Genomic DNA, 144,179 nt, shown 5'->3' on the forward strand with positions numbered 1-144,179 from the left:
CCCATAAGACACCCCAACTAATAATTCAAAGTTGAATTCTTTAACCAGGTGCTAGATTGTGCAATACAGTCAGCTGAAGAACGTTTCATGCAGCTCAAGGAACACAGCAGTATATTTAGGATGTTGTACGATATTCCAAAACTCCTCACTATAAGAAGAAGACCTACAGCAGCAATGCAGGGCACTAGAGACAGTGTTGACACGTGATGACAGGCACGATATTGATGCGAGTGATTTAGGTGATGAACTGAAAGCCCTTTCAGGATACATTTAAAGGCTGTTCTGGAATATATGTGTACAAATAAGATGACCACCCTCTTTCTGAATGCTTTTGTTGCTCTGCGTGTACTTCTAACACTTCCTGTAACAGTTGCCAGTGGAGAACGCAGCTTCTCCAAGCTGAAGTTAAGAAAAACACATCTACGCTCCACAATGACACAGGAGAGGCTGGTCGGCTTTGCAACCATCTCAACAGAGCATGAGCTGGCTCAGACTGTGGACCTTCAGCAGGAAGCAGTTCAAATCTTTGCAACCAAGAAGGCACAGAAAGCTCCACTTTGATTATTCAAATAGATAAACATGCCAGACAAGAAAAGTTACATTTGCTGTTCAGGCATTTGAAAGTGAAGTGTTACTTAAAATTTTTGAACAAGGCATTTTAAGTTGTTAGTTCTCCTTTATCGGGGTAGGTGGCAGAGCAGCACCATGAGAGGAGTAGAACAGGAAGAAGGCAGAATTGAGACCTTTCAAAGTTTTGACTGAAGCGAGAGGGTATGGGGGGCGTCATTTGAGCTCCCTGCCTCAGGTGCCAAAATGTTGTGGGCCAGCCCTGAGTGTGGCCGGAAGCAGCTTGTCCCTTTCTGCCTGCACAGTGTCGAAAGGCAGCTAACAGAGAGGGGATAGCTCAGTGGTTTGAGCATTGGCCTGCTAAACCCACGGTTGTGAGTTCAATCCTTGAGGGGGCCATTTAGGGATCTGGGGCAAAAAAAAAATAAAAAAATTGGGGATTGTGCCTGCTTTGAGCAGGGGGTTGGACTAGATGATCTCCTGAGGTCCCTTCCAACTCTGATATTCTATGATTCCCTACCTCCAGGCTGCTGCTGGCCACGGACATAAACCAGTTTCATCTGGCTACAGCGCAGGCAGGAAGGAGTTAAGCCCTAAGGCACATTGTGCACCAGGGCCCAGGGAACCTGACTGCAGGGGCTTCACTGAACCTGGCCAGAGAGGTGGCTCAGCAGGAGAGGATACCTAGGGGACAGAGCAGCCCTGTGCTCCTTGTGGGGGCAGGACCCAGGGCAGGAGTGGAAGGGTGGGTGAAGAGGGTGCTAAGCTGCTACCTGGAGGGCTGCCTTGGAGCCTGCAGGTTCAGGGCATGAACAGGCAGAAACTGCTCCCCCCACTCCCAACTCCAGAGCTTAGCTGAGGGGTGGAGAGGCTTCCCAATGTCAGCGCTGTGTGGGGCTTTGGTGCATGCAGGGCTCGGCTCCTCCTGGCCAGCACCCTGCCCCGGAGGGACTTGAGCTTTCCCGGGGCGCGAGCTCAGCCAGAGGCAGTGGGGGAGGGAAGGAGCCTGCCGGCCAGACTGTTGGTAAGCTGAGCACTCCGCCCAGGGGCTGGTTCTCCGCACAGCGCTGGGACTGGGACTTGCCCCACCGGGGGGCATCTGGAGGAGCAGCAGGCTCGGGGGAAGGGGGCAAAAAGGTAGAGCAGGGAGGGGACAGCAAGAGGGAGAGAACGCAAAGGGCCAATGAGTGGGCAGCAGAGATGCCATGTGCGCACCCCCTGCCTGGCACTTGCCTGCACTCCCAAGCCACCGCAGCTCACCGTGTGCAGCCAGTGCTGGCCGGAAATGGACGGGGGCGAGGCCCTGCTGACCAGGAGCCGGCATGCACATGGGGTGCACTGATGGACCAGCACAGGGAGTGGCCGGCCCCATGTGCTGCATCTTTGCCCCGCCACCAGCCTTGCACACCCACCCCAACTGTCAGCCACTGGACCCCCCACCCGCCAGTGGTTGGCGGGCAGCTGGTGAGCGGGGATCCAGCCAGCAGTAGAACCCGCCAGTACTGGGGAGGGGGAAACAAAACAAACCGAACAATTTTCCCATTAAGAAAAAGTTGGAGGGATTAAATACAGGACTGTCCCTTTAAAAACAGGATGTCTGGTCACCCTAGCTTTGAACAACAAAATGAGACTAGCCAGTCTGGTTTTGTTTACAGCGAGCTTCTCATGACTTTCATTGCCTGCTTCTCCTGTGCTAGCATGTGGGTTGTAAAACTCTGCAGGGTGATGTTTAAATCCAAACGTACTTCTCTTGGATTGTTGTCCCGTTATGTACTGGAATGTGATGTCTGTTGTCTTCAGGGGAATTAGAGGCCAATCAGCTTAATTTCAATACCAGGAAAGATACTGGAACAAATTATTAAACAATCAATTTGTAAGCACCTAGAGGATAATAGAACTATAAGGAATAGCCAGCATGGATTAATCAAGAACAAATTATGCCAAACCGACCTAATTTCTTTCATTGACAGGAACTAGTGGATAGGGGAGAAGCAGTAGATGTAATATATCTTGATTTTAATGAGATTTTGACACAGTCCCAGATGACATTCTGAGTGTGGTCTAAATTAAATTACTATGAGGTGTGTGCACAACTTGTTGAAGGACCATACTCAAAGAGCAGTTAGGCGGGTGTATCTCGGGAGCTCCTGCAGGGGTCAGTCCTGGGTCCGATACCAATCAATTTTTTCATTAATGACATGGATATTGGAGTGGAGGGTGTACTTACAAAATTTGTGAATGATGGCAAGATGGGAGGGGTTGCAAGCACTTTGGAGTAAAGGATTAGAATTCAAAATGACCTTGACAAATTAGAGCATTGGTCTGCAATCAACAAGATGAAATTTACTAAAGACAAGTGATAAAAGTACTACACTAAGGACGGAAAGTCGAACGCACAACTAAAAAATGGGGAATAACTAGCCAGGCAGTACTACTGCTGAGAAAGATCTGGGGGTTATAGTGGAACACAAATGGAGTATGACAACCATGTACTGCAGCTGCGAAAAAGGCTTAATATCGTTCTGGGGTGTATAAATGGGACTGTTGTACCTAAGACGTGGGAAGTAATTGTCCCAGTCTTCTCAGCACTGATGTGGCCATAGGTGGAGTACTGTGTCCAGCTGTAGTGGGGCGGATACCTGCTAGGGCCCAGAGCGGTTTAAGATAGCCCTGGGAGAGGGCTGGGGCAGGGGAAGAGCTGGGCTGATTAGCAGAGCAGCCGCAGCTGGGGGCCACTCCCCAAACAGACCCAGCAGGCCTTATAACAGCCAGGAGCAGAAGAACAGTCTCTCTCTAGCTCTGGGAGGGAGGGACCTGGCTGTAGAGACCTGAATAGAGGACCTAGTTTGGAGCAGGGCTAGGGAAAGGCCAAAGGAGCTGGGGAGCTCTAGCCTAGCAAAGCCCCAGGCTGCAGGCCTGGGGAGGCCTATTAGGTACAGGGGTTGCAGGGGCAGCCATGGGTAGGCAGAGGCAGCAGGTCCAAACCCCCTCGCCTGTGATGAGTGGCTCATACTGCAGTCTGCCCCAGGGTGCGGGGGCTAGCTGGTGACTGGCAGGAGCCTATGACTGAGGTGAGGTAGGGATAGTGGGTGGGGGGGTTCCCTGGAAGGGGGAGACCTAGAACTGAGGGGTACTGCCGGGGGAAGCACCCAGTGAAAGGGGCACCGGGGTCCTGGGAGGGTCACGGGAGCAAGCAGCAAGGTGAGACACCGGCCTGAAGAAGGTGCTCCAGAGGCTGGAAAGCTAATTCCCAAAGACGACCAGCAGGAGGTGCTGCCGGTGAGCCTGCACATGGTTACACCAGTTCTGGGTACCACACTTTAGGAAAGATGTGGACAAATTGGATGAAGTCCAGAGGAGAGCAACAAAAATGATTAAAAGTTTGGAAAACCTGACTTATGTGGAAGGGTTAAAAAAACTGGAGTGTTTAGCCTTGAGAAAGGAAGGCAGGGGCAGGGGCAGGGACCTGATAACAGCCTTCAAATATGGTAAGGCTTGTTATGAAGAGGCTGCTGATCAATGGTTCTCCGTGTCCACTGAAGGTAGGAAAAGAAGTGATTGGCTTAACCTACAGCAAGGGAGATTTAGTTAGATATTTGGAAAAAATTTCTAACTCTAAGGGTAAAGTTCTGCAATAGGTTTCCAAAGGAGATTGTGGAACCCCATCATTAGAGGTTTTTAAGAACAGGTTGGACAAACATCTTCTCAGGGATGGTCTAGGTTTACTTGGTCCTGCCTCAGTTCACAAGGCTGGACTGGTTGGCTTCTTGAGGTCCCTTCCAGCCCTGCATTTCTAGGAAACTATGATTGTAACCTGCATTGTGGAGTAGAACACTTGGTTCTAATGTGGTCATATTTTGTGTCCTGTGTTGGGAGCCTGTTTGACCTGGTCTGCACCTGGGCAGGTTGTGATACATTACAAGGCCAGAGAAGGAGGGGCTTCCCCTTATGGAGAAATCACGCAGGAAGAGTGACCCAGGTGTCAGTCAAGGACTACTGGCTCACTAATGACTCTGATCTGCTATTTCATCCCCCCTGAAACACTAAGAGTTGTGCACATGGATCCGGCCCAAGGACTCCCAGGAGTGGTGAGGAGGGGATTGCATTCAGTTGTTTTGCCTAGATTTGTATCTCTCGGCCTATGAGTAAGCTGTATGCATGTTTTAGAAGTTCCTCTGCAAAGCCCATGTTCCTTACTGAACTGTCCCAGGTCCCAGAAGAGTTGAGCTATAAACCAGAGTGCCCCCAGTGGTGGACGTCAGGGGTAGGGAGGTTCAGCACAGGTTTCAGGCCCTAGAGCAGCTGGATTTTGGCACCCCCCCCCCCCCCCCAAGGAGGGCAACCAGCCAGTCTGTATCTCTGGAGTCAGCCTGAGAAGCCAGAACAAGAGAAAAGGTCTAGATACTGCCATCGACTTCAGTGCCCTGCCTACCGCTGATATTCGTAGTTTCTGTAATAAATTAAATGAAACAAAATATAAACAGTGACTCCCTGGGAAGGCCTGAGGCCTTCCACCATGCGTGGCGCTCCCAGCCCGAGCCACCCAGGCGAGGCGCAAGGAGTGGACTGTACTTCTCCCCATGGCAAGTGGTCCCCAGGTGTCTTCTGTCCCTCCCGCAGCTCGGTGTGGCAGCTGCGCTCTGGCTGTGCCCATGCAAGTGAACGGGGCGCTGGCCACACCCCCTCCTTCCCCCCCCCCCCCCCCGGCATGGGGTGGAGGCAGCAGGGTGGCTGACACTGGAAAGGGGCTGGGATGCTCCCAGTACCTTCAGCAGCCGCCCTGCCCAGCCCCACGTGGTGGGTGGCCACCAATCCGTGCCCGGAGCCCAGTCGCCTGCAGAGGAGCTGTACTTATTCACTTTTTAAACCACTTTCAACTTTTAGGGGTCCCTAGAATGCTGGCGCTCCTAGGCACGTGCCTACTGTGCCTAATTGGAAATCTGGCCCTGGATGCTGTTTGGCCCTAGTTGGCTTGGAAGTAGATGGGATTCAGTGGTTGGTCCAATATAGCAGACTGAAAACCATCCACAGGGTGGATCCAGCCTGTGTTCTACCTGTTCTGGGCTTAACTGAAGAGCTTCACTCTGCGAGGCTGCCCGATCAGCACTACATTCGCTTTCCTGAGTTCAGGGACTGTTCCCTGCTAGCATCCCCAGGGTTGCAAGCCACTGTACATAGTGCAGGAGGGAACAGGCTTCTACACCCTCTTGCACACGGACTGGTCATGGGGAGGAGTGTATGCTGCATCCTCCTAAGGGGTGGTAGCAGTGGAATGTTACCCCTGTGTGCCCTGGAGGCATTGTGCAATACACTGCCCTTACCTGCGGGGTTCCCGTGGGACAGCATTTCCACACCAAACCTAACACAGCTTGGGCCTTCATGGCACCATCTGACCGTTAGCACAGGAGGTTTAGAGCAAGGTTCTGTTATTATTACAGCTCTGCCATTCTTGCTTTACCTGCCAAGCAGAGTGATCTGGTGCAGCCAACACTGGAGTCAAGGCTCTTGGGTTCTAAGCCCAAATGTGCGGTGTGGCTTGGGCAGATTACTAGAAGCCTCTCTGACCCCATTTGTAAAATAGAGATCATCAGACCCACCTTCGTAAAATGCTTTGAGGCCTTGTGATGGGATCCCCGGGATACAAGCTGGAACTGTGGGACTGCTGTGCTCCCTTAATTCTCCTCCCTGTGCTGCGCTAGTGACAAACAGCAAAACCCCTCCAGATGCTGTGATCACTTAACCAGCAATAAGCAGGGACACACCCAGCAAAGTTGCATGAATGCTCTATAAGCCATTCATGAATTATACAGAGAGACACCAGCAAATCCCCCCAGGCCTCAGCCTTGCACCCCAGAAATGTACCATCTTACACTGCTCTAGACTTTCTCTTTAACAGTGCAAGCTCATTAATTAGTTCACCACTTCTGCAAAGGAAAGCAGACATGCACCATCCCTTGTAACCGGAGCAGATTCCCTCTGCACTTCTGGTAACGAAAAACGTTAAAATAAGTTTATTAATGAAAGAGATTTTAAATGTTTAGAAGTGTTGGGCACAGAGGTCAAAGCTGGTTACATAAGAAATAAAAATAGAATCAGTCTAAATTCTAATTTTAACACACTAAGCAAGATTTGAATCAAACAGCTTTTCTCACCCCACTGGATGTTCCAGGCAGTTTACAGCTCTTAATACAGTCTGAATTCACTTCTCAGCCTGGGACCAATCTCCCCAGTTCAAAGTCTTTGTCCTTCAAATGATCTTTCAGGTGCTGAGATGCGGGAGGAGAGAGGACAGGTGGTGAGGTCATTGACCCTCATTTATATTTTTTCTCCAGGTGTTAGAAAGATCCTTGCTGTGACGTGGGGGTTAGGTAGTCTCATTGTGTACGTGCCCACTCTGAGGACTCTCTGGGAGAGTGGATCTTCTCGATGGGCCATCAACACATGTCTGACTGTAAATCTGTTTTGTCAATGTTAGTTGCTCCTTTCTTGCCAGCGAAGGGCTAGTTGTGGGTATTTCCCACTTAACGCATATTTCAGTAACAAACCTACAGAAATATTTCATAACTTCACATACACTAATAGTACCCACAGTTCAACAGGATAGTAATGTTCCACAGATCAAGACTTTTTAAATGATACCTCACAAGGCATACTTTACACAAAACATACCATAATCATATGTAAGAGTGTGTGGCCATTCCTCTTTGTCGATTTCTGAGGGAGGCCACGCCTCCTCACTGGCATGCACCTGCAAGGGTGATCTAAAAATGGGAATTAGCTGCTCCTAGTGTTCAGGCCCTCAGGTTGGGCACAGCAGTAGAGAAGTCAGGGTTGCGTAGGGGTAGCAAATAATCTAGCCCTTGGTTGGCTGGGGTGCTCTTCAGGCTCCAGCAGCAAATGGGATGCATCTGTCTCCCTTGATGACTCCAGCCCAACTGAGCTGCAGGGCTGGGCTTTTATACTTCCTCTTCCTGTCTGACCCCTCTGCTTCCAGAGGGCAGGGCATGGCCTTCCTGGCTCCGCGCATCAGGTCAATCTCGGAGGGAGGCCATAGCTCCTTGCTACATCCTATCATAGTAGTGAATATGGGGGTACCAGGGTGCTACTTTGAGGTACAGCATGTAACAGACCATCACATGAAAGAAGTTATGGAATTGATTTATGAGGATGATGGAATCAGAAGTTTCCATGCAGCAGACCTGCTAGATTCTGGTGTTTTACTCTTGAGCCACTAGGTGGGGCTACATTTCTACCAGTATTTCAACCGCGGCAACCAGAACTCACAGGTGGGGAAATAGAAATAATCATTCTGGAGAGTCAGAGCAGGTCTAGGGTGTCCGTGAAATCATGAACAGCAAAGAAGTCCCTGTGAGTGGAAAATGTGAGAAGCTTCCCCTGCATCATTCACTATCCAGATTCATGAGGGGTGATGAGGAAAGCAGCATTGAGAGGTTATGAGTAAGGCTATGATTTCATCAGGGAGGTCGTGGAAGTCACGGAATCTGTGACTTCCAGCCACTTCCATGACTTCAGGCTGCAGTGATCAGGAGCTGCAGGGTCACCGGGGACGGTAGGGACCCCGGAGCTGCTGGTGGTTAGGGAACCCCCAAGCGCCTGGCTGCCCCAGGAGGCAGGGCAACCCTGCATATCCGGGCTGCTGTGGGTGGTGGTGGGGAACCCCCGAGCTCCCGGAGATACAGGGCAGCAGGGAGCCCCGCAGCCCCCAGCAGCTGCAGGTGGCTCCTAGCCGCTGCACAGCTGCCGGCTTCGGGTGGTGTGGGAACCCACAGATGCCCATTTTATCAGGGGTGCTTTTTTAGTAAAAGTCACGGACAGGTCATGGCTTCTGTGAATTTTTCTTTTTTGCCCATGACCTGACAAAAATATCCCTGACAAAAAATATCCCTGACAAAATTTTATCCTAAGTTATGAGACAACCTCTTTGCTCCTGCCTGTCTTACCTGAGACATCAAGCAAAACAGTATGACAATGGCACATTCACACCATCCCATATATATGGTACATCGCCTCTGAGCATGCTATATCCCAATGGACTATGGATTCCTAGGGTCCATCTCCACTCCAATACAACCATCAACCAGTACACCTATCATTTTGGAACACAATGATCCATGTTTGAAACATTGTTTAGGAAACTGGTCCTGTCAACAACTGTAGCATGGTTTGACCATAGGGTATGTTCTGTTGACTCCACAAGATAAAACTATTTAAGCTGTTGCACTGTGGTCCCAACAGGACTAGTTTCCAATGTAGATAGGGAAGGGAGGTTGGATTATCAGCAGATTGAAAACCTATAAACTTCTAGCCTCTGTCCACACGGCAAGTCTACCCACACGTCTATGACACTACATGACCTGGTTATAACAATCATGGGGGAATTGTATCTACTCGGCAGCTTGTCTGCCTCACATCCATGACTGAGCTGTGCTTTTGCATCTGCAAATAACTGTTTGTGTCAATGCATCCTGGGAGAATCGAGACAATTCTCTTATAGCGCCTCCGTATGCGCCACAGCGTTCAGTAACCGTGCACAGGAAACAGCCCCAGCAGAACGAGGCAACGCACTTGGGAAGGACGCCCTACTGCACTGAAAGCTGGGAGGACAGAAGCATGGCTGTGGGGTTGCATTTGAACCACTGAACCAGGTACAGAGACACAGCTCTGGTTTGCCAGGCAAGTCAGATGCCTCCTGCAATGTAATGGATTACAAATATGGATAAATACACAGATTTTAAAGAGAAACCCCAGGAATTTGGTGGACACTTGAGAAAGTCGTCATGGACTCCTTTGGGGCTGGCAACCCCAGTTTAAGAATCTCTCCCATCCTGTGCAGACACATAGCAGGACATAAGTTGTGGCTCTTACAATGGAACAAGTAGCTTGCTTCAGCTGTTTGGAACTGTTACCCTCAAAGCCCAACTCAGTGTTGGCTCTAGGTGTTTCTAATTGAATTAGACGAGGATAAGTGAGGGGTGCAGTTTTTCCTTTGAACTGGATAAAAGTGACCATGAATATGGTGGTGCCACACCATGGCCATAGCTATACAGTGTGGCAGACCAGTGTTCCTGCCTCTTCTCAAGAAGACATGAGTACTGAGTCATCCTGAAGATCAGAAACGGCCTCGTCCTGGATTGGGCCTGAGCTCTGGAGGAGCTCTCAGCTTTGCAGCCTTTCTTACCTGCAGTGGCTCTAGAGAGCAGAGAGGGTAGTCACTGGGGGGGGGGAGGGGGGGCTGTACTGAGAATGCTCATCCAGGGCAAGCTGCAAAGAATAGGGCAGACAATCCCCAAAACTGGTAGTTAATTCTAATAATTAGATTCAACACACCAACAACCAAACAGCTCCTATAATATCTTACTGGTAGCAAGAAGCCAAAACACTGTCCCTTTCAGCAATCCACCATTTGGCTCCCACCTCGACAGCCAAGTCTGATACACTGAAGGTTACTGAAAACCTTATTCACTATACATAAAGTTCTACCAATCTCAAGAGATCAGACACATTGCCCACCAGGTCAACGAATATTTCAGATCTTACCCAAATACATGTTTACAGCCAATCCTTATTAACTACATCTAAGATTTATTAATAAAGAAAAGAACGAGAATAGCTAAGGTCAAAAATCATTATACGTACAGATATGAATAGACTACTTAGGTCAATTTCCTAGAGGAAATGGTGAAGTTGCTGATTTGTGAAAATCCTTCTAGAATTAATTTAAAGGGTTATAATCCAACAGGCAATCCAAGTGAAGAGTTTGTTCAAATTTGCCCTGAAAATTTCAGGGATAATCTAGAGTAGATCTGGAGACCTCAGTTTTATGGATTTAGACTTTTCCTGACAAAGTTTAAGCAGATCTGGAATAGCAAGAATCAGGCCCTCAACTTTCTTTATAGCTGAAAGCTGTCTGTCTCTTGTCAGCGAATGATCACAGCAGGCTCTCTTTGGCTGAAGAATAGGCAAAGTACACTGTTGCTTTGACATAATCTCTTTCCTAGGCATACACAGGTAACTATTACATTTGTTAGCATAAGGCAATTAACTATTCAAATGGTTCACAGATTGTCTATTAAAAATTTCAAAGAGAAATTAAGTCAATAATATTAGACCACAAGTTCCATCTAAATGTTAATATCCCCTTTTGATCTCCGAATCAATAGTATATAGTAGTGAAACATTGTAGACAGGAACAGAAGTTTAGCATCTACAAGCTAGTTAGATCACATTGTTAAACCTCTAACAAGATACAAGTAAACACAGATAAATACAATTAGTATCAACTCCTTGATTGTCTAACAATATAGGCCTGCATTTCAAGGACTCTGGTCTATTTAACATGGCTTTGCTAATTATCTATAAGCTATGGCTGTGTTTACCATTTCAAAACTCTGCTAATATATCCTTAATGGTTGTTTTCAGGTCACGCAGCCTGCTGGCTCAGTCTCACAAGAGTGTTCTCTAAGTTTACATGTTAAGAACACTTCTTACCTGTGGAATTTATCTGGTAACCCAGAGGTAAGTGCTAAAGGTTAAAGGCCACCATAGATGATCAGCATCAGGAGAAGATTGCGTCAGAGTCTCTTTACTGGCAAAATATTCTGAAAAGGCTCATTGCCATTATGACAATGCTTGCGACCCAAACCCTAGCACTGCATGGCACTGCAGATCAGCTGTATGTACCAAACAATGGAAACTTCCTTAAAATTGTGGCGCTGTTGGCTGAGTTTGATGCTGTACTCCAGGAGCATCTAAGAAGAGTCACCACCCAAGTCGTGGCACACACACCACTACCTTGGAAAAACCATTCAAAATGAGACCATACAGTTACTGGCAACAAAAAAGTCAAACAGAAGATTGTGGCAGATATGAAGTCAGCATGATATTACTCTGTTATTCTGGACGGCACACCTGACATCAGCCATATGGAACAAATTACTTTAATGGTGCGTTTTGTAACAGCAACAGAACCTAGTGAAAATGTCCCTACAATGGTGACTGTCAGAGCATTTTCTAGAATTTATTGGCATTGATGATACTACAGGAGCGGGTATGACAAATGTGCTTCTTAAAAAGCTGGAAGATACGGGAATTACGATAGCTGACATGAGAGGTCAGGGCTACAATAATGGTGCCAACGTGAGAGGAAAGAACAGGAGTGCAGACATGGATCCGAGAGTTAAACCCTTGAGCTTTTTTTGTCCCATGCAGTTCTCATTCATTGAACTTGGTGGTCAGTGATGCAGCATCAGCTTCTAGTGAGGTTGCTAAATTGTTTAATGTATTCAAAGCATCTATGTATTTTTCTCTGCATCAACTCATAGATGGCAAATTTTGAAGCAACATCTGGGAACGTCCTCTCTGACACAGAAACCACTGAGTGCCATATGATGGGAAAGTCGAGTGGAGGCGATAAAGCCTATCAAACACCAAATTGGGAAGCTAGATGATGCCATAGTTGTTTTGGAAGTAAAAAAGGGAATAAAGGGGATTTGGATGCAGACATCTTAGTGTTCTTAGGAACAGAGCAAGAGTCAGGCCAACTCTAACTCTAATAACACGAGACTTTAAGGCAGGGCCTGGGCGAGTGGGAAGCGAGTGGAAAAGCTGTAAGAGATGCTGTTTCAACCTTGTGTTGAATAAAAATGGAACATAAACTGTAGCAGAAGCTGCTGAGAAAAGTAAGAGACCAGAAAGGAATACATATAAACAAGATGCGGCTGTTTAATCTTTATTGTATGCAACCAAAGCAAAGACTGCAATTTCTTCCACAATTTGGTGCCATGACTCGTATGGCAACGCCCAGCTGAGTCAGCGACAACTACTGTGGACCGTTCCCCTTTGAACCCCATGGGGCCACCACAATAGAGGTAAGAGACATTTGAAATCTCTATTGGGGTATCAGAGGAGGACTGCCCGGGGGGCCGCCTGTCACTTTTGGGCTTCTGCCATGCGAACTTATTGATTAAGCAAGAAGATCAGATGCAAAGCGGTACTGAGGAACTGTTGCCGCCCTCAGCAAGGGTAGTTTGAAGTGGTACTGAGGGTTTAGTTTTGCCACCCTCAATCAGGTTAGTTATATGCGGTACTGAGGAGTGGTCTTGATGCACTCAAGAAGGTTAATGCATCGGCGCTAAGGGGTTTTGACCACCTCAAGTCAGGGAGATGTTGTATAAAGACTTAAGGTTATTTTTAAATAAGATGTATCAGGATATGGGGAATGTGTGTGTGTGTGTGTCTGTGTGTATATAAATGAATGAAAGGCGGTATAAGCTGCTGACCAGGCCTAAGACTTAAGCTGTCTCCAGCCACCCCAGGGCTACCCCATGTACCCCATTCTAAAAGGAAGGGGGGGTCAGCCAAACCTTGTGACGCAGCAGAGAATTTTTCTGTACTTATGAGCCGCTGACCAGGTACGGACTTAAGCCGCTAGTCAGTGAAACCTGTAACCCAGTAGACCCTTTCCTGGGGTGTGAATGAGTGAAAATCTTCCCTAATTTATGAGCTGCCAAAGGGACAGGGGTCCCATATGAGCTGCTGAGCGGACAGGATACTCCCCTGTGTGATTGCAAAAACAGTCTAAGAATTCCCCCGGACCACCGAAGGATACCTCTGCATTCTACGTGTACTTGCATTATGGTCCTAGGACCTGAAGGTATTTAGAAAATTGGAGTTTTTACATGTGTGATAATCAGTGTTTTCCCCAGGAATTGAAATGGGGGAGGAGGGGGTGTTCAAATTTACGGGGCAGTGGTCAGAACCAATGAGGGGGTGAGACCGTGAGGGTGAAGGTGGGCTGTGTGACACCATAGTAAAAACTGAAAAATGTTTCATGAACATTTTATTAGATTTTAAAATCATCACACAAATTAAAGTTGGCTACTCAAGCCTTTATGTTGTATAAAGAATTAAGGTTATTTTTAAATAAGATGTATCAGGATATGGGGAGTTTGTGTGTGTATATGTATATGTATATGAAAGGAAGGTGGTATAAGCTGCTGACCAGGCCTAAGACTTAAGCTGTCTCCAGCCGCCCCAGGGCTACCCCATGTGGACATCCTAAAAGGAAGGAGGGGCAGCCGAACCTTGTGACCCAGCGGAGAATTTTTCTGTACTTAGGAGACGGTGGCCTGCAGGCGCTGGGAGAAGATGACGTCGCTTCCCGCGCCGCCTGCGAGCCCCAGCCCCACCTGAGCTTGGGGCAGCAAATTTTTTGTTTGGGGCACAAAAAAGCCTAGAGCCGGCCCTGCCAGGTAAGGCCCTGTCCCATTTTAGATTGGCCCTGCCAGGACCAGGAGTAATCTGCATAGTTGCCATGAATTTATGGACGATGTTCCTGACCCACAGGCTTTACCACAGAGCCCCCCTGCATAGTTTCAGCAGGAGTGAGGAATGGCCCCATTGTGAATCTGGGCATGGCCGGAGTCAGGGTAAAAATGTTCTGCTCCCACTCAGCCTGCAGCATTTCAAGAGTGCAAGTGTGTGCAGGGTCCCGGCTGAGCAGAGCCTGTGGATTCGAGTCCTTTTCAAATGCCAGAGTCTTTCTGAGCATGTGGGAACCACAGTCCCCAGTTAAAGGAAGCAATAAATTGTGGTTCTGGTGTCAGACTGGTGGAATTGATGTGGATTTTCTAGTTTCCATTCACGGTTGTATTTTTTTTTTTTTTTAAAGCATATCTAATGATTCATGCTGTCCACATGAATCCTACGGCGAACACAGAATAGGTAGCTACAGACTCTGCCGTTAACACAACTCCACCCAAGGGTTTTCAGACTTTCCTTCCTCTCCCTTCCCCATCCCCATTGCATGCCCCCAGTACGATAGAGTTTTCATTTGTCCCCAGTGGAGATCAGTCTCAGAGAAGGTACTTACCAGACGGAGGTACACACAGGAGAGGCCTGCTTCGGCAGCCAGCAGGCAATGCAAAAAATCTCTTCTTGGTCTCACCAGAGCTCCTCTAAGGCTGTTCCTTCTGGGTGCGGTCACCTGTGCACCGCCTCATGGCAGCAGCTGGTGCTGCAGCTGCTCACTCCTTTTCCTCCAAAGGGGCTTCAGCCCATCCTAGTTGCTTCTGGTTCAGCCCTCTGGTTAGGCCACCAGAAACCTTCAACCCCTCCCAGGGTAACAGAATCCAAAGTAACAGTTTCACATCAAAACAAAACCAAGGCGTTCTCAGCTCCTGAGGTTATTCAGACACCCGTCCTCTGGGCTCAGGCCCAGGTCCTCAAAGGTATTTAGGCTCCTAACTTCCATTTCCTTCAGTGGAAATTAGGAATCTAAATCATCTTGATGATCTAGGCCTCAGATCCTACCCTTCCCCTCAAGTGAGGTGCCCTCTGCCATTGCCCAGCATAACAACCATCAGCAAGTCCCTGGTAAACCCAGACAGGCCAGTTTCAGGCCTGCCTTCCCTGCAGGGGCACTCTCTGACCAGGCAAAGTCCTACCCACACAGACTTCTCTCCCCATGTGGGAAGCACACCACAACTGAGCAATCTCTCCCCTTTTTAGGCCCTTTCTGAAGGTCAGGCACCAATAATGTCTATTGGGCAGGCAGGCTTGATTGTGCTTTCTGCTATGCATTAACCCTTTTCTGCCCATGTGCAGTCTGTATGCTCCATCATAATACAGTATCTCCTCCATGAATTCAGAGATCTAATTCAATGGTTTAAACTCACTGTACTTTGCTCCTTAGGAAGTGTTCCAGAAACGCAGAAAGTAAAATGTACCAGGAACTGTGAACAGTTTGAGAAACTCTTTACAGCTTTCCCTGCTGCTGCAGACATTCCATGTCTTTCGGACAACACAATCGTCATCTGCACTGCAATCAGTCGGAACTTACAGAATCTCAGTGGATATCCAACAACGTCTGACTTTGAAGATTTGTTTGACAATCTCTCAAAAGAGTCTCAGACTGGGAATGAGAAAGCAAATGACTTGCCCTAGGGGCTGCAGTTTTTTGGAAGAATCCTTTCAGAAACCATTCTATTTCAAAACGCTAGTGATTGATCAGTCTATTCCACTCCTGCCCTTGTGGCTGATCCTGCTATGAACAGAAAGTTCCCAGCTATAGTCATAGTTCCAACCTTCAGTGGCTCAATCACAGAGACATTTGGGACAAAATTCTACTCTCGTATAACTCTACTAAAGCCAAAAGAGTTACATCCGGGATGAATCTGCCCCATACTCTACTTTTGGGGCTTTTGACACGTTGGTGCATTTGTTGCCACAGTTACTAATAATTCAATTAGTCTCCACATAGATTGCTAACATCCTACCAGTAAGAGAAACTCACCAGATATTCGCTGTCAGATTCAGTCCTAATCACTTGTTTCATATCTGACATCAGAGAACTCCTATGAGCAAAAGAATTTGCAACAGCAGCCATACCGTCAGCTATCTGGGGAGCTTATATTAACCTATTCTGTGACCTGTATTCAAAAGGCCTTGGTGAGATGAAAAAGATAGCTGCTCTAAAAAAAATAATTAGATGTTATTACTTATAATTAGGAAGGAAAATAGGAAACTCTTTCCCTTAAAGCAATGTCATACATATTTCTCCAGTGCTTTAAAGGGTCAGTATCCATGAATGTTAGACCCAGAATGCAGGGTTGGGGGGCGTTATAAAAAAAGGATTGTAGAAAAGCTATTAAGAGAAATACTTTCATGGCCAGATTTCAATGCAAACTGTTTTGTGGGGCTCTAAGCTTTCCACATGCAAAGAAAAACCACATCATTTCATTCAGAATGGCTTTTATTTTAAATTAAGGGAGACTAGAATGAACACAAGTAAAATGTCCTTGACAGAGCCCAGTATGTGTCTCCTCTGTGACAAGCTGCATCAACTATGCCTCAGAATAGCAGCTGCCTCTGCAGAGAGTGGACTCAGAGAAATAGAAAGGTGCAATATAACAGAAAGACATCTTCAACATGATGATGGGATGGATTGCACTCCCAGCAAGTTTGCAGATGACACTAAACTGGGAGGAGTGGTAGGGTAGGGATAGGATCCAGAGTGACCTAGACAAATTGGAGGATTGGGCCAAAAGAAATCTGATGAGGTTCAACAAGGGCAAGTGTAGAGTCCTGCACTTAGGACGGAAGAATCCCATGCACCGCTACGACCAGGGACCGAATGGCTCGGCAGCAGTTCTGCAGAGGACCTAGGGGTTACAGTGGACGAGAAGCTGGATATGAGTCAACAGTGTGCCCTTGTTGCCAAGAAGGCCAATGGCATTTTGGGATGTATAGGTAGGGGCATTGCCAGCAGATCGAGGGACGTGATCGTTGCCCTCTATTCGACATTGGTGAGGCCTCATCTGGAGTACTGTGTCCAGTTTTGGGCCCCACACTGCTGGATGCTTTCCAATTTTTCCACATCCTTCTTGTAGAGGGTAACAAAAATGATTAGGGGGCTGGAGCACATGACTTATGAAGAGAGGCTGAGGGAAATGGTATTATTTAGTCTGCGGAAGAGAGGAATAAGGGGGGATTTGATAGCTGCTTTCAACTGGTTCCAAAGAGGATGGATCTAGACTGTTCTCAGTGGTACCAGATGACAGGTGGTGTCGGAGAGAAGGCTTTGGATTCTTTGACCATGGGATGGTGTTCCATAAAGGAGGAGTGCTGGGCAGAGACGGGCTCCACCTAACGAAGAGAGGGAAGAGCATCTTTGCGAGCAGGCTGGCTAACCTAGTGAGGAGGGCTTTAAACTAGGTTCTCTGGGGGAAGGAGACCAAAGCCCTGAGGTAAGTGGGAAAGCGGGATACCAGGAGGAAGCACAGGCAGGAACGTCTGTGAGGGGAGGGCTCCTACCTCATACTGAGAATGGGGGGCAATCAGCAGGTTATCTCAAGTGCCTACATACAAATGCACAAAGCCTTGGAAACAAGCAGGGAGAACTGGAGGTCCTGGTGATGTCAAGGAATTATGACGTGATTGGAATAACAGAGACTTGGTGGGATAACTCACATGACTGGAGTACTGTCATGGATGGATATAAGCTGTTCAGGAAGGACAGGCAGGGCAGAAAAGGTGGGGGAGTAGCACTGTATGTAAGGGAGCAGTATGACTGCTCAGAGCTCCAGTATGAAACTGCAGAAAAACCTGAGAGTCTCTGGATTAAGTTTAGAAGTGTGAGCAACAAGGGTGATGTAGTGGTGGGAGTCTGCTATAGACCACTGGACCAGGGGGATGAGGTGGATGAGGCTTTCTTCCGGCAACTCGCAGAAGCTACTAGATCACATGCCCTGGTTCTCATGGGTGACTTTAATCTTCCTGATATCTGCTGGGAGAGCAATACAGCGGTGCACAGACAATCCAGGAAGTTTTTGGAAAATGTAGGGGACAGTTTCCTGGTGCAAGTGCTAGAGGAGCCAACTGGGGGGGAGTTTTTTTTGACCTGCTGCTCACAAACCGGGAAGAATTAGTGGGGGAAGCAAAAGTGGATGGGAATCTGGGAGGCAGTGACCATGAGTTGGTTGAGTTCAGGATCCTGACACAGGGAAGAAAGGTAAGCAGCAGAATACGGACCCTGGACTTCAGGAAAGCAGACTTCGACTCCTTCAGGGAACTGATGGGTAGGATCCCCCGGGGGAATAACATGAAGGGGAAAGGAGTCCAGGAGAGCTGGCTGTATTTCAAGGAATCGCTATTGAGGTTACAGGGACAAACCATCCCGATGTGTAGAAAGAATAGTAAATATGGCAGGCAACAGCTTGGCTTAACGGTGAAATCCTTGCAGATCTTAAACATAAAAAAGAAGCTTACAAGAAGTGGAAGATTGGACAAATGACCAGGGAAGAGTATAAAAATATTGCTCGGGCATATAGGAATGAAATCAGGAAGGCCAAATCACACCTGGAGCTGTAGCTAGCAAGAGATGTCAAGAGTAACAAGAAGGGTTTCTTCAGGTATGTTGGCAACAAGAAGAAAGCCAAGGAAAGTGTGGGCCCCTTACTGAATGAGGGAGGCAACCTAGTGACAGAGGATGTGGAAAAAGCTAATGTACTCAATGCTTTTTTTGCCTCTGTCTTCATGAACAAGGTCAGCTCCCAGACTGCTGCGCTGGGCATCACAGCATGGGGAGTAGGTGGCCAGCCCTCTGTGGAGAACGAAGTGGTTAGGGACTATTTAGAAAAGCTGGACGTGCACAAGTCCATGGGGCCGGACGAGTTGCATCCGAGAGTGCTAAAGGAATTGGCGGCTGTGATTGCAGAGCCATTGGCCATTATCTTTGAAAACTCATGGCGAACGTGGGAAGTCCCGGATGACTGGAAAAAGGCTAATGTAGTGCCAGTCTTTAAAAAAGGGAAGAAGGAGAATCCTGGGAACTACAGGCCAGTCAGTCTCACCTCAGTCCCCAGAAAAATCATGGAGCAGGTCCTCAAGGAATCAATCCTGAAGCACTTACACGAGAGGAAAGTGATCAGGAACAGTCAGCATGGATTCACCAAGGGAAGGTCATGCCTGACTAATCTAATCACCTTCTATGATGAGATTACTGGTTCTGTGGATGAAGGGAAAGCAGTGGATGTATTGTTTCTTGACTTTAGCAAAGCTTTCGACACGGTCTCCCACAGTATTCTTGTCAGCAAGTTAAAGAAGTATGGGCTGGATGAATGCACTATAAGGTGGGTAGAAAGTTGGCTAGATTGTCAGGCTCAACGGGTAGTGATCAATGGCTCCATGTCTAGTTGGCAGCCGGTATCAAGTGGAGTGCCCCAAGGGTCAGTCCTGGGGCCGGTTTTGTTCAATATCTTCATCAATGATCTGGAGGATGGTGTGGATTGCACTCTCAGCAAATTTGCGGATGATACTAAACTAAGAGGAGTGGTAGATACGCTGGAGGGCAGGGATAGGATACAGAGGGACCTAGACAAATTGGAGGATTGGGCCAAAAGAAATCTGATGAGGTTCAATAAGGATAAGTGCAGGGTCCTGCACTTAGGACGGAAGAACCCAGTGCACAGCTACAGACTAGGGACCGAATGGCTAGGCAGCAGTTCTGCAGAAAAGGACCTAGGGGTGACAGTGGACGAGAAGCTGGATATGAGTCAGCAGTGTGCCCTTGTTGCCAAGAAGGCCAATGGCATTTTGGGATGTATAAGTAGGGGCATAGCCAGCAGATCAAGGGACGTGATCGTTCCCCTCTATTCGACATTGGTGAGGCCTCATCTGGAGTACTGTGTCCAGTTTTGGGCCCCGCACTACAAGAAGGATGTGGATAAATTGGAGAGAGTCCAGCGAAGGGCAACAAAAATGATTAGGGGTCTGGAACACATGACTTATGAGGAGAGGCTGAGGGAACTGGGATTGTTTAGTCTTCAGAAAAGAAGAATGAGGGGGGATTTGATAGCTCTTTTCAACTACCTGAGAGGTGGTTCCAAAGAGGATGGTTCTATATTATTCTCAGTGGTAGAAGAGGACAGGACAAGGAGTAATGGACTCAAGTTGCAGTGGGGGAGGTTTAGGTTGGATATTAGGAAAAACTTTCAGTAGGAGGGTGGTGAAACACTGGAATGCGTTACCTAGGGAGGTGGTAGAATCTCCTTCCTTAGAGGTTTTCAAGGTCAGGCTTGACAGAGCCATGGCTGGGATGATTTAATTGGGGATTGGTCCTGCTTTGAGCAGGGGGTTGGACTAGATGACCTCCTGAGATCCCTTCCAACCCTGATATTCTATGATACTTGGGCTGGGCGGATCACCCTTTCCCACTCCAGTGTGGTCAGAGGCCAGGAACACCTTGACTGGCCTCCCAGTGGGGCTTATGAAGATGGGGCCCATTGACATTCTTTGACACTCGAGTGGGTCACCCATGGTGATTGTCAGAGCACTGGGCTACCCTTCTGATGGAGCTGGTCCAGTCTGCTTACTGGAATCTAGACCCCCTAGGAGGCCTTGGAATATGGGAAAGTGAAGACAGCTATCTTAGACCAGACTGGCATCAGTCCAGAGACATACTGCTGACGCCTCTACTGGGAATGATCCCCACCCCGGTCCAGACCGAGGGCTGTAGCCCAAAGTCTGGGGCTACTGTTGGCGATGGCTGGAACCAGAGAACCAGACCAGAGTCCAAGTGGCTGAGATGGTGGCTCAAGAACAGTTTATCCAGATCTGTCCTGGTGGAAGGAAGAATGGATGCAGCGACACCAGCCAGTGACTCTTGCCAAGGCCATCATGCTGACAGAGGATTAGTTGGCCGACAAAGGGTCGGAGCTGCGACCCTATAAGCCAGAAGGCCCAGACAGCTAAGACAGACAGACTAAATGGGACGCCCACCAAGCTTGGAGATCTGGAATGGGCACGTCTACCTAGGAAGACTTCAGGTAATTACTAGTCCCATGGAGGTTGTTGCAGGAACTCTTGCATCTAGCCCCCTTGTTGCCCTGAGCAGGGCACCTGGGAAGGGAGAAGACCCTTCAGCGGCTGGCGTGAAGGTTCTTTTGGCTGGGTATACACCACAAAGTTAAGGACTACTGGGCCTCCAGCCCTGAGTGCCAATGAGCCAGGCCAAATGGAATACCAAAGACACTCCTAATCCTGCTCCCCATGGTCAGGGCGCCCTTTTGAATGCAGTGGCATGGACCTTATGAGACCATTGGAGGAAAAAAGTAGGTCAGGATATCATTACATCCTCATGGTTATCAACTCTGACTCAGTATCCTAAGACAGTTTCCTTATGCCCAGACACATCGCCATAGAGGTCATGAAGATCTTTGCCAGAGTCGGCATACCATGGGAAATACTGACAGACTAGTGCACCAATGTGTCATTGCGGCTAATGGCCGAATTATGTTGCTTATTGAATATTCGTGCCCTCAGAACCTCGAAGTACCATGCCCAGATGGATGGGCTGGTTGAAAGTTCAACGGGACCTTGAAGGCAATGCTACACAAATTCATGGCACTAGGGCACACTGTTACCAGTCCTGTTAGCAGTGTGGGAAGTCCACGGGCTTCTCCCACTTCAAGTTCCCCAATGGGAGGCAGCCAAGGGGCATCCTTGACCTTCTAAGGGAGAACTGGGAGGAACAAGAAACCCAGGTCATGGGGTCAGCCCATTTACATGTTACAACTGTGCAAACAGCTCTGAACGCCTGGGACCTTCACCCAGGAGAACCTACTTCAGGCGCAATATATGCAAGAGCAGCAGTACAACAGAGGGGCCAAGGTTTGTAACTTTGAGCATGGAGACCAGGTTTTACTCTTGTTACCCTCCATGGAGTCCAAACTACTAGCTAAGTGGTAGGGTCCCTTTGATGTGGCATGGCAGGCAGGGCCCAGGGATTATGAAATCTGTTTGCCCAGGCAGCGAAAGGCGATACGAATGTACCTTGTGAACCTCCTGAAAGCCTGGAAGGCCAATGAAGGCCTCCTGATTGCCCTTTGCCCTCTGAAACCAGAACTGGGGCCTCTAGTCAAGGGACCTGTGGATACGAGTGTGACACTGCACCCCATAATCTTCACAGTGATATTATTATGATAGGTTAATGGCATAATTATGTTGCATTTTGCACTAGGTAAGTCATGTTAGGTGTCATAGGAAAAGTTATGATTTACTTAATATGATTGTCCTATGTGTATGCCTGTATAACTTTTGTATCTGAAGTTATGAATATTGATTATGTATCTGTACTTCAAATGTAGTTACATCTGGGTAACGCCCACTTGACAAGATGCTGTCAGCCTCGATAGTGGGTGGGGAAGGGCCTATTCAGGGCAATGGGCCATAAGGAAAAAACAGGTCTTGGGAGAAGCTTATCTCCCACCTGGTGAGCCTTCCTGTGAATACTACAGACAGCCTGTGAGTGATGGCTGCTATGACTCTACAAGGACTTCTGACCAGGCTACATGATGCTGGACTTCGTCTTGGGATGTCAGTATTTTTCCACAGATTGGTCTGGGAACCAAGCTTTGGAACAGGGTTCCCACCACATGTAAAAGCTTTATAAGGCAGGGAGTGACATCATTTGTGGTTCTTCACTCCCCACACAAGAGGTCTCCTGAAAACACCTGAGGAATAAAGACTGAAGGGAAGTGATGGACCAGGCTAAAGGGATTTCTAGCCAGTGTATGAAACACCTGGGGATTCCAAGCTGCAAAGCAAGTGTGACTTGCCCCTTAAGGATCTGTGCAGCCTGTTTGTATCATTTCTCAGAGTGAGAATCTGCTATTCATATCCAATCTAGCTAGTATATTAAGCTTAGTTGGCATTTTTTGTTTATTTGCTAGGTAATCTGCTTTGATCGGTTTGCTATCACTTAAATTTATCTTTTGGAGTTAATAAACTGGTTTTATTTTAATCTAAACCAATGAGCTTTGACTGGAGTGCTTGGGGAAAAGCTCTGTTTGGTTACCACAAGTGTACATTGTCCTCTTCACGTTGAGGGAGAGGTGGACCAGGTGTTAAACCCACATACTGGCCACATTTGACCAGGCCAGGCCAGTCCTGCTCTGGGGTCTGAGGCTGGTGGTTAGAAAGCCTGCATGTGACTACAGCTGGGTGTGTCCCTACCTGTGTGGATGCTGGGGAAAGTGCAGGCTGGAGAGCTTTGCAGCTTGTCACAGCAGCACAGTGTGAGAAGGAGCCCAGGCTGGTGGGTCAGAGGGCTCCGTGGTACCCCAGTTCCAGGTGGCACCCCGGAGGAACTGGTCATAACGAAGCCCATGACAATTGGCCAAGAGCTCAACTCCGAGCAGCAGGAACAGCTACAGTGGTTAGTGCAGGCCTTCTGAAATGTCCTGTTGGCCCTGGACAAATGTAATGAGCCACCACATCACCAGGTCAGAAGGTATTCAACAACCACTGGCCCCTCCCTAAGATGTGGGAAGCCATCCAGAAAGAGCTAGAGGTGATCCTGGGGGTTGTGGAGGAATCAGGGAGTGAGTGCAGCACTCAATAGTCTGTTCCTAAATCCAATGGGGTCATCCAATTTGGATTGATTTCTGGAAAGTCAACGCTATTTCCTGATTCAACACCTGCCCCATGTCCCAGGTAGAAGAGCTCCTGGAATGGTTCGGCGGGGCCAAGTTCCTTTCCACCTTAGATTTGACCAAAGGGTATCTGCAAATATCCCTGAGGCCAAACTCGCAGGCAAAGACAGCCTTCCCTACGCCGTTTCGCCTGTTCCAATTCGTAACTATGCCATTCAGGCTTCATGGAGCAGCTGCCAGGTTCCAGTGGCTGATGAACCAGATACTGCAGTCACATGATCAGTATGCTGCAGCCTATATCAACAATACTGTGATCTACAGTGCCAGCTGGGAAGACCACCTCACCAACATACTGCAAGCCCTCAAGAAAGCAGGTCTCACTGTGAATCCAGCCAACTGTCACTTTTGGGCAAAGGGAGGTGATCTACTTGGGGAACACAGTGGAGGAGGAAAGTTACAGCCCTTGGTAGATAAAGTACATGGTGGTGTGGACCCTGTTTAAGGGCCCTAGACACCATTTGACCCTTTCTCTCTCTATGGCATAATAAAAGAAAGCTCATTTAGATTTAATGGAGAGTCTTGTTACCTGCTGCAGAGCTGAAATCACTGGTACCTAGGTCTAAGTATTAGACCTACTTTAGGATAGCACCTCTATTGCAATAGACTGCCCAGAGTGCAGGAGCCTCACTGCTGATGCACAAACAGCTGAAATCACTGAGAGCTGTGTTAAGGGGGGGGCCCTGAAGACATCTTGGCAAGTGGCCAGTAGGGAGGCTGGTGGAGAGGGCCAGAGCAGAGCCCACAGAGAGGTGCGGCAATCGGCCGTTGGGGCGATGAGCGAGTGACCAAGCAGTAGAAAGTGTAAGGTGCCTCCTAAACCCCTTCCACCTAGGGTTGGAGGTGAACTCTCTGGATGAACCTCTGAACTCTGGGGCTTCACTGGCCAAGGACAGCAACTGTGAGTGGGGTACAGAGAAAGAATGGGCACATTAAAGGGACTTTTGGGTGACTGGACTTAAGAACTTGAGGGGAAAAGGACACTGCCCAACTTACTTGCTTACTTACTTGGGTCTTTTGCTCATGGTTTATGTTTATGAACCCTAATTGTGGTGTTTTCCCAAGTTAATGCTGAGTTACTTCCCTCCTCTTATTAAAAGTTTTTGCTACACTCAGACTCTGTTCTTACAAGAGGGGAAGTATTGGCTCTTAGAGGCACCCAGGGGGTGGTGTGTAATTGTCCCAGGTCACTGGGTGGGGGCTCGACCCGGTTTTGTGTTGTATTGTTGAAAAGGAACCTCTAGATACTGAACCTGGCCCTTGTTGCTGCTGGCTCCACCTGCCAGAAGGGTTACAGATCAATGGTTTGGGGATCTGTCTGAATTAGCAACAATTATCCATGTAGAGGGAAATTATATGAATTCAAAGAAATTTGGACCCAGTTTCTTGATAGATTTGGATAAAATATGTGGAGACAGCGCAAATAATGCCAGACTTCCATTCCACATGACCCCTTCTATCCCCCAGTCACCTCTTCCCTTTTTGCCTACTTGATTTTGTCTTTTTCTTTCATTGTCCCCCTCCCTAACAGGTTGTGTCTGAACTCTGGTCTGATTTTTGTATTGTCTGGTCTTGCAGCTTTGACAAGTTTGTAAAGTTGCGTAATTACAGAATTTCATTGGCTAGGCTGTGAAATGAGCAGCATTTGGTGACATGTACAAGCAGTAAGGCTTTCCTATTGTTTGGCATTTCTGTTTGTTTGTTTGTTTATGAAAATTAATTTTAAAAAATCACAAAAAAGAAAACCTGCCTTATTGTGATAGACTGAAGAGCTCTATCTATTTAGTTTCACAAAGAGAAGCTTGAGGGTGACTTGATCACAGATCATGAGTATCTACACAGGGAACGAATATTTGATACTGGGCTCTGCAGACAAAAGGTCTAACATGATCCAGTGGCTGAAAGTTGAAGCAATACAAATTCAGATTGGGAATAAGGTGTAAATTTCTAACTGAGGGTAATTAACCATTGGAACAATTTACCTGGGGTTGTGGTGGATTGTCTATCACTGGAAATTTTTACATCAATATTGGCTGTTTTTCTAAAAGCTCTGCTCTAATAATGATTTGGGGTAAGTCATGTGGCCTGTGTTATACATGATGTCAGACTAGATGATTGCAAGGCCAGAAGAGTCCATGGTAATCTATGACTCAAAAAAGGTGTGGTGTTTGTTTTTGTTTTTTTTTTATCCCCCCTCCCCCCCTTTAGAGACTCTCTACAGCTAAAAGGAAAGGGAACAGGGGATATTGTTAAGGCTTTTATTTGACTTAATACTTGCCACTGCAAATGCTTTAACTGTTTTCCCTTCTTTTCTGTAGTATTAAGAAAAGGTTAAACCTTTTAATGATCTTTGCCATGGTAACTAAGCAAGGTAAGTCTCTGTAAACCAAAGCCCAAACCTTCTTTAAAAGTGTTTAATGCTGGACAGTTACAGGATCAGGTTAGCACCTTTGACCCTGTTGTGTGATGGGGATTAATCCCCTATACTGGCAGAGAAAGTGTTACCTGAAACCAGAGAGCAATTAGCACTCCTGGTTGCACCCCCAGGATGGGTCAGACCCAATTCTGGATTAGGCCCAGCTGGGCAGGAGTTGGGTGTCTAAATGAAGGATGAGTCCCAGCTGAGGATAGGGTTGCCAGGTGTCTGTTTTTTTAACCAGAACGTCTGCACCCCCAGATGGAGCCCTCACCCCCTCCTGCATCCCAACTCATTGCCTCAGCCTGGTAAAAATAAGCGAGTGAGAGAGGGTGGGGAGAGCAAGCGACAGAGGGAGTGAGCTGGGGGACAGAGCCTCAGAAAAGGGGCAGGGCGGAGATTCGGGAGGGTGGGGCAAGGGTGTTCAGTTTTGTGTGAGTAGAAAGTTGGCAGCCCTAGGTGAGGAGTTGGGTGACTAATAAAGGAAGCCCCTCAGGGCCACAGAGGAGAGGCTTGGGGGAGCATAGCCTTTGGGAGCTGCTCCTGAGACAGGCATTCTGGCAAAGGACAGGAGAGACACGGGGAAGCTACAGGGATGAGGGAGCCTTGACAGAAAGGCAGGGAGGTAGCCTGGAGGTTGGGTTTCCAGAGGAAAGCGACATGGACACACAGACTTGGGAGAGCCAGACAGGAGCTGTCCTCCATTGCTCAGAATGAGAGCTGGAAAGAAGTCCTAGGAAGGGGAGAAAAGCCAGTGCAGGAGTGAGCCAGGGAGGGCCTGGGGAAAAGGACCTAGAGACAGGCTGAGGGAGGAGGTGGGCCAGAGAGGCAGTGGGGAGTCTGAGGAAGCAGAGATTAGCTGCTTATATAGGGTCCCTGGCCTGCAACCCAGAACAGAGGGAGGGCCTAGGTTTCCTTCCCAGCCACCGGGCAGCTGGTATGACGGAGTCCCCTGAGACAAGGAGTATAAGGACTACTGGGCCCTGTGCTGGGCTGAAGCCCTGGGATAAAGTCATTGGATTAGTGTATGTGTGTGTGTGGGGGATCTGTCTGCTACCCCAAAGGGACAGGGCTGAATGTGATCTGGGTGGAGGACCAAGCCATGAAAAGAAGCAGACCACTGCAAGGCTGGAGAGAGGCTGGTGCCAGAGGAGAAGCTTGCTATGCCATACATGGCCATGAGTGGGCAGCTGGCTGGCTGGTGAGTCACGCTCTTCTACACACTGTTTACATCAGTGGAATTCAGGAAGCATCGGTAGTTTCCACCACTGCAGGTGGCCATGTATACACAACAGGGACCACATTGCTGCCAGTCCTTGGCATGGAATGGGCATGTTTTGCCATTAGGTTTGTCAAGACCCCAGACATAGGGAAACATGCCAGCCTCTCACAGTGCCAGACAGCTGCTCTCTCTGCTCCCATTGCAGCTGTTTTCACCTGCTGCTGCTCCTCTTTACATCTCAGGCCATTCAGAGATTCCAAGTCGAGAAGGGACCACTGTGGCCTCCTGTATTACACAAGCTAGAGACCTTCCCTGTATTGATTCTGGTTTGAATTAGAGCAGATCTTTCAGAAAACACCCAATCTTGATTTAAACATTGCCTGTGATGGAGAATCCACCCCTGGTAAATCGTTCCAGTGCTTAAGTACCCTCACTGTTAACATTTACACCGTTATTTTCTGTCTGAATTTGTCTAGTGTCGACTTCCAGCTGTTGGAGCTTGCACCCTCCCCAGGGTGAGGAGGGTGACAGACGTTCTCTCTCAGCCTACTGCAGGTAACTTTTTCTGATGACTAAATCTACATGGAAGAAATCCCAGTTGCCAGTCCTCAGGTTCAAAGGACTCACCTAGCCAGGGGCATGCACAAAGGGGGGCACAGGGTGGGGGGGCACAGCAGGTGCCCCTCCAAACACAGTAACATTTAAATTCCTGCACATGCCCCTGCACCTATCTGCCTGCAAAGGGTGGGCCTAAATTGCCCCTTCTCTCTTTGTGATGGTCCACATTTCCAGATTGTGGGCAAGTGCTCTTAGGGGATGCCATGTCTCTCGTTACTGAAGAGTCAGTTAAATCAGCCAGTGAAACCCACGATTCTGAGCTTTATTGATCACTTTGGCGCTGCAGGGGAAGCCACGTGGTGATTACTAAGGCCCGGGTCCTGCAAACACTGAAGCATGAGCCTAAGCATCTGTAGCACTGGGGCCGCACACAATTCATTCGGTGTGAAAGCTGGACTCAGTCCTTCGGGGAAGAGCTCTCCTTTCATCATCCCAAAATCCTGGACAAAAGTCTAAGGAGTTATCCCCAGGATGTTACTGGGGACTAGTACAGAAACAGTGCCAGTGTACTTTGGATGTAGTCACTCTGGGCTCATCTACAGAGCGAGTCTAAACTTGGGTCTACCGACTTGGGCTTGCTTTACGGCCCTAAAAATAGCCATGTTGTGGTTCCTGCTCAGGCTGGAGCTCAGGCTTTGAAGCCGGGGAGGGGGTCGTTTTCAGAGTCTGGACTCCAGCACTGTAGCATGAGCCCTGCAAACCTGACTCGGTAGCCTGGGCCCTGGGACTTGCTGCTGCCGGTGGTTATTTTGCAGTGTAGACATACCCAATATGGGGAGAGATGGAACAGTAAAGATAGCTGCTGCCTCTGCAGTCCCAGCTGTGCAGTGTCTAATGCAGGACAATTTCCATGTACGTCTAGCCCCTAGACTGTAAGTTCTCTGTAGCCAGGGCTACCCTCCCCTTTGCCTTCTGAAGTGCCAAGCACACTGTGGGTACTTAACAAGTAATGTTGATCCACTCCAGTGAGTCACTCCAGTTGCCACCATTATGCAGGACACAGGGCAATTCTGTCAGCATTGGGTGTTAAGAGATGGATACTATGATCCATCCTAGACACTCATGGGGGTGTAGGAAGAGCCGATGGGAGCGGGAGGAGAGTTCTCAAGCAGGATATTTTACAAAGTCCCTGGCCGGTTTGTTGCCTGTACAATGCCCAGTCATGTCGGCAGGTGGGATTCCAATCTAATGATGATCTCATTTCAATAGCATCTTTGATCCAGGAGGGTCCCAATGTATTTGTGGCCACATTCTCTCCTGGTGTAAATGGGTAAAACTCCACTGAGATCAGTGGAGCTATGCACTTTCACCCACAGAGAACTCATTTAAAAGATAGAATCATTTCTCCCAATCACTGAAGTGCAGCCACCTCTGGGGTGGATTAGGGCAGTATTTGAATAGTACAGAGCACCAGCTGTTTCACCATAAACATCCAATTTTTAAAGTAAATGACACCATCCCAATCTGCCATCCCAGAATGCAGGAAACTAGCTGCAGAGTTTAGGTTCATGGTGCACCTTGCCTAAGAGCTCAGAGCATTGGCTGTAACATACCTCTTGGAGGGAAAGTTTTTATCTACCCCTGGAATGGAGTGATTGGCTTATCCCCTGGCACATGCTGGTTTATGCTGGTTATTGACGTTTATCCTTTTAAAGATTTTGTATTTGAGGCCTGTGATGGGGTGACCAGCATCTGGGAGAAGTGGCACTGACCAAAGAGTAGAACAGAAGAGTGCCTGGGACTATTGTCCAATAGGACTTTGTTACCCTGAAAGAGGAGGACGATAGTAATCTGGCTAGAGGGCCAAGCCAAGAAGAGAGGGTGCGCTGAGTTGCAGGGAGAAAGAGGCAGCAGGGTGCACATATAAACAGCAGAAGCTGGAAGGTGCTAATCCCCAGAACAGCCAGGAGGAGGTGCCCTAGTGGTGAGTGAGTCCCATGACAAGGTCATATTTAATTAATAACTTTTTTGGCATTGACTGGAAAACAAAGTGGAGAGGAATACACATTTTTTGAAGAAAATTTCCCTTCCACTCAATATTTGATCAAGCTGGTCCAAAAAAATAGGAAAAATGGCAAAGATTTTTGTCATCTTTCCTGGTTTTTCCCCAAATTTCAGAAAGTTGCTGGAATAACATAAATGAATTTTGTTGAAATATAGTGGGCCAGAGCTGGTGCATCGTTCTGGTTCCTTGTACCTGGTACATCCCTGGCAAAATGCAATAGAAGCTGTTCAAACATATGACCTGCCATGCTGGAATAGACCAGAGATCACTGGTCTGTCTAGACTGGTACCGTGCCTCTGACACTGCTCACTCGTGGAAGCCTTTGTAAGGTAACTTGCAATTAACTTATTTTGTAGCTCTTGACTTTGTCATTTTAAATGGGAACTTTAGTGGTGCATTAACTTAGTTTATGTTTTTGGTTTTTTGGGGTTTTTTTTTTTTTTGCATTTAATCTATGGCAATATCACTCTTAGAATTGCACTAAGTTATTTATTTCAGTGTCCTACAATAACAAGTTCCATAAATTACTATGTTGTGTATAAAATATTTTCTCTTATTGGCATTCAATTGCATCTCTGATCTGCTCTGAAAGCAATTTTGTAGTCTGGCATTGTGGGGTTCCATACTTAGGCCTTCTTTACACTAGAAAGGGTTGCTGATATAACTGCACGAGCAAACCCTCCTAGCATAGATGCAGCTAATGCTAGCAAAAGTTTCTTTGCAAGTACAGCTTATATCCACTCTCTGAATGACACCAGCTACCCCAGCTAAGGCCTTTTCCCCCTGGCATAACTGCATCTACATTCTGGCTTTTATTGGTGTCGAAATGTTATTAAAACACCCCACGTTCTGATGGGACATTACAATTCCAGCAGAGTGTCAAGTGCAGACCTTCCTGTAGCTTCTCAGTGGCATCGGGGCAAGTATGCTTGGGTTACAAATTAAAGTATGTTATTTCTAGGCTACGGCTACACTAGAGTTTACAGTGGCAGAGCTGCAGCGATGCAACGTCACTGCTGTAAGATAATGTAATCGCTCTAAGCTGATGGGAGGGACCCCTCCCGTCCGCTTCACTACTCCAGCTCTGTGCGTGGTGGTAGCCATGTCAGCAGGAGAAGCTCTCACGCCAGCATAGTGCTTCTAACCCGCTCTTAGGTTGGTGTAGCTTACGTCCCTTTTTCACACCCGAGTGACATAAGTTATACTGCAGTAGGTGCTAGTGTAGACGTGGCCCTGCCGTCAGCTCACTCAGCAAAGAGAATCAAGGTGGGATCTTTCCTTCTCCCGCATCATCATCGGTGAAAATGTTCCTAAGGGCAAATGAGACTCCCCCTAGTACGTCTGCAACCCTGTTGTCTTAGATCAGGTCCTCGGTTACATTTGTACAATCACCCTGCCATCCCTGGGTTTGCACAGGTGTCAGTGATTAGAACTTAGAACAGATCTATTGATGGTGCACGTGGGAGACTAGACCACGCAGCTCACTCTCTGCAGTGTGTTGACATGGCGGGGCTAGCAGCAGAAACAAGATGAGAGCTTATTTTTATCCGCTAACTCAAGCAGATGTGCTGGAGAGAAAACCACTCAGGCCCCAGTTCTCCCTTGCCTTGCTCCTTGTGTTCTCTCATATACCTGTGCTAAGTGAGTGTCAGATGCTACCAAATAACAGTTGTTGGGCTAAATTCTCTGTAGGCATATTAGAACTGACCTCAGTGGAGTTATATCAGCAGATAATTTGCCTCTTGGTGTTATGCCCCCCTCAGACAAGTATAAGTGATGACAAGGAGAAAATCTGATTAAGAAACCATTCTTGCATAGCTTCTTTTCAAACTAGAACCAGAGTTTTAAGACACTGGCAGTGGGACAAGCCAGCCCTATGGCTGCTGCAGGACCATAGAAACACTGACCAGCCTTCAAACCTGATCATGAATCTGAATTTCAGATGGTAAAAAATAATAAAATATCCCTCTATGGAGTCAGATTTTCAGAAGAGCTCAGGGCTGGAATTTCAAGGGCTCAACACTACAGCCAGTGACTCTTTTTTTGCACTGAGACGGTTTTGAGGGAAGATTAGGTTTTTGACTAAATGACATTTTTAAACTAAAAGTATCTGCTTTCCACAGGGAAATTAATTCTTCCCCTCCCCACCCCTGCCATTGAAAAAACTGAAAACCCAAATACTTCAAATTCAGAATTGCTGCCATGGTGCCTCATGGGAGTTGTAGTTTCAGAGTCTCAAGCTTCTGTTCTCTTCTATGGGCTGGCCTCTCTGGTCAGACTATATTTCACATGATGCACCAAATCTATCAACTGCCATGATGTGCCACCTACCTTCACCAAGAGAGGAGATGGTGATGCATCGTGGGAGAGGCAGTCTGACCAGGGAACCCAGCCTATAAATGAGAATGGGATCACAAGGCATCTGAACTACAACTCCCACTATGCACCACAACATCAGTTTTGGGTTTTTTTGCAAACACCCCACCTCTTTCCCCCTCCCAAAACCTCTCTATTTTATGTGGCACCCCTCCCCAAGCACCACCACTTTCCAAACAGTTCTATTCAGTACCCAGCACCTTCTATACCCATGACTCTTTAGGAGAGATTTTCAACTGAGTGCAGCACCCAGTGTGCTGAGCACTTAAGCACCAGTCGGATTTTTCCACACTGGAAACTGAGCTCTTTTGAAAAACCTAGTGCTTATTTGCTTGCAGGTGTGGCCTGCATCGTCCCGGAGAAAAGAGATCCAAGCGCAGCCTGTCAGCCCCGATAGCAGTACTAAGTTTATTTGTAAACTGTTCTTTGGTAAACAATAAGACAGAACTCGAAAAGAACAAAAAACAAATTATTCACTCCAGATTCAGGTATGTACAGGAAACAAACTACGCCAATGCAAGAGACACAGGCTGTATCCAGGAAGAGAACTGGACTATCACCCTACTGAACACTTAGCCTAAATCACAGAGCCACTGGTGGATGAGGTCATGCATCACTGTCCCTCTCACTACGGTTGGCGAAGCTTCTGTGACCCGGGTCACAAGCAGATCAGCAAGTCTAGCCTGGGGGGTTTGGAGTTTATCCAGTTGCTCTCCCTCCTCATCCACTCACGCTTGCCCTCTCTAGTCATCTTTGTAGAAGGTGGCAGGGTGGGGGAGGTTTTGGAGGAGTGGGGCTGGTGCCTCTTTACATGGGGGGCTCGTTGCAGAGTACAATTTCCAGTTCCGTGCGGTATAGCTTCCCCCCATCGGAGAGGTTCATGATGCTCTTTCTGTAGTTGGTGAGCTGCTGGATGTTCATTTCCTGGCAGACGGGAACAGAAAGGAACATGATATAGAATGGCTGCACACACAGGACTAGATTTCAATGGGATGAGCTGGCCTTTGAAATGGAATTCAAGGACCTCCCAGATAAGGTTGCCAACCTGGTAATATTTAAAAACTGGACACTCCACCAGGAGTGCCAGAACCTTCCCTGCCCCCCTCCCCCCGGTCACTCACTGCTTTTCCTCTCCCACCCCTCCTACCTGAATCAGGAGGGACTCGCCCGTGGAGCCGGGGCTGGGCGCTGCAGCTGCCCGACATAGGTAGGAGGCAGCCATGGCTGAGTATGGGGGGGCTGGAGCAGGTGAAGACCCGGCACCTCCCTCGTCTACTGCAACCAGACTTTGAGTACCTGCCAGTAGATCTGACTGGACACTGGTCCCCTTTTTCAACTGAACTTTCCGGTTGAAAACTGGGCACCTGGCTACCCTACTTCCAGAGCAGAAGGATTCGGGGGATTGTAAGTGGCAGAGAGCATGGGCATTGTAGACTGGTAGCAAAGCATGCTGGGAAGAGAGGCAGTGTAAAGGTGGCTTGTGGCAGTCCCCCCTAGCGCGGGGGGGAAAAAAGAGGAGAGTTGGACCTCTCTGTGGGAGGAAGCTTGGAATTGGGGAGACCTTGAGAAGGAGGGAGCAGAACCCCTCATAGGAGACCCTTGGGTGGAGGGCTAATGTGACTCAGCCAGCAAGGGGAAATGGACAGCGGTGGTGTCTGAAAGCAAGAGGTGAGCTGCTTTATTACTGAGTGGGGGCCAGGCCCACAGACTCTAACTCCACCGTGGTAGGCTGCTGCAACACCACTGAGAGCAGGGCAGTTTCCCCAGTGTAAAGCAGGAGTAAGATGGGTAAATCAGGCCCAGTCTATGCATTTGTCCTACAAACTTGCTGTAGTTCACTTTGTACTCTTTCCTTAAGTACTTCTTGGACTCTGAAAAACAGCTGGAGCAGCTGTTTGTACTCTGGCCACAACTGCTTGGCTAGAATGACCCTCACCACTGCACAGAGAGTCAGAAGCACCAAGCTTCCTCCCACGGACTCCTTCTTCCCCACCGCGGAGAGATCCAACTCTCCTCTTTTTTTCCCCCCGCACTAGGGGGAACTGTTCAGGAAGGACAGGCAGGGCAGAAAAGGTGGGGGAGTTGCACTTTATGTAAGGGAGCAGTATGACTGCTCAGAGCTCCAGTATGAAACTGCAGGAAAACCTGAGAGTCTCTGGATTAAGTTTAGAAGCGTGAGAAACAAGGGTGATGTCGTGGTGGGAGTCTGCTATAGACCACCAGACCAGGGGGATGAAGTGGACGAGGCTTTCTTCCGGCAACTCACGGAAGTTACTAGATCGCAGGCCCTGGTTCTCATGGGAGACTTCAATCACCATGACATCTCCAGGGAGAGCAATACAGCGGTGCACAGACAATCCAAGAAGTTTTTGGAGAGGGTGGGGGACAATTTCCTGGTGCAAGTGCTGGAGGAACCAACTAAGGGCAGAGCTCTTCTTGACCTGCTGCTCACAAACAGGGAAGAATTAGTAGGGGAAGCAAAAGTGGATGGGAGCCTGGGAGGCCGTGACCATGAGATGGTCGAGTTCAGGATCCTGACACAGGGAAGAAAGGAGAGCAGCAGAATACGGACCCTGGACTGCAGAAAAGCAGACTTTGACTCCCTCAGGGAACTGATGGGCAGGATCCCCTGGGAGAATAACATGAGGGGGAAAGGAGTCCAGGAGAGCTGGCTGTATTTTAAAGAATCTTTATTGAGGTTACAGGGACAAACCATCCCGATGTGTAGAAAGAATAGTAAATATGGCAGGCGACCAGCTTGGCTTAACAATGAAATCCTTGCTGATCTTGAACACAAAAAAGAAGCTTACAAGAAGTGGAAGATTGGACAAATGACCAGGGAAGAGTATAAAAATATTGCTCGGGGATGCAGGAGTGAAATCAGGAAGGCCAAATCACACCTGGAGTTGCAGCTAGCAAGAGATGTTAAGAGTAACAAGAAGGGTTTCTTCAGGTATGTTAGCAACAAGAAGAAAGCCAAGGAAAGCGTGGGCCCCTTACTGAATGATGGAGGCAACCTAGTGACAGAGGATGTGGAAAAAGCTAATGTACTCAATGCTTTTTTTGCCTCTGTGTTCACAAACAAGGTCAGCTCCCAGACTACTGCCCTGGGCAGCACAGCACGGGGAGGAGGTGACCAGCCCTCTGTGGAGAACGAAGTGGTTAGGGACTATTTAGAAAAGCTGGACGAGCACAAGTCTATGGGGCCGGATGCGCTGCATCCGAGAGTGCTAAAGGAGTTGGCGGATGTGATAGCAGAGCCATTGGCCATTATCTTTGAAAACTCATGGCGATCGGGGGAAGTCCCAGATGACTGGAAAAAGGCTTATGTAGTGCCCATCTTTAAAAAAGGGAAGAAGGAGGATCCTGGGAACTACAGGCCAGTCAGCCTCACCTCAGTCCCTGGACCAATCATGGAGCAGGTCCTCAAGGAATCAATTCCGAAGCACTTCGAGGAGGGAAAGTGATCAGGAACAGTCAGCATGGATTCACCAAAGGCAAGTCATGCCTGACTAATCTAATTGCCTTCTATGACGAGATAACTGGCTCTGTGGATGAGGGGAAAGCGGTGGACGTGGTGTTCCTTGACTTTAGCAAAGCTTTTGACACTGTCTCCCACAGTATTCTTGCCAGCAAGTTAAAGAAGTATGGGCTAGATGAATGGACTATAAGGTGGATAGAAAGTGGATAGATCGTCGGGCTCAACGGCTAGTGATCAATGGCTCCATGTCTAGTTGGCAGCTGGTATCAAGCGGAGTGCCCCAAGGATCGGTCCTGGGGCCAGTTTTGTCCAATATCTTCATTAATGATCTGGAGGACGGCGTGGTGGAATCTCCTTCCTTAGAGGTTTTTAAGGTCAGGCTTGACAAAGCCCTGGCTGGGATGATTTAGTTGGGGATTGGTCCTGCTTTGAGCAGGGGGTTGGACTAGATGACCTCCTGAGGTCCCTTCCAACCCTGATATTCTATGAACTCTTCAGAACAGAGCAGATGTGGGACTTCAGTGGAGCACAGGCCTCTGCACAGAGGCAAACTTTGTGCATTGAGTGGCCTGCAAGTAAGCACCATGTCCTGACTTGGCAATGGGCCATATTCACCACTGCACAGTGCAATGGCTCCTTGGCTGGGTCATCTGCAGGGATTGAACCTGGAACCTGTGGATCTAAAACCATGAGCCTCTGCTGTCGGAGCTGCTTAATAATAAACCTGCTTACTGGAAGTAGCAGCTTCCTTGTGCCACTCTGATTTAGCAGCACCTTGCACAGGGCCAAGCAAGCGCAGGGCAACAGTGATTCAAGCGCCTGGCCTCCACTGCTCCTACATTCCTCAGGGCAGACATTGCTGAGCACTGTGCAGGCTTATTACAGAATATCAGGGTGGGAAGGACCTCCGGAGGTCATCTAGTCCAACCACCTGCTCAAAAGCAGGACCAGTCCCCAATTTTTGCCCAGATCCCTAAATGGCCCCCTCAAGGATTGAACTCACAACCCTGGATTTAGCAGGCCAATGCTCAAACCACTGAGCTCTGCTTCCCCCACACCCACCTGATCAGTGTTGATCCGGTGCTATGCAAACCCCAGCTGCTCAGCACTAGCACTCTGGCCTACCTTCTGCACCCTGCAGGATTGAACCCTAAATGACCGGTCCAGCTAGGGCTCCAGCATGGCAAACTTTGGGCCAGATATTCCAGTGTACCTTCTGTGCACCACATGGGTCTGCAGCCACCATCCGGCTGGCCCCAAGAGGATTTCCCCATGCTTGCTGCTGGCATAAAGATGATGCTGTGATGCACTTATCCGTGCCTAAGGCACTGCCCTGCACTTCATCCACCCATAAAACAAAGACTAGTCATGGAGGACGCAACAGCTGCTATGGCAGACCTAGGGACCAAAGCTGCTCTAGTGGATTGCCCACTGACTTTAACAGGAGCAGCCCTTAGGTTTGTCTCCATTTGTTCCTTGTCAGCTCACCTTCTTGTTCTTCTCATAGAGGTCTTTCAAAAGGGCATCCAGCTCATTCTCATCAATGAAGCCGCTCCCATCCTGGTGAGCAGGAGAATACACACACATTAGGACACACTTCATCCAACCCACAGGGCCCTGCAATCATCTCCCTGCCTCTGCTCCCTAGGGCCGCAGTGGCCTTGCTGTCAACCACCTGGGAACAGCTCAGACCTGCCATTCCCCTGGATCACTCACAGGTTTGGGGGCCTGGAAGCTACAGGAAACCTGACACAGCTGGGAGCAGCACTCTCCTGAGTCCAGAGGGCAGCAGTGGGGAATTGGTTTCACTTTTGACTGTGTTCATAATGTGATGATGCAGCCATTGCAAACATTGCCACTCTCACTGGGGTAAGGCCCTGAGTCAAAGCTCATTGCTAGCACCAGAAAGGCTTTGAGTATATGGCCTGGTCCAGAGCCCATGGGCATGACTCCATTGAAATCAAGGGTGTTACACTGGTATAAGTGACAGGAGAATCCTGCCCTATATACAGGCTGGTGCCAGCTCTACTCACTATAACGGCTAGCAGCAGCAGTGGTCCAAAAAAGCAGGATTTCATTCTCCATTATTATTCTGTCTCTAAATCCACAAGTCCCCTGTGTTCAGGTGGGCAGCAGATCCCAGGATTCATAGGCTCTTTGAAATGTGCTCTTCTGTCCTCTACAGACAGAACTCCCCTACTCACATTGGAACAAGAGTCTCCTCCACACCCCCTCCATGAGCAGAGCAGTTGTCTACGTGCTGTGGACTAGAACCCCAGCTAGCCTCAGTTGGCATAATTATGCTGCAACTTCAACTTATGCTGCAGATTTAGACCAGCAGAGACTCTGGCTAGAGGATCTTTTATTCTGTGCTGGTTTTATGACGGTGAATGGGAGAGAGTGCCAAAATGCCTTTCCCAGTTGCAGCAGGCTAGAGAGAACAGGGGAAATAAAGTGCTAGGAAGAGTTCTTCCTGGACCAAGCTCATAGGATTTCAAATCCCCTTGTGCTTCCCCTTCTTCCCCACCCCATCCACACAAGCCTCTTACCTTGTCATAAAATGCAAAGATAGCATTGAATTCCTCGGTCGCTAGTTTCATTCCCTGGACAATGACAGAAAGAATAAAGAAATGAGCCACGCACACAGGGAAGGATGCAAGGAAATACAATCACATGGGAAAAGGAAGAGCAATTTTTTTTACCTGAAATTTAAGTAGGAAGTTCTCCTGCACAGGTAAGAGTCTGCAGAGAGATTGTGAAAGGGTAAATAGGGAGCTGAGAGGAGACACTCACCCGGCACATGTAGCCACGGGGCGTATCAGCCTCAGAGCTCTGCACAGATGCTGCCCTGGAGAGGTCGGCCTTGCCTGCTCTTCTGTGGATGTACTGCACTCAAGCTAGTTAGTGGAGCCCTGTAAAGATGGGCCTACAGCCTACACCAACCAGCTTCTAAAATGGAGGCCTCCCTGTTTTGCCGCTCAGCCCTCTCAGGAAGGGTAAGGTCTTCAACTCAGGGAGACCGAGGGTTAAAAGCTGTTGAGATTGATAGGATGGTCACAGCCCAGACTCCAGTGGATGTCTGTCTGCAACCTGATTTGGCATGATTAGGCGAGTCGGGCCAGAAGTGGAATAGCAATGGGTGCTACAGGTTGGGATTGAGGTGTATGGACAGAATTGGGCAGGAAGCAGTTTGTTTGTCCTACAGTCTGCCAGGCTGGAGCTATTGGTGATTGCTCCCCACTGCCCAGGCCTGGAGATTAATGTTGTTCTTTTTCAGAGGCCATAAGGCGAATGGCATTAGGCCTCATGGAATGCTTTTTCTGCAGTTGGGCAAGCCATAGTCGTCTCTTCCATTCCTGGTGCTGATTCCTCTCTGGCACTAGTGTGAATGAGAAGTAACTCCGTGGTGCAAATGGGAAGGAAGCCAGGCCCCTGGACTTCAATAGCAGTCGGGTCTGAAGCCCTTTGTTTGGAATGGCTTTGAGGCAGGACAGGAGTGGCTTGTAGAACAAGTTCAGAGGATGCCTGGCTGCATGCAGATGGAGCTGTAATTCAGCAGCGGGGGAAGATGGGTTTGACTGGGGGGAGGGTCTATATTTTTCTTTGGCTCTTGCAGGGGGAAGACTAAGAAGCCCAAGTAGCAAGCAGTGCAAGAGGACCCTTACCGGGACATCTCCGACAGGCCCAGCTTCCCGTCCCCATTCATATCGAACATCCGCAGCTGATGGGACACAAACCAGCAGTCTGTTAGCGACCGGCTCTTCCCTCCACCAACAGCCCCAATTGGGATTGCAGCTAAGCCTTTGGCAAAGCAGGGGGTCAGCTGCCACAATGCCAGCTTTCTACTGGGGACTGGGAAATGGGGCCTGTTTAATTCAGTCACGGAGGAGGTAGGGTTGCCAGATGTCCGGTTTTCGACCAGAAAGTTCAGTCAAAATGGGAATCCTGCAGTAACAGGACTCTGCCCATACAGGGCGGGAAATGCAGCAGCTGGAGCCTGGAGGAGCTGTTCTCTGCTCGCGGAGAGAAGTGGCTGGCTGGCTCTCGGCAATCTCCAGCAGACAGACTGGGGTGTGTGTGGGAATCCTGTCAGCCCCCACTCGCCCCGCTCTGCCCTGATTTTCCCACCCTGGCCTCTTGCTCCAGGGACTGAGCCCCCTCAGCCCCTCCATGCCCCAAGCTGGGCGGGCAGGCAGGCAGGCAGGCACCACATCAGCTCCTCCCAGCCCAGCTCTCCAGGTGGTAGGTGAGTCCCAGGACATGGGGGAGTGAGCAACAGGGGGGAGGCGCGAGCGGGAGGCAGGGCCTGGGAAAGAGGCAGGCCTTGGGGGTGGGGTCTGGGGGGAAGGGGCAGGGAAAGGGCAAAGGGTGGGGCTGGGTGCCCAGATTTCAGCAGTTAGAAAGTTGGCAACCCTAGGAGGAGGGCAGGCCTGGTTTAGGGTGTGTTAGGAAGAAAGCTCTCATCAGCCAGATAAGCTTGATTTTATAGCTAAGTGAACTGTAGGGAGAAAACGTAGAGCCAAACTGTTCCCTAGTGTAACTTCAATGGGCAACCCCCAGGGATAGATTGGGCCTGTTATGTGTGCGTCTTCATTTTACACTCAGTAAAGCCTGTGACAGGTTTAACAACACCAAGCTCTCACATAGCACTTTCAATCAGTAGATCTCAAAGCAATAGAAACAGGAGGCCACTATCTTTATCCCCATTATACAGACAGTGAAACTGGGGCACAAGAGGGGAAGGGACTTGCCCAAGGTCACCTCACAGGTAAGTGCCAGAGCTGGACTAGGACCCCGGTCTCCACGCTTCCAGTCTAGCGCACTCTTCGTTAGGACAGTCTCACCCCACTTTCCACATCACATGCCACTAGCCAGATTCTGTTGGCAATCTCAGCAGAGAGGCCTAGGCACTGACCTCCCCTTTCGTGCGAAGAGTGGACCTGTTGGGGCAGTGGGGGAAGCCATTCTGCGGTTAGACACAGGCTACTACCAGAACCCTTTGCGCTGGCCCCAGCCTGCCCTTTCCTGTGACTGAAGGGCCCAGCCCAAGGGTGTGCTGCTCATGCTCCTATAGCAGAGTCTCTGATCCAGATTTCTTTCTGCCTGGGGGAGTCAGGGCAGGGAGTGCTGCAGAACGAGTGCACCAGCCCTCTGAGGGCCTACCATTGCTGTTAGATAGAGCAGCACTTCTGACAGGCTCTGGGAATCCCATCCACTCTTTTGGCTGGAAGATGGTAGCGGTGACGAGGGCTAGTGACCCTGGGGAGTCTCCGAGTCCTGAGACAGAACTAGAATTGCCCCAGCCCAAGCAGAAGAGATCATTCAGCCCAGTGCTTCTGCTACAGTCGCCATAAGCTCTTTGGGGCAGGAATTGGCTTTTCGTGACGTGTGTCCAGTGCATAGCACAGCGGGGGCCTGAGCAGGCCTCTTGGTGTTACCACAACACCGGTAAGAGAGAGTACCCGGTGAGGCCAGGAGCTGCACTGCGGCACATGGGCTCCGGCACTGGTGTGGAGGGAGGAGAGGGCGAGGGACACATTCCCCACGTTGGCGAAAGGAGTGGACACAGGCTGGGGGAGCTCTCACTGCACCCGCTGAAGAGGAGGAGGGGTGTGTGTGTGGGGGGCTGTTTGCCCAAACCAGGGGGAGGATGGGGGAGCATCTCTGATTTTAGCAGTGGGAAGAGGAGCTGTGTTCCCTAATCTAACCCCTTTGCTTTTCACCCTTCTGCTGGTGTCCCTCTTCAGGCAGCTGGACTCACGCAGACTGATTCCTCGTCCCCACAACTTCTCTGAGCTGGTTCCGCAGGCCGAATGGGCTCTGAATGGAGGGAGCTGGGGCAGCTGCCACAGGGGAGGCAGCAGCAGGACCCCCTCCCCCGGGATTGGGGTCACTTACTATGGTCTGTGTATATTCTTGCAGCTTTGGCTCATCGTAGGGCTTGTTCGCTTTCTTTAAGAGGTCTGACAGGAATCCCTGCGAGAGGAGAGGACCGTGTAAGATTCGTCACAGTTACAAACCCTGGCTTACCAAGGCAGAACTCCACCTGGGTTGCTGTAGTAACAACAGGCCCTTTGTTTTTCTTCACTGGCACGTCCACTGCTGGGCACTCTAGGAATGGCACTGATGGGTTGCAAAGAGACGCGTCACACCTGTCCAGTCAAGGGCTATAGCCACAATGCAAGAGCATGTCTGAAAATGTTAGTGTGGGAACTTCACGGGGACGCAGTGGTCACTGGCTAGTACCTTGGCACCCCCATCACTGTGCTAGTCTCAAAGCAGCAGAGTGCTTGGCACAAATTCCTCTAGGAGTAAACCTGGGAATGAGTGCCTATAGTGGACTGCCTCGTCCTCACATTCTCCATAGGAAGTAGCATCTCCTCCTGCCTCTTGGGGTCAGATTTAGCTCCAGTATACGTGGACATCAATGGGGCTGGACCCACTTCCACAGGGTGGAATTTGTCTTTAGGTTTGTTGGTGTGATCCACAGTGAGCATTTCTTTCTCACAGCATCACTCTGGAGATTAGGCATTTCTCACTCTGAATCACCCCCAAAGGAACCTTCTTCAAAGAGCTCTAAATTCCCTTCCAGAATGGGAATTGCCTGATCCCCGCTTCATTCTATGTGCCTTGAGAAATACCCCGATCCAAAGGTAGTGTAAATTGCAACACAGCTCTAACAGACTCCTGTGCAGCCATGCTAGTTTACACCAGCCGAGGAGCTGGCTCAAAATGTCCTGCTGGCATTATCTGGTTCTGGCTCTTCATCCTCTGAAAGGTACATGGCACCCAGCCAAGGGGACTGGCCCAAATTATGTGCCCCGTCTCTCACAAGGGTTCTGAGATCAGGAGCACTTCAGCAACCCACTGAGTAAGGCAAACCTAGGCGTATGGGGCAGCTTCCAGCATTGTACATGTCTAATATCCTAAGATACAGTGAGAGTGACCGGAACAGCTGGTGTTAGTAGGCTCAGGTTTGTACGGTGCAGAGAGCCCTCAACACTCCTGGATGCTGATGGCAACTGAAGCTGCTAAGCACTTCACAGGAACAGCCCATAGTTAAGAAGGGAATGAAGCTTTCTTGAAATGAGGCCACGGGCGCTGCAGAAGCCAGTCGATCACAGTCAGTGAAATTTTAAGATCAATATGTTAACACAGGCAGTCTGCAAACAGTCTTATAATGTGGGGTAATATAGACAATACACAGTGAAACCTGCCTTCAGCCACCACCCACAGGGCAAAGCAGAAATCAGTTGCCTACCTAGCAGCAGAGGCTCTTTAAAGACTACACCAAACTGCCATGGAAACTTTGGGGTTGCTTTACAGTGGTCACTTAAGACAATGCAGTGCCATCATGGAGTGGGTCCGTAGTGCAGATTCTACTGCTTGCATTTGTGCAACCCCATTGGCATTCAGTGGTGTTGCAGAGAAGTCACTGGGCAAACTGTTTCTGAACAGTTGCAGACCGCTGATCTTTATCAGCTCATCTCCCCAAGCTATTCTAATGGGAGACTCTTACTGAAGCTGTCTTACATCTGCCTGAGAGCCCAGCTCTGCTTCTGCCAGTGTCAATGACAGTTTTCCCATTTGACTTCAATGGCAGCAGGAGTAGGCACTATACTGTGAAGTACAATGCAGGCTGAAGTGATCAGGAGCTGCAAAGGGACAGTGTAAGCGATCAAGCCTAGCTTCTGATAGACTGAGTAATCATAAGATATACAAGAGCTGCGGACATGCACACAAACTGCTTTTCTCAGAGAACGACTCTCAGGAGAGCTATGGTATGGTCTAAATGCCACCCTAGAATAGCCTCCACCAACAGGACAGCCCTTTAAAGTCATATCTCCAAGACACTCTTCAGTCATTCCCCACCTTGAGTTCATTGGCTTCTATATACCCGCTGCGGTCTGTGTCATATTTCCGCCAGGCCTGCAATGGAAATGCCACACATTAGTACAAGTGATCCCCCACTGAAAAAAGTAATAGATTTTGGATAGTGAGACAGTGATAGGTCTTTGATCTAGAAGACAAAGGTATAAATGCGATCTAATGGCTAGAAGCTGAAGCTAGACCAATTCAGGCAAGACATAAGGAGAAAATTTAACATTAAGGGTAATTAACCACTGGAACAACTTACCTAGGGCATGATGGATTCTCCATCACTTGAAGTCTTTAAAGCTAGACGGGATGTCTTGCTAAAAGATCTACTATAAGTCAAACAGAAGTTATGGGCTCGGTGCAGAAATTACTTCATGAGTTCTATGGCCTGTGTTATACAGGTCAGACGAGACAGTCATAATGGTCCCTTCTGGCCATAGCAGCTTTATGACATACTTGTCGGGAATCCACTGATTTTACTGGGAACTGCATCCACTTACCATCCGGGCTGGATCTGGCTCGAGGCACATATGGAGACAGCAGTGAATGTACTGGGACTACTCCTGTCAGCTTTCCCTGTTCAGGTAGCCCCTCTCGTGGTACTGGGAATGGGAATAACTAAAGCTATCATGGCAACAGACCTACAACATGAGGTCCATTCTCCTAGTGATTTGTGTGTTGCCTCAACATCGGCACATCCATCTCAAATACAATAAGAACCACCCCACAACTATCTGCACCAAACTCAAACAAAACCCAACCCGTTAAGGAGTTTGGCTCACTGAGTGTGAACCTGTTCTGTAGCCGTGGAGGAGACAGACTGTTCCCCATGAACAACAGAGGTGACAAAGAGGGAGGGAAGGGCAGTAGAAATGTGCATTTTTCCCCACACTTGGTTCGCATTTATTGTAAGTTTCTGTCTATCTCAGGTCTAACACAGCATCCTTTACCATGACACCTGAGTCCCCAGTTGAAGTCAGGCCCTATAGATCAGGAGTCTGTTTACAGTCTCTCTCTGAGGAGTTGGTTGATCAAAGTATTTTCCTGCTTCCTGTGAAGACACTATCTTGTATCCCCCACACGGTATGTCAGAAGAGGTCTCCCTAAGTGCTTTTCTATTGCCTACTGTAGATTTCCATCTCCATCTGGCATGAGGAGAGCCCAGCTCCTCATTGGTCTCTTGCGTTTTCTGAAGAGACTGGTTTTTGTCATGAGGGGAATTGGTTTATCAGAGCTGGGTGTACTCAGGTGAAAACAATGTCAAGAGTTCATGCTCATTATTATACTCGATATGGGTGGAGTGGGCTGAATTTAATATTTAATTGAATGTGCTTATTAAGCAATAAATCCACTTGTCTATTAAATGGCAATAGGTAGGCTCCTGTTTCATCAAATGGCATCACATTTGCATGTTATACTCATTTTCCCATAATTGTTTTACACTCTTGCATAGTGTTGCTGTGCGTTGCTAAACAGCGGCTACATTTCACTAGCTGGTGAAAATTTTCATGTACATATCATATTTATGAAGAACTTTGGAATCTGTTAGACAGAGATGCCATATCACTTTATAATTTGAGAGGGTCTTTTATCCTCTCCTCTTAAAGAACTTTTCAAATATTAACTACTTACACCCAGAAATGTCCCTCTGAAGTAGATAAAGGAGATAAAGGTCATTTTACCCTCCTCGAAAATGCTGTCACTTCTGTGTGGAACACAGCCGCTGTTCGAGGGCACAAAGTAACACTACACGGTTTAGGACAGAAAGCGAAGAGGAGACCATCCAAATAACACTGGGAGTGAAATGTACGGAGGCAGAATATAAATATCTAACCTGCAATTTGTGCAAGTCACAGGGACTAACTTCCTTACTCTTCTGAGAAGTGTCGTAAGATCCTTGATGATGACAAGGCTTCTGCACCTCACTCGCGTGTTTGGGCCACACCTCCAATAGCACAGCAGCCATCGACAGCTGTGCCTCTGGACATTAATCACCTCCCGCAGCCCAGATCTATCTCCTTGCTCTTCCCCTCCTCTTCACATTCTTGAAAGAGGCTAAAGAACTGATTTAAAGCACCTGGCAATTTAGAACATTCTCTGGCAAAGTGAATTTCAACAGCACAACACAAGGGAAGTCCTCCTCCCCTTCCACAAGGAAACACATCCCACTAATGAGCAGCACCTGGGTGTCAAGTCCAGATTCCTGGCTAGGACTTGGGAGTGATCAAAAAAGAGAGCTCCTGCCCAAAAACTCCATCCCAGGTTTTACAGTGTGAGCTGGGCCAGTCCTTTGGGATTAGTGAGTGTTCATGGATGCCAGTGTTGTGCAGGTCTGATCAGTGAAGCTCCTAGATTGAAGGTGCGCCTTAGTCATTGGGACTTGGGGGTTAGAAACCAGCCAACCTATCACTCTGGGATGAGGGAGCAGGGATGTTCCCACAGTCCACTTTGTGCTTGTCATGAACTATCTGACTAGCCCAGGTACTTGCAGAATACCTGTCCCCTTAACAAAGTGCAATATGACACTAGAATTATGCTGTAGGCTCTTTGTGGCAGGTCCTGTCTGTCTGTTTGTACAGCACCTCACTCAATATGGCCCCGATCCTGAACTGCTTAATACAAGCAACAAAAAGGACAAAACTACTGTGTGGATGTGTAGAGCTAAATGCTGCTCCCACTGAAGTCTATGGCAAAATGTCCCTGGACTTGAATGGCATCAAGGTTTGGCCTGTTGTATCCATAGCTATAGCTTGCCTTCAGTGGGAGGATAGAATTACAGCTGGCATGTAGCTGTCTCTCCTCCAGGTAAAAACATTCAGAGGAAGCCAGCATGGCTGCTGGACAGAGAAACCACTCACCTAGAGAGTGTGGCCGAGGATTTCGCCAGGCTGTATTCATTAGGAATAGCTTGTTACACAGTATGCCAACATTTTTATGGCTGACTTAGAACAACGCTTCCTCAGCTCTCATCCCCTAATGCCCCTACTCTACTTGCATTACATTGATGACATCTTCATCATCTGGACCCATGGAAAAGAAGCCCTTGAGGAATTCCACCAGGATTTCAACAATTTCCATCCCACCATCAACCTCAGCCTGGACCAGTCCACACCAGAGATCCATTTCCTGGACACTACCGTGCTAATAAGCGATGGTCACATAAACACCACCCTATACCGGAAACCTGCTGACCGCTATTCCTACCTACATGCCTCCAGCTTTCATCCAGATCACACCATACGATCCACTGTCTACAGCCAAGCTCTATGATACAACCGCATTTGCTCCAACCCCTCAGACAGAGACAAACACCTACAAGATCTCTATCAAACATTCTTACAACTACAATACTCACCTGCTGAAGTGAAGAAACAAATTGACAGAGCCAGAAGAGTACCCAGAAGTCACCTACTACAGGACAGGCCCAACAAAGAAAATAACAGAACACCACTAGCCATCACCTTCAGCCCCCAACTAAAACCTCTCCAACGCATCATCAAGGATCTACAACCTATCCTGAAGGACGACCCATCACTCTCACAGATCTTGGGAGACAGGCCAGTCCTTGCTTACAGACAGGCCCCCAACCTGAAGCAAATACTCACCAGCAACCACACACCACACAACAGAACCACTAACCCAGGAACCTATCCTTGCAACAAAGCCCATTGCCAACTGTGTCCACATATCTATTCAGGGGACACCATCATAGGGCCTAATCACATCTGCCACACTATCAGAGGCTCGTTCACCTGCATATCTACCAATGTGATATATGCCATCATGTGCCAGCAATGCCCCTCTGCCATGTACACTGGCCAAACTGGACAGTCTCTACGTAAAAGAATAAATGGACACAAATCAGACGTCAAGAATTATAACATTCAAAAACCAGTTGGAGAACACTTCAATCTCTTTGGTCACTCCATTACAGACCTAAAAGTGGCAATTCTTCAACAAAAAAACCTTCAAAAACAGACTCCAACGAGAGACTGCTGAATTGGAATTCATTTGCAAACTGGATACAAATAACTTAGGCTTGAATAAAGACTGGGAGTGGATGTGTCATTACACAAAGTAAAACTATTTCCCCATGTTTATTCCCCCCCCCCAGCCCCCAACTGTTCCTCAGACGTTCTTGTCAACTGCTGGAAATGGCCCACCTTGATTATCACTACAAAAGGTCCCCACCCCCCCCGCTCTCCTGCTGGTAATAGCTCACCTTACCTGATCACTCTTGTTACAGTGTGTATGGTAACACCCATTGTTTCATGTTCTCTGTGTATATAAATCTCCCCACTGTATTTTCCACTGAATGCATCCGATGAAGTGAGCTGTAGCTCACAAAAGCTTATGTTCAAATAAATTTGTTAGTCTCTAAGGTGCCACAAGTCCTCCTTTTCTTTTTGTTAGACAATGCATTCCCCTGGTAATAGTTCAAGTATATTTCCCCGGCCCTGCCTGACTGCCTCATTCTCCCCCCACCCCCAGCCTCCTAACATGCAGGAGAAACATTCTACCTAACTCATCAGAATTAAAGAAATTACAGGCTGAATTCCTTATTCAGCCTTTGATGTCAGTGGAAATTTAGCCTAAGGATGGCTTCAGGAGTTGGTTCTGTTAGAATAATAATAATAAAAATCTGCTCTCTACTCACCTCCATGAATTCCAAGCTGGATCCAACATGCTGTCTGAAACACAACAGGAAGTTCTCCTCTGTGGGCAGGATCTGAGCCAGCTGGGGATGGGAGAGGGACAGCAAAGCCATCAGTGAGCAGAGTAGAAGGTTAGTCACACAACATACACAGAATCCTTGGCCCATCCCACTGGTGCGTGTAGACGGTGACAGAATAGGATTGTGTTCCTTCTTACTGCATCTTTGTAATTCTTGCTGCTTTCACAGGCCACTGCCATTTTGTGAGGGAGAGTCAATGCAGCATGTTGCAGAGGAGACACATACATTGTGCTCGCTCTCTGTCATTGCGAATTTACTTTTGCTCTTAATTGTTTTGTTGTTTTGCATAACCTAAAATAAGTCACTGAGACTGAAATAATATGGTCACTCTTTGCGCATGGAAAGAGCATAACAAGTCCCATCTCCGTTGTTTGCAATAATTCCCTAGCGTCTCTTCCTGATGAAACACATTAGCAGAGTGCATGTTACATTCCTCTCTAATGGCTAGTCCACTAGGGAATAACAGCCTACTGCCGCTACCAGCTAACAGTTAAACTATTAGCTCCAGTGATTGAGGTCTGTGCTTTTGTGTTAAGGTCCTGGCCTTAAATTCTGCTGACAGCTAAGAATGAGGTTTGTTACGCTGTAATGCAACACACTTTCTCCATGCATTACTAAGGGAGTTTGAAAGTATTGTGGCTCCTTTTTACTTCCTTGTTTGTTGCACCTGCATCCTTGATGATGCTGAGCCCAGCTCTCAGAATCGTGTTAGGCAGTAAAGTGCTGCCACAGAACGAACTGGGGGAGGCTAGTCACACGAAACACTTTCTATGGCTAATAAATTTGTTAGTCGCTAAGGTGCCACAAGTCCTCCTCATTCCTTTTACTAAACACTTTGTTCTACCTAAAGCTTTTTTAAAAGTCACTGTTTTACACTTTAATTTTTGGTGATCAAGAAAAGGAGAATTTAAAAGTGAGGCAAAAAAAGTCCTTATATGTACTATTGACACCACCGAGGATTACTGAATGCAAAAGAATCCTAAAAAATCCATTTTCATCATTGACACTGTTTACAATTTGAGCTTTTTTTCCATTTGGACTGGGAAAAGAAGCTAGACAAGTTCACATGTGCACTCCTAGTCAGTTTTAGACAGAAACTGTTTGGGTTTCAAGCACAGGAGGGAACTGTTTACATCCAGATAAAAAACTATTTTTAGTGACATTTTTAAAGGAAAACCCATGAAAACATTAGCAATGGGGTTGGGAACTTTTTAACAAAACCTTACATTTGAAGATCAAGGCAGTTAGGACCAAAGAGAATTGTTCCAAAGAAGATTAATAATTTGAAAGGACCATAGATAAAACTGAGACATAAACTTTGTGAGGGTCCTCTGTTTTTTCAGTCAATTCAGTTCTCCTTGTCTGTCTGCCTTTCAGTGCCCTTTTCACAGCTGTCTTAACTTTGAGTCATTTCTCCCAAGATAGCATCATTGTCTTAATCAAAGAGCTGGACAACTTTTAATAAGGCCTGGGCAAGCGAGCAGCTGGACAGAAGATTTCTTTAGAAGCTCAGATTGGCAGGAGCCCCCTTTTTATTAGGAAAATAATAAAGTGGAGCTTCCTGGTAAATCGAGAGAGCGGGCAACAGACCTTCAGGAGACAGTGACTGGCTTCCTTGATTTTTTCATTTAGCGGTAACAGCTGAAAGGAACCATGTCCTAGCCACTGAGAACATCCTGGCTATATAGCTGGCTTTGTCATGACAGCAACTCACCAGAGCAATTTCATTCCCTCTGCAGGTAGGGAAAATTTAGATCCGGTGTCACTCCACTGACTTCAATAGGGAGGAGTTTGTCCTGACAAGTTCTCAGATACTATAAAGCTACAAGGATGTAGACTGCGGAGCAAAAGATCTTATAGCCCCCACTGCCCACGGTATGTACAAAAAGCACAGGAGGACTTGTGGCACCTTAGAGACTAACCAATTTATTTGAGCATAAGCTTTCGTGAGCTACAGCTCACTTCATCGGATGGTATATACAGTATCCCTGCCCCCCAGTCAGAGTCCTCCCCTCAGAAAGAGAAATGAAGTCTGGTTCTGCAAACCAACAGTGGATTCATGCAAATCCCACCCATTATGGATGTGACTGGCTTCAGCTGAATTGCTGCCATCCTAAGCCCTGCTCGGCTTCTGCTGTGCCCATGAGCAACTGTACATGAGATGCAGTTACATGAATACTGGTAATTCGTTGGTATGGTCATCAGGACGCACAGTGCGAAGCATGTTGGGATATGACAGAGTCAGGCCAATTACATATTACTGGTCCCCTCTGCATGTGCTGGCTCAAACGCAGGGCCCAGGCCTGGGGCCTGACTCATGCGGAGTAGCATTTTGGTCCACGAGTAGTTAATGGTACTAGTCAGTGTGCGTCAGGCTAGCAGGATCCGTGCTGACACAACAGTGCCTCCTTGATGGTCACAGGGAGGAAGCGGGTGGGAGGCAAAAATGCACAAGGCACAAGGGTGGGGAAAGGGATGAGGACAGGCGAGTCAGAATCACTGATGGCAAAGTGGGGAAGGGAATGTGAGGAGAGGCAGAGAACAGAAGGTAGAGACTGAAATTGGGAGCTAGTGCCTCATCACTCACAGGAAGGGAGGGCAGAGTACAGAAAAGCGAATCCACCTCTAGGGAAGCAGCCAGCTGGACATGCTGCCCTTATTTTAAAGGGACATCCCTTCCTTGGTGCCTAGCCTCCTACAGCACAGGGAGTTGCCAACATCGTCACAGTGTGTGGACCAGGGCCGGCCCACAACATTTTGGCACCTGAGGCGGGGAGCTCAAATGATGTCCCCATGCCCCCTCGGTTGGGCCAAAACTTTGAAAGGTCTCAATTCTTCCTTCTTCCATAACAGGGAGCGTCTCTCTACCACCATCTTCTCTCCCATTCATCACTGTGTGCACCTAACTCTCCTGCTGAACAGCTGCCCTGGGGCAACCACAGTAACGGCTTGTGTAGCCACGTACGTGGGGCAGTCATGGGTTTCGAATCTAGGACCTACTGAGCAGAAAGCAGAATGGAAGTGGGGGGCTGGCCCCCCACTGAAACTTAGTGGGGTTTTGGTCAGCTCCCACCCACTATCGAAAGAAAAAGGGGAAGGGCCAAAGAGAAATCAGGATCGAGAGACTGTCAGTCCCCGGGGCCAATGGGGAGAGGCCAACACTCCGAATCCAAAGCAGACTTCGACTCCCTCAGGGAACGGATGGCCAGGATCCCCTGGGGGACTAACTTGAAGGGGAAAGGAGTCCAGGAGAGCTGGCTGTATTTCAAGGAATCCCTGTTGAGGTTACAGGGACAAACCATCCCGATGAGTCGAAAGAATAGTAAATATGGCAGGCGACCAGCTTGGCTTAATGGTGAAATCCTAGCGGATCTTAAACATAAAAAAGAGGCTTACAAGAAGTGGAAGATTGGACATATGACCAGGGAAGAGTATAAAAATATTGCTTGGGCATGTAGGAATGATATCAGGAGGGCCAAATCGCACCTGGAGCTGCAGCTAGCCAGAGATGTCAAGAGTAACAAGAAGGGTTTCTTCAGGTATGTTGGCAACAAGAAGAAAGCCAAGGAAAGTGTGGGCCCCTTACTGAATGAGGGAGGCAACCTAGTGACAGAGGATGTGGAAAAAGCTAATGTACTCAATGCTTTTTTTGCCTCTGTTTTCACTAACAAGGTCAGCTCCCAGACTGCTGCGCTGGGCATCGCAAAATGGGGAAGAGATGGCCAGCCCTCTGTGGAGATAGAGGTGGTTAGGGACTATTTAGAAAAGCTGGACGTGCACAAGTCCATGGGGCCGGATGAGTTGCATCCGAGAGTGCTGAAGGAATTGGCGGCTGTGATTGCAGAGCCATTGGCCATTATCTTTGAAAACTCGTGGCAAACGGGGGAAGTCCCGGATGACTGGAAAAAGGCTAATGTAGTGCCAATCTTTAAAAAAGGGAAGAAGGAGGATCCTGGGAACTACAGGCCAGTTAGCCTCACCTCAGTCCCTGGAAAAATCATGGAGCAGGTCCTCAAAGAATCAATCCTGAAGCACTTGCATGAGAGGAAAGTGATCAGGAACAGCCAGCATGGATTCACCAAGGGAAGGTCATGCCTTACTAATCTAATCGCCTTTTATGATGAGATTACTGGTTCTGTGGATGAAGGGAAAGCAGTGGATGTATTGTTTCTTGACTTTAGCAAAGCTTTTGACACGGTCTCCCACAGTATTCTTGTCAGCAAGTTAAGGAAGTATGGGCTGGAAGAATGCACTATAAGGTGGGTAGAAAGCTGGCTAGATTGTCGGGCTCAACGGGTAAGTATCAATGGTTCCATGTCTAGTTGGCAGCCGGTATCAAGTGGAGTGCCCCAAGGGTCGGTCCTGGGGCCGGTTTTGTTCAATATCTTCATAAATGATCTGGAGGATGGTGTGGATTGCACTCTCAGCAAATTTGCGGATGATCCTAAACTGGGAGGAGTGGTAGATACGCTGGAGGGGAGGGATAGGATACAGAAGGACCTAGACAAATTGGAGGATTGGGCCAAAAGAAATCTGATGAGGTTCAATAAGGATAAGTGCAGGGTCCTGCACTTAGGACGGAAGAACCCAATGCACAGCTACAGACTAGGGACCGAATGGCTAGGCAGCAGTTCTGCGGAAAAGGACCTAGGGGTGACAGTGGATGAGAAGCTGGATATGAGTCAGCAGTGTGCCCTTGTTGCCAAGAAGGCCAATGGCATTTTGGGATGTATAAGTAGGGGCATAGCGAGCAGATCGAGGGACGTGATCGTTCCCCTCTATTCAACATTGGTGAGGCCTCATCTGGAGTACTGTGTCCAGTTTTGGGCCCCTCACTACAAGAAGGATGTGGATAAATTGGAGAGAGTCCAGCGAAGGGCAACAAAAATGATTCGGGGTCTGGAACACATGACTTATGAGGAGAGGCTGAGGGAGCTGGGATTGTTTAGCCTGCAGAAGAGAAGAATGAGGGGGGATTTGATAGCTGCTTTCAACTACCTGAAAGGGGGTTCCAAAGAGGATGGCTCTAGACTGTTCTCAATGGTAGCAGATGACAGAACGAGGAGTAATGGTCTCAAGTTGCAGTGGGGGAGGTTTAGATTGGATATTAGGAAAAACTTTTTCACTAGGAGGGTGGTGAAACACTGGAATGCGTTACCTAGGGAGGTGGTAGAATCTCCTTCCTTAGAGGTTTTTAAGGTCAGGCTTGACAAAGCCCTGGCTGGGATGATTTAACTGGGATTTGGTCCTGCTTCGAGCAGGGGGTTGGACTAGATGACCTTCTGGGGTCCCTTCCAACCGTGATATTCTATGTTTCTATGATTCTATGATCCACCCAGTTGAAAAGGCAGGTGAGCCAGTGAGGGAGTCAGGAGCCTGGGGCTCTGTCCTCCCTGTGAGGTGGAGCTGCCTGGGTCACAGTAGGGCAGAGCTAAGGAGAGCAGCAGCCTGAGCTGAGCTGGAGGCAGAGCAGCAGCAGCATGGAGTCGGAGCTGGAGCTGGTGCAGTGCAGACCAGGCGTGCCGACAGGAGCCAGGGCTGAGCTGGGATAGCAGGCATCTGTTATGCCACGAGCAACACCGGAGAAGAGAGTGGTGAGCGGCTGGGGAGAGCAAGGGGGCTATGGGCAGAGGGCCCAGCGAGGGGACACATTGCTAGGCTCAGAGCCGGCTGTGTGTGGTGCCCCCAGGCCCGGTTGGGGGGGGGGTTCTTGTTCCTTTAACCTTTTCCATTTTTCTTAGTTGCTGTTTAGTAAATTGTATTTAGTTTAGTATGAGTAATGATCAGTGGGCTAGGGCTGTGGCTGGTGCAGAGAGAATACCCCTACCCCTTGGCCTAAGTGACCATGACAAGACTAGGGTTAAACCTCCCAGGAATCCTGGGCCCAGCTTTATTGCGGGTAACAAGCACTCTGCCACATGGGAGCGTGAAAGAACTGTCCTTAAGGTCAGGCAGGTTTCTGGGTAAAGGAAGTGGGAGTGAGGACTCAGGTCTTTTCGCTATCTGATTCCACTGGGGTAGTGCAGAAGCCAGGAAAGGTCCTCACAATAGTGGGACCATTCCCCCACTTGCAATGAGCTTCCACCACTTGAGCTAGAGAAGTCAGCATTCGCAGACTCGTACACCTCTTATGGGACGCAGTGTGGTCTAGCAGACAGAGCACTGAACTGGGAATCAGGAGACCTTGGTTATATTCCCAGCTCTGTCACTGGCCTGGTGGGTGACGTTGCGCAAGTCACTTTGCTGCGTTGTGCCTCTGTTTCTCCATCTGTCAAATGGGGATTATGATGATCAGTGTAAGAGCCTGCTATTATGTAGATCAGCCACTACAGGGCAACAGATTGAGATTCCTTACTACCCAGAGTGCAGATCACACTTACACTCAGCACTAATATTGCCTGCCCAGGTATTTCTATCTTATTTTAATGCAGCGCAGCAGCTGGAAACACGGAGAAGCCAAATCTGTGGGACCAGCCAACTCCCCACTTGTCACCATGAAGAGCTCTGCAGACCGTAGTCTGGGACTACTGCCTCATTAAAAAATATGCCACACAGTTCTCTCTCATATTTCAACAATCATGCAAAATAGATACAACTCTGATACCTCATCCCAGGTATGAGTTTATACCACTGGCCCTGAAAGATCAGCTTCATCTTTGACCTGACAGTTGATGTAAGAGTTTATAGCCCTTCTCAAACCTTATTCTAGCTACGCCATTTTTATTGTTCCTATCAATGTCTAATCCTTTTCTACATCCCACTAAGCTCTTGGATTTAATAATTTCCTGCAGCAGTGAGAACCAGGCCTCCTGGGTTCAGTTCTTGTCCCTCTGATAGAGCAGAAATAGAAATGGTCCAGGAAAAGGCAGCAGAAATGATTAGAAGCCTGTAGAGACTATATGAAGATAAATTAAAAAGATTAAGATGCTTTTCTTTAGAGAGGAGACGAATGAGGGGGAATATAAAATAATTACTGGGAGAGAGGAGGGTTCCCATTTATCCAATCTCATAACTTGGGAGCAAAGGGGCAGACAATGAAATGTAAATCAACAACTTCTACAGCTGTTCAACAACTTCTACAGGGAAATTCTGTTTTATGCAATGCATAGTTAGCCAGTGGAACTCCCTGCCACAATATGTTAGTGGGATAGAAGGAGGACTTAAACATGTATATGAATAGTGAGAACATCAGCAGCTGTTACACTAGCTGGGATAACAATCCATAATGAGCATCCACTCATGCATCAGGACAAAAGGCAGCCACATTAGTTGCCAGGGGTTCAGAAGATGTTTCTCCCATGGCTATTGGATTCATAGAATCATAGAATATCAGGGTTGGAAGGGACCCCAGAAGGTCATCTAGTCCAACCCCCTGCTCAAAGCAGGACCAATTCCCAGTTAAATCATCCCAGCCAGGGCTTTGTCAAGCCTGACCTTAAAAACCTCTAATGAAAGAGATTCCATCACCTCCCTAGGTAACCCATTCCAGTGCTTCACCACCCTCCTTGTGAAAAAGTTTTACCTAATATCCAACCTAAACCTCCCCCACTGCTACTTGAGACCATTACTCCTCGTTCTGTCATCTGCTACCATTGAGAACAGTCTAGAGCCATCCTCTTTGGAACCCCCTTTCAGGTAGTTGAAAGCAGCTATCCAATCCCCCCTCATTCTTCTCTTCTGCAGACTAAACAATCCCAGCTCCCTCAGCCTCTCCTCATAAATCATGTGTTCCAGACCCCTAATAATTTCTGTTGCCCTCCGCTGGACTCTTCCCAGTTTTTCCACATCCTTCTTGTAGCATGGGGCCCAAAACTGGACACAGTACTCCAGATGAGGCCTCACCAATGTCAAATAGAGGGGAACGATCACGTCCCTCGATCTGCTGGCAATGCCCGTACTTATACATCCCAAAATGCCATTGTCCTTCTTGGCAACAATGACATACTGTTGACTCATATCCAGCTTCTTGTCCACCATAACCCCTAGGTCCTTTTCTGCAGAACTGCCGCCTAGCCACTCGGTCCCTAGTCTGTAGCGGTGCATGGGATTCTTCTGTCCTAAGTGGAGGACTCTGCACTTGTCCCTGTTGCATAGGTGCCAACTTCTCCTGGTGCCGGTGGGTGCTCATGCTCCCCTGCCCTCACCCCAACTCCACCTCTGCCCTTCCCCCATTCCAACCCCTTCCCCAAATCCCCACCTCTTCCGTGCCTCCTCCCCTGAGCACGCCACGTTACCACTACTCCCCGCTCCCTCCCACAGCCTGTTACGCTGTGAAACAGCTGTGTCGTGGTGGCAAGTGCTGGGAGGAGAAGCAGGGAAGGCGTGCTCATGGGAGGAGGCAGAGGTGAGCTGTGGTGGGGCGGGGAGCTGCATTTTCAAAGGTGCCTAAGGGAATCAGGTGCTCAGATCTCATGGAAATCCAATGGGATCTGGACACCTGACTCCCTGAGGCTACTTTGACAAGGCAGCCTAATGCAACATGTGGCAAGATTCACACTCCCCACCTCTGGAGTGCAAGAGGATCCATGTGTCCATGCTAGGATCTAATCCCCCAGCATCGGTGGGACATCCTGGTCCCAATGAAGCCAATGACAAGTCTCTCACTGACTTCAGTGGGGCCAGGATTTCCCCCTGAGCATAGTAGTATTGATGAGAGCAGCTTGCGGGTGCGATGCTGGCCCGAGCACCACTCACCTCTGCCATTTCAATTCTGCCATCTGCGTTCTTGTCATACTTCTGCATGAACTCCTTCATCTTCTCTGCAAAGTTGCCATTCTTAGAGTCCTGTGAACAAAGCGAGAAGGTTGTCCCTCTTGCACTCCAGCAGGGCCTCTGTGCTTCCCGCACTGTGTCTGGTCAGTGCATTGGCTTCGAGCCATGAAATGATGAGAGAGAACAGCAAATGGGAAGGACACTGCTTGGACGTCGAACAAGCCAGTACATCAGTAAGGAGTCCCTTTCTCTCTTAGCCCAAGGCAGGAGAGCCAACGGAATATCCTACCTCAACGCATTTGGGTTAAATGATTATTACAATTGTGCCTATGCGCCCCATTGCGCTAGGCACTGTACACACACACACAGACAGACCCTGCCTGGAAGAGTTTACAATGTAACTAGACAAGAAGAATTAGTCTCATTCCCGGCTAAGAAGCTGAGGCTCAGTGAGATTGAGGGAGACTCAGGGCAGCAAGGGCAGAGCTAGGATCTGAATCAGATTTGCTGCACTGAGGTCAGTGCCTTAACCCCAAGAGTGCTCCCATCTAATCCAAGAGAGCAGACTGGCAGCTTGCAGGGAACACTAATCTCAATGAGTTTGAGGTGAGTAACAACCCAGCCTCACATCAAACCAGGAAAGGGAGCTGCCCATGTATCCCTGGCCAGCTAATGCCAGTGTCAGGGTTCCCTCCCCACTCTGAACTCTAGGCAGTTCAGATATGGGGACCTGGATGAAAGACCCCCTAAGCTTATTTCTACCAGTTTAGGTTAAAACTTTCCCAAGGCACAAATTCTTTGCCCTTGGACAGTCCGCTGCCACCACCAAGTGATTTAACAAAGAATCAGGGAAAGGACTACTTGGAGTTCCTATTCCCCCAAAATATCCCCCCAAACCCCTTCACCCCCTTCCCTGGGGAGGCTTGAGAATAATATCCCAACCAATTGGTTACAAAGTGATCACAGACCCAAACCCCTGGGTCTTAGGACAATAGAGAAATCAGTCAGGTTCTTAAAAGAAGGATTTTATTTAAAAATAAAAATCACCTCTGTAAAATCAGGATGGAAAATAACTTTACAGGGTAACAAAAGATTCAAAAACACAGCAGAACTTCCTCTTGGCTTAGTTTCAAAGTTACGAAAAACAGGAATAAACCTCCCTCCAGCAAAGGAAAAATTCACAAGCAAAAAACAAAAGATAATCTAACACACCTTGCCTGGCTTTTACTTACAATTTTTGTAATATGAGGGACTTTTAGGATGGTTTATAGGAGAAGGAGTTTTCTGACCTGATGTTTCTCTGCTTCCCAAGAGAACACACAAAAAACAAAAGCCTTCCCCCCAATATTTGAAAGTATCTTCTTTCCCCATTGGTCCTTTTGGTCAGGTGCCAACCAGGTTATTTGAACTACTTCACTCCTCACAGGTAAGGAGGAATTCTAGGCTACCCTTAGCTGTATGGTTATGACAGCCAGCTTTACAGATTACTCTGTAAAGGCTGCAAACCCTTACTAGTGAGCGTAACACTCACTACCCAGAGCAGTCCTTTTAATGGCATTGGGGATCCTCTGGGCGGGGAGAGGTTGCAGGGTCAGGTTTTATTAATATAACTTTTGCTAAGGCGACTCTGTCTAAAGCTCCTGTTGACTCCAACGTTAACTCAACATTGCCAACTCTTGTGATTTATTGTGAGGCTCACACTGTTTGGTGTTTTCTCGTCAAGCCCCAGCTCCTGGAGTCATGTGATAATAGGAGAATTGCAGCTTGCATTTAAAAAAAAGTAGGATTTGAGCCCTTGGGTGTGTGGAGAAAAGCTGGAAAATGTGATGCCCCTAAAGGCTCCAACGACAAATATAAAGACCCCAGATCTATTATTTTTGTGATTGGGCGGGGGGGGGGGGGGAGGCGCTGGCCTGTGATTTTTGCGGGGTTGGCAATGTTGTTAATGACTCAAAAATGGCAAAGTAGATTTTGCAGAAACTTTCCTAAACAAACATCACCTTGGGGCTGAGACCAAGCCTGGAGGGCTAGATACTGGAGACACTTATGACATGGGCAAGCAGAATATTGTGTGTACCAGGGGAGAAAGACAATCAAACTACCCACATCCAGCTCTACTCAGATTGCAAGTCATAGGAGCTGGAAAACAATAACCCAGCCTTTCCCCAAGCAGCAGATTGAAGTTTAATGGTCACCCTCTTTTCAGAACCCTCTGCCTTAGTTGGCTTGTCATTTACTCTCTGAAAACAAGAGAAAAGATCACGAGTTATGAGGCTTTGTTGCTAGATTTCAGAGTAACAGGCGTGTTAGTCTGTATTCGCAAAAATAAAAGGAGTACTTGTGGCACCTTAGAGACTAAAGTGAGCTGTAGCTCACGAAAGCTTATGCTCAAATAAATTGGTTAGTCTCTAAGGTGCCACAAGTCCTCCTTTTCTTTTTGTTGCTAGAGTGTCTCAACCATTAGAAGAGACCAAATTAGATGCTAAAAAACTGCTCAGCAGAGGAAGTGCAGTCCAGTGGTTAGAGGAGCAGGAACTAGGTGCTAGTGCTCCTGAATACTGTTCCTGATTCAGCCACTGACTTGCTCTGTGGCCTTAACCAAGTCTCTTCACCTTCCTTGTGCCTCATTTTCCCTATTGTTAAAAATGGGGCTAATCCTATTTCTCTCTTAGGATCGCTGTACAGCTTAATTAATCTCCATACACACAGTGGCTGGAGATCCTCAAATGCCAGGTGCTATTAAAATTGTATTGACTTTTGTTTGGGGCCAGTTCTTCCGTATGCGAATAATCGGATGGGTGGGTCCCTCTTTAAAGCAGCATGGGCTTGCCATGCCTTCTTACCTTCGGGCCTTTGCACAGCCAAAGCAGTAGGAAAGGCCACCTGGGCTAAACCCAAGGAGGCCTTGGTTAGGCAAGGGGTTTTGATTGGCCGGCAGGGGGCAGTGTAATGATTGGGGCTGAGCAGTGTTTGGTCAGCAGGGGATGATGGGCAATGGATCCGCTAAGGAACAGGCACACAATAGGTGTCTGCACTCATGCCATGTCAAATGGCTTGGCCTGAGTGAGCAAACCTTGGCTGATGGGGACCCCAAACTGTGTGTGGAGGGGACAGCAGCACAAAGTGGAGCTAGTTTGCTGCCCTCTCAGCGCTTACATCCAACCCCCTGTAAAGGGAGCACAGCCCCAGAAGGAAAGAACAGTCAAAGCAGCAGTCTGGTTATGCCACAGCCCCTCCGAGGCAGTGAGGCCCTGCTCTCCAAGGCTGTTTGGAAGAAGTGGAGATCGTGTTTGCAGTGATTCCATAATTTATGCTGTCAGTTCCATCTGCAGCCTTGCATATGCTCCAATGAATATTGCACAGACATCCGCCAGCAGGCTGCCAGGCTCAGTGTCACCTGTGCCAGCCTGATGATCACATGGCAGCGGGCAAGCCTAGTTCGGTCTCACACTGGTGTGAGAAAGGGGGCTGAGTTGTAGGGAAAGCTCGTCTCTGGCTTGCCTTGGCCAGAGAGACGGCACCATGACCCAGAATACGAGGGTGATATTGGGGAGGAGGGGAGCAGAAAATGAGAGGAATAAATGAGGCTCTTTAGGGATCACCCCTTCCACACACCCCCTCCCAAAACCCATCTGTGGATGTCAGGGCTAGAATAAAAGTTTCATAAGGAAGGAGATAAGAGCTGGCTCGGTGGCCGGGCTCTGTGCTGTCACGCGGGACAAGTGGCTTCAGGGTCCAGTTTGGACTAGCAGAGACTGGACTCACACTGCAGAGCTGGTAGCTAGGGTCTGAAAATAGCAAATACCCTGAGTTGCTCAGCAGCGGCTCTCTCAGCTGACTGAGGCGTGAATGGATTTCAGCCTGGTCCTTAGCCAGCGAGGACTGGCGCCTGAACCCACCCCAGATGCTTAAAAATCACAAGTCCGCCCCCCCCAGAATCAGGAGACTGGCTTAGAAATCACGAGTTTTTGGAAAAAATAACCCATTGGGGGTGATTTTTATTTGCCTGCTGATATTGGAACCTTAAGGTTGTCCTCGTGTCACATTCTCAAGCTGCTCTTTGCAAAGCCTGAGGGCTAGAAACGTATTCGTAGTGACCATTTTAAAACTGTTCTTTACTAACCACAAGTAGCCATGACCTGAATTTCCAATGTCCACTGCAATATGGCCCTGCGAGCTGCTGGGGCCTTAACATCAGTGGTGACGCAGAAGAGTGAGCGACCACCCTGCTCCTTGCAGCACTGCACCGCTAGCTCTATGCTGGGCCAGCGGGGTCAAAAGTGACGCAAAGGGGAGTACACCACCTACAGAACCTGTCACACACAACCCCTTCTTGTAGCTGGGGCACTGGGGCTGCAACACATTCTCATGTAATCACTCGACTCCAGTAGCTGGGGCTTTAGGTAAAACATCAAATATTGCAAGACACAATAAAGTCACGGGAGTTGGCAACACAGATAGTGCAGCCTACAAACGCATATTTGCAGCAGATGTTTCCAGTGTTTACAGAGAGGCCATAGTTTTTTTAAACCCAACTGTGTAATAATGTGAACATATGGGGGAAATACCCTAACTTCTCATTATATGGAAATACTTGCCCAAGTATAAATTGGTAAGGCACATATTGATTCCTAGCCAAATCCTGCTGACTTTGAAGAGTCAGGACCAATCATCATCAAGAGGTTTAGCTTGGCACCCACACTGGGATTTTAGGTACCCTAGAAGTAGGCCTGAGATACGGAGTTCAGAACCAGACTTTTCCAACATCCAGAGCTGTTTGGAGCCAGGATTGGGACCCCACGCCAATCTCAGGTCAGACCCAAGCCCCTGAGTCCTTTTGAAATTTGCTTGTCACTACTGGGCATGGCCCCTAAAACTTGCAGGTGATGGGCAGAGATTCCAGCTCCCTGAGAATGGCTCTTCGTTGCAGCTCTCATAGGGAATGAGGCAACACTGAGCTGTGCAGGAGACTCAGGTCAGGAGAAGAACAGGAAAGGAGGGAACAAAGAAGAGGAGGAAGAACAGCAGGAAGAGGAAAGGAAATGTATTTTTCTTACCACTCCAGCACCCTTCCTAGCACTTTCCAGCTCCTGGAAGAAGTTTTCCAGCTCCTTGCCTTCAATGTAGCCATTTCCTGCAAGGAAAACAAACATATGGTTAATAGTGGTTGAGCCAGTGATGGGCATAAGGCAGTGCCGGATTAAGGCCTGGGTGGAGAGGCCCAGCTCCTGGAGTCATGTGATTATATCAGAATTTAAACATTCAGAAAAAAAAAACAAAATGAATTTCTAGCCTTTGTGGTTGGAAAAAAAAGCTTGAAAACATGGCCCAAGTGTAACCAACACAGTGATGTCTGCCTGAGTCTGCAGAGAGTCTACGACAATTGCTTGGAGTGGGGAAACTGCCCCTTGTTTCTCAAAAGGGGGCTATCTCCAAGACCTTTTGCTCCAGGGCAACCCACCAAACCCGATTTGGCAGAGGGCTGGATGTAACAGGAGGAATAGAATGCAGCTGGCCTAGCCCACATATCTAACTAGTTTCACCGGGCTGCTGAAGTATGTCCGGAATGTCCCCACAGCCTACCCCGCTACTCTTGGTGGAGACAACGGGGCTCCATACCGCTTCTCTTGCCTCTCTAGGAGTGGAGGCCCCCCTGCCACCTCTACTCCCAGCCGGGGCTGGGACAGGGCACAGGGTTCTGGGGATACAGCCATGGAGGGCCTGGTACCATAGTGTGCCTGTGGTCCCAGATTGCCTTATTATCCATCCCCAGTCCATCGAACCGGAGGAGCTCTGTGTGTCTATGGAGTTCCCTTGCCACACTTCCCTGACCCCTGAGCAGAGGCAGGAAGGAGGCTCTTCAGCTACTCTCCCTTAAGCTCAGCTTGGGCGTCAGTAACTCAGCAGGGGCAGGGAGCAGGCTCAGGAGAGAGCAGCACAGATTCAGGCAGTGTCTGTTCTCTGGATTTCCCTCTGGCATTATTCACTCCTGCGAGGGCAGACTGGCGTTACTGGTGCTCAAGCCTTCCAAAATAGGCCCAGAACTTGGGCCAAAGGGCCGGGGCTTGCTTACAGCATCAGGAGAGAACTGGATATGGGCCCCCGGCACAACATTTTAGATCCAGGTCTGAAGTGTGAGGCTGTTGTAGCCAGGCTCTTGCCTCATGATTGGAAGACAGGCAGAACTCGGATGGGCTGGGCCGAAAGCAGACCGATAGACACAGCCTCTGCTAACTGAAAGCATCGCATCTGGTGCACCTCCAGGCAACACTTTGCTCCAACACATGCCTCAGTTTAACCCTCACCCTGTCTCATCCCATCCCCTCCTGCCCATCACACCCCAGTGACAGCTAAACCCCTGCCACACCCCATCCCCCTGCCCAGCACACAGCATATGGGGTGTCACACTTTTGCATCTAACTGCAGGGTTAGAAGGGACAGCAAGGTTCCTCTAGTCCCGGGTTTCAGTTCACCACCATGATATGAATATGTCGTGTTTGTACAAAGGATGCCTTGTGAGGTCTCATTTTGTAAGTCTTGATTTGTTGAACAAGAATATCCTGTTGGATTATGTATGCTACCACTGTGTGCAAAGCTCTGAGGTATTGCTATATGTGATACTGAAATGTGGTGTGAGGTTGGGAACACCCACAGCCAGCCTTTCCGTTACAACAAAGGAGTAGCCATCAATAGCCAGCTGGTCGTTAATGGCTCATCAACGCACAATCCACTCTTCCAGAGGCTTCTCAGAGAAGGCACGTACACAATGGAGACTGCTTGAGCAATGGAGACTGCCTGACCCGCATGTCACAGCGAGGACCTTTTTGGCAGCTGGAAGAAGGTATAAAAAGAGAGCCTCTTCCCCGCCCCCACCCAACTCAACACCCGGAAGAAGGTCTGGAGGACAAAGACTTTGAACTGGGGGAGTTTGGTCCCAGGCTGGGGGTTCCCAGCTTGTGTATTACAAAACTGTAACCTGCTTGTACCGTCCGTCAGGGTGAGAAAAGCTGTTTCGTTCAACTCTTGCTTAGACTAAATGTTTAGGATTTAGAATGCGTGTTACCTTTTTATTTTCTTCTTTATTTTCTTAACTATCTCTGATCTTTATGCCTACCACTTACAATCACGTCAAATCTCTCTCTGTCGTTAATAAATTTACTTTTAATGTTGGGAAATCTGCTCATGTTACAAAGGCTGACACCAGCCCACTTTCCTTTGACGAAGTGGGGAACTAGGTAATGAACTTACACTGGCCAGGCTCCTGACCAGTGCAAACTAGTACAGTTCTGGGGTGCAAGACTGGGGAGCTGGTGGGGGGGAATTGGCTGGAGCCTTCCCATTGTGGGGTCATGAGTGGCTGCGAGACCATTCATGCAGCTCAGTTGGGTGTGTCCCTGCCAGTGGACGGCTGTGTGAGTGCAGGGCCCGTTAGTATCACCGTGTGAGAGACAGCCCAGGGTGGTGGCTTTGGAGGACTCAGTGAGTTCACAGTCCAGGATGCGCCTCGGAGACCTGCCAGACCACGTCAACAACCTGGCAAGATCTCATACAGAGATTTACTAGGTGCCATCCTGCATAGCAAGACCTAGCCTGTCAGCCTCCCAGGTTAGCCTGTTTGGGACAGCTACAGCAGCAAGGTGACTCATAGAATCATAGAATATCAGGGTTGGAAGGGACCCCAGAAGGTCATCTAGTCCAACCCCCTGCTCAAAGCAGGACCAATTCCCAGTTAAATCATCCCACCCAGGGCTTTGTCAAGCCTGACCTTAAAAACCTCTAAGGAAGGAGATTCTACCACCTCCCTAGGTAACGCATTCCAGTGTTTCACCATCCTCTTAGTGAAAAAGTTTTTCCTAATATCCAATCTAAACCTCCCCCACTGCAACTTGAGACCATTACTCCTCGTTCTGTCATCTGCTACCATTGAGAACAGTCTAGAGCCATCCTCTTTGGAACCCCCTTTCAGGTAGTTGAAAGCAGCTATCAAATCCCCCCTCATTCTTCTCTTCTGCAGGCTAAACAATCCCAGCTCCCTCAGCCTCTCCTCATAAGTCATGTGTTCCAGACCCCTAATCATTTTTGTTGCCCTTCGCTGGACTCTCTCCAATTTATCCACATCCTTCTTGAAGTGTGGGGCCCAAAACTGGACACAGTACTCCAGATGAGGCCTCACCAATGTCATAGAATCATAGAATCATAGAATATAAGGGTTGGAAGGGACCCCAGAAGGTCATCTAGTCCAACCCCCTGCTCGAAGCAGGACCAATTCCCAGTTAAATCATCCCAGCCAGGGCTTTGTCAAGCCTGACCTTAAAAACCTCTAAGGAAGGAGATTCTACCACCTCCCTAGGTAACGCATTCCAGTGTTTCACCACCCTCTTAGTGAAAAAGTTTTTCCTAATATCCAATCTAAACCTCCCCCACTGCAGCTTGAGACCGTTACTCCTCGTTCTGTCATCTGATACCATTGAGAACAGTCTAGAGCCATCCTCTTTGGAACCCCCTTTCAGGTAGTTGAAAGCAGCTATCAAATCCCCCCTCATTCTTCTCTTCTGCAGGCTAAACAATCCCAGCTCCCTCAGCCTCTCCTCATAAGTCATGTGTTCCAGACCCCTAATCATTTTTGTTGCCCTTCGCTGGACTCTCTCCAATTTATCCACATCCTTCTTGAAGTGTGGGGCCCAAAACTGGACACAGTACTCCAGATGAGGCCTCACCAATGTCGAATAGAGGGGAACGATCACGTCCCTCGATCTGCTCGCTATGCCCCTACTTATACATCCCAAAATGCCATTGGCCTTCTTGGCAACAAGGGCACACTGCTGACTCATATCCAGCTTCTTGTCCACTGTCACCCCTAGGTCCTTTTCCGCAGAACTGCTGCCTAGCCATTCGGTCCCTAGTCTGTAGCTGTGCATTGGGTTCTTCCGTCCTAAGTGCAGGACCCTGCACTTATCCTTATTGAACCTCATCAGATTTCTTTTGGCCCAATCCTCCAATTTGTCTAGGTCTTTCTGTATCCTATCCCTCCCCTCCAGCGTATCTACCACTCCTCCCAGTTTAGTATCATCCGCAAATTTGCTGAGAGTGCAATCCACACCATCCTCCAGATCATTTATGAAGATATTGAACAAAACCGGCCCCAGGACCGACCCTTGGGGTACTCCACTTGATACCGGCTGCCAACTAGATATGGAGGCATTGATCACTACCCGTTGAGCCCGACAATCTAGCCAGCTTTCTACCCACCTTATAGTGCATTCTTCCAGCCCATACTTCCTTAACTTGCTGACAAGAATACTGTGGGAGACCGTGTCAAAAGCTTTGCTAAAGTCAAGAAACAATACATCCACTGCTTTCCCTTCATCCACAGAACCAGTAATCTCATCATAAAAGGCGATTAGATTAGTAAGGCATGACCTTCCCTTGGTGAATCCATGCTGGCTGTTCCTGATCACTTTCCTCTCATGCAAGTGCTTCAGGATTGATTCTTTGAGGACCTGCTCCATGATTTTTCCAGGGACTGAAGTGAGGCTGACTGGCCTGTAGTTCCCAGGATCCTCCTTCTTCCCTTTTTTAAAGATTGGCACTACATTAGCCTTTTTCCAGTCATCTGGGACTTCCCCCGTTCGCCACGAGTTTTCAAAGATAATGGCCAATGGCTCTGCAATCACAGCCGCCAATTCCTTCAGCACTCTCGGATGCAACTCGTCCGGCCCCATGGACTTGTGCACGTCCAGCTTTTCTAAATAGTCCCTAACCACCTCTAACTCCACAGAGGGCTGTCCATCTCTTCCCCATTTTGTGATGCCCAGCGTAGCAGTCTGGGAGCTGACCTTGTTAGTGAAAACAGAGGCAAAAAAAGCATTGAGTACATTAGCTTTTTCCACATCCTCTGTCACTAGGTTGCCTCCCTCATTCAGTAAGGGGCCCACACTTTCCTTGGCTTTCTTCTTGTTGCCAACATACCTGAAGAAACCCTTCTTGTTACTCTTGACATCTCTGGCTAGCTGCAGCTCCAGGTGCGATTTGGCCCTCCTGATAACATTCCTACATGCCCGAGCAATATTTTTATACTCTTCCCTGGTCATATGTCCAACCTTCCACTTCTTGTAAGCTTCTTTTTTATGTTTAAGATCCGCTAAGATTTCACCATTAAGCCAAGCTGGTCGCCTGCCATATTTACTATTCTTTCAACTCATTGGGATGGTTTGTCCCTGTAACCTCAACAGGGATTCCCTGAAATACAGCCAGCTCTCCTGGACTCCTTTCCCCTTCAAGTTAGTCCCCCAGGGGATCCTGGCCATCCGTTCCCTGAGGGAGTCAAAGTCTGCTTTCCTGAAGTCCAGGGTCCGTATCGTGCTGCTTACCTTTCTTCCCTGTGTCAGGATCCTGAACTCAACCAACTCATGGTCACTGCCTCCCAGATTCCCATCCACTTTTGCTTCCCCCACTAATTCTACCCGGTTTGTGAGCAGCAAACTCAAAGCCTTTCCAGAAGTTCAGATCTATAGCCCTAAGCAGGCCTGTGGACTGTTGTAACATGCAGCAGTGGGCTAGTCTACTGTTCTATGGTACTTATATGGCCCCCAATACCGTAGTGTCTGAGCACCTCACTGTCTATTACCATATTTATCCACATAACACCCTGGGACATAGGGAAGTGCTATTATCTCATTTTACAAATGGAGCTAAGTGACTTGCACAAGGTCACATGGGAAGTCTGTGGCACAGCAGTAGGTCTCCTATGTACTATGCTACTGCTCTAACGGCTGACCCATCCATCCCCTCGTATCGAGCAGACAGGTGGCTGGCTGGCTTAGAGAAGCACATGCTAGGGCTGATGTGTGACGTGATAAGTGTCAATGTATGACAGAACCCAGTAGATTTGGAACCTCCTCACCATGTTTGAAAGAATCCCCTCTCTCTCCTGGTCTCCAAGAGCACAAAACAAAAGTCAGGTCTGGAACAAAGGCTCAGGGCTCTCTTACATTGGGTCGATCTGGGGCCTATGTAGCTTTGTTCCAACCCAGGCTCTGTAGTTAATAGTGTAGCAGCATTTCCATTATAAACCCTCATTTCAGGGGTATACAGCTCAGCCCCAAGTGCTCGGTCTGGGCTGTGACTTGCCGCACAAGTTGTCAGTCAACCAACCTACTTCTCTCTTCTTACCAATCTGAGGCTATGTCTACACTAAGTTACGCTACTCCAACTACGTGAATAACACAGCTGGAGTGGACATAGCTTAGGTTGACTTACTGCGGTATCTACTACTTGCCCCTCTCGTTTGGGGTGGAGTACTTGGGTTGACCGGACGGCGATCTACGGTCGATTCGGTGGGGCTTCACTAGACCCACTAAATCAACTTCCAGTATGTCAATCGCTGGAGCATGGATCCGGCTATAGTGTAGACATAGTCTAAGAGCATTAACTAGAGCCCTTTTTGAAATTGCAGGAGAGAGGGGAAAAAAGAAAGATGGATCCAATTGAGATCCTTCTTACAAGTCAGGCTCCAAAAATGGCTTTGTTTTTTTTTGTTAAAAAGAGGAAATGTGGGAAGTGAGTCTCCCTCAACTTGATCAGATCATTGCTTCTATGTTGAGATTGGACGTCGGTCAATGCACAACTAGTAAACGAAAATCAGCCACTGAATATGCAGCAACTTGTCTTCAAAGCTCTTTCCTATGCCGTCTGACGGTGCATCATGGCACCTTGCACGGACATTGCTCTTTCCTAGAGCCTTGAAAGACTGAAGAATCAGAGGAATTATTTTGATCACCACTAAAATGCAGCCACTTCAGGTGTGGCATGTGGCAGTCTGTAGCCATTTTACAGTCCATTAAATACAAACCCAGGATATTAAAACAGCAACAAGCCCCTCTACATGGAAACTAGCCAGGAAGAAGGAAACATAACCAAAATCTCCACAACCTGGACTCCCAAGAAGAGGCCATACTGCAACAGCGCCCAAATATCATTCAGAAAGATGGAGTCTGCAGCATGCCCCAAGGGTCAGGCTGGGACTATTTCAGACAGGGAATTTCTACGGGGGGGAGGGAGGAGGGAATTCCTAAGTCAATAGGTGCTCATGGAAAACGCACTGTCAGAAGCACACACCCTCTTTTCAACCAACTTGGTCATGTCCAACGTTCACAACGGGGGCAGCAGCGTGGCAAAGTTCTAGAGCCTCTCTCACTTCTTAAAAATCCCTAGCTCTTATCTAGTACGTTCCAGCTGTAGCTCCCAAAGCACTCTACAAAGGATGTTAGACTCATTATCCTCACAGTGGATGGGGAAACTGAGGCACAGAGAAGGGAAATGACTTGCCTAAGGTCACCCAGCAGGCCAGTGGCAGAGCTGGCTAGAACTGAGGTCTCCCGAGTCCCAGTCCAGTGCTCCATCCATTAGATCACCCTGCCTTTGAGATCCCAGACTTCGTAGGTCAACAACACCACCTTGCACTCCACTCAGAAACCAACAAGCAGCCATTGCTGATCATGGATGGTTCGTTCTTGCTCACATGCTAAGGGTCTAACTGATCACCATATATAGGGTCAGGAAAGAGTTTTCCCCTGGGTCAGATTGGCAGTAACCATGGGGGTTTTAACCTTCCTCTGTAGTGTGTGGGTGCAGGTCACTTGCCAGGATTATCTGGGCATATCTCAGTTAATCAGTTCTCTGCCCTCGTAGGGGCCTTCTGTTCCCTGCCTGTGGCACATCATAGTCTGGTTTCCTGGGGGCCGTAATACCTTGGTCTCATTTCTCTCGTTGTGTCAGTGTGCAGGTGGCCTGTGCTATACAGGGAGTCAGACTGGATGATCTGGTGCTCCCTTCTGGCCTGGAACTCTATGACTCTATAATGGCAAGTACTCCACGTAGCAAACTGACTGCTGCATTCTGCGTCAGCTTCCACATGGAGTTAAGGTGGCTAAGGAGAGCGTCAACCCTAGAGGTCATAAAGACATGGATCAGTTTAGGGAGGCAGGATATAATTCCCCAACCTGGAATTTGTCCAGGACACTGAGACCAGCATCCCTGCCCTGATGATAGGTACTTGTCCCTTCCCATCTCATCTGAATGCTGAATATTGACTCGGGTGTTACCAGCCCACAGGCTGGAACGGCCCCAGAGATCTGCCTGGCTAAATAGCCCTAAGCACCGTTTGGAATTCTTTGCCAACTGATGGAGAGAACATCTATGGATGTAAAAAGCTGCCTTAATTCATATTTATCCAACTTCCAGAAATGGCTCAGGAATCTCTCTCATGAAAGACTCACAACAAAATTAAATACAACCTCCCACCTGTGATGTCGAACAGCGTGTATCCTGATGATCTATATTACAATCATTCTTTGTTGGGAATGGAAGGGTTGGGCGGGAGATAAGGTAGGATGCCAGGGTTGAAGCCTAGAGTTACAGAAAGCTTTACTATGGTTTCAAACTTGAAACTCGACTCAGGTTTGCCAAAAGATTCTTAAAACTGGGCCAAGATTCCAATAACCCTGGGCTGGTATTAAGTTTTTGGACTGCAACCATGTCCGATCCTCTGGATTCACTCATTTTTAATTCCAACCCAGGCAAAACCTCGGTCTTTATTCCTCTCCAAGAGAGACAATGTCTGGAAGTTGAAGCTAGACAAATTCAGACTGTAACAAAGGTGTATGATTTAGCAGTGAAGTAACTAACCATTGGAGCAATGTCCTGAGAGCCATGGTGTCCTGCGTGACCTTGTGGAAGGCCTTTAGCCTCTCTGTGCAATGGGGATAATAATGCTTCCCTGCCTGACACAGGTGTTGTGAAGATAAATACATTAAAGATTGTGACATGCCTTGAGCTGTTCAATGCAAAGTGCTATACAGGAAATAGGTATTTATTATTTATTAGGATTACGGTGGCTTCTCCATCAGTGGCAATTTTTAAAATCAAGACCAGATGTTTTTCTAAAAGATCTGCTCCAGTTCAAGCAAGTGTTAGTTCAGGGAAGGGCTAAGTGTTCTGCAGGGAGGTCACAGTGCTCCCTTCTGTCCTTAGAATCTATGAGTTGTCCTAGGTGCTTTAAGCACATACAGTGAGACAGTCTCTGGCCCACAGCCTAAACAGATACGCGTCACGGGCAACTGAGGCCTGGAGAGGAGAAGGGTTTTGCCCAAGGTCACACAGCAGGTCAGGGATCATGCCAAGAAACCAGGCAGGGTTGCCAACTCCACATAGCAGTAACTCACTGTACAAACCTTGAAAAATGGCTAGATGTTGCTGTTTAAGCACTCAAAAGGAGTCAAAAATGTCACTAAACAAAATGTCCAGAGAATTCAACATCTATCTGTCTGTCTCTATCTGTCTGTCTCTATCTGTCTGTCTCTATCTATCTGTCTGTCTCTATCTGTCTGTCTCTATCTATCTGTATATGCACCCAGGCAAGTTTAGTCACAAAATCATTGACAAGCAGCTCAGTAATGTTAATAAAATCCATTCCATGCTCTTCTTATTACATTCTGTTGCACACCAAGCCAATGTCATTATGTCTCAGTTGAGCACGTCCTTGGAAGGAATCACATTCTTGGGCTGAGATCACTATAATCTGAAGGCGAGGAAAAGAAGTTCGTGGAGGCTAATTAAATAGTTTGCTAAAGCCAGGCGCACTTTGGTGAGAGCAGCAGATTAGCCAGGGCTTGTTTTTAGCCACGTGTCTTCTTTCTTGCTGCTCTGTAGTAGGTAGCACAGCCTGTGAGGCAGGGAAAGCTGGCTAATGAAGTGGGCAGGGCTGGGGAGGCAGGTTCGCCAGTGAGGAGAGCCGCATGGATGGAAGGTGGGGTGGAATGAGACAGGGCCATGTGCCCCAATGGGGCAGGGGCACTGTGCCTCCACAGTTGAAGCCCTTACTACAGGACTGAACGTGGAGTTAGCTTGATTTCGGCTCTCCTTTACTTCTTCCCCTGGCTGGCCTGGGGTTAGCTTCCCAGCTGGGGGGGACTGGGAAGGGGTCCAGCTAGCAGATTTTTGTTTTAAAATCTACTTTCTTGGTTCCCTGCAGCACCGAGCACAGGTCAGGCGAATACCCTGGCTCTCCCTTTCACTAACCTGTCGGCTCAAATCCAGGCTGGCAAGAAAGTGAGGCTCAGCTGAAATTAACCAACCCCAGCCCTGTCTGAACCAGGCTTAACCTGGTAATTTACAAAAGTAAACCGCCCAGGTTAGTTACACCAGTGGAGATTTCTCTAATATGGGCAGGGGCATAATGTGGGCATGTCTTAACAGAGCCACAGATTGGGCCAGCAAGGCCGGGAGGTCCGCCTGGCTGGAGGGCTGAGCTGTGAGATGGGACAGACCAGTGCAGGCTGAGAAGGCTGTGGACAGGGGATGCTAGAGCTGAGGAGGAGGATGCAGCATGGCTTGCCATGAGGGTGTGCACTGGCTAGGGAGTGACCCCGCCACACATATCCCTCACCCCTGCATTAGACTGTAAGCACTCCAGGGCTGGCCCTTTCCTTTTATATTTCTTGTATATTTACGGTTACGGGCTGACTGTGTGCTTGGTGCTGTAACTGCAATGAATGTGGCCGCTGTGGGGGTCAGGGGCAGTTTTGCTGTAATGTCCCAGGCAGGTCAGATACATAGAATCATAGAATATCAGGGTTGGAAGGGACCTCAGGTCATCTAGTCCAACCCCCTGCTCAAAGCAGGACCAATCCCCAACTAAATCATGATCTATTGCTGCCAGATGAAATGGTCTAATGGAAATGCACATACCCTCATTAGCTGCTCTTCTCTCTTGCACCAGTTCCTGTTCACTGGGAAGGTAGTTCTTGGGGCCTGTTTCTTCTCTGCTTCTTGTGTGAGGAATTGCTCCCAGTGTCATGGCGCTGAGGCTTAGCTACAGAACATTGAACTTGAAAATGCCTGACGAAGCCCTGGCATGTGGGTCACTGGGAGAAACTGCAGCAGAGAGAGGAAGCTGATGTGGGGGGAATCTCGGAGAGCCTCTGCTGCTACCCAGGTACAGCCATTGCTAGGGCACCAGAATGAAGCTCTTATGGAGAGCTCCTTCTGTGTGCATCCCTCTCCATGACTGGGTAACCCCGGCAGGGCCTCTTGGGACAGTATTGCTGCGAGTCGCCATTAAAGCATCTGCACTCCCATGATGGGATAAGCCCTTACTCAAGTTAAAAATCACCCTGAAGGTGATGGGAATTCTGCCTGTGAAAGGACTGGGAGGATACCAGGAACTTGCCCATTTGTTATATCTATCAATGGTATCTACATGGCCGCTGTAACAGGGTGACTGGCCCTTTAAGGGGAAACAGCTGCAGTGACCACCTATGATGCTTAATTCATGCCCCAAGTGCAGAAAATGAGCAGTCAGGTCCCATGCCTAAATCAGATCCTCTGGGGTGGAGAGCAAACAGAAGCCTGTGGCCAGCCAGAGAGAATCCACATTCTGGGAGCTGCTGTCGGATAGAGAGGAGAGAGAGACTAGGGGTACCAAAAAGCCCTGCAGTAGCAAGTCTCCGAGTCTGGGTCAATGGACTTTGCTAAAAGGAGCAGTGTAGCCATTCCGCCTGGGTTGGAGCCTTCATTCTCGGAGTGTGTTGTCTGCAGCGCCTCCTGCTGGTGTCCCTCCGCACCTAGACCTGCCTCTTCACTAGCTCCTCCTCCTTCACAGCTGTCTTTGTGGCAGAATGTAGGGGGTGACTGCAGAGACAAAAGATGCCTTTGACCAGGGGAGAGGGAGATCAGATAGTGGCCAGCTGCAGTCTGCAGGCACGGGTGCTGTTAACCTCAAGCTCTCATTGTTTTAATGTAAAGAAGACCATGCTCCCTGCATGATGGTCTCTTGCTGGGTATGACCGAGCTGCTGCTCCTCCCTGAGACAAGTCAGCTCAGCTACCCACCCAGTGCATGCTGTCCAGCCACAGGGCTGCAGGTGAGACCTCCAGGGTGCTCAGGGTCCCCCTCAGAATTATAGCCAAGGCTCACAGAGTGAGCGGTGGAAGGAGCCAACTGTAGCGACTCATCCAGTCCATTCCCATTCCCTAGGGCAGGGATGGGCCACTTTAAGGTAGCAGAGGGCCACAAAAATCCACTAAAACCCTTTGGCGGGTTGGGATAGTTGGGTCTTGCCTCCAGGTGAGGTGATGTGATGTGGGCGGGGGGGGGGGGGGGGAGGTCGGGTCTTGCCCCGGGGGAGTGGATTTGGTGACCAAGATGCCCTGTGCAAATCCTGCAGCAGCAGCTCCTTCCCACAGGACTGGGCACAGCTTCCTGCGCTGGCCCGTTGGATCTCGCCACAGTGTCACATGACATACGTGTCCCCCTTTGGGCAGGGCTCATTCCTCGCCCTGCCCCCTTGCTGGCCCTAGATGTGCCAGATCACCTGCCCCAACCTGGACTGTGGCGGGCCAAATCAAATGACCTGGCAGGCTGGATGCAGCTCCTATGCCACCAATTTCCCATCCCTGCCCTAGGGTGTCCAGCGTTTGCGTTTATAATGAGGTAGCACCCAACAGCCACAGCCAAGTTGGGCCCCACTGTGCTAGGACCTGTGCAAATCTATCATAAATTACAGTCCATGTCCTAAAAGACCATTGCCTGGTCGCTCTCTCCTTCCCCACATGGCAGCTCTTTGCTGAACACCTGGCATTGGTTGATTGGCATGAAGGACTTTGTGGGACTTACCTAGTGCAAAGACTAGGGTCAAGGAGTGAGATGGGATATGACTGAGGAATTCAGTTACAAACGGCACAGTGAAAAGTGACCAGTTCCTTCTTTCTCCATAATGAGAATGGTGGGGGTCAGCAGCTGGAAATGCTTCTCCCCATAGGGTGGAGTTCATGGCTGCAGAAGGCCATTGTGTCAGGCGCTGTGACGAGAACTTACCCAGATGATTTTATCAAGAACACCTGCAGCTATTGCAAGCAAAAGATAAATCGGTCTCATGCTTCAAGGGCTGGGCATACGCTGGTTGCTGCTATGGTCAGGAGGAATTACATACTTATCCCTCAACCTCCCATAGACTGCACAGGTGTTCCTATGCATCATTAGGAGTTCTTATCTTCCTCTGAGCTCTCTAGCATTGACTGCTTTTGGAAGAAGTTTATTGATGGGCCAATGGGCTGGTGCCCCAGTGCTTTGTGACATGCTGCAGTAACAGAGACTCACTTGTTAAAATTCCTAAGGAGATAAATAGCTGCTCGTGATAACTGCTGAATTTCCTTAGTTATAGAAAAACAGCCCGTATGTTCTGTAAACAACACAACTTGGTGTTTAGGCAGTGCCAAGTTTCTTTAAACATAGACATTCAGTATCTATCACTAGAACTCTTTGTTTACTTACTTTTGACCAAAAAAAGAGACTGTTTTTACACAACGCATAATTAGCCGGTGGAACTCATTGCTACAAATATCACTGAGGCCAAGAGCTTACCGGGATTCAGAAAAGACTCAAACATTTATATAGCTAGTGAGAACATCCACATTTAGATTAACTAGGAATATACATGCACCAACTCCAGAACAGGGAAGGGCTAGAAGCCTGCGTTGCTTCAGGGCCTAAACCAACATCTCATGGAGGAGTTAATTAGAAACTTCCCTTGAGGGTTGGTCATTAAGAAATGTCCACTGGTGGGTCCTGCTATGGCCCCTATTATCTGAGCGCCTCACAATGTTAACCAGAGTTGACCTGGCAGCTCCCCTGGGAGGCAGGGAAGTGCTATTACCCTTGTCTGACAGATGAGGAAGTGAGGCACAGAGACAGACTAAGGCCCTTCTTCAGGGTCACACAGAGACCAATAGCAGAGCAAGGAATCGGACCGGGGTTTGTCTCAGTCGCCGGGATCATTGCTGATGTGCATGGGGGAGGCTTGTACTGCCACAGCCCCTGTGGCAACTAGCTCGTGGGGCTAGAAGACATCAGTCTCCATGACTGGCATGCTGGCACCTTTCATGCACGCAGAGTTCCACTCGATGGCACCACTACCTCACTCAGTGTCCTCTTGGAGCAATGCATGTTGCCCAGGATTCTCTGCCTGCTGTCTCCTTGTAGATCCCTTGTTTTCCTCCCAGGACCTGCACCCCCCTTCCTCTTTTGTTTTTTGCTGGCTCCTGTGTTCTTTTGACCTCTTTGTTTTCACGGGCAGAGCCCCACCACACACTGATCAAAAAGGCTGGTGCCCGGCACCCACACATACATCCAAGCAGTGTTCCATTAGCTCCCTTCTTCTTGTCTGGGGGCCTCCGCCTGGTGCCTCGCACTGATGCTCTTCTGTTGTACCTTTGACCCATCTCTGCACTGTTCATTTGTCCCATTAGTTGACCTCAGGGTTTTTCTGGCTCTTCCCCACGCCGAAGTGGATGGCCCTCCCTTCACTGGAGATCAAAGAGCCCAGAGCCTTTCGCTAGCATTGAAAAGTACTTTGAAAATTCCAGTCCCTTGCTGAGCTCCTTTTGGCAACTTGGCGCTGGGGCCTCAATCCACAGGGCTGCACGAGTGGTTTCCTGGAAAGGACCACCTCTCTTTGCTGCCCTGCCAGAAATAGTCCTCCCAGGAAGGGCGCAGGCAAGCCATTGCCAGTCGAGCCTCACGCGGATCTTGCAGCAGCCTTTCCCCAGTCACTGGGCAGCCAGGTTGGAAGGGTCAGTGAACAAAGTATGACTGGCTGCTTTGGCCCTGGAAGGAGCTGCCGTCTGGCTTGCAAAACATTTAACGGCCTTCTACGCTGCTGTACACTTAAAGCTGGGGTTCCTATGGTAACAGTGCCTGTTCTCTCTCTTAATGAATTCATTCCCAATTAGTTTCCGTTCGGTCTCCCTTCCTTTCTCTCTCTAACTCCAGTTCATCTCTCTGCCGTCACTTTCTAATTGCCATCTGAAAGGCTCCCGTGTTCGGGTGTTCTCATGTGGAGCAGAGCAAGCAGGGTGAGGCTCCATCAAAGACTGAATAAAGCGGCCGTGGGGTGCGGCGCTCAGCCAGGAATCCGGGGAGCGGTGATCGCTATCTCCCGCCACCTTCCTATCCAAGCCGGCTACACAAAGAGAGATGCCACTGACATCCCCTCCGTGCCCCTCCCCCACCCAGCAGCTGGGCGTGTGAGTGCACCAGGCCCCTAGAAACAACGAGCAATCGCATCGTGTCTGCGCTTTCCCAGCACGGTGAGTAATGAGGCTTGTCCTGCAACCGTGCCTGGAATGACACACACGTACAAGGCCTGGTCTGCGTTGCACAGCGCTATGCTGGGACTGGAAAGGAAGAAACGCGGACAGATCTGAGCTCCTTTACCCACCTAGAATACAGAAGAGGAAGCTGTGACGAGATTTTCTCTCGGCTGCACCAAAGAGAAGCTCTGGAGAACGAAACACCCAAAGGCAAGAACTAAGGAGACACCTGCTTGTCTCCCCCGGCCCCCTCTACCTTCTTACTGAACTGTTTGGGAATGACTAACTCCTCTATGGCTATACTGCAATTAGACACCCGCGGATCAGGCTCGGGGCTAAGGGGCTGTTTAATTGTGATGTAGACGTTCAGGCTAGGACTGCAGCCCGGGCTCTAGGACTCTGCAAGGGCATTAACATGGCAATTAAACAGCCCCTGAGCCCGAGCCCCGCGAGCCCGAGCCAGCTGGCATGGGCCAGCCGTGGTGTCTAGTTGCAGTGCAGGCATATCCTAAGACTATTAGGGCTTGAAGGTTGTGCCGTGTATTACTGGAAAGGTCATCTTTCATGCATGCTAAAGTACCAGCTTAGAGTGCTTCCATTCCTGCCTCTCAGAGCCCAGGGCACTGGGGTAAGCAATTGCTCACCCAGTCCGCTGGTTCCTGTATGTAGGGTTTCCATTGTCACCCACCCTTGACTGATGGTGGGTCTGTACGGTTACTAGGACAAGTAGCGTGAGCATTTGGGGCCGACGCACCATCACTGTGCCGATGACATTTGGCTCTGTCCCTCATTCAGTGGACACCGTGTGTGGACCCTGCTTTCCCAGTGGGCCTGCCGAAGGGTGAGCTGCAATCCAGATGGAGGTGCAATCCTGATAAGATGGAGGCAATGCTAGCTGGTTGGGGGAATGCAACTGAGCTGGCACGGAGCCCATGAGAAATCCAGCCTGCCCACCAGCCTGTGGCCACGAGCAGGGGCTGCTTCCAGTGCCCAACTGGGATCTGTTAAGGGCACTCCACCTTTCTGGAACTGTGAGACACCTTTTTGGTTTTGGTGTCCACAACCTCTATCTCCACCCAACCCACTGACAGCCTCCAACCACACCTCCGTGCTGAGGGTTCATATTACAGGCTTAACTGATCGTTCTCCAAAGATGATCGCTTTGCTGCTGCGGGTCACGGTGGCATTCTCAAAAGGGTGTACTGGAGGTTCATCTTGCCCCATGAAGCTGGTACATGCACTGGGGCAGCTCATGCCAATAGAGAGAGATGAGGGAGATACAAAGATATCAGGAGTGCTCATTACTTGTTCTAAGCAGTACCAGGGATTCTGTGAGCCCTGTCTAGTATTTCTGCTGGTGTGCTCAGAAGCAGTGTCTCTCGGAGGAGGAAATTAGTGTCCGTCTAATAATTAGTCACATGTCTACTCTCGCAGGGTATTTGGTTTCAAGAATGTTGAAGGCATGCTTCACAAATCTCCCTTTTTATCTCTGAATCATAGAATCATAGAATATGAGGGTTGGAAGGGACCTCAGGAGATCATCTAGTCCAACCCCCTGCTCAAAGCAGGACCAATCCCCAATTAAATCATCCCAGCCAGGGCTTTGTCAAACTTGATCTTGAAAACCTCTCAGGAAAGAGATTCTACCACCTCCCTAGGTAACGCATTCCAGTGTTTCACCACCCTCCTAGTGAAAAAGTTTTTCCTAATATCCAACCTAAACTTTCCCCACTGCAACTTGAGACCATTACTCCTTGTCCTGTCCTCTTCTACCACTGAGAATAGTCTAGAACCATCCTCTCTGGAACCACCTCTCAGGTAGTTGAAAGCAGCTATCAAATCCCCCCTCATTCTTCTCTTCTGCAGACTAAACAATCCCAGTTCCCTCAGCCTCTCCTCATAAGTCATGTGTTCCAGACCCCTAATCATTTTTGTTGCCCTTCGCTGGACTCTCTCCAATTTATCCACATCCTTCTTGTAGTGTGGGGCCCAAAACTGGACACAGTTCTCCAGATGAGGCCTCACCAATGTCGAATAGAGGGGGACGATCACGTCCCTCGATCTGCTGGCTATGCCCCTACTTATACATCCCAAAATGCCATTGGCCTTCTTGGCAACAAGGGCACACTGCTGACTCATATCCAGCTTCTCGTCCACTGTCACCCCTAGGTCCTTTTCCGCAGAACTGCTGCCTAGTCATTCGGTCCCTAGTCTGTAGCGGTGCATTGGGTTCTTCCGTCCTAAGTGCAGAACCCTGCACTTATCCTTATTGAACCTCATCAGATTTCTTTTGGCCCAATCCTCCAATTTGTCTAGGTCCCTCTGTATCCTATCCCTGCCCTCCAAAGTATCTACCTCTCCTCCTAGTTTAGTATCATCCGCAAATTTGCTGAGAGTGCAATCCACACCATCCTCCAGATCATTTATGAAGATATTGAACAAAACCGGCCCCAGGACCGACCCCTGGGGCACTCCACTTGACACCGGCTGCCAACTAGACATGGAGCCATTGATCACTACCTGTTGAGCCCGACAATCTAGCCAACTTCTACCCACCTTATAGTGCATTCATCCAGCCCATACTTCTTTAACTTGCTGACAAGAATACAGTGGGAGACAGTGTCAAAAGCTTTGCTAAAGTCAAGAAACAATACATCCACTCCTTTCCCTTCATCCACAGAACCAGTAATCTCATCACAGAAGGCGATTTGATTAGTCAGGCATGACCTTCCCTTGGTGAATCCATGCTGACTGTTCCTGATCACTTTCCTCTCATGTAAGTGCTTCAGGATTGATTCTTTGAGGACCTGCTCCATGATTTTTCCAGGGACTGAGGTGAGGCTGACTGGCCTGTAGTTCCCAGGATCCTCCTTCTTCCCTTTTTTAAAGATTGGCACTACATTAGCCTTTTTCCAGTCATCTGGGACTTCCCCCATTCACCACGAGTTTCGAAGATAATGGCCAATGGCTCTGCAATCACAGCCACCAATTCCTTTAGCACTCTCAGATGCAACGCGCCCGGCCCCATGGACTTGTGCACATCCAGCTTTTCTAAATAGTCCCTAACCACCTCTTTCTCCACAGAGGGCTGGCCATCTACTCCCCATGCTGTGATGCCCAGGGCAGCTGTCTGGGAGCTGACCTTGTTAGTGAAGACAGAGGCAAAAAAAGCATTGAGTACATTAGCTTTTTCCACATCCTCTGTCACTAGGTTGCCTCCCTCATTCAGTAAGGGGCCCATACTTTCCTTGGCTTTCTTCTTGTTGCCAACATCCCTGAAGAAACCCTTCTTGTTTCTCTTGACATCTCTTGCTAGCTGCAGCTCCAGGTGCGATTTGGCCCTCCTGATTTCATTCCTACATGCCCGAGCAATATTTTTATACTCTTCCCTGGTCATATGTCCAACCTTCCACTGCTTGTAAGCTTCTTTTTTATGTTTAAGATCCGCTAGGATTTCACCTTTAAGCCAAGATGGTCGCCTGCCATATTTACTATTCTTTCGACACATCGGGATGGTTTGTCCCTGTAACCTCAACAGGGATTCCTTGAAATACAGCCAGCTCTCCTGGACTCCTTTCCCCTTCATGTTAGTCCCCCTAGGGGATCCTACCCATCCGTTCCCTGAGGGAGTCGAAGTCTGCTTTCCTGAAGTCCAGGGTCCGTATCCTGCTGCTTACCTCTCTTCCCTGTGTCAGGATCCTGAACTCAACCAACTCATGGTCACTGCCTCCCAGATTCCCATCCACTTTTGCTTCCCCCACTAATTCTTCCCGGTTTGTGAGCAGCAGGTCAAGAAAAGCTCCCCCCCCAGTTGGCCCATGCATTGCCATGTCAGCCTTCTTCTGATAAATTTGTTAGTCTCGAAGGTCCCACAAGTACTCCTGTTCTTTTTGTGGATACAGACTAACACGGCTGCTACTCTGAAACCTTCATTTCCCCTGGCTCTCTTGAGCTCTCTTTACTGGATGTTCTTGGGGAATCAGAGCTACAGTCCAGTACATTATCCAGGCTAAGGGATTCGCAGAACAGCAGTTGTTTATCAGGTGAAGCCTCCTAACCGAGAGCCTTAGGGAGGATTGACAACGAGACTGGTGGAGCTACTATGTGGCCATCTCCTCAAAGAGTTGTCCTGAAAGCTGCTGAGAGAGAATGAATTGGAAACAGATCCTATTTGTCCTTGCAACCATTTATTCTGCAAGTTAATGTTCCACTCATTGAGCTCTTGCTTCCATGGGCTCTGGATTCTTATCTTCCAAGGAAGAGGAAAGGTCAATTTACAGCTTCAGCTTCTCTGCCCTCTATTCTCAGACACCAGCCCATCCAAAAATCATCAGTAACCTGCGAGCTAAGTAGCCACCCAGCCGGACCCTACCTGCCTTATGAAGTATAAGGAGATCAGAGGCTAAAGTGATATGGCTGTAGACAACCACTACTTTACCCAGAGAGCCTACATTGGCCATTCCTTTCAATACTGTATGCTCAGTCCCGACAAGGTCATTTCTGCCTTCAGGAAGAGAGTTGCTTCCAGTGTCAAAAGGAACACTAGGAGTTAGAACGTAAATGAGTTAATACACACCCCTTAATCTCTCTCTTGCCAGGTCTGCTCAGGTAAGGCTGACGGCTAGCAAAACTGTACTGATGCCCACAGACAGTGTATTCTCCTCTGCCCGTCCAAAAGAGTAACGGTTACCACCCCCATTAGCACTGTCTGCCTGCCTAGCGCAGGGTTCTACAGTCCCATCTATCACCATGGTGTTCAGGCTTCTTCCAGTAGAACCAGTATCAACAGCCAAATCCCGAGTGGGCTTCATGGATTCTCCAGAACTAATGGAAGACAGATGAGTAGTCCACCCTCCTGCTCATCTCCCAAATTGCAGCATGACCCAAGGAGCCAGGTACACATGACATGGTGCCAGGTGATCAGCCCCCATGAAAGGTCTGCATTATAAAGTGACTAAGTTAACAGCAAGAACATATCATTACTAAGGGTGAACAAAATGGTCCAAGTAGATCCTTGGTATAACTCCATCAATGTTCCCCAGAGCATTATAGATAGAAGAAACGGAATGGCCAAGGCCACTCTTAAATGCTCCTTTGCTGCCAAAGGCTGATCCTCAGTTTTTGAAGACCTTACAAATTCAGGCCCATCTGACAATGGCCTGTCTTAAGTGCTATGGCTCTGTGGCAAACAGATGGTCTCCTCCGCCCAACTGTGCCCAGTGTCTATGGCAATTCGAATTCTGCCTCTCATTGGCAGGATCATTCACTGGTGTAAGCAGTATGGCCATAGAGCATCAGGCTGGTGAATACTTATAAGGTTTCCATTTCACCTAAGGGAACTGGAAGGGTTTAGCAGGTAGACAACAGAATGTAAGGGGACTGTTGTCCCCTTGCTAAAACTCAGTGGGGGGGTTTGGTTGCTAGCTCACAGTACCAAAAGAAAGGGGAAGGGTCGATGGGAAATCAGGACCTGAAGACCGACAGTCCCCAGGGCGATAGAGAGAGGCCAATGCTCCAGGTCAGCCTGATGGACAGGGCGTGCAGGCTAATGAGGGAGTCAGGAGGCCAAGGGGTCCCGTCCTCTGTGTGAGCTATTGCCTGGGTCAGACAGAGTGGGGCTGAGCTAAGGAGAGAGCAGGGGCCCGAGCTGAGCTGGGGAGCAGAGCTGTGCTGGCCAGAGGAGCCAGAGAAGCAGACCAGGGAGCTGGAGGCAGGGCAGCAGCAGCACTGAGGCAGAGTGGTGGAGCTGGGGCTGGGGCTGGAGCTGTCCGGAGCCGGGTGCGGTGAGCAGCTGGGGAGAGCGAGGGGGACGCTGGGCAGCGGGCCCAGCACAGGCCAGACTTGGGGGATCAGAACCCTGACGGGGCGGGGGCGATGCCGAGAAGCAGGGCCCTGCCACCTAAAGCCTGAGGGTGTGTGGCCACCACCAGAGCAAGTGTCCGACCCGCAGCATCCCTGCAGCACAGCCAGGGCCGGAGAAGGGGCCTGGGACGTGTGAGGAACAGACTGAACTGCCCTGACATCCCAGAGATGCTGGTTGTGATGTCCCCGGGCCGCAGAGCTGGGTGATGGGTTTTCCTTTCACTTTTGCCATTTTCTCCTTATTTTTTAATTAGTTGCTATTTAATAAATTCTATTTGCTTAAACTATATGTAATGTAATGGTTTTGTTCAATATCTTCATTAATGATCTAGAGGATGGTGTGGATTGCACCCTCAGCAAGTTTGCAGATGACACTAAAGTGGGAGGAGAGGTAGATACGCTGAAGGGTAGGGGTAGGCTACAGAGGGACCTAGACAAATTAGAGGATTGGGCCAAAAGAAATCTGATGAGGTTCAACAGGGACAAGTGCAGAGTCCTGCACTTAGGACGAAAGAATCCCATGCACCGCTACAGGCTGGGGACTGACTGGCTAAGCGGCAGTTCTGCAGAAAAGGACCTAGGGGTGACAGTGGATGAGAAGCTGGATATGAGTCAGCAGTGTGCCCTTGTTGCCAAGAAGGCCAATGGCATTTTGGGCTGTATACGTAGGGGCATTGCCAGCAGATCGAGGGATGTGATCATTCCCCTCTATTCGACATTGGTGAGGCCTCATCTGGAGTACTGTGTCCAGTTTTGGGCCCCACACTACAAGAAGGATGTGGAAAAATTGGAAAGAGTCCAGCAAAGGGCAACAGAAATGATTAGGGGACTGGAACACATGACTTATGAGAAGAGGCTGAGGGAACTGGGGACGTTTAGTCTGCAGAAGAGAAGAGTGAGGGGGGATTTGATAGCTGCTTTCAACTAGCTGAAAGGGGGTTCCAAAGAGATGGATCTAGACTGTTCAGTGGTACCAGATTACAGAACAAGGAGTAATGGTCTCAGGTAGCAGTGGGGGAGGTTTAGGTTGGATGTTACGAAAAACTTTTTCACTAGGAGGGTGGTGAAGCACTGGAATGCGTTACCTAGGGAGGTGGTGGAATCTCTTTCCTGAGAGGTTTTCAAGATCAAGTTTGACAAAGCCCTGGCTGGGATGATTTAGTTGGGGATTGGTCCTGCTTTGAGCAGGAGGTTGGTCTAGATGTCCTCCTGAGGTCCCTTCCAACCTGATATTCTAGGATTCAGTGGGTCAGGGAAGCGTCCAGAGTGGAAAGAGCACCCTGGAGTGGGGACACCCGAGCCCTGCCTAAGTGACCACGACAAGGTTGGGGCTCGAGTCCCCCAGGAATCCTGGACCCAGCCTTGTTGGGGTTATGAGGACTCTGCCACACAGAAGAGTGGAAGGGGAGCTCTCAAGGGCAGGCAGGTCTCTGGGTAAAGGAAGTGGGAGCAAGGACTCAGATCCTTTCGCTAGCCCATTTCATCGGGGTAGTGTGTAAGACAGGAAAGTTCCCCACAATAGTGGGACCATTCCCCCGGTTACAAGAAGTTGGTGGATTTGTCATCTTTATGTAAAATCTGTCTAGATACTTCTATGGATCACAGCACCTTTGTTTCTGGATTGAGCTTCACAACGCCCCCTGCCCCCAACAGTCCCATTTTACAGATGGGAAACTGAGGCACAGAGCAAATGCCGTGACCTCCCAAAGATCACACAGGAAATTTTTGGCACCACTAGGAAGATAACCTGAGCCCCAGGCCAGTGCCTGAACCAGGACACCATTCGTCCGCCTCTTTATCAATAAAAAATGCAGAGGAGCCCCAAGCACCTCTCAATTCAGTTAAAGAGCAGCAATTGGTTCAGCAAATTGAAAAGAAAAACAAGAAAAGCTCGAAGTTGCTGGATTATCTTTTGCCATGGCCACGTCAGAGCTCTCAGCAAAGCAGGTAGATCTTACCCTCCCACTACTGCACTGTAAATGACCCACAGCCCAGCGTCAGATCGCTTCAGAAGTTTCACCCATATGGTTATTTACAGTTGTGCCATGGGCAGAATGGCAGTTCAGATTCTGCTCTTCACTGACCTTTTTTTTTAAAACCATGGCTGCTGCTCAACTAAGTGGCTCAGTCCAGAATTTTTGTCTCATTGCTAGAGTATGTATTTGTCCCCCATTACAGCATCTGAGCCCCTCCCAATCATTAATGTATTTACTCTCACAGTACCCCATGTGAGGTAGGGCTGTGCTATTATCTGCATTTTACAGAGAAGAAACTGAGACACAGAGACACTCGATGAATTTCCTAAGGTCACACAAGGAGTCTGTGGCAGAAGACACAATTGAACCCTGCTCTCCAGCTACTTCCGTAACCCCTGGGCCATGCTCCATCTCCTGTGCATCCCCTCCGCTGCGTCACCACAGAGTCAAAGAGTGCATGCCGTGCACTGAAAGCCTGGGGAGTTGGTTTGGTTTTCAGCCACTTCGGTCAGTAACTACATTTTGCACTGTGAGTTCTGTACACAGCTAGTACACATTCCTGCAGGATTCAGCTATCCACAGTGACTGTCAGAGGTGAAAGAGTGGCTGACAAGTGGACCTCATGCTGGCATCAGCCAGGCAGAGAGCTTTGCTGTCTATTTAACTGGAGTGAGAAGAACCTCGCCCTGGTATCTGTTTCCAGTGAGAAGAGAGGCTGGAGAGCTTGGTGGAGATTGCTTTGGCTATTTATTTCAGAGCCATCACTTTGAGTCCACCCTGTTCTTACATCAGATGAGTTTGATGGTGTCCATCCAACAAGGTTCAAATCATAGAATCATAGACTATCAGGGTTGGAAGGGACCTCAGGAGGTCATCTAGTCCAACCCCCTGCTCAAAGCAGGACCAACCCCAACTAAGTCATCCCAGCCAGGGCTTTATCGAGCCTGACCTTATAGAGCCCTCCTCCTGTGGGATCATAGCACAATGAGAATGCACTATCCTTTCACTGCCCATGGCCATGAGGGGACCAAGCCCAGTCCAAATCGTGGGTGCAATGAGTTCAGTGCTATCATACAAATGGGTTTTAATCTCTGCTTAGGGGAGGCCAAGCACTGGAAATGCAGGGGTTGGCGACAGTCAGGCCTGAGGTGCCTTCGCAGAGCTGTTCGGGGAACTGGGCCACACCAGGCCGGTCCAATCAATCTGACACACTAACATTCCCCAAAGCCACCAGCAGCGGCCTGGAGTTGACTCCACCAGCAGAGCATTTGAACCTTTTCCCTACAGTGATGTCTTGCCACCACAGAAGAAGTTTCAGACCCACCCCTCCCATCAAGCCATAAGGAATGGGAGGCTGATCATGACAATCTGGCTGGGATGATTTAATTGGGGATTGGTCCTGCTTTGAGCAGGGGGTTGAACTAGATGACCTCCTGAGGTCCCTTCCAACCCTGATATTCTATGATTCTATGACAACCCCTCCCCAGCCAAGAACCCCGCCACTACCTCAGTGGCTCATGAACAGACAAGAGCCTCCGTTTCCAGCGTGCTCTAGACCCAACCTCCCAGCAGCCTCAATGAGTCCTAGAGCTTAAGGTCAGTAGGGACCACCATTTCATCTCGCCGGACCTTCTGTAGATCACAAGCCTCCAACACCTGCACGCTGAGCCCAGCCATGGAAATGAGACCAACATGAAGGAGTTGTTTGTGCTTCAGCAGTGAGCTGATGCAGTGAAGGGCTCTGCTGCTGTCCCACTGCATGCTGGCCTCTGCTTTGGAGCCCAGACAGAGGAGAGGCAGATGGTCATTGACACTGTCCCACAATGTTCTGAGGTCTGAACGGGCATAGCCAGAGGGGCAGCAGATTTATCCACAGTGACGGACTCTCAGCTGGGTCCCAAGAAGCCTGGTGCTTCAGAGCTGCCGTTCTTTTCCATATCAGCTGAGACAGTCTTCAAGCCAGTGAGCACAAAATAAAAGTGAATGAATGAATAGACTTAAGAGCTGCAGTGTCATTCACAAGGATAGACACAGCTGCCGTAATCAATCCTGCTGCCCTTGGGAGTACAATGGTCAGTGATTTATTGGTGGGTATCCTCACCAGGCAAAGGTCCGCGGCTGCAGGCTGAGCTAAATTAATGAGTTGCAGTATATTTAGTAAGTGATTGTGCACACCAAAGAGGGATGGGGTGGAAGTTGGGGGAAAAATACATTTCCCAGCTAGGAAATTCCCTTCATGAAAAAAATCTCTACAGCTGAGCAGCAGCCAGGGACAAAAAACACCCTCTTGGAACTTCATGATTACAGCAGGATAGAACTCAGATCTTCCTATTACAGAAAGCACAGGCACCTGCCATTGGAGCTAAGGGAAAATCTCCTCTAAGCAGAAGCAGTATAGAGTTGATGGCACACAATTGAGCAGTTCTGATTGCTGCCAGTAGAAGGCAGTCATGTACATACAAACCAATTCATTACAATAGCTTTATGGGAAATATAGGATGGTCCAGCGATCAGAGTGCTAGCCTGGGACTCCACAGAGCCTGGTCCAATGCCTTGGTCTGCCATAGACTTCTTGTGTGACCTTGGGAAAGTCACTTCGTCTCCTGTGCCTCAGTTTCCCATCCATAAAATAGGGTGAATAGTACTTTCCTGTGGGACAGGGGTGCTGTGAGGATAAATACACTGTGAGATACTCAGATACTAGAGTAACAGGGCCATGTGAGTCCCTGAAATAACTGAAGCTTCTTTCTCTAAAGCTCCTGGTGCTGTGGACAGAACCCTATGGGCCATTGGTCTTTTAGGTGATGGCAATTTCTAAGTTGATCCGTTCCCTTGTTTCAACAGTTTTTGAGCAATGGCTGCTTGGGAGTCGGGGGGTGAAAAGGAAAATGGATCTGTCAATGGCTAGCTTTCCCCTTTTGTGTCTGAGCTGCAGGGAGTCCCAGCCAAGCCTGGCTCACATCTTTTTGAAATGATTTTTATACAATTTTTCCCTTTGTTGGCAAGAAGCGAACGTGGCTCTTTCCAGCTCTGGCTGGGCTCTTTGATGCAATAGTAATGGGCTGAACAGTCCTTGTTAAACAGCCTCTTTGCAAAGGTAAGGGATTTAGCTGCTGCTTTTCTGTTGGGTCTCGCTGCAGCTGTCTGCACTAGGGACATTTACCTTTCCAGTCGCCCACCATTGCAGTCACTGGGGAAGCCCAGCATGGTAGTGACGATGGGAGCCTTAATACAGACAAGCTGCTGGTGTGTTAACCACGGTGCTGGCTAATCCTGCCCAGAGCAAGTAGAGATGGCATGGTGCAGGCCGTCTACACGTGCTGCCCTCTATTGCAACAGACTCACTGGTGGATTAGTGTTAGCAGGTGTGATAAATGAAGTGTGCGTGTGCGTGTGCAGGATGGCTCCCTTTTATGGACACCCAGCCAGCCTGTTAGCTGTAAAATCCCTCTTGGTAGCTATTCTCTGCTTGCTTTACCTGTAAAAGGTTAAAAAGTCCCCCAGATAAAGAAAAGGGAGTGGGCACCTGACCAAAAGAGCCAATGGGAAGGCTAGAACTTTTTAAAGTTGGGAAAAGAGCCTTCCCTTTGTGTCTGTTGTGGCCCTCTCGGAAACAGAGGGCACCAGGAATGCTGCGTAAACCTTTAAGCCAGGTATGAGAAATCATCAGATCATACCTAGAATTACTTATTTGAAACCCCCCCAAATATGTAAGTAAATTAGGAATGTTTAGATAGAGGTGATCAGGTTTATTTCTTTATTTTGGCTTGTGGATCTCCTCTGTGCTAACCCCAGATGCTTTTGTTTTGCTTGTAACCTTTAAGCTGAACTCCCAAGAAAGCTATTTTGGGTGCTTAATTTTTGGAATTGCTCTTTTGAAATCTAGCAAAAGCCTAAATTCCAGATGTATTTTCTTGCTTTTTGTTTTTAATAAAATTTTATCTTTTTTAAGAACAGGATTTGGATTGTTGTGTCCTAAGAGGTTTGTGCCTATGCTGTTTGATTAGCTGTTGTCACCAGCTAATTTCCTTTGTTTTCTTTCTCAGCTCTTCCCTGGAGTGGGGGGTGAAAGGGCTTGAGGGTTCCCCACAGGGAGGAATTCCCAAGTGCTTCTTCCTGGATTCAAAGGGTTTTTTGCATTTGGGTGGTGGCAACGTTTACCAAGCCAAGGTCAGAGAGAAGCTGGAACCTTGGGAGTTTAATACCAGCCTGGAATGGCCAGTATTAATTTTTGGAATCCTTGTGGGCCTCCACCTTCTGCACTCGAAGCGCCAGAGTGGGGAATCAGCCTTGACAGCAGGGGTGGGAAATGTGAAGGCTCTAGTGTAGACATGGCCTGTCCATGAATTAATTGGGCCCAGAGCGCACAATCCCACACACAACATCTGTGCCATAGAGCCACCTAGCTAGGCAAGGGCCCAGGGATGCCTCTGGGGTGTGTGAGTTCTCTGCAAAGCCATGCAGCTCTGAGCAGTTTGAGCCCAAACAGCCCCACGCAGGGCTAGGTAGACCCGTCACACCCTGATGGTGTTGGTGGGCACTCCCTTCTGCCCCTAGCAATGGGCGCTGAGGCCTGTGATTCCCCACTAACCGGTTGGGTCCTGGTTTCTACACAAATACAATTTATCTATGCTCTTGCAGTCTGCCCATCACCATGATCTCTGAACTTGGTAGCTTTTAAATAGCCCTTTTCATCAAAGCACTTTACAAGGGTGGTTAAGTATTATCCCCATTTTATATTTGGGGTAACTGAGGCAGAGAAGTTTAAGGCTAAATTTTTCAAGAGCAGCTACTGATCTTGGATACACAACTTCAGACACTTAGTGCCTGCTTTTCTAAGGTGCTGAGCACCCATGCCCATGGGTGGCGAGTTCAATGGGCCCATGGTGGCTGGGCACCAGGAATATTCCTGTCCCAGGGGCCCGGCTCCAGCAAAGTTTCCCACCTCCCCTCCCCAACACACACACACTCCCCCCACGCTTCCCCCGGCCCCACCTACCGCCCCCGGGCAATTTAAAACAGCCCGGGGGCTCCCGCCACCACCCACAGCGCAGCGGGGCTGAGCGGCTTCCTGCGCGCTCGCTCCACGTGGCAGTCGGCAGGTCCTTGCAGCCCGTGTGAGGGGGTGTGGCACTGCGCGCTGCCCCCCCCCAACACCCCTGCGGCCAATGGGAAGACAGCAGCGTGAGGAGACTCCCCCGGCCTGCCCCGCCTAGGAGCCGCTGCCGGAGGAGGTGCCCCAGGTAAGCATCGAACCCGCCCATCCACTTCCAGAGCCTGCACCCACACCCCCTCCACAAACACACCCTTCGGCCCCCAAATTTCCTCCTGCACCCCCACCTCCTCTTGCCCCCAAACTCCCTCCCAGAGCCTGCACCCCCCCCAATTCCCTCTTGCACTCCCACCCCTCCCCTGCACCTACTTTTGTCCCCAAACTCCCTCCCAGAGCCTGCACCCAGCACCCAAACTCATTCCCAGAGCCTGCACTCCAGACCCCCTCCCAGAGCCTGACTTCTCACCCCTTCTGCACCCAAATTCCCTTCTAGAGCCTGCACCCAGCATCCCTTCTGCACCCCAATCCCCTGCCCCAGCCCAGAGCCTGCACCCAAACTCCATCCCAGAGCCTGAACCCCAGACCTCCAACTCCCTCCCAGAGCCTTAGGCAGGTGTGTGTGGGGAGTTGGTGGTGGTGGTGGTGGGGGGTTCTGAGTGTTCTGGGCACCACCAAAATTTCTACAAACCTGCAGCCCCTGCCCACACCTCCCATTGACAGCAGCCGGAGCTGTAGGTGATTGATACATCTGGCAGGGGTCTCAGTGGTTACAACCCATGGCTCCATCTGTTAGTTCAATGCTTTATCCACTGAACCACGCTGCCCAAAGGTGTCTGTCACAGAGCGGCTGCCCCTTTAAGGGGAGTTGGGCCCAGCCTTACCTGTGACTGAGCAGCAACCTCCCAGCTGAGACTGATGGGTGATTATAAAAGCCAGCATACAGCCAGCTGGGAGGGAGCTGCTAGGGCACAGGAGGCTCTGGCTGAAAGCTCCTGGCTTAAGGGGAACAAGTATAAGAAGCAGATTGGCTCCTGGGGAAGCCTGTGGAGCCAGCGAACCCCCAACATATGGCCTATAGGAAGACTGGGAGAAAACTCTCCTTTGCATTACTGACAGGTTTCAGAGTAACAGCCGTGTTAGTCTGTATTTGCAAAAAGAAAAGGAGGACTTGTGGCACCTTAGAGACTAACCAATTTATTTGAGCATAAGCTTTCGTGAGCTACAGCTCACTTCATCGGATGCATACTGTGGAAACTGCAGAAGACAGCTGTGTTTGTCTTCTCCTTCATGGAGAATCTGAGCCAGACTTTGGGGTGTGGCCTCAGTCCTTCCAGGGCTACAGGAGACAGGGCAGCCACCTATAGCGATCCTACAGATGGCTGGGTTAATCCCAACTGTGTGGCTCCCATGACTCTTGTTCACTACCCGCTAAGTAGGGGTGAATTTCTATTTTCCTGCACTGCAGAAATGTGTATCGTAGGGTGCCAAATACAGCAGGAAGGTCCCAAGTAGGGCTGGGCTGGGCAAATGGCGTCAAGCTATTATCTGCAAATATTGGTTTGAAATGGAGAGTGAAATTCAATATTGCCAGATTAGCGACTGGCACTGGGAGAGTAACGAAAACGAATGAGCACTTTAAAAATCATGAAATTCTTCACGTTGTCTGCCAAAGACCTAGGGAATGCTTAGCTCAGACACGATCCCTAACCAGACTCTATTACCAGCCTCCTGCAACTGATCTTCCAGGGTGCAATTCATCCCTGAGCAAGCAGCTAGTGCCACAGGTAGGCATCACTTAAACCGTGCTTAGGTGGGATTTAAATAGTACCTCGGTCTTTGGCACAGTGGCCAGTGTCTCCCGCTAGGAGCCGAAGCCAGCTTTGTCTCCTAGACTAAAACCAACTTAAACTAAACAAGCTCATCTGCAGATTAGAACAAGTTGTAACTGCTTATGAGTTTTCATTCTTCCTGTGCTCCTCTGGCCACCAGGGAGACACTGCTTGAGCAGGACTGCGGCTCAACCCATGCTGAAAGAATTAAACACCGTGCAACGCACAAGCATCACCAATCTTGGCAGTGCCAGAGCTCAAGGGGGGAGTGCCCTGGGTAAGAATTCCCCCAGATTTGAATCTTGTTTGTGTTTTCTCTTTCCTGTGAATTCAACTTCTCAACACCAGGAGCAGGTCATGTACCCAAAGAGACGGGGCATTGCTGAAGTCGAACACACCAGGCTAGGCCCCACTTATCTCTCCCTCTCCCTTTTCTTGCAAGCTCCTGTCGACTTTGAATCAGTCCAGCAGACAGGATTTAACCGAACGCTCACCACGGGACAGCTGTGTCCAGCAACATTCCAATGGACACATGAGTTTTCCTTTACACACCACAGGGCTCCACTCCCAGAAGGAAAAATAGCTCCCACCAGTTCAGCACAGAATTCATGTAGCGTTAGTCCCAGTCTTCCAACACAGAGACGGCAGGTCCAGCGTTTACTGCTAGATGCTCTGAGGCATCTACATTTTAAACAGAATTTTTGTCTGTCAACAAATAATTGTTGGCTTGGCTATCTTACAAGAGAGGGGGGCAGTAAAACCAAACTGGACAGTGCCTCCTCAGTCAGGATACCAGAGCTTTCAAGTTATTGGGCATGATGCAGGACTCGCGGGGCAAGGTTCTCTGACCAGTTACGCTGTGAGTTAGGGTCCATTCTGGCCTTCAGGTCTATGAAGAGACCCAGGCACCACTGACTCTTAGTAATCCTCCAAACTGGGAAAGAAAAGCAGAGGGTGGGGAGGCTATAACTGATGGAGAAAGCCAGCAGGGAAAAAACTCACCATTAGCAAGGTCTTATCTCAAGGCTTAGTGCTTCTAACCTAAAATTCCCCAGTGTGGGGTTCAACCCAGACCGGTGAGCCCTGAGAATAGAGCCCAGCCTGCCCAAAGACCATATCCCTGGTACGGCTCAGACTCTTCCTTGAGCACCTGCCCACGCTGAGCTCAGCTTAACCCTTTGCTCACCAAGGACCAGGAAATGAGCACATTTTAGCCAGTGCTGCCAACATAGAATCATAGAATCATAGAATATCAGGGTTGGAAGGGACCTCAGGAGGTCATCTAGTCCAACCCCCTGCTCAAAAGCAGGACCAATCCCCAATTAAATCATTCCAGCCAGGGCTTTGTCAAGCCTGACCTTAAAAACTTCTAAGGAAGGAGATTCCACCACGTCCCTAGGCAACGCATTCCAGTGTTTCACCACCCTCCTAGTGAAAAAGTTTTTCCTAATATCCAACCTAAACCTCCCCCACTGCAACTTGAGACCATTACTCCTTGTCCTGTCCTCTTCTACCACTGAGAATAGTCTAGAACCATCCTCTCTGGAACCACCTCTCAGGTAGTTGAAAGCAGCTATCAAATCCCCCCTCATTCTTCTCTTCTGCAGACTAAACAATCCCAGTTCCCTCAGCCTCTCCTCATAAGTCATGTGTTCCAGACCCCTAATCATTTTTGTTGCCCTTCGCTGGACTCTCTCCAATTTATCCACATCCTTCTTGTAGTGTGGGGCCCAAAACTGGACACAGTTCTCCAGATGAGGCCTCACCAATGTCGAATAGAGGGGGACGATCACGTCCCTCGATCTGCTGGCTATGCCCCTACTTATACATCCCAAAATGCCATTGGCCTTCTTGGCAACAAGGGCACACTGCTGACTCATATCCAACTTCTCATCCACTGTCACCCCTAGGTCCTTTTCCACAGAACTGCTACCTAGCCATTCGGTCCCTAGTCTGTAGCTGTGCATTGGGTTCTTCCGTCCAAAGTGCAGGACCCTGCACTTATCCTTATTGAACCTCATCAGATTTCTTTTGGCCCAATCCTCCAATTTGTCTAGGTCCCTCTGTATCCTATCCCTGCCCTCCAGCGTATCTACCACTCCTCCCAGTTTAGTATCATCTGCAAATTTGCTGAGCGTGCAATCCACACCCTCCTCCAGATCATTTATGAAGATATTGAACAAAACCAGCCCCAGGACCAACCCCTGGGGCACTCCACTTGACACCGGCTGCCAACTAGACATGGAGCCATTGATCACTGCCTGTTGAGCCCGACAATCTAGCCAACTTTCTACCCACCTTATAGTGCATTCATCCAGCCCGTACTTCTTTAACTTGCTGACAAGAATACTGTGGGAGACCGTGTCAAAAGCTTTGCTAAAGTCAAGAAACAATACATCCACTGCTTTCCCTTCATCCACAGAACCAGTAATCTCATCATAGAAGGCGAATCCATGCTGGCTATCACTGTGAGAGGAAGCAGGGGTGCTACATGATGTGTCCTTTGCTCTTGGAGTCTATCAGCCAGGGTAGAATTTCAGCAGGGAGCTAGGGCACGCACACTGGGCATGGGTTGTCACGCCCTCCCGCCCCCATCTAGCACACACCGCAGCATATGGGACAAGCAGCAGGGGAGACCTGATAGCTGGCAGGCCACAGCCCTTGGTGAACTGCCTGGCATTGTGCCTCCGAGCACTTGAGTACTCGATGAGACTCCTGCCCTGCAATGAGGGCAAAACCCCTCCCTCTCTTGACACTAGCAGGTCCAGGCAGCCCCAGGCAAGGCTGGGGGGTTCCCGTTTGCGGGAACTTAATTTAGGTACAAACACACACAAGCTGCTTTGCAAGGTAAGAGGACATAGGAAGGTCTTCCAGGAGCAAGGAATCTGCCAGTTGCCCAGAGGTGCCCAGGCCTTTCCATGCCAGTGTGCTGCCTGACTAGGCCAGCATTTCAAATGGGTGAGAACCCACGGCACTAGCTTTGTACATGGGAGGCTGCAGGGTTGCTCCTAACAGATTGGTTTCTTGTACCAGATATGGGCAGGCTACCAAGCCTCCTTCTCATAGAGTGACACCGGAGATGCGTCTCCCATAAGATCCTTTAATGCCCTGCCAGGAATCACAGTTGTGAGCCTAAGCAAGGTGTGTTACACACGGCTCCACCTAGTGTCTGAACAATACGACACCGTTTCGCATTCCATTGCACAGCTCAAACACACTGTGCAAGACAATGAATAAAGAGCTGCCAAGCAGGAACCGTTTGCAGAGTTCAGCCTAGGATCAGCGCCGCTTACTGGCATGTTATCCTATTAACTGGCTATGTACAGACAGCTCTTCCGCAGAGCAATCTTTCAACACTGTGCAAGGCGAATGGGAGTCTAGTTCAGCCCCAGGGCAGTGCGGGCCTGCTCTGAAACCCAGTGAACCCACTGGAAAGAATCCCATTGACTTCACTGGGATTTGTCTCAGCCCATGCATGAGTAACTAACTGAAGTCAGATAACTTTGTATCTTCCAAACGAGAAATGGAGCCCAAGGAGCAGAGGAGTTTGTAGTTGATGTTGAGACCTGGGAAATCAGAAAGAGAGAGACGGGGACTGAGTAAAAGAGGCAAGAGGCACAGGCAGAGGAAGAAACCCTGTGAGAGAGAAAAGCTAGCTAGAAATTGACACATCTGTAAGATTTAAGGAGTGAATGAGGGACAGAGGATGAAATGACAAAGAGAAAGAAAACTCGAAGAAGAAAAGCAAGCTGGATTTTGCTTGTCGCTAATTGCACCTCATGTTTTAATTGAGAATTTCCCTGGCCATTTGACTCAATCCCTTGGCTGCCTCTAACCTGAAAATCTCCAACTCCGCTGGGGCTGAGAAATCATTTTAACTGGCTGCAAAAGTAAACAAGGTGCATCGACCCGCAAGACACCCGTGCTTTGTGCTGACCTGTCAGGTAAACTCTGCCATTCTCATCTGCAAATTTAGTCCCCTCCAAGGGTCCAGCAGATGGGTTAATATTTTCATTTGCATGTGCAGCCACTGTTAAGAAGAGAAATGACCCAAATAGAGCAGTTCTGCACTCCCATGGTGCACTGAGCATGCTTCCCTTGGGGCCTACTGTGCGGCAGATGACAGAGACAACACATTTCCCCAAATCCCTCAGTAGAACTCCCCAGACCCTGCCATATAGGACCTCCCTAAAATCACTGGGTGAAATCTCTGGCCTATGTGTTACGGGAGGACAGGCTAGACTAGTACAACAGTCCCTTTTGGCCTTCGGGTCTGTGAGACTTAGTGGGAAAGGTTCTTGCTAATGTAAATTAAGGCAGTTTCAGTCCCAACTGTACTCCTTGCTTCTGATGTTGAGGAAGAATGTGGGTGAAGGGATGCTGCTGCAATGGGAACTGGAGTTGTTAAAACTCAGCCTTTTGCAGCATTCAGGATGCTGGCTGGAAAATGACTGAGCAGAAATTACACTGTGACATTCCACACTGAATCTCTCAGCAAATGCTGATCACATCTGCTCAGTTTATAAATCAAAAGAAGGCAGCGGAGGGCAAATCCTGTTCTTGGTGACAGTAGTGTAAATCCAAATCAAACCACTAATTTCAGTGACGTTACTCCAAATTTACACCAATGTAACTAGGAGCAACATTTGCCATGATTTTTCTCATAGCCGGCAGCATGGAAACCTCCAGCTGGGTTCTCTGCCTTTTCCATCATTGCTGGTAATAAAGTTTCTGCAGGCAGAACTCAGCTCACAAGTTTGTCGAGGAACAGACTAGAGTTGGTTCTGTTGGATGTTAACGAGAACCCAGCTAGCTCTCCCCTAGCTGTAAAGTGCCTCTGCCAGGGCAAAGAGCTCTGCAGTTATTTTGGCTCAGCCAGCAATGGTTCTTTGAATTGCTCTGCACTCAACATAAAGCATATTTTTCCTGACTGTCTGATTTAACATAATCACAAGTGCTTTACTTATCTAATAATTTCCAACTGAAATAGAAACTAATGTGGGCAGATTTTGAAAGCAAATGAACCCAAGCCACTCCCTTTTGCAAATGCTTCCCAAGATCACTTTTGCTGTTTGTTTACAGAGGCTTGTTGGGTTGTGGAGTGAGAGGCAAGTGTTTCTTCAGCAGGTGGCTTTGTTTAATTGGTCTCTGCAATGCCCTGAAGGGAGAGATGATAATCAGGAGAGGTTTCCTTCACAGGTCTTGGAAGGGAGAAGGAAGAGAAGGGCCTCAAAGACAAGGCTGAAAACAAAAAATGATGATTTGGATGAACAAACCTTGAGCCACAGGCTGAAAGAGATGGAGATAAAGGTGGATGGGACACTCCCATAGAATCTTTGTTCTAGCCTTGGATCTTACTTGATTCCTACTTCACTGGTGCCACTGACTTCTCTCCCTTGTTCCTGAGGCTTGCTGTTCACCTTGGTTCTTGCTACAGCATTTTAAATCTTCTTGTATTTTCCCGTCCCCAGTTTATGATCCCATTATAAATGCCCAAGTGCCTGGAGGCTCCCTGGACTTACAAGCAAAGACCACTCCACAATCATTCCCCAGTGCCCCCTTGTACTTCCCCCCTAGATTCAACTTTTCACCCCAGCTTTACCATACTGTGGAGTTTCTGCTAGAGATGGGCTAATCTGGGATCATCTGGAGTCCCTCCAGATTCAGGGGTATTTCAATTTGGGGCTTTGCTTTGGGTGAATGTCTGCTTCTCGCCTTCTGCTCTAATTGCTGTCAAAGAGTGATGCAATGGCAAGGACATAGCTAATGATAAGCTAGCACGACAATAATAATTGGCAGCCATGCCCAATAAGTGCCCCCTGGTCTCCTGGGAAGTCCTCTGCTCTTCCTGCCCACTCCATATGTACCGATTCACTCATAAATTGCACAGTTGACGCGTCAACATCCTGTTTACTCAGGCTGTGTGTGTTTATTGGCTGTCCCAGATGTATCAGGACTGATGTTTTAACCCCTCCACAAATACAAGGCTCCCCACCACTCTGTTCCAATTAGCAAATACTTCTAGAGATGAAAGCTCTACAAGGAGCTTTCCGAGGAGAGTTTAAGTAGCTGAGTACCAGGTCACTGCATCTTGATGACCTGCACACCCATCACAGTGATGCTGTGCGTGGAACTCCCTGCCTTTTGCTAGTGGTCTGGCTTATTTCTGCAGGAATCCGAGTCTTTCTCCCCTTTCACAGCTGCTGTGTCCTTCTGATGGAAGCTACAGCTTCATGTCCCAGGAAAGCATTTCAGCACCTTTAGCCCATAGGTGGGAGCTTGAAACTAATAAGAAGTTTATTTATTGTAAACACTCAGGCAGCCTGTACATCAGCGCTGCCTTCTCCCCTTGGAGTCCTGGAGACATAAGATTCCACCCTGCCCTGTATGGGGCACAATTCCCACAAAGGACATTCTTTTTGTGCAGGATGGGTGGGATGTCAAGGTTTCAGGACCAGGTAAATGGACGGATTACAAGGGTCTGCAAGTGGCTATGATTCAGGGCTGGCTTACCTGGCTAACTATCCCTTGATAGCAGCTGTCCATGACAGAGAAGCTGGGCCCTTTGAAATAACAGCTGTATAGAGATCCTTCTGCACAGCCGAGCTCACTCCCTGCTTCAAGAAGGACCGGGAGAGGAAGTAAGGGGATCGGACATGCACAGGGGGGTTCTTTCTGCTCCACCAAAGCCATCCTCACATTAGGACAGATTTAAAGCCATTTTCATTTTCAGGTTGCATTGGCATCTCTGGGCTCAGGTGGGTCAAAGCTGCGAAAACTTCACTTGCTGTCTGGTTTTGAAGCCAACAGGTGACTGACAGGACACAACAGGCACCCCTAAACCTTCACCTAGGAGATGGTGCTGGCTGTCACGCCTGCAGACAGCTCACCCCATCCTAGCATACCCCTACCTGCTCAGGCATCCACTCAGCATAGCTTGCTACCAACGTAGCCATCCACATTCCATCCCCCCTGCTACCTCACAGAGGACAAAAGTTACATATGACTGACCAAAGATCTGGACTCTTCACATAGAGATTTAAGACTGGGGTCAAATTGAGCCCAGGTGCAAACAGGTACAATGCCACCAACTTCAGCTAAATTATGCTGGGTTACCCTAGGCTTTAATTTCAGTCCAAGTGTCACTTTTATTCCCCATCAGATCTGGATCTTGCTGAACAACAAACAACCAGCAGAAGGAGGATTACTGGGCTGCCTGACTTGGAACACAGAACAGAACCATAAGGGGTTGGAGTTAAGATTGGGGGTATCCAGTGAGCAAGAACTATTGGGGTAACAAAGCAAAATACTAGCCAGCTCCATATTTTAGAAGGCAGCTGCAAAGTTCCCACAAGGGCACAGCCTTGTTGCAAGCAAAGCCAGTCCCAGCACATTACAACAGGAATTTGTCCTGGTAGCAATGTCATACCAAACAGAGCAGATGGGCTGGGAGACTCCTATGTGCGATACCTCGTGCCAGGGTCTCCTAGCTGGGGCAGTGTCCATTGAAAAACTTTCCTCACAATTAATAACAACAAAAAGCCCCTTAAAATGTGCACTTAGGGAGGTTTTTTTACAGATGTCCCAATAGAAAAATATACATTTCCAAAGCCCAAATGCACACAGATCTAACTCTATCAATAGTACACAGGGATGGGTTTTTATCAAATATTTAAGAGTTTTTTTAAAAATCCTCCTAAAAGTATCTGAGATTTAAAAGAAGTTTTGGAGGTGAGGTTCTTACTGACCATCAGAATCGTAATGTTTCCAGATGTCCAGGAACTGGGATGCTGTGAGCTCAGCCAAGTGCAGGTAAGGGGCTTGCTGCTTCACCGCCATGGTCAGCTGCCAGGGCAACCCTCCGTGCTGCTCTGTCTCCTCTCTTCAGCTCCCCTGATCTCGCCACCAATATCTCTAGCCTCTCTCCGCTCGGCCTTTATATAAACCCTCCGGAGCGTGCACAGGGCCCTGGCAGCCATTAGAGGGCGCACAGTCTCCGAGAACCTAAAATATAGCCAGAAAAAGGGAGCGAATGCAAGAGAGAAATGGGTAGAGGGGGAGAGGTGTGGAGCGTAAGGGGTGATGAGCTGAAGGGAGGATCTGAGTTTCTAGGATTTCGCTAACATCTGGAGGTTTCTGCATAGCAGCAGCCAACTAGTTAAATCTAGTTAAAAAGACCCAGCTCTCTGGAATTCCTGCCATTGATCTATATGGCAGCCTGCTCAGAGGTCACCAGCCCTAGCATGGTACCCTCCCTATTGAAAGCGGCTCTGTGTGCTCCAGAGGGAACCGGCGGGCTTGCTGTGCTCTGGGATGAGACACGCCAGTGGAACCCATTGTAATGGAGTCCAGAGCAAACTGGGCCGAGCTCAAAGGCTTTCAAGACTCCTCTGGGTTGTGGCACCCAAGCCCAGGGACAGGACCTGGGTAAGAGAATTCAGTGCTGTTCTGTCTTGGTCCAGCTGTGTAGTAAGGAGAAATAGTTATCCTGAGGACTGATCGATAACCACTGTGAATTGGGCTGGGAGGTCTCCAGCCAGCTCCACCTACCAGCTCTCCCAGCCAGTCCTTCCCCAGTGTACGTGTACGTAGCTGTGATACCCTGTGGTGGACAGCTCAGAGAGGATAAAAGATCTAGCCCTGCTGCACCCAACAAAGAATCCGTTTTGGCTGAAGTGGTAGAGATGTATCTTCGTGGAGCCACGGGCTGGTGACTGCAAGAGGCCTTATTAGTGGCCTTCCTTACAAAGCAGTCCTTCTAGAGAGTGGGACAAGCTCCTGGTGGGATCATTGCGCGGGTTGCTACTGCCTCTTCCCTTGATGTGCCTGTTCACTAGGGAGGGGATGCTGGTCTCTGGGGCTGTCAGTGCAGCACCTTACATAAGCATTGGCCATCGACAATCAAAAGAGACTTGGACTGCCCCAGCTGCTGTTCTGTATAACAAATGACATTCCGAGGGCTCCTCTCCCGGACCAGAGACAGGTGGTGCTCAGTAGCACTGGGACAGACGTGATCCACACAGAGCAGGCCAGGCCAGGCCAGAGCGAGGGATGGAGCTTTGTTCCTGGCCCACCCTCAGAGAAGCATCTTGCTGTAACTAATCAGACTGAGCATGCCTTGGGAAATATCCCTGTCTGCTGATGAGAGGCCTGGACTCTCTGGTCTCTTGCTCTCCAACCCAGTAGGACCAGAAGGGCTGGCAGGTGGAAGCATGATCAACTTCCCGGTGGCCGGGTTACTGTCATGGCCTGCTAGAGAAATATCTGCCAGCTGATCATGTGCAACATTAACTGAGTTCTAAATAATAATGCTACCTAGCTCCTCTACTGAACTTTTCAGCCATGGATCTCAAAGCAAGGAAGGAGAGAAGCATCATTATCCTAATTTGACAGGTGGGGAAACTGAGGCACAGAGAGGTGAAGTGACTTGCCCAAGGTCAACCAGCAGGTCAGTGGTCTCATCTAATATAGAGACCGATGTGGTTATTGTCCCTATAAATGCCTGATCCTGTCTGTGAAATTACAAAACCCTTGGCACCTACAGCACCTTGTGGTAGCAGGTTCTATACGCCCGTTGTACATTTGGCAGGGAGGCACCTAGTGGAAGTGAGAAAGAAGCAGTTTGGGTAGGGGGCACTCTGGGCGAAAGGACCGAATCCAGTTCTGGTGTAAGAGAGCAGGACTGCACTGATGCTGAATTTGGCCCTAGAGAGTTCTGGGGTAATCAGAGTGTAACCCTTCTGCCAGGTGGAGCCAGCAGCAACCAGGGCCAGGTTCAATAGTTAGGGGTTCCTTTTCAACAGTACAACATAGAACCGGCTCGTGCCCCCACCCAGTAACCTGGGAAAATTCCACACCACCCCTGGGCATCTCTGAGAGGCCATACTTCCCCACTCACAAGCAGAGTCTGAGTGTAGCAAAGAAACTTTTAATGAAAGGAAGGAAGTCCCCCAACATTAATTAGGGAAAATGCCACAAGCAGGATTCATAATCATGAAACTGTGAGCAGGACGCCCCCCCTCCCCCGAGTGCGTGGGGCAGGACGCCCACCCCCGAGTGCGTGGGGCAAGACGCCCACCCCAGAGTGCGTGGGGCAGGATGCCCCCCCCGAGTGCGTGGGGCAGAGCCTTCTGCCCCCTGTTCTTGAGTTCTACAACCAACAGTTCCTTTCCTGTGCCCCCTCTGCTCCCTCACCACACCCCGCTCACAGGAGCTGTCCTAGGTCAGTGGGGACCCTGGATTCAGAGGTGCATATGGGTGAGTTCACTTCCCACCTCAGGAAAAAGACACCTAGAAGAAGACCTCGCCATCTGGCCACCCTGCCAGCCGCCGCTCCTTGCCACTTGGCTGCCCTGCTCACCGCTTTTGCTGGATGCTCATCAGTCACCTCGAGCTGCCACCTGCTGCTCTGCTGTGACCTCTGCAGGTCAGTATCTAAGGCTTTGTCTGCACGGCACAGCTTTTAGCGACATACCGTGTCACTAACAGTTGGGCAGTGTAAACGCTTTCAGCCCCTGCACATGGAGTTCATGTTGTGGACAGGAGAGCGCTCACACACACGGCCACTTGCGTGATTTTTAGCTCTCAGCCGACTGGGCAGAAACACTGCCCCACCACAAGTGAGCTCAGCTCTCACCGAGTACTTAACATAACAACAGGCTCTGAATAGAGCCTATTTAACTCTATCTTTAAACAACCAAACCAGGGACCCTTAGAGAGAGCCCATGACTCCTGGCTGAGGCACCTGTCTGCATTGTCACAGAGGTCTAGCATTTGAGCCCCTGACTTAGTAAGTTCCTTTCAGCTGAGCGTGACCCCTTCATTTGGGACAGGTTGAGCACAGTTCTGCTCCCTTTATTCATACAATAAAGACAACATTGATAGCAGCATGTCACCCCCCTGCATTCAGTACTACAGTGATTTGTAACCCAGCACCAGCCAAAGTTGATCTAGACTGCGGCTGCTGTACACCACTGCCTGAACCCCCCTTAACCCGCCAGCAGAGGGAATGCTCACGTGCTAGCTCTAATCCACCCCTCCAAGCCCTTGGTGCAGGGGATGCATTTTGGGACGGCCTGGGTGGTCCCTGGGACAGCCCTAGGAGGCCATTGGCAGCCAGCACAGTTACAGCACCTTCTGGCTCCTCTGATCTATGCTAAGGGGCCAGTCCAATGGTGGCTGAGGGTGGTGTACTCCCTACCCCTAAGCTTACTAATCTCTCTGCAGCCATAGGCCAGGGTCTGGCTGGCGTGGAGCTATCCTCAGGCCCAAGGGATCTCAATCCAAGGCACCAGTTCTGGCACCTCAGTGGGACTGTGCATGGAGGCAAGTTCTGCGCCAAGTGGGAGACAGGGCCTGACCCAGGGACTGGATGCCTGTGGTGAGAAGGAGGCGATGGTGTTGGGCACAGACTTGGCAATGCCATGGCTTTGTGGGGGGAGGAAGGGTGGAGCTTGGTTTCTTTACTTGGATCGTTTGGGTTTGGTTTCAGTGTATGGCTGCTCTTCTCTGAGGGAAGTGTGGGGAGCAAGTGAGGAAGCCAAGCAGGTCAGAAGGTGGTTCTAAGGGTGGGAAAAAGCAGCGAGACAAAAGGGAAGGGGGACTTTGGCCCTGCACCAGCTCAGAAGCCCAATGGCACAAAGGAGGGCTAAAGACCCCTTCTGAGCTGTGCCTCTTGATAGGTGCAGCCCAGGATATGTCTCATGGGGCTCAAGGCAAGCTCATAGCCAGATGGAGGGATTCACCAAGGAGAGCTCCCAAACACAAGCCGTGGAGGTGATGCTGGCCAGGCGCAGGGAGATGATTGGCTTTCAGATATTCATTCCCAAGGCTCTGGAGGGACTAAGGAATAGTAATGTGTGTGACGTTGCACTATGTATGCTTTTATGAAAGTATGCTGATGAGTGTGAATATAATGTAACTAAAATATGCTTCATGCAAAAGATCTCTTGTAAGGTATCATTACAAAGCTTATAATCTACTGAGTGTGGTCATCCTATTTATATAAATGTATCACTCTTGTATCTGAAACTGGAAATATGAAATATAACTCGGCAAAATTTGGGCCATTAACGGTGGTTTGGAATCTTGATGGCTCCTGTTAGGGGCTTATTCCTTCACCCGCTCACTTCCCTGGTCCTTCTCGCATGAACAGAGAGCAACAATACCCGAAGTCCAAAGGTGCAAACAATTCGATGTTTATTGGGGTGAACTTCCAGCAAGCAATGATTCCAATTTCCTTCCTTGGTGTCCCCCTTCCCAGCTCTGACACCACAGAACCTTGCCTGTGTCCCTGTTCCCATTCCCCCCTTTAGCAAAACATGATTCCAATTTCCCCACCCCCATTCCCCGTTCCCATTCCCGCCCTTCCTTCCTGATTGACTGCAGACTGTATAGTAAAACTTGAGTTCTGCTTAGCTATACCTTAACCAATCATTTTACTGAAATTTAACTAACCATCCTAACATATTTTAAGGTGATTATTTAACCAATTATGTCCCACCACCTTAATTGGTTTACACCCAACAAAATTAATTATACAGCAGACGGGAACAATCACAGAACCAGACAGAGATTATACAGACAAACAATAGGGAGATGGGGACTACATTGATAGAACAACACAGAAATGCGGATTTCACATCCCAGCTATTGATAAGTGAGTTCTTGCCAGACAGGATGCTATCAAACTAAGTTTCCTTTTACATCTTCTTGGCTCTTCCCTTTCTCTGGAGGCGATAGGCATTATCAGGACAGGATTGTATCCTAACAGCCCAATAGCACCTTCTTTCAATGTGACTAGTTTGGAATGTGAGGAGGTGACCGGTCGCTTCCCAGCTTATGGCTGCCTCTGCTACTTAGCCAGAGGCCTTAGCCTAAGCACAGGGCCTCAGACTGTCACAATGAGAAAAGGCCCTTACACCAGCAGACAGTGATTTTGATTCTTTCTTTCTTTTATACCTCTATAACTAGCTAAATGATAAACGTATACCTAAATTCTTAAAGTATAGGCCTTTGCAGACAGGCCTGAATATCTATATCCTAACAGCTCCCATCAACCAGGGCAACTGACTGTGGATGGCTCTGTTTGCAGACAGGCCTTTCTGTGGGTCAGGCTGGGAGGAATGAAGGCTTGGGGTCTCACAGGACATGTGATCATGTCACCTGAACTGGAATCCATTTTTAACCTGGTGTTTTTCCATTGAGAAGGAGGGTGGGAACCCAGAAGGACAAAGGATTCCTGCCTTATGCAAAAGATATATAAGTGGGTAGAACAGAACAAAAGGAGCGGCCATCATGAGAAATCCCCTCACTACCACCTGAGCTGGAACAAGGGCTGTACTAGGGGAAAGGATTGTGCCCAGACTAGGAAGGCGTCCAGTCTGTGATAAAAGTTTACTGAAACATCTGAGGGTGAGATTTTATCTGTATTCAGTTTTCTTACTGTACTAGACTTAGACTTGCATATTTTATTTCATAGAATCATAGAATCATAGAATATCAGGGTTGGAAGGGACCTCAGGAGGTCATCTAGTCCAACCCCCTGCTCAAAGCAGGACCAATCCCCAATTAAATATTTTGCTTGGTAATTCACTTTGTTCTGTCTGTTACTACTTGGAACCACTTAAATCCTACTTTCTGTATTTAATAAAATCACTTTTTACTTATTAATTGCCCAGAGTATGTATTAATACCGGTGGGGGGGCGGGGGGGAACAGCTGTGCATATCTCTATCAGTGTTATAGAGGGTGAACAATTCATGAGTTTACCTTGTATAAGCTTTATACAGGGTAAAATGGATTTATTTAGGGTTTGGACCCAACTGGGAGTTGGGCATCTGAGTGTCAAGGACAGGAACACTTCCTAAATTGCTTTCAATTAAGCCTACAGCTGTTAGGGGACGTGGTTCAGACCTGGGTCTGGGTTTGCAGCCGGCTAGCGGGTCTGGCTCGAACTAAGCAGGGCACTGAAGTCCCGAGCTAACAGGGCAGGAAAGCAGGAGCAGAAGGAGTCTTGGCACATCAGTTGGCAACCCCCAGGGGGTTTCTGTGATCCAGCCCGTCACAATGAGGCCCCCACATTCCACTTCTGTGGGAGGTGGAAGGAAATATCCCGGGGGGCAAAAGCACAGAAATGTGACCCCCACATTCCATGTCCTTGTCAGGAGAGGGGCAGAGGGGGCCTCTGAGACTGGTGCACAGCGCCATGGGACTCACCTTCCCCACCCTCATGGGAGAACGACGGGGACAGGTGCAAGACCCCGTAACTCGTGGGGGGTGGGGGGGGCTAGCATCTGCAGTGCAGCAGCCTCCTGGGGTGGTTTCCATTATATCCAGGCTCAATGGCTCTCAGCACCCCCACAATACAAACTGTTCCAGCCCCCCTGAGCAGCATGGCAGCCACCTTTCACCAGATTCTTTCATTGACAATGAGATGTAAATAAACCCAGAGAGTGGCCTCTCTACTCTCCTCCCATGGGGGTGCATCTGTTCCCTTTCTGAAAGGCTAAGTTAACACGTGTCTCAGCTAGCCATAGAATGGCACAGGCGGGAGAGGCCACCGGCCCATTTTTCAGGAACTAGGGAGGCATTCCATCAAGAGAGCTCTGAGCAACAGCATCGGTGCTGGAACTAGGGGTGCTCGGCATGCTGCCACCCCCCGCCCCCAGGCTTGATGTGGGGTCCATCGTATACGGGGGTTCCAGTTCGGTTCTGTGGCTCTCAGCACCCCCACTAGAATCATTTCCCCGGCACCCCTGAGCAATGTAACAGTAAGGCACAGAGGGGAGACAGGGTATGTGCACGTGCAGGGCACACAGCCAACGCCCAGGACGGGGGTGAGTCTGAGCAGAGCTGTTTGGCTGAGCTGGTTGCTAACCCTTTCACATGGCAGCTCAGGCTGATGTTGCTGCTACCCTGCTGTGAAGTCCTCACCATTTCCTTCAGCAGCTCTTACAGTTCTCCTGCCCACCTGACGGCATCTGCCTCGCGAGAACCACCAGATGACTGGAATACTGATTCCAATGGAAAACCTGGATTTCAGCGCACCCTGATCAGGTGATCCTTCCCTTGGCAACTCTGCACCCAAGTGTCTTTAAGATAAACTGCTCCCATCTAAGTAGGCAGGAGCGTCTTTCCCTTGACTGGCAGGTATTTCAGCCAATCCCTGCCCTACAGTAATGGAGTTTAACTCTGCTGCAGTGAGTATAAAGCACAGAGGTGGGTGGGAATCTCTGCTTTCAGGTCTGCTGCTTGGAAACTCAACCAGTTTCAGCAACTTCCCAGAAGCCCAGTAACGGAAATTCCTGGACTGGACAGCATTGCCACACAGGCTAAAAACACAGGAGTGGCCCTGTCAGAACTGACCCATGGTTCTTCCAGTCCATTGTCCTGTGTCTTAGGACAGGCAGCACGGAGGCTCCAGGGGACTGTCTAAAACCCTCCTACTGCAGCTATTTGTGCAGTATTAGCCCAAGACAGGAATTTCTTCCTGATCACAGGGATAAATAGTTTCTGCCCAGGAGCAGGATTAACAGCCATTCTCACTGGGTTATATTAGGTTATTTTTCTTTAGGGGACAAGCTCTCAACTGGCTTTTGTATCACTCATCCTTTTAAATACCTGTGTACTGCCTCATTATTTCCCTTTCCAAACTAAGGCCCTGATCCTGCAAACACTTAGGCATGCATTTGACTGTAAGCATATGAATAGTTTCATTGAAGTCAATGGGGCTACTCACGTGAGTAAATTTAACCATGCATGTAACTGTTTGCAGAAGCAGGGAGCTACTTCCTGCAGCTAGACCCCTGCACTCAAAACAAGCCTCGTTGAAGACTCCACACAGACTCAGAGGTCTGTTTGCATAGAACAGCTTGCAGGGCCTATGGAGTTGTAGTTCGAATGATGTAAGCAAGCAGTCTAAGAGTACAGTGAAGTCTTTATTCAAGCAGCTCCAAAAATATACGACTCTCTGCTATCTTGAAAATGTCCTCTCCTTGCTCTCCCTTCCGAAATTTCCCATGGGTGTCTTTGCATTTAGCAATGTTTACTTTTCTTCAATTAGGATTAAATCCTAATAAAGTCCTAGAGTCTGATTCTCCTCTCCCACCAGTGTAAATGAGAAATAGATTCTATGAAATCAGTGCAGCTAAATTGGTATGAATGAGAGGAAAGAGCAGACCTCTAAAGGCCAGAGCCAATGGGAGTTAGTTGCCTAAATACTTTTGAGGATCTGGGACTAAATCTTTGAGATCTTCTTCGGAAGACATTCTCATGCAAGGAAAACAATGTAAAGACTATATACAGAAGTTGGGTCAGCAGCAAATTATGCGTGAGATCTTTTTTCCCCTCACCCAGATCCAATTAACATCAAGTCAGATTATTGGTGGATTTTTTTTTTACTTCCTGTCAGCTTCAGAATTATAGGAAGATTTCCAGACCCAAACAAACAGGTGAAACCTGAGGTTTGTCACTTGCTCTAACAAAACATGCCTTGGGGAAGAAATGTTGCCATGGATACAGTAACCCAGATCCAAAGAGGAGGTTTGTCCAAAGTAAGTGGTAAATAAAAAATTAAAGGAATATAGAAAAGTTCATACAGGCAGAGAACAGAAAACTAATCACTGGCAAACAGATGCTAAGTTATCTGTAGAGAATTTATTATCGTAAGATGTCTAGGACTTCATGCCACATGCAATGGCATTTTGGATTTTGGCAAGGATGGGGCTAGATCTCCTTTTCCTTCCTCCGAAAAGCACAAGCAGTGATTGGTTGAACCAAAGGAGAACTTCGGTTGGCGCTATAGGGTCTGTAAGCCACAGCTGAGCAGCGCTACTTCTGTCCTTAGAAGACAGTGATTAACGCACTCAAACTAGCCCCTCTGTTACAATATTTGTATTGAAAGTTTAGGTTGGGGAGGAGAATAAAAGGCAAAGATATAGTGAGAAATTAATTCAGTTTAGGGAAAAACAAAATCAGGACAGTCCAGGCTGGATATTAGGAAACACTATTTCATTAGGAGGGTGGGGAAGCACGGGAATGAGTCACCTAGGGAAGTGGTGGAATCTTCATCCTTAGAGGTTTTTAAGGCTTGACAAAGCCCTGGCTGGGATGATTTAGTTGGGGATTGGTCCTGCTTTGAGCAGGGGGTTGGACTAGATGACCTCCTGAGGTCCCTTCCAACCTGATCTTCTATGATTCTATAATTCTATATTTCATGAGCCCTAGCCCAGAGCAGCATGGGTTGTCCTGACCATTTGCTCTGTGGTTCTGTTTGGCCAAACAGCACCACAGGGCACATGCACAGCAAGTAGGAGACAGGAGACTGCTGCCCTGCAACCAGCCTGGATGGGTGGTGGTTTTGTGTACAGAAGAGGGCACATACTGCACTGGCCAGTGACTTACACACGCCCTTACTCAAGATGGGATCTTTTCACCCTGTTATGCTAGTTTTACATCAATTTTAAAGTTCACAGGCAACTGCTTTCCCTACTGTCATGATTAAAGGGCAGGCTGTGCTTTAGACCCTTTTACAATCTCTCCAATTGCACCCCACAGATGACAGGTTTCACTACCTTTGCCCAGGGCCAACCTTACATGTGGGTGACATGAGCGACTGGTCAGGGGGGCACCATGGTCAGGAGGGCATCATGGGCACTCTCCCCTCCCCCCCACCATACACCCAGCCCAAGACCCCTTTAATCACCAAGCTCTGTGTCTGGAGTTAGGGAGAAACTCCTACCATGTGCTGGGCTCCTGCTGTTAGTCCCAGCCAGGATGGGGAGAGACAGCAGTTCCTCTTCCCCTGCACAGGTCCACAGCTGGGTCAGACCCACCCCCTGGAACTTCCCCCAGCTGCAGGAAGCTCTGCCCCTCAACCCCACTTCCTGCCCCCATTGCTCCTCAGTCGTCGGGGGAGCGGTCACTGTACTGGGAGCTGCCTCATCCCTTCCCTTCCCTTCCCTCCTTTGCCCAGGGCTCCGTTTTCCCTAAAGCCAGCCCTGCTTCTCCCCTCTCTGGGTGGAGCCCCAGAGACCCACCAGAGTCTCTGGGCTTCAGGTCCCCAGTTTACTACCTGAGATAAACTGGCAGGCTCAGCTGTATTTGTCGCTTGCAGGAACTTACTTCTGGGAGCGTGTGATCGGTGGCTGATTAAAGTAACTCAAAACACCTCCTTGAAAACCAAGTATTATTTCTACACCCACAGGTATGTAGCATTCAGAGAAGTGAGTTAACACAACAGAAGTCTGTATGCATCTGGTCTCACCTAAATGTTATTCTCTGCAGGTTTTGGCAAGCTCCGCTTAACCCAGATACCCCTAGTCCTGGGTTAGGAGAGATAGACAATCTTAGCAGAGTTCTCTGCCTCTTGCTGTGTGTCGCCTGAGCAGCTACTGCCCACTCACCCTGTCCTTCCTCTCTAGCCGGGCTTTTTGATCCTGGGCTCAGACCAATGAAGAATAAACCTGCAAGCCTGACTGCAGCCAGGAAGATGGGCATTTCCCAATTAATAGTGCCTTCGTTGTTCCTTTAAGTCCCGTTGGTATTTTCCTTTTAGTTATCTCTCTTAGTCATTGTTTCATTTTCTGCTTGGCTCTCCCTATCAGCATCCTTTGATTTGATTCCATGTCGTCAGACGAAATAATCTTAAGCAGGTAAACTGAGGCACACATGCTATTAATAAAAAATACATTCGCCACAGCTACAAATGTACATTCCCAGCAGTGTATGCTGTGTGAGCTCTGGTTCCCCCGGGTACTGCTGCTATAGTCCTTCATCAATTCTCATAACAAATGAGACTTGCTCTGGGATAGTGCCAAGGCGGGTGACACAGGCTTTCCTAATACCATTGGGTAAGGTGTGTCCATAAGGCGGGGAGGGAAGTGTGTACAATAGGAGTAGAAGTAGACGGGGGGCTAACTAACTTGTTTCTGTTAGGCTGTGTTCGGTGCTGCAGCACATGTCCCATAATGCTCTGTTCCCCATGGAGTGCCCATCCTTGCCACAGAAAGCAGCACAGAAGTGATATGTTGTTTCTACTAGCTCTCATCACTGTGAGGAGCAATTATAACCCACCCCCCACGCCCCCAGCATGGTGCGCTGTCTATTCTATTGTATTTTGTACAGGTTCTTATACCACACTCATCTCAGGGATAGCTGGGCCACATAGAGAGGTTGATGAGCTTACTACAGCCTTAGCAAGTAGAGCTGGGTCTCTTAGATCAGGCAGTAGTAGCTCATGTTTTAAGATTCAGAGATCCCAGGTGTGATCCCTGCAGCTCTTGGGCACCTTTCCCTCCCCTGGGTGCAGTGTTACACAATGGAAGAGTCCTTAGTTTAGTGAAGACACAAGTGTTGGATTCTGATTCCCATCAGATTGGCTGCAGTTGAGGACTGGAGTGCTTTAGCACAATGCTTATCAGTGTGCACTACTGCCTGGCTCTGGTCTGTGACTTCCACCTTCTCAAATAACCATATGTGACAAAGAGGGGTTCCCCCCTTGTTATGTTGTATGTGAGTTTTACTGTTTTCCATTAATATTGTGTGTGCTTAGATTCCCTCTGTATTGCACCAAAGCCTAGGTGGTGGGAATATGGGTGTGTGACATTTGCTGAGGCCCTCAGGGGCAGGGGAGGCTGTCCAGCTCCCTGCACATTAGGAATAGATGGTGCCCATCATAACCTGAGAACCAGAAGGGAGATGTGACCAGGTGACACTTTGCCAGGGAAGCCAGACAAAGACTGGAGGAGGAGCAATGGACTTGTTGGAGGCCAGGTGGTTGGCTCCAGTCAGGCTCCAGTTTGGGATTTGGATGGGGGGTGTTCAGGGCCCCCCCAGGTGGACTTTTCTGAAAGTTCCTGATTTCTGTACTAGCAAACCATGTTATGCTATGTTCATGGCTGACTGCAAAGTTGGGGTGCAGGGCCTGCTGCGGATGTGCACAATGAGAACAGGGGTGCTGAATGCTCTGAGGTCACCGTCAGATCCAGGAAGGCCATAGCCAAGGGGGTTTTGTGCCCTGGACAATGTGCCCTGAGGGGAGTCACGCTACACCAGAGTCCTGGCTGGCTTCACACAGAGCAGTTCCAGAGCATCAGACCTGTGACTCTGTAACACCATGAAGTAAAAATACCTGTCACAGTAGCCGGGCCTGTGTCTCATCTATGGTAAGAACTCTCTCCCCGGCTCTGCTGTGCAAAAGGGCCTTAACGTGGGTGCACAAAGGTATAAAGGGGTCTTAGAGTAATGAGAATCAGACCCTTTATCTTTGGAGGGTATCTACTTAGCACGGACTTGGGCCTGCCCCTGTGGAGTCCTGCTGCATGGAGGATCTCCGCTGTGCCCATTTAAGTGTGTGGGGAAGGCTTCATTTTCCCCTCTCTGGGGTTTCTCTTTTCTCGTTCCTGCCGTCTGCCCTTATCTGGGAACCTGAGCTGGCTTCTTTTCCCTGTGTGTCTTCATCCTCCAGGAGAGAATGCTTCCATAATCCAGGAGTGGAAACTCATCACTCTCTCTGAGCTGACCTCAATAGCAGCCTCCCCAGCTCACATGCATGCAGCACAGTATTGGCCAAAGAGAGGTCAGAGCATGTGAACATTGATCCTCTAACTACCAACCCCATCATGTGGCTGATTTACAAAGCCGCTTGATGCCAGTCACCATCAGCCCTAGGGCCATTGCAGCTGCTGGGTGCCAGACCCTTTGCCCTGGTTTTCGTGGCTCACTGCAAGGAGAGCAGCTCTACACTCTCTGAACTGCTTTAAAAAGAGGTTATTGCTGCACATTAGTTGGCAGAGAGTTTCCAGATCTTATCTCTAGCACAAGACAAGTGGGTCATTCATGGAAACAGAGACCTCCTGAAGGGGAACTGAAACCAAGAGGGAGGAGGATATAGATCCAGGTTGGCTGGTTGGGTCAGCACACTCTGTGGGATCAACGGTCTTATTGCCGTTACTCTGCTGCAGTGAATCCTGCGGCTGGGATGATGAGGACGGGGAGGTTAGCCCTCGAGGGGCGCAGGGGGAGGTGGAACTGGGCTGAAAAAATTAGACCAACCACTTGTCATCTTTTCTAAAATCAGCCTTTGGGATCTTTGGCCTCTCTGTTTACATGGGAAGCGCACTGGGTCAAGGACCCACTTTGTGTTCTGTGCCTGGACAAAGCCTAGCACAATGGGGTCCTGGACTGGGACTAGGACTGCTAAGCTCTGACGTGAGACAAGTAAATAACAGTAATAATGTATATGTGGCCCACACAGCATGGTGTTCTGTCCCACTCTAGTGGTGGCTCTCATCTCAAATCACCTTCCATGGCCATCGCCTTTCTGACTCTGTGCTTTGAAGGGCTGGGTAAGGACAGTGTCTTAGTGAACCAGGTCCTCCTCTCAGGCCAGGTACCAAGTACCTTACTGCATGGATAGGAACCACTGTGGCTCCTGCCCTCCTTCTTGGCCTCCTCCCTGCTGCTAGTCAGAGGAAACAGCTTTTAATTGAGCCTGTTATATTCATTACCTCAGGGAAATAACTGAGACAGAGAGTTTCCATGAAAGGATTAGATAAGAGGGGGAGAATGGGGTTGAGGCTATAGCCCAAGACTACAAGGCAGGAGACCCGGATTCTAACACCGCTTGTACCACTGACTGTGTGACTTTGGGCCTCTTTGGACCTCAATTTCCCCATTTGAAAATGAGGGATTACTCTACTTCTCCAGGAGCTGAGACTCTGATTGCTCTGAGCTCTTGCTGGTAACAAAGAGCAAGATTTACTGACAGCCCAGCTAGCTAAGTCAGAAATTGCTGTGGGGTGGGAGGGTCATAGTCTCTCACCAGTCATGGTATCATGTTGCCCTTTTATACAGCAGTGGCAAGGAAGGGAAGGGTCACCATTCTCCAGAACATCCAATGTCAGCCACTGTCTGAGGCCAAACGAAATGGCGCAAAGATCTGGGGCTAAACTTCCCACTCCTGTAAGTGGGTGCAGCTCCATTGGTTTCAATGAAGTTGTACTTGCATGACTTTAGTCTCTGATCAGGCCATTAGTACCCTGCTTCTGGGAACCAGTCACCTCAGTCCCTACTCTGGTGCTTGGGATGCCAGGGCTCCTAGGTCCCCCAGTCTCACTCCAACACAACAGCTGAGCAGTCATTGTATCTGCCATCAGTTCTCAGCTCAGACACACCAGGGGCCCAGTGAGTAAACATGGAGTTGCTCTAAAACACCAAGGATGGGTAGCAAACTTAGGACCAAATCCTGAGATCCTCCCTCAGTGTCTACTCCCTGCTTACTTGGGCAAGATGCCTTCTGAGGGCAGGGAGAGTTTTGCCTGTGTGCAAACTGAATAAGGATCTGAAGGATTTGGCTCAAGGAATTTACTTGCACAATGCAATATTTTTAATAAAAAATCGAACTACAAAATAGCAAACCTGGGCGGAGTTTGTTCTCAGCTATACCTGAGTAATCGCTCAGGGAGTGAGAGAGTGAATTTAAGCACAGATGGTCAAAACTACCAGTGTCTTAAACCTACTGCAGGATGGTGTAATTAGTGCAGGTGCTCATCTCTGTGCAGTCACCACACAGGGTGCCACGTCCACTGATTAGCCACAGTCAACGCGGTTGATTCCAAAGACAGCACCAAGGCCTGTTTTAATAGCAGGCCTTTATTCCCCCTCCCTGACAGCGAAACACCAGGAGGGAGACCTCTCAACTGAGCTGCAGTTTGGCAGAACAGGAGAGAGAGAGAGCTGCAGGCCATTGCTCCTGAATTCATCTGGGTTTACTAATTGGCAGGACTTCTGTTCAGGTACCTGGGGTTGGTCTTTTCACTCAGCAGAAACTGAGCCTGATTCCTCCTTCCCATCCTCCACCATTTGTTTCTTCTCCTGGCTCTTTTAAAGCTGATTTTGACATGTTAAAAAGTTCAGGCCTGACTGATGTTTGAGGCAGCGAAGATGCTCACCTTCTGGTTGCAAGGCCTAGAATGCTACAGCTCACTTCTGAGGGCTCAGGCTGGTTTCCATGGAAACAGATGCAGAGTTGCTGGGTATCCAATGGATAGTGAGGAACCGCACTGCCCAGCGTATAATGCAACATGACAGGGAGAGGAAAACCAGCTAGATCTAAACCTATTCCAGAACTGCATGTGCTTGCATTTGTGTGCAGGTACAAATACAGCTGTCTCCATATCTGAGGGAGAACGGTGTGGTGTAAAGCATATAGCATCATGCGTTTGGGATAAGCACATTATTCGCTTGTAATAATGTGCTACTAATTCGCTTCGTTGTGGTGGTGCACTTGTTCTGTAAGGTTCAGGAAGGCAACCAGCATGTGTGAATTCCTCCTCATCCCAGGATCAGTATCTGTGGGACAGTGGAGCTGGCCTGATGAAGGCAATTTGGGGTTTATAAAAACACATGTGCTGCTGATGCTGTTTTTAGGGCCCTCAGCAGTGAGGGAGAAGGCTGGCTCAGCCGATTTGGCAGCCAGTTCCTCCCTGAGATCTAGCCCCGAAAGCAGAGAGTACTGGGAAATGTAGTCCCCTGGGCAGTCATGACTGTAGTTCTAGCCTGGGGCAAAGCATGCTGGGACTTAAAGGGCCTCTATAAAGCACTTTCCAGGAGCTGGGGAGAGATGTAGGGGGAGTGGGTCATGCTGAGAGGCAGTTCTGGAAGTAAGCCTTTTATGGTTTTGATTTTGGGTTGTTGGGTTTTTTTTAAATTTGGTTTTGTGTTTTATTTTGTGTGGGCTTTGCGGGGAGGGTCTCCCCCCATTTCATAGAATGGGGGATACAGCCCCTGGCAGGAAAGGAGGGTATTGGTGCCTGTGTAAAAGATCTCCACACAGTAGCTAAGCCATCAGCGAGTCAGTCCTGGAGGTCGGACTTGATGATCTGATGAGCCTGTCTGGCCTTAAAAATCAAACAATGAAACCACGCTGTGTCCTGGTGTATCTGTGTGTGCTACTACCTTAACGTAACACTCCTCTAGAAATGTTTGAGATTTATTTTTTAAATAACTGTATCCCTCTGCCTGCAAAGTCAGTCTGCAGAAGGCCCCCATTCAGCAAAGTACTTAAGCATGTGTCTTGCTTTAAGCATGTGAGATCAAGCTATATGTCCCAAAGTGTATCTTTTATGTAGCTAAATTAAATTAACTTAGTTCAGCTCACCACTTTTACTTTCTTCTCTTTGGTCTGAGCTCTATTGTGTCACCTCTTTGTAGTTTCATGTATATATCCTTATAATGAAGAATTTAAATTCTTCATCTGTATTAAACCCTTCCAGCGAAGAATTAGAGAGGTTTAAAAATAAAATTCAAATGCAGATTTCTGCTATAGAGAAATTAGAGAAGGATTTTGAAGGAATGTGTGTCCTGTTACTGTGTGTCCTGTTACTGCATGTGTGTCCTGTTACTGAGATGGGAGATTGAAATTGCATTTTAAAAAAAGCTTTTCCATTTATTTTTATGTTTTAAAAAAAGTCTGAATAGCTGTAAAAGAGAGTATCTGATAAATGAAACCTTGCAAGATATATGGGGGGCCAATCTCATCATCAGTTTGTTTTTGTTTTTATCCTTTTCCTGATAACAACGGAGATTTCTCATGGTGTGATCTAGCCCATGTTGTTATTGGGGTCCTCTGTCATAATCACTTCCATTGAGGACAGTCATGATGGCATAGGGATAGGATTATCCATAATGTCAGTGGGATAAAAGCAGCAGCAGTTGACCACCTAGGGGAGGAAGATCCAGCTTCCATGAAAAAAGAAAAGGAGTACTTGTGGCACCTTAGAGACTAACCAATTTATTTGAGCATGAGCTTTCGTGAGCTACAGCTCACTTCATCCGATGAAGTGAGCTGTAGCTCATGAAAGCTCATGCTCAAATAAATTGGTTAGTCTCTAAGGTGCCACAAGTACTCCTTTTCTTTTTGCGAATACAGACTAACACGGCTGTTACTCTGAAAGCTTCCATGAAAGTTTTCTTTGTAATGATGGACAGGTAAAGTTAAACGGCAGGCACACATCACAGGCCAGGCTTGCTCCTGGGATGATGGAGCCCCAGCAGTGGTCAGTCTGGGTGGAACACGGCTCCCATGGGTCTAAAGCTGGCCTCAAAGTGGCAGGACTGCACACTGGGATGGGGCAAGGTCCAGCTGCTCAGGAGTTGTGCTGATTGAGTAGCCGCCAGGCGGCATCCATTCTATCACCATATTGCCAAGCCCAAAGATTGAAAAATGACGAGTCAGGCCTCCGAATCAGGAGATTGGCTTAAAAAGCATGAGATTTTTAAAAAAAAATAACAAATGTTGGGTTCTTTTTGTCTTCAATTTTCTGCCTTTAGGGTGAGCTTACTTCATGTTTTCAAGCTTTCCTCAGAAAGCATAAGTGCGGAAACTTACTTTTATTTGAATGCAGTCTGTTGATTTCAGCAGCTGAGGCTTTAAAAACCACCAAATACTGCAAGACTCACAATAAAATCTTAAGTTATCAATACTGCATCCACTAGCAGGGCTCCAAGAGCCCCAGCTCGGACTTCTTTAAAGCTGCCTTCGCCCAACAGAATCTCAGGCATTTGTCTTTCATCTTCTGTTCAAACCCTCACTTGGTCCACCCTTGCGCATGTGCTTATGGTCCTGGTGTCGTGATTCATATATCCATGTAATACATTATAGGTCATTGAGGCCTGGTATGAATGACGCGTGCTTGACATGAGTACTTGCGTTGCAAGTTAACAACCGAAGCAAGAACTTAAGGTCAAGGACTATTAGAACTATTCATGCAAAGACAATCTTATGTTCCAAGAAAAATACAGAAAATCATCAGAAAAGGAAACAACAACAGCTGGACTGATATAAAATGGCATAAGAATTGGAGGAAATGGCATACCTATGATCATGGCAGCCCACTTAGGATTGTCTTTTTGGAATTGTATGGGTAGAAGGCCTGTAAACAAAGGCAAAGAACCGATGATGTGGTGGAATGGACTATAAATGGTTGGCTATGATTTCTGCCAATGGGAGTAGTTTATTGATCCAGAGTCCCATGTGGATATAAATGTGGCTTTCACTGGCTCCCCGCATCTTGTGATCGGAAGGAATCTTGACTGGCCATTGGGACCATTCTGACCTTTGGACTCTGGTATAGTATGTTTGGGGTGTGAATGTGGAGTAAGTAAGGTTTGTTTAATAAAGAGCATTTAAAGTATTATGTACCAACACTGTGTCCAGTATCTGGCTGCTCCCCATCCTGTAGGGAGACCTCTACTGTGGGTCTAATATTGGCATGTGCAGGACACAAAAAGCCACCCACAGTGTGACCTGCTTCAAGTCATAATTCAACATTACTAGCAGCCTCTGGTGATTCTGTCCCCAAAGTGCTTGGAAATGTTAAAATCTATTATCCCTTTTGGGGTGGGACATAGCAGCTGTGTAACCAAATGCAGCAATACGCACGCTATTTTAGGACTGGAAGTGAAGAAGAGTATATCCAACTACGTACAAATACAGAGGGTATTTAACTAAGCAGAATGTACTTACCCAAATGGGAAATTGGCCAGGACCGTACACACTAACTTTTGTAAAAGTTCACAGGTGATCTGCAAAGAACATACAGGCTTAAGACCTCTTCTTACATCTTATCTGCAAGACCACACCTCCAATGTCCCTTAGCATCATCCTTTCACCGACTCCAGTTGACAAATTGGGAACACTGTCTTTTCAGTCACCAACACAATGATGGGCTGCTTGGATGTTTCCCCTCTGCGTACTGATCTAGCCTGACCCTAATTAATTTACGAAATCTGACAAGATCTCAGCCTTAGGTGCTATGGCTGCACACTAGCTACATTTAACTGAATGTATGACCTCCACTCTCAGTCAGATACTTCTATTTACATAATATTTATTTAATAAATATCGAGTACTATTGCTTGGACATAGAGCACTTGTCTCGTATCTTGTGCCCTGAAATTGACAACTGTTAACATGCTGTTCTACTCTGAATAGTGAGTAAGTAAAAATTACACCTTCTTTCTCAGCAGAACTTTTTTCTAGTCAGTCACATCTACTGACTTTAGTGACCAATTCTTTTTAACTGCTTTTTGCTCCTGGTAGCCCTGCAGAACTGACACAGTTATGGGAAACAGAATGGGCATTGTCTTCTCTTTGGATGTCATTTGCAGAACTGGTTACTGAGACTCAATCAGCTACCCCTGTGCAATCCAACGTCATCGAGGGACCTAATTTTAAAGTTCATGAGAGCCAGCCTTACCCTGCTCTGCTGTGAGATGTACCCACCAAGGAAAGGTCAGCCTTCATCACACATGTCGGGCTGTATGCATTTAATGTGCTCCCTTTCGGGCTGCAGAATGCACCCGCCACCTTCCAAAAACTTGTAGATGGTCTCCTAGTGGGATTGGGAGAATATGCAGTCGCCTACCTTGACGATGTGGCCATATTTTTGGATTCCTGAGCAGAACACCTGGAACATCTACGAAAGGTCTTTGAGCGCATAAGGGAGGCAGGACTAACTGTAAAGGCTAAGAAGTGTCAAATAGGCCTAAACTGAGTGACTTACCTTGGACACCAGGTGGGTCAAGGAACTATCAACCCTGTACAGGCCAAAGTGGATGCTATCCAAAAGTGGCCTGTCCCAAAGTCAAAGAAAGACGTCCAATCCTTCTTAGGCTTGGCCGAATATTACAGGCGATTTGTACCACAATACAGCCAAATCGCCGCCCCACTGAGGCCTGGTCTACACTATGAGTTTATGTTGGATTTAGCAGCTTTAAATCTGAATTAACCCTGCACCCGTCCACACAACGAAGCCATTTTTTCAACATAAAGGGCTCTTAAAACCTTTTTCTGTACTCCTTCCCAACGAGGGAATTAGCGCTGAAATCGACATCACCGTTTCGAATTAGGGTTAGTGTGGACACAATTCGAAGGTATGGGCCTCCAGGAGCTATACCACAGTGCACCATTGTGACTGCTCTGGACAGTACTCTGAACTCGGTTGCACTGGCCAGGTATACAGGAAAAGCCTCAGGAACTTTTGAATCTCATTTCCTGTTTGGCCAGGTGAGCTCATCAGCACAGGTGACCATGCAGAGCTCATCAGCACAGGTGACCATGCAGTCCCAGAATCAACAAAGAGCTCCAGCATGGACCAAACGGGAGGTACTGGATCTGATCGCTGTATAGGGAGAGGAATCTGTGCTATCAGAACTATGTTCCAAAAGATGAAATGCCAAAACATTTCAAAAAATCTCAGAGGCCATGAGGGACAGAGGCTACATTAGGGACACAACACAGTGCCGCGTGAAACTTAAGGAGCTCAGACAAGCGTACCAGAAAACCAAAGAATCAAACCAATACTCCGGGACAGAGCCCCAGAGATGCTGCTTCTATGCTGAGCTGCATGCAATTCTAGGGGGGGCCGCCACCACTACCGCACCCCTGTCCATGGACTCTGATGATGGGGTACTCTCTGCCATGCCTTAGGATTTTGCAGATGGGGAAGATGAGGAGGAGGAGGAGGATGAGCTTGGGGAGAGCACACAGCACACCATTCTCCCCGACTGCCAGGATCTTTTTATCACCCTGACTGAAATACCCTACCAACCCAACGAAGCCAGAGAAGGGACCTCTGGTGAGTGTACCTTTTTAAATACAATACATGTTATAAAAGCAAGTGTTTTTTAATGATTAAGTAGCCCTGAGGACTTGGGATGCATTCGTGGCCAGTACTGCTACTGGAAAAGTCTGTTAACGCGTCTGGGGATGGAGCAGAAATCCTCCAGGGACATCTCCATGAAGCTCTCCTGGAGGTACTCTAAAAGCCTTTGCAGAAGGTTTCTGGGGAGAGCAGCCTTATTCTGTCCTCCATGGTAGGACACTTTACCATGCCATGCTAGTAGCAAGTAATCTGGTATCATTGCATGACAAAGCCTGGCAGCATATGGTCCCGGTGTTTGCTGGCATTCAAGCAACATGTGTTTTTTATATCTCTGTGTTTATCCTCAGGAGAGTGATATCGTTCATGGTAACCTGGTTGAAATAGGGGAATTTAATTAAGGGGACATTCAGAGGTGGCTGTTCCTACTGGGCTGTTTACCTGTGGCTGAAAAGAAATCCTCCCTGCAGTTAGCCATGCGGTGGGGTGGGGGTGGTGCATTGTTGAGCTGTTCGCATTTGGCTAGCAAGGATCTTCCCTGATACCAGCCAGGCGGTGGGGGGGAGGGGAAAAGCGATCATCCCAGAGAATTGGATTGGGGAGGGGGGGGTTAGTTTGGTTTCTGCTCCTGCACGTTAACAGGAAAACCACAGCACTAAATGGTCAACTCAACGGGCTTTGCTTGGTATGGGAAAGGAGGGTGCTGCTGTTATGAAGGTTGCAGAAGCCGAAAGACTGGCTTACCATGGCCGCCTGCAAGCTGAATTCTGTTGCCTGGCACTGCGTGTGTGATCTCCAACACCAAAGCCGCAGGCACTCAATATAAGATGCAAAATGCAACCTTGTACCAAAATCACATGTGCTATGTAATGTGAATAGTGTTGTTCGCCGTGAAAGAGTATAGCCACTGTTCTGTAAAATGTATCTTTTAAAATACTTCACTCCCTTTTTTTCCTCCAGCAGCCGCAAATGTTTCAAGCCTCCCTCCTCCATCCCAAAGGCTATCTCAGATAAGGCGGCAAAAAAAAATCACGCGCAATGAAATGTTCTCTGAGCTCATGCAGTCGTCTGGCACTGACAGAGCTTTGTGGAGGGACACAATAGCAGAGTATAGGACAGTGGGCGATGAACGTGAGGAGAGGTGGCGGCAGGAAGATCAGAGGAGGCATGAGGCAATGCTGGGGCTACTGCGGGATCAAACAGACGGTCTCCTGTGTCTGATGGAGGTTCATGAACGGCAGCAGGATCACAGATTGCCACTGCAGCCCCTGTTTAACCACCCTCCCTCCTCTCCAAGTTCCATAGTCTCCTCACCCAGACGCCCAAGAACGCGGGTGGGGAGGCTCCGGGCACCCAACCACTCCACCCCAGTGGACAGCCCAAACAACAGAAGGCTGTCATTCAACAAGTTTTGAAGTGGCCTTTTCCTTCCCTCCTAGCCTCTTCCCACACACCACCCGGCTACCTTGTGAGTTATCTCCCTATTTTTATGATCAATTAATAAAGAATACATGTTTTTTAAATGATAGTGACTTTATTTCCTTTGCAAGCAAGCTGTGATCAAAGGCGGGAGGGCAGGTGTCTTACAGGGAATTTAGAGGCAACCAAGGGGGTGGGTTTTCATCAAGGAGAAACAAACAGAAGTGTCACACCGTACCCTGGCCAGTCCTGAATCATAGAATATAAGGGTTGGAAGGGAGCCCAGAAGGTCATCTAGTCCAACCCCCTGCTCGAAGCAGGACCAATTCCCAGTTAAATCATCCCAGCCAGGGCTTTGTCAAGCCTGACCTTAAAAACCTCTAAGGAAGGAGATTCTACCACCTCCCTAGGTAACGGATTCCAGTGTTTCACCACCCTCTTAGTGAAAGAGTTTTTCCTAATATCCAATCTAAACCTCCCCCACTGCAGCTTGAGACCATTACTCCTCGTTCTGTCATCTGCTACCATTGAGAACAGTCTAGAGCCATCCTCTTTGGAACCCCCTTTCAGGTAGTTGAAAGCAGCTATCAAATCCCCCCTCATTCTTCTCTTCTGCAGGCTAAACAATCCCAGCTCCCTCAGCCTCTCCTCATAACTCATGTGTTCCAGACCCCTAATCATTTTTGTTGCCCTTCGCTGGACTCTCTCCAATTTATCCACATCCTTCTTGAAGTGTGGGGCCCAAAACTGGACACAGTACTCCAGATGAGGCCTCACCAATGTCGAATAGAGGGGAACGATCACGTCCCTCGATCTGCTTGCTATGCCCCTACTTATACATCCCAAAATGCCATTGGCCTTCTTGGCAACAAGGGCACACTGCTGACTCATATCCAGCTTCTCGTCCACTGTCACCCCTAGGTCCTTTTCTGCAGAACTGCTGCCTAGCCATTCGGTCCCTAGTCTGTAGCTGTGCATTGGGTTCTTCCGTCCTAAGTGCAGGACCCTGCACTTATCCTTATTGAACCTCATCAGATTTCTTTTGGCCCAATCCTCCAATTTGTCTAGGTCCTTCTGTATCCTATCCCTCCCCTCCAGCGTATCTACCACTCCTCCCAGTTTAGTATCATCCGCAAATTTGCTGAGAGTGCAATCCACACCATCCTCCAGATCATTTATGAAGATATTGAACAAAACCGGCCCCAGGACTGACCCTTGGGGCACTCCACTTGATACCAGCTGCCAACTAGACATGGAGCCATTGATAACTACCCGTTGAGCCCGACAATCTAGCCAGCTTTCTACCCACCTTATAGTGCATTCTTCCAGCCCATACTTCCTTAACTTGCTGACAAGAATACTGTGGGAGACCGTGTCAAAAGCTTTGCTAAAGTCAAGAAACAATACATCCACTGCTTTCCCTTCATCCACAGAACCAGTAATCTCATCATAAAAGGCGATTAGATTAGTCAGGCATGACCTTCCCTTGGTGAATCCATGCTGGCTGTTCCTGATCACTTTCCTCTCATGCAAGTGCTTCAGGATTGATTCTTTGAGGACCTGCTCCATGATTTTTCCAGGGACTGAGGTGAGGCTGACTGGCCTGTAGTTCCCAGGATCCTCCTTCTTCCCTTTTTTAAAGATTGGCACTACATTAGCCTTTTTCCAGTCATCCGGGACTTCCCCCGTTCGCCACGAGTTTTCAAAGATAATGGCCAATGGCTCTGCAATCACAGCCGCCAATTCCTTCAGCACTCTCGGATGCAACTCGTCCGGCCCCATGGACTTGTGCACGTCCAGCTTTTCTAAATAGTCCCTAACCACCTCTATCTCCACAGAGGGCTGGTCATCTCTTCCCCATTTTGCGATGCCCAGCACAGCAGTCTGGGAGCTGACCTTGTTAGTGAAAACAGAGGCAAAAAAAGCATTGAGTACATTAGCTTTTTCCACATCCTCTGTCACTAGGTTGCCTCCCTCATTCAGTAAGGGGCCCACACTTTCCTTGGCTTTCTTCTTGTTGCCAACATACCTGAAGAAACCCTTCTTGTTACTCTTGACATCTCTGGCTAGCTGCAGCTCTAGGTGCAATTTGGCCCTCCTGATATCATTCCTACATGCCCGAGCAATATTTTTATACTCTTCCCTGGTCATATGTCCAACCTTACACTTCTTGTAAGCCTCTTTTTTATGTTTAAGATCCGCTAGGATTTCACCATTAAGCCAAGCTGGTCGCCTGCCATATTTACTATTCTTTCGACTCATCGGGATGGTTTGTCCCTGTAACCTCAACAGGGATTCCTTGAAATACAGCCAGCTCTCCTGGACTCTTTTCCCCTTCAAGTTAGTCCCCCAGGGGATCCTGGCCATCCGTTCCCTGAGGGAGTCGAAGTCTGCTTTCCTGAAGTCCAGGGTCCGTATCCTGCTACTTACCTTTCTTCCCTGCGTCAGGATCCTGAACTCAACCAACTCATGGTCACTGCCTCCCAGATTCCCATCCACTTTTGCTTCCCCCACTAATTCTACCCGGTTTGTGAGCAGCAGGTCAAGAAAAGCGCCCCCCCTAGTTGGCTCCTCTAGCACTTGCGCCAGGAAATTGTCCCCTACGCTTTCCAAAAACTTCCTGGATTGTCTATGCACCGCTGTATTGCTGTCCCAGCAGATATCAGGAAAATTAAAGTCACCCATGAGAATCAGGGCATGCGATCTAGTAGCTTCCGTGAGCTGCCGGAAGAAAGCCTCATCTACCTCATCCCCCTGGTCCGGTGGTCTATAGCAGACTCCCACCACTACATCACTCTTGTTGCACACACTTCTAAACTTAATCCAGAGACACTCAGGTTTTTCTGCAGTTTCGTACCGGAGCTCTGAGCAGTCATACTGCTCCCTTACATACAGTGCTACTCCCCCACCTTTTCTGCCCTGCCTGTCCTTCCTGAACAGTTTATAACCATCCATGAAAGTACTCCAGTCATGTGAGTTATCCCACCAAGTCTCTGTTATTCCGATCATGTCATAGTTCCTTGACATCACCAGGACCTTCAGTTCTCCCTGCTTGTTTCCAAGGCTTTGTGCATTTGTATATAAGCACTTGAGATAACCTGTTGATCGCCCCTCATTCCCAGTATGAGGCAGGAGCCCTCCCCTCACAGACATTCCTGCCTGTGCTTCCTCCCGGTATCCCGCTTTCCCACTTACCTCAGGGCTTTGGTCTCCTTCCCCCGGTGAACCTAGTTTAAAGCCCTCCTCACTAGGTTAGCCAGCCTGCTGGCAAAGATGCTCTTCCCTCTCTTCGTAAGATGGAGCCCGTCTCTGCCCAGCACTCCTCCTTCATGGAACACCATCCCATGGTCAAAGAATCCAAAGCCTTCTCTCCAACACCACCTGCGTAGCCATTCGTTGACTTCCACGATTCGACGGTCCCTACCTAGGCCTTTTCCTTCCACGGGGAGGATGGACGAGAACACCACTTGCGCCTCCAACTCCTTTATCCTTCTTCCTAGAGCCACATAGTCCGCAGTGATCCGCTCAAGGTCATTCTTGGCAGTATCATTGGTGCCCACGTGGAGAAGCAGGAAGGGGTAGCGATCCGAGGGCTTGATGAGTCTCGGCAGTCTCTCCGTCACATCGCGAATCTTAGCCCCCGGCAAGCAGCAGACTTCTCGGTTTTCCCGGTCAGGGCGGCAGATAGATGACTCAGTCCCCCGGAGGAGAGAGTCCCCGACCACCACCACCCGCCTTCTCCTCTTGGGAGAAACTGGTTTTCAAAGTTTCTCTGATGCGCAGCACTTCCTGCTGTGCTCTTCTAACCGCCCTGGTGTCTGGCTGCGCGTATTCAGTGGCCAGGTGATTTGCATCAACCTCCCACCCCGCCATAAACATCTCCCCCTTACTCTCACAGAGATTGTGGAGCACACAGCAAGCAGCAATAACAATGGGAATATTGCTTTCGCTGAGGTCTGAGCGAGTCAGTAAACTGCGCCAGCGACCCTTTAAATGTCCAAATGCACATTCTACCACCATTCTGCACTTGCTCAGCCTATAGTTGAACAGCTCCTGACTACTGTCCAGGGTGCCTCTGTAGGGCTTCATGAGCCATGGCATTAAGGGGTAGGCTGGGTTCCCAGGATAACTATATATAGGCATTTCAACATCCCCAATAGTTATTTTCTAGTCTGGGAAGTAAATCCCTTCTTGCAGCTGTTTAAACAGACCAGAGTTCCTGAAGACACGAGTGTCATGAATCTTTCGCGGCCATCCCACGTTGATGTTGGTGAAATGTCCCTTGTGATCCACCACTGCTTGCAGCACCATTGAAAAGTACCCCTTGCGATTTACGTACTGGCTGCCCTGGTGGTCTGGTCCCAAGATAGGGATATGCGTTCCGTCTATAGCCCCACCACAGTTAGGGAATCCCATTACAGCAAAGCCATCTAGTATGACCTGCACATTTCCCAGAGTCACTACCTTTGATAGAAGCAGCTCAATGATTGCATTGGCTACTTGCATCACAGCAACCCCCACAGTAGATTTGCCCACTCCAAATTGATTACCGCCTGACCGGTAGCTGTCTGGCATTGCAAGCTTCCACAGGGCTATTGCCACTTGCTTGTGAACTGTGAGGTATTCCTGTGCTTCAGGGCAGGGGAAAGCAAGTCACAAAGTTCCATGAAAGTGCCCTTACGCATGCGAAAGTTTCGGAGCCACTGGGAATCATCCCAGACCTGCAACACTATGCGGTCCCACCACTCTGTGCTTGTTTCCCAGGCCCAGAATCAGCATTCCATGGCATGAGCCTGCCCCATGAACACCATGATCTCCAAATTGCAGGGGAACACGGTTTTAGAGAAAAGTGTATTCATGTCCTCATCACCGCACTTCCGTTGCCTCCTCGCCTGGTTTCTCAGGTGCTGGTTCTGCATAAACTGCATGATAATGCGTAAGGTGTTTACAATGGTCATAACTGCTGCGGTGAGCTGAACGGGCTCCATGCTTGCTGTGCTATGGTGTCTGCTCCTGCTCAGGCAATTCAGGGAAAAGGGCGCGAAACGATTGCCGTTGCTCTGACAGAGGGAGGGGCGACCGACAACATGGCTTACAGGGAATTAAAATCAACAAAGGGGGTGGCTTTGCGAGAAACAGAATGGCCCCCTCAAGAATAGAACTCAAAACCTCAAGGATAGAACTCAAAACTGGGTTTAGCAGGCCGTTGATTTCAGGGAGGAAGGGAGGAGAAAATGAGTACAAAACAAATCTGGTCTATTTCTTGTTTTGATCCACTTCATCTATCTTTATACATCTTGCTGGCAGGAGACTATGCAGTACGACTGCTGGCCAACGTCATCTCCTGGGTGCTCGGCAGAAGACGGTGCAGTATGACTGCTGGCCATCGTCATCTCCTGGCTGCTCATTAAAAGACGGTGCAGTAGGACTGCTGGTAGGACTGAATCACCATGAGACAAAATTTAAAAGGGTAATGACCTGGCTGAGTCACTCCCATGTTTGCCTAGGTGCCCCTGACCTCATCGAGGTCGGTTAAAAGAGCACCCTGGAATATGTTGACGATGGCTACCAGTTATACTGCACTGTCTGCTGCCAAAAGGCTGCTGCTGTGTAGCAGTGCAGTTCCATGTCTGCAAGCACCCAGGAGACATGTGGTGACGGTTAGCTGAGCGGGCTCCATGCTTGCCATGGTATGGTGTCTGCATGGATAACCCAAGAAAAAAGGCGCAAAATGATTGTCTGCCATTGCTTTCACGGAGGGAGGGAGGGAGGGAGGGAGGGAAGGGGGGCCTGACGATATGTACCCAGAACCACCCGCGACAATGTTTTAGCCCCATCAGGCACTGGGATTTCTACCCAGAATTCAAATGGGCGGTGGAGACTGCGGGAACTGTGGGATAGCCACCCACAGTGCAACGCTCCGGAAGTCAACGGTTGCCTCTGTACTGTGGATGCACTCCGCTGACTACATGCACTTAGAGCATTTGTGTGGGGACACACACAATCGACTGTGTAAAAACGCTTTCTACAAAACCGACTTCTATAAATTCAACCTAATTTCGTAATGTAGACAAGGCCTGACAGACCTAACCAAAAAGAAACAGCCAAATGCAGTTCAGTGGACTGAAGAGTGTCAGAAGGCCTTTAATCAGCTTAAAGCGACACTCATGTCTGACCCTGTGCTAAGGGCCCCAGACTTTGACAAACCGTTCCTAGTAACCACAGATGCGTCTGAGCATGGTGTGGGAGCAGTCTTAATGCAGGAAGGACCAAATCAAGAGTTCCATCCTGTCGTGTTTCTCAGCAAGAAGCTGTCTGAGAGGGAAAGCCACTGGTCAATCAGTGAAAAGGAATGTTACGCCATTGTCTACGCTCTGGAAAAGCTACGCCCATACGTTTGGGGATGGCGTTTCCACCTGCAAACCGACCATGCTGTGCTACAGTGGCTTCATACCACCATGGGAAATAATAAAAAACTTCTTTGGTGGAGTTTAGCGGTCCAAGATTTTGATTTCGACATACAACACATTTCAGAAGCTTCTAACAAAGTGGCTGATGCACTCTCCCGAGAAAGTTTCCCAGAATCAACTGGTTAAAATTGTCCTTGAGATGTGGAAAATATTGTTAGTCTTTATACAGTTAGTAGTATATTTAGAGGTGCATGTGTCTTATTAACTCTGTTTTCTCCTAGAGCTCCAGGAAGAAATCACAGCCAGTGTTTCATCTTATGTGTGATTTTGGGGTGTGTGTGTCATAAATATAAAGGGAAGGGTAACCACCTTTCTGTATACAGTGCTATAAAATCCCTTCTGGCCAGAGGCAAAATCCTTTCACCTGTAAAGGGTTAAGAAGCTAAGGTAACCTCGCTGGCACCTGACCCAAAATGACCAATGAGTGGACAAGATACCTTCAGATCTGGAGGTGGGGAGAAAGGCTTTTGTCTGTCTGTGTGATACCTTTTCCGGGAACAGATCAAGGATGCAAGCCCTCCAACTCCTGTAAAGTTAGTAAATAATCTAGCTAGAAAATGCATTAGGTTTTCTTTGTTTTGGCTTGTAAATTCACTGTGCTGGAGGGCATGTGTATTCCTGGTTTTGTGTCTTTTTGTAACTTAAGGTTTTGCCTAGAGGGATTCTCTATGTTTTGAATCTGACTGCCTGTGAGATTATCTTCCATTCTAATCTTACAGAGTGTTTCTTTTATCTTTATTTTGTTCTTCGAATAAAGTTCTGGGTTTTTTTAAGAATCTGATTGAATCCTTAGAAACCCAAGCTGGTCTGTGCTCAACTTGTTTATTCTCAAGCCTCCCCAGGAAAGGGGGTGTAAAGGCTTGGGGGGATAGCTGGGGGAAGAGGAACTCCAAGTCGTCCTTTTCCCTGGTTCTTTGTTATAGCGTTTGGTGGTAGCAGCATACCCTAGTCCAAGGGCAAAAATTTTGTGCCTTGCGGAAGTTTTTAACCTAAGCTGATAGAAATAAGCTTAGGGGGTCTTTCATGCAGGTCCCCACATCTGTACCCCAGAGTTCAGAGTGGGGAAGGAACCTTGACAACTTGTATTCTATTTGATCCACTATAACCCCCCACATCCTTTCCAGCAGTACATCAGGCTAGCCAATTATTCCTCATTTTGTAGTTGTGCATTAGATTTTTTTTCTTCTACAACTGAAGTACTTTGCACTTGTCTCTACTGAATTTCATCTTGCTGGTTTCAGACTAATTCTGTAATTTGTTAAGGTCATTTTGAAATCTAATCTAATGGGGATGATGATCACAGAATCATAGAATATCAGGGTTGGAAGGGACCTCAGGAGGTCATCTAGTCCAACCCCCTGCTCAAAGCAGGACCAACCCCAACTAAATCATCCCAGCCAGGACTTTGTCAAGCCTGACCTTAAAAACGTCTAAGAATTGAGATTCCACCACCTCCCTAGGTAACCCATTCCCGTGCTTCACCACTCTCCTAGTGAAATAGTGTTTCCTAATATCCAACCTAAACCTCCTCCACTGCAACTTGAAACCATTGCTCCTTGTTCTGTCATCTGCTACCACTGAGAACAGCCGAGCTCCATCCTCTTTGGTACCCCCCTTCAGGTAGTTGAAGGCTGCTATCAAATCCCCCCCTCACTGTTCTCTTCTGCAGACTAAATAATCCCAGTTCCCTCAGCCTCTCCTCATAAATCATGTGCCCCAGCCCCCTAATCGTTTTCATTGTCCTCCACTGGACTCTCTCCAATTTGTCCACATCCCTTCTGTAGTGGGGGGCCCCTAAACTGGACACAATACTCCAGATGTGGCCTCACCAGTGTCGAATAGAGGGGAATAATCACTTCCCTTGATCTGCTGGCAATGCTCCTACTAATACAGCCGAATATGCTGTTCACCTTCTTGGCAACAAGGGCACACTATTGACTCATATTCAGCATGATCCAATTTTGTAAACAGAGTCAAGGTCTGTCTGTCAGAAGTGCTAAAGTATTATAAAAGAAGTCCCAAGCACCACATCTAATCTCAAAGAGCAAATCACGTATGGAAATAAGCAATCCAATAAAGAGCTCCCATCTTGTCTGTTGTGGGGACAGTTTGACAGTTTGACCGTGTGCTTGATTGGTGGTGTGAAAAGTGTGAATTGGGAGTGCTTTGTTCCAGGTGAGCCTTGAGTGGGCCTGACTGTTATAAAAAGCCAGTCAGCTGCGAACCAGCTGAGCAGCAAACAGCAGAGAGGCTAACAGAGGGAGTTTTTCTGGGAGTTCGCCTGGGGAGAGCCCACTGTGGCTTACATCTTGCCGACTTCTCTGAGTAGTTACTACAACTCCTGAGGAAGCTCGTAGAAGGAAGGTAATATGGATGGGGAGTGTTCAGCTGTTGTGACCTGCACTGGATGTGCCATGTTTGTCTTTCTTCCACAGGATGGAAGTGACTTTGTCTGTACAAAGTGCAAGCTGGTCTCCACATTGAAAGAGAAGGTTCAAGGTCTGGAGCAACAGGTATCGACCCTGCATTGCATAAGAGAAACTGAAAATTTCCTGGACAGACGTCAGGATATGCTTCTACGGGCACAATATTCTGAAGATTCAGAGCAGGCTGCACTGCGGGGACAGGAGGACGGTGAAGAAATTTGGCAGCATGTGACCTCCAGAAGAAGAAAGGGGAGCGTCCATGTATCAGCAACGCAGATACAGGTAAGTAACTGTTTCATGTTCTCTTCACAGCTACTAATGCGGAGAGTGGACAAGATGATACATCTGAGGGAAGGGAACAGAGGGAGACTCCGCTGATTGGAAGGCATGAGATGCACTGTCCTAGGGTTGGGGGTTCCACGACCACTGCTCCCAAGAGAAGGAGGCGGGTGGTGGTGGTTGGGGACTCTCTCCTCAGGGGGACTGAGTCATCTATCTGCCGCCCCAACCGGGAAAACCGAGAAGTCTGCTGCTTGCCAGGAGCTAGGATTCACGATGTGACAGAGAGACTGCCGAGACTCATCAAGCCCTCGGATCGCTACCCCTTCCTGCTTCTCCACATGGGCACCAATGATACTGCCAAGAATGACCTTGAGCAGATCACTGCAGACTACGTGGCTCTGGGAAGGAGGATAAAGGAGTTTGAGGCGCAAGTGGTGTTCTCGTCCATCCTCCCTGTGGAAGGAAAAGGCCTGGGTAGAGACCGTCGAATTGTGGAAGTCAACGAATGGCTACGCAGGTGGTGTTGGAGAGAAGGCTTTGGATTCTTTGACCATGGGATGGTGTTCCAAGAAGGAGGAGTGCTAGGCAGAGACGGGCTCCACCTAACGAAGAGAGGGAAGAGCATCTTCACAAGCAGGCTGGCTAACCTGGTGAGGAGGGCTTTAAACTAGGTTCACCGGGGGAAGGAGACCAAAGCCCTGAGGTAAGTGGAACATGGGATACCAGGAGGAAGCACGAGCAGGAGTGCACAAGAGGGCAGGGCTCCTGCCTCATACTGAGAAAGAGGGATGATCAGCGAGTTATCTCCAGGGCCTATACACAAATGCATGAAGCCTGGGAAACAAGCATGCAACTATTAGGACTGCTTTGCTCCAGGGATGCCCCTACTTTGCAACACAGATGGTTGCATTGGCAAACTTGCCAGCAGCCTGAGGGGGCGCAACTAATTTGCATCCACCCATCTTAAACAGGAGCACAGGCTTGGAGTATTTGCTAGCATTTGGATCGTTTTCAATAGATGGAGAGAAACCGCTGGGTACTTGAGTTCACCTCTGCCGTGCATACTACAGCCTACTTTCAAATGGCTCAAGTAAGGGGCTTCCACTGCTTGCTTTGGGAGGCTGTTCAGCAGTGGAAAAACCTTTCCAAAGAAAGAGCATTTGGTTCTGGCTTGGGTTTCTGTCACCACAGGGTAACTCTAACAACAAGTTCGCTCACCAATGTAGGTTAGTTTATTATCACCCGGCAGTTGCATGGAAAGGGTGACTCTGGAGCACAGCTTGGGGCTCCAGGGGCTGTGCTCCAGACAATCCTGCTCTGGTCTGGGGGAGCTGACAGAACAGGGGGCTGCAAAGCTGGGTCCCTCACTCATTTTCTGTCTCATCAATAAAAATCTGTTCCCACTCCTGCTGAAGGGAATGAGCTTTGCCACTGAGTCAACGAGAGCAGGAGTGGGCAGTAAGACATGGTCTATGGCCACTGGGGAACTTCCAACGAAAACCTCTAACCATCTTTAAACTTGGTTCAGCAGAAATTGTTCAGGCCCCCGAAAGCTCATCTAGCCTATGACTCTAGCTGGCTTTAGACTGTTTCCAGCTGAATATTTAGACAGGGCTATAATGTTTTATATTTTACTGCACCCAGCACAATGAGGTCATGACCCTGGTTAGGATACCTGCGTCCTAAAGTAATAGAAACAAAAAATTAACCCTTTGTATCCAATCTGGGGAATGAGCATTGATCAACAAGCCAATACCCACACCAGGCCTGCTAGCTCAGGCTTAAAGCACCCTCAAGCCAGCTTAGAGATTCTTCTGTGTGGATGGAAGTGGGCTTAGGGGCAACACACATAGGGGAGTTTTGCCACTGACTTTAATGGAGCCAGGATTTCAGCCTTGATCTCTTGTATTTGTAAAATATTTGTGTGGATGTAGTGACTGTGAGAAATAGAGGCCATCTTTCTATCCTGAAAACTAGAACATCAAAGGCAGCATTGGCACAGGCTACTCCAGGCTGTTTTGCTAACATGCCTCCACCTTGACGTGGAGGAACTACTTCTAGAGGTCAGAGCACAGCTCAGTCTTCATGGTTCATTCAATTCCTGGCGCTCCTGCAGAGACTACCAGTGATAATGCTGATGAGAATGGACCGTATATGAAGGGGGGGAGGGGTCTTGTGTTTTAGACATCTGTCATAAATATAGAGGGAAGGGTAACCATCTTTCTGTATACAGTGCTATAAAATCCCTCCTGACCAGAGGCAAAGTCCTTTTACCTGTAAAGGGTTAAGAAGCTCAGATAACCCGGCTGGCACCTGACCCAAAATGACCAATGAGGGGACAAGATACTTTCAAATCTGGAGGGGGAGGGAAAGGCTTTTGTCTGTCTGTGTGATACCTTTGCTGGGAACAGATCAAGGATGCAAGCCCTCCAACTCCTGTAAAGTTAGTAAGTAATCTAGCTAGAAAATGCATTAGGTTTTCTTTGTTTTGGCTGTGCTGGAGGGAATGTGTATTCCTGTTTTTGTGTTTTTTTGTAACTTAAGGTTTTGCCTAGAGGGATTCTCTGTTTTGAATCTGCCTGTAAGATTATCTTCCATTCTGATCTTACAGAGTTTTTCTCTTATCTTTTTTTGTTCTTCTAATAAAGTTCTGTTTTTTAAGAATCTGAATGGGTTTTTTGGGTCTTAAAAATCCGAAGCTGGTTTGTGCTCATCTTGTTTATTCTCAAGCCTCCCCAGGAAAGGGGGTGTAAGGGCTTGGGGGGGATATTTTGGGGAAATAGGAACTCCAAGTGGTCCTTTCCCTGATTGTTTGTAAAATCACTTGATGGTGGCAGCATACTGTTCAAGAACAAGGTGAAATTTGTACTTTAGAAAAGTTTTTAACCCAAGCTAGTAAAAATAAGCTTAGGGGGTCTTTCATGCGGGTCCCCACATCTGTACCCTAGAGTTCAGAGTGGGGAAGGAACCCTGACAACATCTGTCTGGTAGGAAATGTACCAACAGACCACCAAATATGTAACACATAGGTCATTCAAAAGGCATCAGATGGTAACTAATTTCATAGTCCTTGCCTAGGCTGAAAAACGTGTACTACTTACATTTACAGTTTGGTTTCAAGATCATTATGACCTATGGGAGTAGCCATAGGAGCTGGATTAAGATGATGATATGTGAGTTCTTCAGATGTGTTTGTCTAGCACTTAGCATATCTTGGGTGCTACTGCCATCAAATAATAACTCTGTCATTTGTATAATTACTCAACCAGGGAAGCCGAGAAGAATAATTCCCTCCGTTGCAGGTTCCCTACTCTGGCCTGTGTTCTGATTAGATCACTTGCCTCTTCTGGCCTACTAAGCTATTAATCCATTTCCATACTGCAGCACTGTGGCATTTTTTCAACTCTCTAAAGATTGCTTTAGCTTTTTTTTTTCACTAAAACATCATTTCAGGGCTGTGATGTCATAGCCGGAAATCCACACTTATGATTATACCACAGCTTTGAAATAAACCTTTCTTCATCAGCTCACAGTGGGATTTTTGCTATTCCTATTAACATACATATAGAAATAGGTAATATTATAGTGGGACTGGATGGCTCAGGAATTTGGCTTAATGCAATCCAGGACTTTCACCTCTGGTTCTGGTGTTCAGATCTAGCTCACTCATATTGCTCATTGATTGGGAACATCTGGGGACTATTGGGTGCTTCTCTAGCATACAACTGATCTCTCTTACTGGAAAGGATGGCTTGTTGGTCTAGGGGTATGATTCTCGCTTCGGGTGCGAGAGGTCCTGGGTTCAAATCCCGGATGAGCCCTGTTTTGGGGGGAGGGATAGCTCAGTGGTTTGAGCATTGGCCTGCTAAACCCAGGGTTGTGAGTTCAATCCATTTAGGGATCTGGGGCAAAAATTGGGGATTGGTCCTGCTTCGAGCAGGCGGTTGGACTAGATGACCTCCTGAGGTCCTTTCCAACCCTGAGATTCTATGAAGACAGGCTTAGGAGTGGATTGGTTAACTACTGATTCATAACAAAAAACAGCCTCTCTTAGACCCCACTTCAACAAGGTACTTAAGCACACTACTAACTTTAAACATGTGAGTAGTTCCAGTGACTTCAGCTGGACTACTCACATACTTAAATACCTTGCTAGTTCTAACCGGAGATGAGGCACAGTGGCAGGGAACCATATGAGCGAAGCTTGTTCTGCTGCTGCCTGTGTTGTATCTGTCTTGTGGAGAGAGTCCTTCAGTGTCCACAGCTGTCAAGTCAGTTGTTTGAAAGTATCATCATGCTTTCAATTAGCAAAATTAAGAGATTTCTGGAAGTCAGTGTTGCGGTTGATCAGAGACTCTTCAAAAATAGGAGATTGCACTGTTAATATTCCTTTATGACTATTCCTATTGTTCCAAATGGCTGAAATACATTTAATAGCTATCGGCTGGGTGGCTGTGCGTAGAGTATGTAGCTAATGTAGGCTGAAGTTCATTCCTATGCAGAGGGCCAGAACAAGGCACGCAAGTCGGATGGATACAATGCTAAACTGTACTGCTGTGTCTCTTAGCGAGATTTTTTTTTAAAACATATCCGTGTAGGCAACAAACTTCATTCAGATTTGGATTCTACTTTTTGCAGCTTTAAAGGACAACACGAGGAGGCTCCCATAAAGAGCTGCTCCACACTCCAGCAAATTCTAAACCATTGGCAAATAGGGTTTTGAATGCTGATGTATCATGGCATATCCTGTGGTAGGATGTTAACTTACTCACTACATTGTTTGGGTTTTTCCCTCTCCTATTGACAAGCAGTATATGTCTATACAATAGATGCTTTTTCCTATGTAATTGCTCAATTCCTGTTGCTTGATTCACACACTGATGGCCCAGTCCATCACAGCTATGTCCATGGTAGTGAATTGTGATGTCACAAATACTGGATTATTACACCAGCATATGATCTGAGCAAAAGTTTAAGGCATTTACAACAGGAAATTCATATTTATCTAGAAACACTTTGCCAAGGAACAATAATGAAATGAAAAAGAGAGTACATATCCAGTAAGATAGATGGAGTTTTGGTAATCCTATCTTGGAATTTTCCTAGGTATGCCATGGACTCTTTAAACAGGCAAAAGTGACATCAGAGCTCCCAGCCAAAAACCTCAAAGTGTTTTCCATATGTTAATGAATGAATCCTCACAATTCCTCTGCTAGTTAAGCATATTCCATATTTTATATGTGAGTAGGGAAACTGAGGCTTATAGATTCATAGATATTAAGGTCAGAAGGGACCATCATCTACTCTGACTTCCTGCACAATGCAGGCCACAGAATCTCACCCACCCACTCCTGCGATAAACCTCTCACCTATGTCTGAGCTACTGAAGTCCTCAAATCATGGTTTAAAGACTTCAAGGTGCAGAGAATCCTCCAGCAAGTGACCCGTGCCCCATGCTACAGAGGAAGGCGAAAAACCCCCAGGGCCTCTTCCAATCTGCCCTGGAGGAAAATTCCTTCCCGACCTCAAATATGGTGATCAGCTGAACCCTGAGCATATGGGATTCACCAGCCAGATACCCAGGAAAGAATTCTCTGTAGTAACTCAGATCCCACCCCATCTAACATCCCATCTCAGGCCATTGGGCCTATTTGTCATGGATAGTTAAAGATCAATTAATTACCAAAATCATGTTATCCCATAATGCCATCTCCTCCATAAACTTACCGAGTTTAATCTTGCAGCCAGATAGGTCTTTTGCCCCCACTGCTTCCCTTGGAAGGCTGTTCCAGAACTTCACTCCTCTGATGGTTAGAAACCTTCGTCTAATTTCAAGTCTAAACTTCCCGATGGCCAGTTTATATCCATTTGTTCTTGTGTCCACATTGGTACTGAGCTTAAATAATTCCTCTCCCTCTCTGGTATTTATCCCTCTGATATATTTATAGAGAGCAATCATATCTCCCCTCAACCTTCTTTTGGTTAGGCTAAACAAGCCAAACTCCTTGAGACCATAGAATCATAGAATAACAGAGTTGGAAGGGACCTCTGGAGGCCATCTAGTCCAACCCCCTACCCAGAGCAGGACCAATCCCAACTAAATCATCCCAGCCAGGGCTTTGTCAAACCTGACCTTAAAACTTCTAAGAAAGGGGATTCCACCACCTCCCTAGGTAACGCATTCCAGTGTTTCACCACCCTCCCAGTGAAAAAGTTTTTCCTAATATCCAACCTAAACCTCCCCCACTGCAACTTGAGACCATTACTCCTTGTCCTGTCATCTGCTATCACTGAGAATAGTCTAGATCCATCCTCTTTGGATCCACCTTTCAGGTAGTTAAAAGCAGCTATCAAATCCCCCCTCATTCTTCTCTTCCGTAGACTAAACAATCCCAGTTCCCTCAGCCTCTCCTCATAACTCATGTGTTCCAGTCCCCTAATCATTTCTGTTGCCCTTCGCTAGAATCTCTCCAATTTATCCACGTCCTTCTTGTAGTGTGGGGCCCAAAACTGGACACAGTACTCCAGATGAGGCCTCACCAATGTCGAATAGAGGGGAACGATCACGTCCCTCGATCTGCTGGCTATGCCCCTACTTATACACCCCAAAATGCCATTGGCCTTCTTGGCAACAACGGCACACTGTTGACTCATATCCAGCTTCTCGTCCACTGTCACCCCTAGGTCCTTCTCTGCAGAACTGCTGCCTAGCCATTCGGTCCCTAGTCTGTAGCGGTGCATTGGATTCTTCCGTCCTAAGTGCAGGACCCTGCACTTATCCTTGTTGAACCTCACCAGATTTCTCTTGGCCCAATCCTCCAATTTGTCTAGGTCCCTCTGTATCCTATCCCTACCCTCCAGTGTATCTACCACTCCTCCCAGTTTAGTGTAATCCGCAAACTTGCTGAGGGTGCAATCCACACCATCCTCCAGATCATTTATGAAGATATTGAACAAAACCAGCCCCAGGACCGACCCTTGGGGCACTCCACTTGATACTGGCTGCCAAGTAGACATGGAGCCATTGATCACTAGCCATTGAGCCCGACAATCTAGCCAACTTTCTACCCACCTTGTAGTGCATCCATCCAGCCCATACTTCTTTAACTTGCTGACAAGAATACTGTGGGAGACCATGTCAAAAGCTTTGCTAAAGTCGAGGAATAACACGTCCACTGCTTTCCCTTCATCCATAGAACCAGTAATCTCATCATAGAAGGCAATTAGATTAGTCAGGCATGACTTTCCCTTGGTGAATCCATGCTGACTGTTCCTGATCACTTTCGTCTCGTCAAAGTCCTCTTGACTCCTTTCATAAGACTGGTTTTCCATTCCTCGGATCATCCTAGTAGCCCTTCTCTGTACCTGTTCCAGTCTGAATTCATCCTTCTTAAACATGGGAGACCAGAACTGCACACAGTATTCCAGGTGAGGTCTCATCAGTGCCTTGAATAATGGTACTAACACCTCCTTATCTTTACTGGAAATACCTTGCCTGATGCATCCCAAGACCGCATTAGCTTTAGCGTATGTACCCTGCAAAAGGGCACACAAGACAAACCTGAGAACAGAATCTATATTGCCAAATTCCCTGTCCTGTGCCCTAATCACTAGACTTTGCACTTTATCCTAGCCAGATTTTTGTGTATATATATTGTGACAGGGTCGGGCCAGATGGCTACAGGAGAGTAATCCTATTGGGATCCGGGAAGTGGGTGGACAAAGCCTGCCCACGGCTAAAGGATCCCCCCCAGCCTAAGAGGGGGATCCACAGGACCTGGACACCAAATAAATCCCAGGGACAACTAATGAAATAACAGGGACAGGAGTGTGGTCAAAGGGTCAAACGAAGGGAACTGGACGGGGACACCGAGCAGAGAACCCTGGACAGCGCCCACCGCTCCTCAAAGGCATCAAGGGAGTCAGTGGACGCCACCCAGAGGAACTCTGCCCGGATACGTGAACAGACGGAGGATCGGAAGAGGGAGGGACCCCCCTCTGTAAAGACTCGGCCCAGATGGTGACTAGGTCTGGGCCGAGGACGTCCCAGAACACGTGGTAGAACTCCACGGTCAGCCCGTCCATGCCCGGAGATTTATTGGTGGGCATGCGACGGAGGGCTTGCAAGAACTTGGCCAGAGTGGGAGGCAGCTCTAGCCGGTCTCGGTCGCCTGTGTTGACCATAGGGAGGTCCTCCCAGAGCACTCTGCAAGAGTTAGGATCGGTCAGATCCGGGGAGAAAAGGCTTGGTAGAAGGCTCTCACCCTCCCGCACATCTCCACTGGATCCGTGAGGGGGGTGCCGTCTTCTGCCAGAAGGCACGTGATGTGTTTCTTGGCCCCCCCTCCTTTTCTCCAGGACATAGAAGAAGCAGGAGCTGCGATCCATCTCCTGAAGGAGACGGATGCGGGATCAAACAAAGGCACCCATGACCCGATGATCTTCGAGGGCCCGTAGCTCCTCCCGCTTCTCCTGGCACGCTCCACAGAGGGGCGGATCCTCGGGGCTGGCGGCCAGATGCCTCTCCAGCTCTAAGACCTCCCATTCCAACTGCTCTATCGCCACATCCCTCTGTCGGCTGGCGCCCCGGGTGTAGACATGGCAGAAAAAGGCTGGGCGCGTACCTTCCCCAGGTCCCACCACCACCATGCTGAGGGAAAGGCACGCCGCTGCCCTCGCCAAGCCAGCAAGAACTCCCGGAAGGATGCCACAAAGCCCACATCCTCCAACAAGCTGCTGTTGAAATGCCAATAGGCCGGCCCCAGCCTCTCTACGCAGAGGGAGGCCGTCACGGTGGCTAAATGATGGTCAGAAAATGGGGCTGGCCGGATGCTGGAGGAGTGGGCTCATGAAAGGTGGAAGCGTGATAAATAAATGCGGTCCAACTGGGAGTGGCGCGACCAATGGGTCTCCACCCGGACAAAGGTGAACATGGAAATGTCATCCGGGTGGTGGTCATCCCAGAGGTCTACCAGGGAGTGGTGTTCGACTATCTCCTGGAGGACGTCTGCGGTGGCTGGGCACTGCTCTGTCCCCAAGCGGTCCTGCTCCTCGTGGGTGGTGTTAAAGTACCCACCCAGAACCAGACACTCGTGAGGATCCAAGGTGCCGAAGAAGGCGGACGCCTGCTGATAGAATTGCAGGCGCTCCGGGTCCGATGTCGGGGCATAGACATTAATGAGGTTGACCACGAGCCCCTCTATACGGACCCTGAAGTGTAGCAGGCGGCCTGGCACAGCCTCGGCAACCCCCAGCACCTCGGGCCGTAGGTTGGGGAAGAACAGGGTCGCCCTCACACTGCAAAAGGGGCAGGTGTCTGGGATGGGGTGAACCGCGCCAAGTACACGCCCGTGCTCATGGCTCCGTGAAGGAGGATGGTGTCTGGCCCAGTCAGGGGAGCAGCAGTAGCAGCAGGGAGAGCCCAGGGCCTAACAGCAGCAGTATCAGCAGTGGGAGCTGCATCCCTCTCCCTCCTTCTCCCTCCAGGCCAGATGGCTACAGGAGAGTAATAGAAGGCAGACATATTAGCCCCAGATTAAATAGGTCTCTTTTCCCTGGGTATGGTAACAGGGAAGGTTCCAGAACAGTCAGGAACTTTCTGGAAACCATTAAAGCAGGCAGGCTGATTAGAATACCTGCAGCCAATTAAGAAGCTGCTAGAATCAATTAAGGCAGGCTAATCAGGGCACCTAGGTCTAAAAAGGAGCTCACTTCAGTTTGTGGTGTGTGCAAAGAGCTGGGAGCAAGAGGCGCAAGAAGCTGAGAGTGAGAAGGTGTATAGAATCATAGAATCATAGAATATCAGGGTTGGAAGGGACCCCAGAAGGTCATCTAGTCCAACCCCCTGCTCGAAGCAGGACCAATTCCCAGTTCCAGTACTACTGGAAGACTAAGAAGTACAAGCATCATCAGACATCAGGAGGAAGGTCCTGTGGTGAGAATAAAGAAGGTGTTGGGAGGAGGCCATGGGGAAGTAGCCCAGGGAGTTGTAGCTGTCAGGCAACTGTTACAGGAGCCACTGTAAACAGCTGCAATCCACAGGGCCCTGGGCTGGAACCTGGAGTAGAGGGCGGGCCTGGGTTCCCCCAATCCCTCCAACTCCCTACTTGATACCGGAGGAGTTGAACTGGACTGTGGGTTCCACCAGAGGGGAAGGTCTCTGGCCTGTTCCCTGATCCACTGGGTGGATCAGCAGAGACTGCAGGGATTGTTCTTCTTCCTTTTCCCCATGCTGGCCAGTGATGAGGCTAACTGAGTGAACGGCAGATTTGAGCCACAAAAGTGGCCAAGGAAGAAAAAGAGAAAAATAAGGGTTGTCTGTTACTGGAAACTGATGCAATCTTCTTAGGGTTGCCAACTTTCTACTAGCATAAAACTGAACACCCTTGCTCCACCCCGCCCCTGCCCCATCTCTCCTCTGAGGCCCCGCCACTGTCCTACTCCTTCTTTGAGGCCCCACCCCATTCACTCCATTCCCCCCTCCCTCTGTTGCTCGCTCTCCTCAACCTCACTCACTCTTATTTTCAATGGGCTGGCTCCAGTGGTTGGGGTGCGGGAGGGGGTGAGGGCTTCGGCTGGGAGAGCGAGCTCTGGGGTGGGGCCAGGGATGGGGGGTTTGGGGTGCAGGAGGAGACTCTGGGCTGGGGGGTGGAGCTGAGGTGTTCAGAGTATGGGGTAGGGCCAGAAATTAGGGGTTCAGGGTGCGAGAGAGGGCTCTGGGCTAGGACTGAGGGGTTCGGAGGTGCAGAGGGGGTGTGGGGACTCTGGCTGGGGGGGTACAGACATTGGGGTGGGGTTTGGGATGAGGGGTTTGGGGCGTAGGAGGGAACTCTGGGCTGGGACTGAGGAGTTTGGAGGGCAGGAGGGGGATCAGGGCGGAGGTAGGTTGGGTCATGGGAGGTGGGGTGAGGGCTCCAGCTGTGGGCTCTGGGATGGGGCTGGGGATGAAGGGTTTGGGGTTCAGGAGGGTGCTCCAGGTTGGGGCTGAGGGGTTCGGAGTGTTGGTGGGGGCTCTGGGCTGAATCTGGGGGGCTGTGGTGCAGGAGGGGGTGTGGTGAGGGGTGCAAGCTTTGGGAGGGAGTTTGGGTGCAGGAGGGGGCTCTGGGATGGGGCAAGGGATTGGGGTGCAGGAGGGGATTTGGGGTGCAGGCTCCAGGAGGGGACTCAGTGCTGGGGCATGGGTTCAGGGTGCGGGAGGGGGTTCAGGGTGCAGGAGGGGGTGCCGGCTACAGGAGGGGGCTCAGGGCTGGGGCAAGGGGTTAGGGTGTGGGAGGGGCGTGGGCTCCTGCTGGGCGGTGCTTACCTCGGGCGGCGGTGCAGTGGGGCTAAGGCAGGCTCATACACACACAAACGTAGGCCTGCCTGCCTGACAAAATAATAACAGCCTGCAAATTTGCATTGATTTTCACATATTTACATAAACTCAGGCACCAACCATCAGAAGCATTTGTCTTCCTGTTTAAAATGCTCTGTGACAAAGCCCAAAGTAAGTGTGGCATGTGTTTACTGGGAGGCTGCAGAGTTTGGGAGGTGCCACGTGTCATGGATCCATGGGTCCGCTGCTCTTGAACAGCTCTGGAACAGTCCCTGGGAAGACCCCTTTAGTGTGTCAGCCCCTTCAGGTCACACTCTCTCCCTGGGTTGAGCCCCTTGGCTTCTCCGCCTTCTGGGACTGAACTTCGGAGCCTTCAGCACCCCTGCTTCACTCTGTGAGCTTGACCTGAATTGGACACCTGGGGAAGACTTGCAAGCCCAAAGGGAGCAATGTACCCCCAACTTCCTGACTCAGAAGTGACGCTCAGCCAGCAGAAGGGTCTGTTAGATGTCTGGAACACAGCATAGAAAGTTCTTGATTATCACAGAGAACAGAAAGTTACAGCCTGGTCCATCTGGGTCAGTTCAGAGCTCAGAGATCTCTTTGACCCACCTTGAGTCCCAGTCCCGAAGAGTGTGTCATGCTTCCAGCAGCTCACATGTAACTACTCCCCACCCCCACCCACAGACTCCTCCTCAGTCCTTTGCGTTGTCAGTTGTTGGCTGCATGTGTGTTCTCTCGGCATGCTGCACTGGCTGTAGCCAGATAGCCTGTACAGCAGACTTTGATTGTAGTGCCCAAGAAGACACAGACTCTGTTCAGTGGCAAAGGCTCTCAACCAGGCTTATTGCCGACAAAGCATGGTCCTAGTGCCTATGCATGCTACAGGTACACTGATACATGTATACTCATGACAATGGACTAGCTCAGTGAGTGGCAGGACTTTCTGTTCTCACCTTGGCCAGACAAAGACATTCCTCCTGAGACCCCTCTTTTATACAAGCAAATTACTTGGTACCCTTCTGACATGGTTTGTGACCATCTTATACCCTGTACCTGTTGGTTGGATCAAAACATTTCCATCCATCTCTCTGTCATCCTGACCTTATGTCAAGGAGGGGTCAGTGTGTCCCTATATCATCTTTGGGGTGTGTGTATACACCATACATTCGTATCAGGGTGTCCTGGCACCAGCCTTCTGGAATGTGTTTCTATGAATACTTAGTACCTAGGAGTGCTTGTGTTTTCGCAACGCCAGCCCTGGCCCCGCCAAGTCCATGTACCGGAGAGTGAACCTGTGAGCAGGCCTCTGCTTTGGAATGGGCCCTGGCTTTTGCTCATAGCCTGACTCTTGCTAACTTTGCTGTATCTCAGCAGGCCCTGGCTTTTGCTCACTTTAGTTCATGCCTTAGGCCTCGTACCAGATCCCATGCTTTAGACTCTCTCTTTCTACTAAACTTTGTTCTTGCTTCCAGGCAAAGATGGTCACTTGGCCATCTTCCTTAGTGCTCTGTTCTCCAGCTGGTCATAACTGGCTGGCTTCCTGCAGAGGGGGTGGGCTCCCCTGGTCGTTAGCTGATAGGTACCAGTTGTCTGGGCAATTGTCTGGGATCAGGCCCCAGAAAGCTGGGGATCAGCCACACCTGGATCTCTGGGTCTCTGCAAAGAATAAACAACCTTCTCCCCTGACCTAGTTAACCATGCTGCTCATAGGGGAAA

At 48.8% G+C, this 144,179-nt stretch overlaps 1 protein-coding gene and 1 non-coding gene across 2 annotated transcripts; one reads left to right on the forward strand and one right to left on the reverse strand.

The window, feature by feature from the left end:
• Positions 1-32,602: 32,602 nt before the first annotated feature.
• CALB2 (calbindin 2) lies at positions 32,603-99,818 on the reverse strand. The gene is made up of 11 exons (XM_048817211.1): positions 99,635-99,818; positions 62,077-62,153; positions 57,002-57,091; positions 48,230-48,310; positions 43,567-43,623; positions 41,593-41,670; positions 39,360-39,415; positions 38,397-38,436; positions 38,244-38,297; positions 37,183-37,254; positions 32,603-33,137 (listed from the first exon to the last, which is right to left on the reverse strand). Exons 1-11 carry the CDS (start codon positions 99,723-99,725, stop codon positions 33,021-33,023), a joined length of 813 nt encoding a protein of 270 aa, XP_048673168.1. The 5' UTR covers positions 99,726-99,818; the 3' UTR covers positions 32,603-33,020.
• Positions 99,819-134,895: 35,077 nt separating this feature from the next.
• TRNAP-CGG (transfer RNA proline (anticodon CGG)) lies at positions 134,896-134,967 on the forward strand. Its single transcript has one exon. It is a non-coding gene; the product is annotated as a tRNA-Pro (tRNA).
• The last annotated feature ends 9,212 nt before the right edge of the window (positions 134,968-144,179 follow it).

The sequence above is a fragment of the Caretta caretta genome, chromosome 12, assembly GCF_965140235.1.
Source record: "Caretta caretta isolate rCarCar2 chromosome 12, rCarCar1.hap1, whole genome shotgun sequence".
NCBI lineage: Eukaryota > Metazoa > Chordata > Testudines > Cheloniidae > Caretta > Caretta caretta.

Excerpts from the sequence above, each read along its gene's own strand:
- CALB2 (XM_048817211.1), bottom strand. The coding sequence starts at position 99,725 with ATGGCGGTGAAGCAGCAAGCCCCTTACCTGCACTTGGCTGAGCTCACA. Across the intron at positions 48,311-57,001 it reads GCAGAATTGAAATGGCAGAG|CTGGCTCAGATCCTGCCCAC; the intron begins GTGAGTGGTGCT and ends TCCCATCCCCAG. Across the intron at positions 38,298-38,396 it reads ACTTCCTACTTAAATTTCAG|GGAATGAAACTAGCGACCGA; the intron begins GTAAAAAAAATT and ends GTCATTGTCCAG.